This window comes from Phaseolus vulgaris, chromosome 3 (assembly GCF_000499845.2).
Source record: "Phaseolus vulgaris cultivar G19833 chromosome 3, P. vulgaris v2.0, whole genome shotgun sequence".
NCBI lineage: Eukaryota > Viridiplantae > Streptophyta > Magnoliopsida > Fabales > Fabaceae > Phaseolus > Phaseolus vulgaris.
Window position 1 is genome coordinate 37999699 of NC_023757.2, and position 118490 is coordinate 38118188.

A 118490-nucleotide genomic window follows, 5' to 3' on the forward strand; every position below is an offset into this window, starting at 1 on the left:
AAATTTTCATATATAACCTATTAAAGATGGTTTAAATGTTAAATTTCTCTGTAATTTTAATTAAAACATAATTTTAGTAAGGAGAGATATGACTTTGAAAAGGAATAATAGGATTTCAAAATGAATTCAAACTCGTAAGTCAAACCTAAGTCATAATGACATATTTAGATTGAAAATATTGGAGGAGTCAAAAGCTTAAAATAAATTTAGGAGAGACAAAAACTTGAAATAGAATTTTGAGAGTCAAAATATAATTAATTTACATGTATTTACTTAAAAAAAATATAGAGAGAGAAAATAAAATGTTGCTCAATAGTGTTTTTTTTAATAAATATTTAATTAAAAATAGATAAATAGTTAAAAATTTAGGCTTAGAATCTAATGGAAAATATGTGAATAAAGTAAGAGAGAGTTTGAAAAAGCAAAGGAGCGCGTCAATCTTAAGCCGCGATGGAGTGGGTGCTTCCTCCACAACAATTGAATAATGCAATGGCAATGGCATGGTATGGCGTGAGATTGAAGCCAATTGTGCGTGATTTTCAAGTCCACACCCCTTCAGTAGCAAACTTTATAAGCATCAACCTTCCCCTCCTAACTCCATCCTCACACGCATCACCCTTTCCTCTCTAACATTATTCATCATGGTATGCACGTAAGCCTCTCTCTATCTCCCTCTCCATGGAGAGACTTTGCATGCTTCATTCTTATCTTCATTTTTCTTCCCATCTTCTATGTATCTTTAACCTTCTTACTTTTCTCTCCTATATATACACAGGCTTTGCCACAGCATCAGCCGGTTGACTATCCCAGTTTCAAGCTGGTCATTGTAGGCGATGGAGGAACTGGTTATATTTCCCTCTCAACCATCTCATCACTCACTCACTTTCATTTTTCTATATAACTTAGGCATTTTAAATGAAACTTATGATCATGGTTATATGCTATTACTAACTACATGGGTTGCTTCTGCAGGGAAAACCACTTTTGTGAAGAGACACATAACTGGGGAGTTTGAGAAGAAATATGAACGTAATAATAACTCCTTAACACCTTAACTTTTCATAACTATTTTTCTTTCCAGCGTCTTCTCTTACTTTTTACCATGCTTAACATTTCATTTATGGCTATTTCTTTTACAATAGCAACCATTGGTGTGGAGGTTCATCCACTAGACTTCCACACCAACTGTGGAAGAATTCGCTTTTACTGCTGGGACACTGCTGGCCAAGAAAAATTCGGTGGTCTGAGAGACGGTTACTAGTAAGTTTAAACAACGTTCCGTGGATGTGCTTCTTTTATCTTAATCTTTATTTAGTTATATTTCCAACTAATTTCAATTCGTAATTACTAATTGCTTGATTATATTTCTCATTGTTCCAACATGTTCTTGTATTTATTATAACGTTATCTTCTAACTTTAACCACCTAGTACTTTTAATATTGTCATAGGCATGTAGAAAGTAATAATAGGGATATGTGAAAATTTTGCCAGATCGCTAATAACATATATATTGTTAACTCCTGGACGGGAGGTGTGAAGATGAAATAGGCCTTTAATATTAGTCATGAATAGAGGAAAATGGAATAGCTGAAAATTGTATGACTGGTTTATGTAATTGTGTCAACTCTCTCGAGGGATTCTGTTTGTATTTATCTTGTGCGATTCGACACGACTTCTCCTTAAAAAAAAAATTTGTTCTTTCTGATATTATTAGTCGATTCCAAATTGTGTTCTTTTATTTTGTTCACCTTGTTTCCTGGCATGTAACCTTCAGCGTGTTCTAAATAGCTGCTAACCCTGTCCAATAGCTGCTAAGTTATTTGGCTTCATGGTTAACAGAAATTCCTACATTTTGTTTAAGAATTTATTGGAAGACTGTTCTGATGTCCTAATGAAAATCTCCGAATTATGTGTAGTATTCATGGCCAGTGTGCTATCATTATGTTCGATGTAACGGCTCGCTTGACATACAAGAATGTTCCGACATGGCACAGAGATCTCTGTCGGTGAGTTGAGTATATTTTTCATAAATAGCATTGGCGTTGCAATGTATTTCTATGTTGAGTATGTCATTCTTTCTTGTTAATCATACACAGGGTGTGTGAGAACATACCCATTGTTCTCTGCGGAAACAAGGTTGATGTGAAGAATAGACAGGTTAAAGCAAAGCAGGTTACATTTCACAGGAAGAAGAATCTGCAGTACTATGAGATATCTGCAAAGAGTAACTACAATTTCGAAAAACCCTTTTTATACCTCGCCAAGAAACTTGCAGGGTACGTAACAGAATGCTTCATTCTTGTTTATTTTATTGTTAATATGTCAATCTCACGAAATTATTGGGTTTGAGATTCCAGGGATTCTGGCCTTCATTTTGTGGAGATGCCTGCTCTTGCTCCCCCAGACGTGGTCATTGATCTAGTTACACAACAAATGTAAGAACAGTTAGTTATTTGTTATGTGTATGATTTATTCACATTAGGCAGTTCTGCCTCACTCTAGTTATTTTTTCTTTGGTTGATTCAATCTTGTGTACATTACAGGAATGAAGAAGAGCTAGCTAAGGCGGCTGCTCAGCCTCTTCCAGATGACGATGATGAAGCATTTGAATAAACTTTTTAGGCTTTCCAGAAAATAGCTGATGAAAAAGAATGCTATTTCCTCTGGTTTGATGCATTGTAACTTGGGGGGAGTTTCGTGAAATAGAAAGCAGGACTAAGGGTGGGGATCTGTTTAGCAGAGGCATAAATAAGCAGTATTTATTAGTTTTGTTCCCGCTTTTATGCTATGGGTAATAGTATCAATTGGCTTCTTCTGTCTTTAAAAACTTTGTAGTCATATAGATTCCCCTTCCAAATTTTTAGCTCAATGTTCCATGGATGAAAGGGATTAATGAACCACGTCAACCACCGGAACGCAACAATTGTTTACTATACAATTAAATGTTAAATTGACATGGAATATGAATCCACGAATTACCGTGCAATGATGTTTATATCTAATTTAAAGAAAATTTAATCGCCCGGTTTTAGTGCTAAACTTGGAAGTTCTACATATTCAAGGTCATAAGAACAAACGACATCAGATTTAATGATTTATCTGTGCCAATCTTTTTGTATGCATACTGTTGAGTTCCTAACATCTTCCATTTTTACTATGATTGATTCAGTATTTTCCATAATTACTGTAATTAGCCTACTTCTTATTATATCTGTAACAAATCTGTACAGTTATGTCTTAGTGTGGGTGGTATCCCAGTTCCAGAGATGCAATATATTGTAGTATAAAATTTAGAACAAAAGAAGGATAATTTAAAGATTTAACTAATCTCTTTTTCTATTATGTTTTCTTGGCTTGGATACATTCTTTATTACATTCAAGTTATCTTGTAAACTAAAAATACTCTTAAAATAGACCTTTAAATATGCATTCAATCTCTATTAAACACCTCACTCAACACATTAATTATTCAACTTTTAGAAATATTTAGTGGATGATTAGCATAAATTTAAGGCTACCAGTCTTGTAAATTTTGTGCAAATATATATTTGGTCTGTACAGCAACGAAAAGGCAAGATTTGCATTTCAAATTCTTCCGTACATATTTAACAGATATTGTGGTTCATGAAGTCATGGTTATATACTTGCAAAACATAATCACAATGAGTTTCAAAGAAACTCAATGACAAGGGAAAGAAGAAAGGAAATTTTAAAAATTTGTGTTCTTCAGATGGGTAAGACACGATGGTGATTCACTCCTTTTCAGTCCTGTTGCACACGACTTGCAGTTCTGATGTTAAGCGCACAGTTCATAGTTTTAAATGTTTTCGGGACATTTCTGATGACTTGATGCTTAGAGCATCTCCAACATGGAAATTTCAGTTTTAGCTTTCTTTTGTTGAGTCTCTAGTAGTCGCATAACCTGAATTCTAAACTTATTTTTAACACGTATATTATTTCATTTCTTCACCCACAAAAATTTAGAAAACATTTGAAGAAACCTTAGCAGTACGTAGTGACTTGTATAAGAACCTCTACGAAATTTATAAGAACTCATTTTCTCCACTGATATTCTCAAGTAGCTTAATTTTAACAACCTACCTGCGTAAGTAGCCACATTGGAGATACCCTTAGAGGGACGTGAACGTAGAGTACACAGTATTACTGTTGGTTACACGTAAAAAGAAAAAGAAAAATTTAAGAAAAATATCTCTTTAGTCTTAAGCAAACAGCGCAGAGAACAGTTTGTTATGTCTCACATAAAAGCAACAGGCGGCGCCTAACCGTTGCAGCATGTAATTTAAAACATTCCAGTTGTAGGATCTTTCACTTGGTTTGGTTGTTCAAGGGAAAAAAGGTGATGTGCTTATTTATTTTTTAATGATACGGCAGCACCTTGCATTGTGTGTTGGAAAGTGTCTTTCTGCAGACAGGTAAGTTGTAAAGAGTTGATACAAGGCAGTAAATGATGTGTTAGATTGTGGTGGCAGTGTATTGGTTGTTACTGGTAAGTGATCCTGAGTTGCTGTCCTGTCCTGAGTTGCATTGGAAAACATTTGATATTTAGGTGCGGGTTTAGGTGTTGGGCAGGTAGAGAATTGGGCTGGTCCATGTACATTGGGATGAAAAGCTACAAATCTCATAATACATTGAACCTTGAGTAGTAGCATAATGCGTGTTGATTGTGCTCCATTAGGCTAGAACTAGAACAAGAGTTCTCCTTGTTAGTTAACTAGCTACGACCGTTTAGGTTGTTTGGTGAAAAGCAGGGCTGAAGTGGCAAATCCCATTTATGAGTGTACCATATGCTATAGCACATGCTCAATAAATTTGTGGCTTATCATAGTCACGTGAATCTGAATAGCGTAACACCAATTACCACATGACCGATGACACCACAGCACTCACACAACATAACACAGCACAGCACAGGTCACTATATGATTATTATGCAGTAGTAGTTTCATGAAGACACACACACACACACTAACTTCCCAATTGCCATGTCTCCATAACTTGTTACCTGCTGCAAGGTAGGCGTGCCCTAATGGGCCAAAGATGTTGATGGCTCCCTCCCGTCCGAAGCTGAGCCTGTTGAGCTCCATTTGCCACAGGACTTGTCCCTTTCGGTGTCGGTTCTAACCCACACCTACAGTCCCATTTTGCCATTACTACTCTACATACTGTACTCACAGTATGTGACCACTAAGCAGTGGTAGGAGCCCACCAAGGGGAAGAGTGGGGCATGTGAAAGCTGGTCTTGACCATTGCCAGCACCAGCAGCATGTCTATGAATGGGAGTGAGTGAATGGGGTCATAATAGAGAATTTTGACCATTGGCCACTAGAGCAGTACAGTGCCCAAATTTTCAGGAGCTGGTTAGTGGTTACCTCTTACAACTTATTAACTAGGCCCCATTTTTCTCATAGAGAGCACAATGTAAAATTCATCTTTAAAAGGCAGAGTCAGAAGGGTGGCTTTCAATGTTGGTTGAGTGGTCGATCTTGGGTGCTGCTTTGGGCTAGCTAGGGCCTATTTAGTTGTTATCTATCCCTCTTTCTATCTATCTCATATTCATATCACTGCCAGGCCCTTATTATTTCTCATTCCCTTTCCCTTTGGTTTGGGAAGTCATCTTCTCTTGCTGTTCCTGAACGGGGCTCACTTTGCCATGTGGCCCATCCTGTCTTGCATCCTTTTACTGAACTGCCTATTCTTTCCTTTTCTTTTTTTCCCCCTCTTTCCTCACCTGTTAATGCTGTCCATATGCACCTGTTTTCTGTGTCTCCTAGTTTTGTTCATTATCATGCATTTTCATTCCCATTAAATACTATCCCCATCACACACACATATATATACTTACAGCTAGCTACCTAGCTAGCTACTACCTTATACATACGTACATATACATATCTTAGTCTAATCCTCAAATCAATATATATATGTATGTATACACAGAATTGATTAGAAGTCATCAATGAGGATATGGATATGTTAACATGAATTAATGTAACCAACACCGAGAAAATGAGCGAGATGCAATGCTGGGCTCATGTATGTGTACCCTTTTTATAATAGCATGCATGCATATTAGACTATATATTAACATTCAACGTATCTAATATAAATGAGATCTGAATCAGTGTGCAAACTATAACAGTAGTAGGTGAGGGGTGAGGGTGAGGGATTATTTTAGGGAATAGGAACATGGTCTAAGTTTGAAAGGTAGGTGCCTAAATTGAAAGGAATGCAACATGAAAACATTTATGGGTAGTGAGAAAAGTTAAAAAAGAATTTTGTTCTCTGAATTGATTATGGATAGATAATATCCTGGTTAAGTTGGCATAAATTTGGGTGTTAATGATGTATATATAACAGCAGCAGTCCCAGGTTTACCCTAATCCCCAACATGAGAGGAAAGCTAAATGTGGGAAAACTGGAATGAGGAGCAATAGAATAGTAATAAGAATGAGACTTATGATGACATGGGCTATGAAGTGAGGATACATATTTACAACAAATATATATGGGGAGCCCCTCATGGTAGGGTAGGGTAGGGAGGATGGTAAAGGGAGAAATAAGACTGATTATAGCTTATTTTCATGTAAATTTGTAACAGGACATGTTCTGCAAAGGAAGCATGTGCTTACACATAAACGGTAGGGGCATCAATAGGAGGATAGGTAGCAAGTGTCACTGTCTATGCCATATGCACCTAGTGGTGATGGGATTTAGAGAGTAGGGGAAACCTGAATTTATTGCCAATAAGGACCGGTAGTTTCACACCTACACTTCCCATTTCATTTTTCCCTCTCACTCTCACTCTCTCTCAGCCTCGTTGTGATGATTTCGATTCTCTTGCTCTAGTACTTTTCACTTTCATATCACTTCAAAACTCATCTCTCATCTCAAATACACACTCACTGCTCTGCTTTATCATCTATCTCTATTATCCAAATATCATCAACTGCACTCTCACTTCAACGTTTCTACTAATTTAAAACTAAATTACAACTCATCTATTCTTTTCTATTTTCTATGTCCTTATCCAACCACACACTGTCATTTAAGGGAATAACAAAACCAAACCACCTATGGAGGATACTTTTCATGCCCCTTTATTAATTACATTATGCCACACAAGAATGGAAAAAAAGCTAGAAGATTCCCCTGTCAAAAGTTGAGGGCTGAAAGTTAGTTGTTACAAGCTAGAATGCAATTCAAAAAGGTTAGCCCCCAAAAAATTTAATTGGAAATAAAAGTCAAATCTGCACCTCGTTTTTTTAGCATTAACATGCGTGACATTTTTTTAATATTTCAATATAAACATTTCAATTCGTCCCCATTAATATTGTTAAGACTACTTTACACTTTTAATCCTCCTACCTGATATGCTCAAATCTCATAAAGTACTTTTTGAAATTTAGTTGATAATGTTACGTCTAAAAAGGTTTAATACAACACAAAAATGAGAAACAAAACTCAATAATATTATTTTAAAATGAAAAAGGATAATGCAGAGCTCACATATATTAAGATTGCACAAGATTATACGTTCACTTTATGCATACAAATGCAGTATACACTGTTATAACTTATAAGTGTTAAGTATGGTGGTATATTTATAAATAACTGAGTATGAGTTCCATATATTTAAAACAGTAGTGTGTTTGTTTTTGCCGTTTAAAATATCTAAATATCCATTGAAGCTAATTTATCATTATAATTTCTTTTGTCTAAGTGCATTGAAAGTTTCTTTTTTTGTTTGTTAACAGTGTATTGAAAGTTATGAGACTTCAAACTAGACACGCTATCAAGAATTTAACCTTTACAATATCCAGCCATTAAACATTAATATTTTTAAAGAGTTAATATCAAATATGACTTTAATGAATTAACTCGAAGCAGTGGCAGAGTAACTTCTCAAGATTTTTTTTTCTCAAATAGTAAAGTTTACTTCGATTATTATCGAATGACATTTTTTTTTTGTTCATATATAGGTCAAATTCAAAGTCTAAATGATCAAGTCAATAAAAGAAAGAAAAAAAAAATACTAATAAAAGGATCAAATTTAAGTACAGATTTTTTTTTTAAAAAAATTGCATATATTTCTAAACAATTTTTTTTTAGTTTTGTCTTGATATTTGACGGAAATTTTAATTTAACTTTCATTACGTTAGTTTTGTTGTTGTTTTTTTTTTTTTTTTTACAATGTCCCCTTATTTTATTATGTATCACATGTTTTGACTTACTTCAATATAAGTAATCATATTGAAAAAACAAAAATCTGAGTTAGCAACAAGTTACTAAAAATATAAAAGCCAATTTTAAGATGAGTAGTTTGACAAGAAAATAATTTTTTTACTACTTGAAAGACTAGTGTAATGCATAAAACCAGAGAACATAATGAATATTAAATTAGTATACTTAGAAAAATCAGGAAGAGTGAGAGTTTACTCTCCAATGTATTTAGCTACTATTTAGCATGTATATTATATAGGATATAAGCTGATTTTATAAAACTAAAATTTATATTAAATAAATATTTTGAGTTTATAAATATGATGTAATTAAAATTGGGAATAATAAATATTTTTTTTACACAAAGTATATTTTAAGTTTATGATCTAAATTTATATTATGATAAAATATTACTTTTAATTATTGATAATTTTTAATATTGAAACTCATTCTAGAAATGAAAATGAAAATGACAGGTTGAAAGATATTAGAAGTTGAGAAAACTTACTAAAACGAATAATTTTTTCTTGAATAATAGGACCTTAAAAGACTTTTATTTTGTATAACTATTCCAATTTATAGAGATGATTGATAGATTTTATATATCTTTCAAAAACTTAAAATAAAAAATAAATTCTTAAATTTATCTACTAATAATATTATAATCTATTAAGGAAAAATACTTCAACAAACTCTTGTTCACCTAAAAAAATATTGTTTTATTAAAATAAAAATTTATTGTATATTTTTATTTCTAATACGATTTATACCATCTACAAGAATAAAATAATTTTTTTACTAAAAAGTTTCATTTCTTCATTTTAAAATCTTCAATTTACAAAAAAAAAAAATTCTCTATTCTCTCAAAGTAATTGAAGTTTTCTTTTTTTCACTTTGACTTTTCTACCAGATTGAAATAGGTGATAAGGAAGTGAAGAAAATTTAGTTTTGGTAAATTTATTCGATGATATCTATTTTATTCTTCTTTTCTTGATGGGTTGGTTAAAAGGAGATATTGACGGTTTAAAATATGAAAATATGAAACTTGTTTGTCATGAATTTTAGAAAAAAAAAATGAATTTTAGAGTTTTTTTGGATATCTCATAATAGTAATTTATGACTAAGTGTGAGTTATTTGCATCCATATCTATAAGACTGATGTTATATTATAATATTATGTTTTGTTTCGAATAGTTCACCCTTATTTATGTGTTGTGCTAATTGTAGTTAATATAAAAGCATATATTAATACAAATGATTGAAGAAGTAAAGAAGTTTCGAGATGATTTATTTATTTTATTTTATTAGAGATCGGTGATGTAAAATGTTTTGAAAACAGGTGATTCCTTATAGTGTTGTACTTATAAACTTATAAGTGATACAATTATAATATACCTATATTATAGGTAGTGTTTATTTCACTAATATGATAGTTGTAGTAATTAATTCAGGCGTTACAGATTGTATACAATTTTAGGTCGTTGAATGATAGTGAAGTGGATCTTAAATTATAATCTTTTCATTAAATGTTGTGTTAATAATATGATAAAATTGAATAAAAAGTAATTAAGGTGGGTTTGAAGTGAAGAGAGTGTGCAGTTAATTTAAAAGGTTGAAGATTGTGGTGTTGGGGGGGCCTGATTGAGCATTGGAAATGGAGAAGTCCTGATGGATGATAGTAATTCATTGACATGGTGAGTTTTATATAAAGTGTACAATATTATTCATTCAATTCAATCATTTAATTTTTAGACTCCACTTTGTCCTTTTGCGGCATAAAGCCCTTCGTTGCATCAACTCAGGCCAGGCCTGCCCAGCCCCACACTTTGCTCATAACTTCTTTGTTTCTTTCCTCTGCATCTTTACCATTTTCACCTTTCATAAACCACAAATATCTTTCTTTCATTCTTTCTTCCACACACACACACATAGTGTTGATAAGAGCAAGAGGTTTTGTTGAAGATTTGATTTGAGATGATTGTGAGAGATATTAGGGAGTGGGTAAAAGAAAGGGTAAATATGGAAGTCACGTGGTCCCAAAATGTTATAGTATATAGTATGTTGATGGGATCCAGAGGGAGAGAGAGGATAGCAGAGGAGGGCAGAGTGAGGTTTGTTTTGGAGTGCACAAAGATAACAACCTCTGGCAGTAGAAGTGATATATGAGAATCACAGACAGAAGGCAAAAATCCGTACTATCAATGCTAGCATATTTGTGCAGATAATATAGACAGACCATTAATATAATAATAATGATATATAAAGTAGGAAAATATTGGTGTGATGTATTGTATATTTCGACTCATCTTAACCCTCGTGAATCGAGGGGCAGTGTTTGCACTTTTTCAGTTAAAAACAGTTATCTCTGGTCACCAACTTTACTTTTTCTCCACCATCCCCAAGATTTTATTTCTTCGCACCAAGCAATACACTAATTTATTCAACTTCTTCATATGCATGTCTGCTTTTATGCGCAAATGAAGAAGCTCAACACAAAGTACTACGTTTTATGCTGTGTCTTTTGTCCCATTAAAACCATCCTTGTCCAATTATGTCTCTTCCCAATGCCCACTCATTCTAAATACATCTTATGTTTAACACTTACTTTCTCACTTCTCTATTCTTTTATTTTCCTTATTCAATTAACCCCTTCATTATTTCCTTTAACTACGCTACCTAAATCTTACGGAATTCATCTCTTTGACCTATCATTTTAATACCTTTGCTTCATGATTTTGCGGATCAAGGCTTTTAACCTACATAACAAATTGTTATTAAAAATTCATTAATTCATTAACTATTAACTAATTACAAAAAATTATATTTTTTTCCCTCTCATATCCTATATATATACATGTTTAAACATGTGTTTCTATGTCGAGTTAATTCACGTTTATATATTTAAACATTTGTTTGGGTGCTCAAGCTAACAAGAGACTACATTAATTATCTAAGAATCTCTCTGAGAGTTGAAGTGAGAAAGGGGTCAAATTAATTTTCTCCTTTCCTCCAAAGATATATTGCTCAAACATTTAAATTAAGGCTCAAGTGACATATCTTATAACAATTTAAGCAACGAATAACTTATGTTAATTTATCTTCTCCTGAAAAATTATATGCAAATGACACAAGCACTACATCTCCATCTAAAAAAGTTATATATGCTGAATTTAATATATATATATATATGGAACTTTATTAAGCATATGGAATTAACTAACTCAATACTTAATTGTATTGTGCCTTTGAAATGTGATATTAAATGTTTTTTTTAAGACTTCATCAATACATATATTATGGAAGGTAGTTGGAGTAAACAAAGAATGAGTGTTTGAATTTGAATGTAGTTGCCTTTTGAGTGTGCTAAAATGATATTAAAAGTTTGATACCAATTTATAATAAAGTTGGTAGTTAAAACCTTGATAGTTAATTAAATACCAATTTAGAAACTATTTATTAATAATATAAACTAATTTAGATACCAATAATTTTTTTAGTTTCTAAAATCGTATTTAATTTAATCAATATAGTAACTAATTATATTTTATCTCTAACATTAGTTTTTATTTAATTATTTTCTTGTAGTGTTAAGAGTACCGTCTAATAAATTTGAACATGTTAATATGGACATAAAAAATTAATTGTTTAGAAAAAAAATTAAATAATGTTGACATAAGAATAGTTTAGAAAATCGTTTCTATAATATAAGAATTTGTTCTTATAAATTAAAATTAACTCATACAAGGTAAAAGTATTTTTTTTAAAAAAAAAGATAAATTAGCTTATCTACAAACTAATTTAAATTTATATAAATTTATTATTATTTTTCTATCATCTTTTTATCTATATTTGTAAATAAATTGTTTTAATAATTTTAAAAAAGGAATTTATTAATAGTTTAAAATAATCTTAGTTCACAACTTGAAGTTTTCATTTTATATCCAAATATATTTTATATATTAAAAATATTTATTGAATATAATTTATTTATTTCTCCTACATATAATATATTTAGTTAGGGATTACCTATTATTGTAATTAAATGTACGAGAGTAATTTATATAATTCAAATTTAGTGAGGATTGCAGTTAAGATAAAATCAATATAGCACAATTCATAATTTAAATTAGTAAATTAAATATGTGTTTAGAAGGAATTATTAAAGAGGGTAAAATGTTTAAAACTTTTTATTTGTGGTGTCTATATGTGCATAATGACACACACACACACATATATATATATATATATATATATATATGATTTAATAGTTGGCATTTGCTCCATTTTTTAGTTGTTTAAAATAATGTTATGTTTAAATGATAATTTATTTATTTTATAGATTCTATTAAAAGTAAAAGTTATTTATTGTTTGGTTATAATATTTGATATATATAGTGTATAAGCAAAAACTGTTTGATTACAATTATATAAGACATTTATATTTTAAGAAATATAGGTTCTGTTTAGCAAAACTATTTCAAAGTCTAAAAAGAATATTTAGTTGAAAATTTTTAGCAAAAAATCGTATCTAAGCTTATGAAATTAGAAATGTTTAAATTAACTATTCAAATAATTGATAAGGGTAACTTAACATGGAATATATATTTATATGCTTAATTGATCTACATATTTATTAAAATATTTTAGCTAATTATATATATTTTTCATTAATTTTAAACTCTTATTGCTTTTTAAAAGATAGATATTTTGTTATTAATATCAACATTTTAACCTAATATATCAGCTCGAATAGTAGAATTAAAATTTTAAAACTTAAATTAAAGTATATTTTAAATATAAGTTTTAATATTATTATAAACATAACACTATTTCATACAAGATATAATCTATTAATGAAGATATTATTTCCGAGACACACATTTGTTGATAATGAAAACATAATCCGAACTCACATCTTAAGAAATTGCATTGGATATTTAGATTGAACAGAACGAGTCTTACTCATCTTTACTTCATATGGTAATTAAAATAATTAACTATATCCACAATTTCAACATTCTTTTTCAAAGTTGCTGTTAAATTTAAAAATAATAAAAACTTTTTTTTTTCAAATACTGATTATTTAAAAAAAACTTAGGATCGAAAGTGGGTGAATGAAGTGAAAGTAATGAAGTCGTGTTTGGTGTTGATTTCTTTTTATTTTTTAAAGCAATCTTATAATTAGACTTTTCTTTTTCTGAGGCTTCTTTCTACGTTGAAAAAATGTCAGGATCTGACAAGAGCTTAGAGAGTATTTAAAATGCTAAAAAGACATTGTATTGGTAACATCTGATTTGAGAGATATAGACTTTTCTTTATATCTATTACCAATTGCTAAGGCATGCGCAACCGCATGCCACTGATCGTGAAATACAACTTCAACCTTTTCCAAATTACCCTTCAAATAAGTGCGCATTTTGAAGATCCATCAACAACAAATATTCTCATTCCTCTCTTACCATCATTACTTGCCAAAGTTGATGAATTTCTTAAAACCATTGAATTTGAATCCTTCATCCTTGTACTGTGTTGTTGAATGCCAAGAAAACCAAATAGAGAAAGACAAGTGGCTACACACATGCCCAATATTAAACGTATGAGGTGAGGTTGACGCAAGTAAATTTGATTAAAATCATCATAATGAAGACGTATCAAATATAATATATCCATTCACATTCGCCCTCTAATTATACCTTATTTAATTAGTCTCCTACCAACTAAATCATTTTCATCACTTTTCAAGTTTCTCCTATTTGTGCAATGAGGACATATAGCTTGGAGAAAATTACATAACTCGTGTATCGATGCCAATTATTGTCAATTATTTTCTTGGCTTTTCGTTCCAGACCATCATTCAATTCAATTATTTGTTTTGTCTAATAATTCCAAAACTTTTTTTGTCAGCGTACTCTCTTTTTGTATTTTTAATCTCAAGATCGATGCAGGCTTTATAGTGGTCAATTAATAATCATTTTCGTTGTTTATTCCTCATTGTCCTTACATATTTTCTTAGATGCTCTCAGTTACCCCATGCCATATACTAGCTATATCTATCTATACATGTAAATACCAACTTCGGAATTCATACATCTTCATATAGTTACCATTGCATAATTAAGGAGGAAAAAATGATTCTTATGATCATTAATTGATTGATGATTATTGGAGACTCAAAGAGGTAAGGTCAATTTTATATCAATTAAAAATAAAATCACTTTAATATATATATAAGAAAGTGAGATATGGAATTATGTTCTAAGTTAAATAAAAGATGAAGGATGAATTAATTTGATTTATTTTTGTTTGAAGTAATGTTGTGATTCGCTTTATAAGTGATGTCTGACCATTGAGTGGGTATGGAATGTACATGTGCATGTTTATATGCATGCGTTGTCACTTGGGTTTAATAAAGCATAAAATTTGCAAAATTTTTCTCATGAAAATTGTCTATACAAATTTAGCCATGTAAGTCGAATAAGGCAAAAGAATGATCACAGTGGAATCTTTAGACATGGTCAGGTCCAAACTTTAACAGTAAATCAGACTCTTGAATAATGAATTCCCATCCCAAGATCTACATATATATATCTCTTCATTCGCTTTGTCAAGTACTTCAGACACAAACAAAATAGTTAAGCTATGCTGGTCACACAATGTGGGATTACTCTCAATGCATATTCACAGTGTTTTATCGGACCAAAGATCATGGAATAGGAAAACCACAAAACTAAACCATGCTTACTTTCAAAACTACTTATAACCTTTATACAAATTTTTAAATATTCACCAAATTTTTTTAAACAATGTCAATCCTGGGAAAACCCATGCTTGTGAGGATCATGGTGGTGCTTTTAATTACCCATCACAATGTTAATGATGATTATGATAGTAACCCTCTAGTTATGATGATGATGATAATATTGAAAACCATAATCTTAAAAAATGGTGGGGTATTGTGTTATTTACTTGTTAAAAGTTATGTTGTTAAACATTTTATTGATTTAATTTTTACGAATCCATTTTTTTAAGGAATATTAGACTTTATTTAATTGAGATAAAATTTTATGAAATATATATTTGGTATTGTGGTATGATTTGTAAAAAAAAAAAAGGAATTTTTAACTTACAAGAGAAATACACTCTAAAAAATACCACATTTTATATTGGTTCATAACGACGTGTGTGTCACTTTTTAATTATGACTTTAATTTGATATAAATTTCACATTTTATATCGATAGTAACTTTAAGGAATGATGAAGAATGCACATGTTAGTCACAAAATGTTGAAATTGACTCATTCTAATTTGATTGAGTTTTGAATTAGTGTTTATGTTTATTTTCTATGTTAGTGACTTCTAACCAGTTTTTAAACCCATATTAATGTTGACTTCTTATAACTTTTTCCCATGATAAAATACTTATGAAAAGTAAATTAAAAATGTATTAACTACTACCATTAGAATAATTAATATGATTGAATAAGCTAAAAGTATTTAAAAATAACTAAAACCGTTTGTCTTTATTCCTCCACTATTATTTATACATTTAAATTGCAATATTTAAACAACTAATTTAATATTAAAAAATATAATAGTTAAAAACATAAAGTATACTAAAGTATTAATGATAAATATAGTAAAAAATAATAAACTAGTAGCTCTAAACTTAATAGTTTATAAAAATATATAAATTACTAAACACTTTAAATTACTAATAAAATGATTTGGTATATGCTACACTTAGTAAAATTTGATTACTTTCTACTATTTTCTTCCTTAATCAAAATTAATTTTTTATCATCTCAACCAGTTTTTTCAATTTGTAAAATAACTCAATTTTTAATGGTTTATTGTAAATATTTGAATCTCTTCTTCAATTGGACAATATTTCATCTCTATTTCATTCTCTTTGGCCAGATCTCAGATCTTGTAAAATACTTAGGACCATCCATGAAACACTAAATTTTTTTGCATAATGCAATTTCAAACTTGTTGTTCCAAAATATCAATGTGAGAGTATCTTGCTTGTGATGTGTTACTTTCAAAATTATTCTTAGCCACAATCTCTAGGTTGAACAATTGTTGTTACAATATGGGTTGAACAATTATTGTTGTTGCAATATATTTTGCTTTGATGGTTGATAGAGCGACAACAAGTTGTTTCTTTGAAAATTGTGATATTGCCCCATTATTAGGATAAAATGCATATATTAGTGTATTTTCCTTGTTTCTAGATCTCATATTTAATCACTATCTGTATACCTAATAAGTTTTACTTTACTATTATTAGCATAAAAAACTCCATTGGTAAAAGTACCTTTGATGTATCACATAATTCTTTTAACTCCTTGCAAATGACACATATGTGGTTCTTCATGAATCTACTATGTAATCATACTTCAAATACAATATCTGGCCTTGTTGCACTGAAGTATTCCAATCAAACTCTTGTAGTAAGTTAATTATACTTTGTTGTCATTATTTTTTTCTTGTGTATTTCATTTTTTCTTCATTTGACATGGATGCCAATTTTGAATTCTCCACATTAAACTTCTTTAGAACGTATTTAGCATATTTATTTTGAGATATGAAAAATCCATCATCCTTTTCAATGGCTTCAATACCAAGAAAATAAGACTTAGACCCAAATCTGTCATTTCAAAAATTTTCTTTCATAGTCTCCTTGAACTTTGCAACTATTTTGAGATTATAGTCAATAAAGATTATTATTAACACAAAGATATACAATAAGAGTATTGTTGGAGTTAACAAATTTAATATATAAAGCATGTTCAAATGGGCATATCTGAAAGTCATTTTATGCAAAGTATGAATCAATCTTTTTATAATAAATTCTTGGTGCCTACTTCAAATTATACAATGTTTTCTTTAATTTGTAGATTTTATCTTCCTTACATTTAATCACATAACTTGGACACTACTCAACGTATAAAATAGACTTTGACTCTATATAGTTTGAGCTAAAATAGATAAACTCATATGAATTGAATCTAATATAGCAATAGGAGAAAATACCTAAAAATTATCAATATCTAGTTTATGCTTGTATTATTTTGTCATAATCTCACTTTAAAATGATCACTTTGTCTCATAAACAAATCTATCAACTCCTATATTCCATTCTTTTGTATTGCATAAATCTCAACATTTATGACTTTTCTCTAATTATGATCTTTTACAGGTTCTTCAAAAAAGTCACTAGCTCAAAATTTTAAAATAAATAATTTGTTTATCACATGGATTATTATCATTATCCATAACATAATCCTCGAGTCGTGTAGGTCGTCTTTGTTGCCTATGTGATCTTTCATAAATCATATATATATATATATATATATATAATTAGCGGATGAGAGAGTCCATGTTGCTAAAAAAAATTTATAAAATCGATATATTATTGACCTCCATCTATTTTCAAAACTTTATTTTAAATTTCTTTTTTTCTACAAATGTCTTGAAAACGTCACACATTTCTATTTTTTACTTCAATAAATTCACTCATATTTTAAACTTACTTAAAATATAATTTCATAAAGTAATATTGTTCTAAACTCTCTTATATTTTAAAATGAATCTTCTTATTAAAGAAAATATGAGAAACAATTTCAAAATTTAAAAAAATAAAAAAAGTAAGTTTAGAGATAAGGTGATATTTATAAAATAAATTAATAAATAAAATTCTATTGCATATATTAAATAAAACTTAAAATATTTTAATCTTTATTCTTTTTAAAATTATCTCCACTTTTTTAAATATCTTACAAAGATAGAAACTAGGTCTTATTTCTTATAGTATTTATATTTATTATTTTTAAATATTCTTTTAAATGTTGATAATATATAAATATTTTGATATAATTATGTTAGTAGAATGCATTTATATTCATCTAATGAGTTAAAATAGATAGCATGATTATTGCTTATTTTTTTATAAGATTATTGCTTTTTTTTTACAAGATTATTCCTTATTTAATAATCTCGCGCGTTGTATGAAAAAAAAAATGTAGTTTATAAAATAATAGGAGGCAATTTTTTTTCTTAACTTCAAATTTATGTGTCCAAGAAATTTAACCATCTATCATCAATGAGTATGAGTTTTGTCCGTAAAGATTAGTAGATAACATATACTTTATAACAAATAATAAATAAATTAACGGGTAGCCGACGAACTTGTGGTTGATATTAGATAATGGATAATGACATTTTTTAATAAAAAGAAAGACTCCATTTCAATGTCTTGTTCAAGGAAATTAATTTCCGAACTACTCAAATAATCTATTTATTAGAACATTTCTAATTGTTGTGGAATCGATAACTACAATTTAAATTCACCTTTCTCTTATTAATCTTTCAAAATATTTTTTAAGAAAAAAAGTTATGATAGAACTCCACACTTCAAATTAAATAATATTTTAATTATAATAATTAACTCTAACAATATTTTAAACGTACTTGAAGTGGAAATACCAAAATAAAAATATAAAATTTAAAGTATAATTATTTTATAAATTTTATTAAATATATTAATATAACATAATTAAAATCTTAAAATTAAGATATAAGTGTTTAATAAGATCCTAAATCTTAAAAAATAAATATTTTTTTCAATATAAACAACACATCTTTAGAAAACTACTATGAAATTAATATTTAATTATGAAAAATAAAGCTGTAAATAAAAAATTATAAAAAGTGTTGCTTTTATTAGACATTACCATTTAAACAAAATTTGTGAGAGTTGTTTAAAATTACTTAGCATGACTGGATCGAGTATATATTCTTAGTTTTATTTGTTATTTTAAAGTTAAATGTTTTAACTTTTTGTTATTAGATCCTTTTTATAAAAGGACATTATCGTTTTCTTTAGACCAAAATATATTATTTATTATTTATTATTATAGTTAGTAAATTCATTCTTAAAATATATATATATGTTTTAATAACTAAAATACATATTTTTTAATGTGAAAACTTCCTTACAAATACGTATTGATGCATTTTTGTATAATTTTAATAATTCAATAACTACATATTTAATAAAAAAATACTAGTATTTACTCTATGTCGTGGAAAACTTAAACATGCAAAATAAAAAGAATAGAAAATGGGTGAATGGACGAAGAATTTAATTAAAATATTAAGGATAAACACGAGAACAAATCGTATATTGTAAGTTAATTAAACAACTTACAAAGTAGTATTTATACATTAACTTGAGGTCTAATTCAGTTTACTAGGATAAAAATTCTTAATATGCATTTAACTTCTACTAATATAAAAAAGAGTAGAATTTGTCTCTTGAAAATTTATACAAACTGTTGAAAAATAATTATAAGCTAGTGACACAAAGTTCATCAAATATTGTAGCTAAATAACTTACTTTAAGCTAGCAATTTGAACTTTTAGAACTTTTTTTTATCTTAAGTACACAAGTTAGAGATTTTTTATTTTTTCGAATCTATGTGGATCGAAAAATATTTATCATACCTTATAAAAAATTTAGACATAAATTGTGATAAATTAGACATATATTTATCATAGTTAAAAATGAATAGTATGATAAAATGTTGAGAAAAGTGATTTGGTTGAATTGTGGAGTGGAGTTATTTGCAAGTTTTTGTTAAAGGTGATGAGATATATGTTGAGGTGGCAGTTGATTTTGTGATGGAAGGTTTGTATTGAAATTATTTATGGATGATGGTATTAATGTGTAAGTGGCAATGTTAACTATTATTGGATAATTATTAATGATTGAGAGAGAGATAGAGAGAGAGTTTGGGGTAAGTTTGTGATGAAATGAAATCAGTTGACAGAATGAAGAAAATGAGAGAGGTGGGTTGTGAAAGAAAGGGTTTCCTATTTTGTCGAATCTGGCTTAGAAACATAAATTGATTGTGGAATGAAAGTCATGAGGCAGCTCTAAGCCGTTGAGTTCTGTTATAAATTTGTAGGACCCATGAGGGGCACATGGCCCCAAGATGTCTTGGGTCTATTAGGACAACATTAGGGACGGGTGCCTTTGCGTGGGCACCCCACTGTTGGGTCAACTAGAGCATATTTCCCCACCTAATGCACACAAGGATACCCTAACCTAGACACCCTTGTTCCCATGTGCACAAATTTAAGAGCAACATTCCAAAACGACAACCTCCTTTGTGCTTTGCTTTCTCTTCCCCTCACTTTCTCATAACACCCATCATCTTATTTTTCCACAATAAGGAACATGGTGAGAACAAACCTAAGTTACCATTTTCATCCAACCAACTTCTATATAAATTCTTAATTACTCACACACATCTATAATTATTACTTCTAAAACACATTTCTCTACAACACATTCGTCATTCATGTGCATATCATTTCTTGAGAATCTCATGCATAATTTCAAATTAGTTTCTTTCTCCATGTGGAATATAGGAATATAGAATGAGGTGTTGACTATTTGAACCCAAGAGGGATCACAGTGCAGATGGGTAAACTTGATTATTAGTTATCATTTTAAATGAAAATAATGAACCCATTCGCATTTGTCTTAGGACTTGCTATATTCTAATTGTGGCCATAGGGTTGGAGTGTGCCACATATCCCCTTTGTCACTTTCTCTTCCCCTACTTTCCCTATTTTATATGGAGTCCAAAAAGAAATTTTACATTTACATACAAAATTATAAAACAACATGTAGATTTTGTTGTACACAAGGTGACATATCTATAACTAAATTCCCTTTTTCTCTGTGACAGTTTACATAAACGATGCAACTGCTACTTATGTTGCTGCTTGATTGGGGGAAAAACCGTCTAGTCAGAGGCCATTGTTCAAAAAATGGGTCCCTTCCATTTTTAAGTGTGACCATTGCCAATGATTCAATTTCAGTTACCAACATAAGTTATTATTGGGGAAAAAATGACCTCTCCAACGGTATGCATGTATATATAGATCTTCATAATTAAAAAAAAAATCCATCATATATAATCTGGAACGCTAATTAATTTAATCTCTGCCATTGTTTTTATTCATTAATATTAGTTTGATGAAATAGAAATAAGGTTCCTCCGCCAAGCATGGTAGAATAATTTGAAAAACTAAGGAATTGGCATTGCAGTGAGAAAAGTGGTAGTGAAGAGACACAAAATGAGGTGAATGTTTTTATATAAAAAATGGATAGATTCAACCTTGACGGCAAACAAGGTGGTGACAAATTAGCAATGATGGTCGTGAAAAATGAGAGAATTGGAAGTTTAATAAGGAATATGATTAGATTGAGACTTGGAGGAGTTTGAAAGGGATGGATGGGATCGTGGTTTTTCAAATTTTAGTACACACTTTTCTCACTCCTTCGTATAAATATAACTCTTTTTTATTTTACAATTTTCAAAATAATTTTTTTACCTTTTTTTTTTCTTCTCAAAATTTCTCAATCATACCTTAATATCTATTAACGAGAAACATATTACTGTGGACGTAGAAGTCCAATATGGGCTCTGTAGTTTTTTAATTACAAATAATCTTTTTTTTCGAAGTACTTCAGTTATGTTATTATAGTTATTTTAGAATTGCACTGTGTTCCTTGAATAAATTACTAGTAATATCTTGCACTTTAATTTTATCTATTTTAATGTAAAATACAATTCATACAGTTTTGTTAAGAAATAAATTTTGAATTACTCAATCTTTTAAATCTATTTATAAGATACATATATATATAATGTTTTATATTTATTCAATTTTTAATACACAATTATCAACTCATATACAAAATTTTATAATGAATAATTTAATAATAAATTATCTGATCAGTTAAAAAAACTATCATTATAATAAACTATAAATAACTTTAAATACTGGTTGTTAATATTTTTTTGGAAGGTAACTTAATTCATATTTAGTAAGAATGAAAAAGAAAAGTTGATGATTGCAGTATTTTAAATCTCATTTCATATTTTAAGTTTTAAGATGCATACAGAAAATTTCTAACACATACTGGTTGTTAAGAAATACAAAAAGGTATTTTTTTTTACGTAGGATGGTCATAATAATTTTTAAACTAAAATCTCGTATTAACTACTCAAGTTATAATGTAATATTTAATATTACTTACTAATTCTTACATGATTTTTAATGAGATCATTAACCAATATCTTAAAAATATATAGTCGATAGTAGAGTTCTTTAAAATTAAACAAAAGATAATATATTAAATGTGTTTTTTCTGGCTCAATTCCCTATCTAACACCATTTACATCTTTATTTTCCTATCTAGCACCCTTTTGTTTTTATTTCCCTATCTAGCACTCTTTTATTTTTTATTTCGCACCATTTTAAAAATAAATAAATAAATAATAAATTATTATTTTTTAATAATTTTAATTTTGAATGCATTAAAAATAAATATTTTTAATGTTTAAAATAATTAGAAATATAATTAATGAATAAATAAATGAATTTTTACAAAATAAAAACAAAAAAGTAATAAATTAAAAATGTTTAGTTTAAAATTATTATTTTTAAAAATGAAGAAAATAAAAAATTAAACTCTACAACAACATAAAAGTTGAATTTATAAACATACATTAGTATTTATTTTTATTATTATTGATGATGTAATCATGTTAATTTCAAGTAAAAAATACAGGACATATTTATAAAAAAAAACAAAGTCAATTAGTATTAATTAACAGTGGACACATAAATAATATTGAAGTGTTTACCTAAATGCAAAATTCTAAAAAAAACTAATACACATGTTACACTTAATGCTTAAAAATGAGACAAAAAAATAAGTATAGAAAATAAAAACAACAACAATAAAATAAAAACAAAAAATAGATATAAATAAAGAATGACAGAAAAAAAAATAACAACTAAAAACATAAAAGATATAAAATAAAGGCAAAACAAAATAAGATAAAGATAAAAGATATAAAAAAAATTCAAACAAGATAAAGATAAGAGATATAAAGCGATATTAAATAAATATATGTTGATCATAAAAAGGAAAATAAATAAAAGATTATTTAAAAATGAGAAGAAAAAAATGCAAAAATAAATAAGTCTAGAAAATAAAAAAACAACAATAAAATAAAAACAAAAACCATAAATAAATAAATAAAGATTGCAGAATTAAAAATAATAACTAAAAACATAAAAGGTATAAAATAAAGGAAAAACAAAATAAGATAAAGATAAAAGATATAAAAAAAATCAAATAAATCAAAACAAGATAAATATAAGAGATATAAGACGATACTAAATAAGTATGTTTAATATGTTTCTAGTTATTATTATTTTTTCTGCAATTCTTTATTTATTTCTATTTATGTTTTTATTCATTAATTATATTTCTAACTATTTTAAATACTAAAAATATATTTTTTTAATGCATTCAAAATTAAAATTATAAAAAAAATTACTGGATTGTGCAATTCTCGTCATTAATTATGTTTCATTTTGCACAAACTATTTAATGTACCGCTGAAGAAAATATCAAATGAATGATCATCTTTTATTTATTTTCCTTTTTATGATCAACATATACTTATTTAATATCGCTTTATATCTCTTATCTTTATCTTGTTTGAATTTTTTTTATATCTTTTATCTTTATCTTATTTTGTTTTGCCTTTATTTTATATCTTTTATGTTTTTAGTTGTTATTTTTTTTCTGTCATTCTTTACTTATATCTATTTTTTGTTTTTATTTTATTGTTGTTGTTTTTATTTTCTATACTTATTTTTTTGGTCTCATTTTTAAGCATTAAGTGTAACATGTGTATTAGTTTTTTTTAGAATTTTGCATTTAGGTAAACACTTCAATATTATTTATGTGTCCACTGTTAATTAATACTAATTAACTTTATTTTTTTTTTATAAATATGTCCTGTATTTTTTACTTGAAATTAACATGATTACATCATCAATAATAATAAAAATAAATACTAATGTATGTTTATAGATTCAACTTTTATGTTGTTGTAGAGTTTAATTTTTTATTTTCTTCATTTAAAAAAAAAATTTAAACTAAACATTTTTAATTTATTACTTTTTTGTTTTTATTTTGTAAAAACTCATTTATTTATTCATTAATTATATTTCTAATTATTTTAAACATTAAAAATATTTATTTTTTAATGCATTCAAAATTAAAATTATTAAAAAATAATAATTTATTATTTATTTATTTATTTTTAAAATGGTGCTAGATAGGGAAATAAAAAATAAAAGAGTGCTAAATAGGAAAATAAAAACAAAAGGGTGCTAGATAGGGAAATAAAAACAAAAGAGTGCTAGATAGGGAAATAAAGATGTAAATGGTGCTAGATAGAGAATTGAGCCTGGTTTTGGTCCTTACACATTTTTTATTCATCTTTTAAAATTTGAAATTACTTTTTTACTTTTTAAAATAATTTTTTGATTTTCATTCCTTCACCATCTGAAATCGTTATTTCTTTTTATATTTTTATTTAAAATAAATATTATTAGTTTATAAATGCATAGCTTTTTTTTATATATATTTTGACAATTCTATCAAAAAAACATGAGCCACGTGACAATAAAGATATTTTTTAAATTTTTTTTAAAAAAGTGAAAACATTTTTTATAAAAACGTTATTCATTTTACTAGAACTAAAGGTTTAAGTTTTAAATATTTTTTGTAAAGATGGTGCATGTAATTTACTTAAATTAATCATCAGATGATAAATTAATTTTCAAGTTGACAAATTCTACATGTAGTGGAAAGCTGAAAACGTGTTTATCAAAACTACTTTTCTATTTGTGTTTGATTCATTTCATTTGAGATTAAGTTGAGCAAAATTATTAAGTGGTATAAAGTTTTTTCTTATCAAGCATATAATATCTAATAATATTTGTTTGGGTGATCAGGTTTAAAATTCTTAATTTACGTGTATATGCTTGCTGATATTTCAATTAAGTAATGTTCTATTTTTTTTTAGCGAATGAAATATTTTTATAATCAACTTTAAAAACACATAAATATTTTAAATGACATCATAATTGAAATTTATAATAATAAACATCTTCGATTGTATACAGATCATGTTTTAGAATTACAGTAAATAGTATAAATTATCATATAATGTTATTTTTAGTTTGTGAGGATTTTGTTTTAAAATATAAAGATTAAGATAAGAAAGAAGGTAAAATTGACATTAGTGAGTATGTTTTTTGTTGGTTGGGAGTGTAAAGCAGTATGATGTAGGAAGCTAAAGAGAGATTTTGAGTAAGAAAATGTGAGAAGCGTGTGTGAAGAAAATGGGAAAATGTAAGTAGTAGAAGGAAGAAGAAGTAAAATAAGAAAAAGATGTGGGTGCTAAAATCCAAAAGAGAAGAAGGGCAACATGGTCTTGTTACGTTTTAAATAAGGTTCACATTGGTTGACCCTTAGGATTGGAGTGGCGGCCCCTACGCCGTTGGCCTTGGTTAGTTCATCTTTCTCTCTCTCTCTTCATGTCCTTCACTCTAGTATTAAAAAGCCAAGCCACTAACAACCAACATAACAAAGCAGATAAGAAGCAAACCCAACCCAGACCCTGCTCTCTCTGCACCACTGTGTCTGTGTGCTGTGTGCTGTGTCCACACTAAGGAGATACAGAAACCAACCAAGCAACATTTTCCCTCTTGTCTTCTCTCATCTCATCTTAACTACAAAACCATACCATACCATATATGGACGGCCTCTTCTCCTCCCTCAAGCTTCTCTCCCTCTCCTTCATGTTCTTTTTCTTCCTCCTCAAGCTCACCGTCCTCCTCTGGTGGCGACCCAGAAAAATTCAAGGCCACTTCTCCAAGCAAGGCATCAGAGGACCCCCTTATCGTTTCTTCATTGGAAACGTTAAGGAACTTGTCGCCATGATGTTGAAGGCCTCTTCCAAACCCATGCCTTTCTCCCACAACATTCTCCCCAGAGTCCTTTCCTTCTACCATCACTGGAAGAAAATTTATGGTATACATTCTCTTCCACCTTTTTCATTTCTCAATTTCAAAACCCAACTAATGCACTTCTTCTTCCAACACCCTTTTCACTCCTCTCTCTGCCTGCTTCCAACCACCACTCCTCTTCACCATCCTTAAAGTTCGCGCTCTTCACTGCCATCATCATCATCTTTCTTTTCCTACTTCTTTCATACTTCCATCGCAATTTTATGCTTTTCAACCCTCCAAGGACCCCTTCCGGATTTAGGGTGCTTCTTTTTCGAAACTTTTCAGGCTTTTCTTTTTCTCAGTTTGTTACTTCCTTGCCGTTTGATGCATGATGTTGAAGTTCCAGGGTTGGACGGTAGCTACCTCCTCCTCCTTCTCTCCCTTTTTCCCTTCTTTCTTGATAACTACCCTCCTTCCTTGAGCAATCCTTTCTTGCCTCAAAATCCAACAAGCCTTCGGCTTGATGTGCAATGTAATCAGACATTGGTTTCCCAGTGACTGCGTGCTCTGTAAGGGTGTCAGTAATACAAATATTGTCCATATTCTTAACTTCATTTCACTATTAAAAAGAAAAATACACACAGAAACATATATCTAGCTTGTTGACTAAGTGCCGTGAATGTATACAGTGATAATAATTTTTATGATGTGTAAGTGCACTCTGTTGGCATTGCGGAGTTGTCATCTGCTTTTCCATTGTCCTCTTTGTTTTGTTTTTGTATGCGAGGAATTGAAATGTGACAATGTTGTTGTATATGTTTGGTAACCGTTTTAAAATTGACTTGTCTTCTTCCTACCTCCTGTTATCTCTCTCAATGTCTCTGTGCTGTAGGGTCTACACTACACTATCCATGCCCCCTCTGAAACTAATGGCTGTCATGTTTCCTGCTTCTTCCTCTTTTGCAAACTTCACACTTACTACTTGCGGGACTGTGCTACTTCCAACTTTGTGTTAAAAATCAATCCCCATTTCACCTCACCCTTCTTTTTTAATCACACCTTTTCAAATCCTACCAACACACTAATAAACCAAAAATTAGTAACTTTAATATTATTCACTAATGAATCAGTTAGTTAATTAATTAATTAATTAATTATTAATTAATAGTACTTTTTTGATCCAGGTGCAACATTCCTAGTTTGGTTTGGACCCACCGTTCGTCTCACCGTCTCTGATCCAGACCTCATCCGGGAAATCTTCACATCCAAGTCAGAATTTTACGAGAAAAACGAAGCTCCACCCCTTGTGAAGCAGCTAGAAGGTGATGGCCTCCTTAGCCTCAAAGGAGAAAAATGGGCTCACCATCGAAGAATTATCTCTCCCACTTTTCACATGGAGAATCTCAAAGTAATTAATTAAGTCCTACCCCGCCCCATTGTTATTATTATTAAAACAAGTATATGGATACTGAATCCTTTTTTTTAAATATATAAATGAGATTTGGGTGTCTAAAGGTAGACGTTTTTTAATTAGTTGCTGATACCGGTGATGGCAACAAGCGTGGTTGAGATGTTGGAAAAGTGGTCGGCAATGGGTGAGAAGGGTGAGGTGGAAATCGAAGTTTCGGAGTGGTTTCAGAGCCTGACAGAGGATGTCATTACGAGGACGGCATTCGGAAGCAGCTACGAAGATGGAAAAGCCATTTTCCGGCTACAGGGGCAACAGATGGACTTGGCCGCCGACGCCTTCCAGAAAGTGTTCATTCCAGGTTACAGGTAAGTGATTGATATCCATTTAATTGAGTGATTAATCTGAAAATTGGAAATTAACAGGAAATTAGGGGGTGAATGTGTATGTGCAGATTTGTGCCCACAAGGAGGAATATAAAGTCATGGAAGTTGGAGAAGGAGATAAAGAAATCGCTGGTGAAGCTGATAGAGCGACGGAGGGAGAACACGGAGAGGGTGGAGAAGGGGGCAAAGGATTTGTTGGGGCTAATGATTGAGGCGTCGAACAGGAATTCGACGAATGTGACAGTGGATGACATTGTGGAAGAGTGCAAGAGCTTTTTCTTTGCAGGGAAACAGACCACATCCAACCTGCTGACGTGGACGACCATTCTCCTAGCTATGCACCCACACTGGCAGGTACGGGCACGTGAGGAGGTTCTCAAGATGTGTGGATCACGTGACCTTCCAACCAAAGACCATGTTGCAAAGCTGAGGACGGTAAGCAAGTTAATTATGGTTATTATGTGGAGACCTTCTCAAGGGAACATCTTCTCAAGCAGTGGGTGAATAATGTGTTTGGGTGTGATGTGGTGCAGGTGAGCATGATTGTGAACGAGTCGCTGAGGCTGTACCCGCCCACCATCGCCACAATCAGACGTGCCAAGACGGACGTGGAGTTGGGGGGGTACAAGATACCACGTGGGACGGAGCTGTTGATTCCAATCCTGGCCGTTCATCACGATCAGGCCATATGGGGAAACGACGCCAACGAGTTCAATCCTGGGCGTTTCAGCGAGGGGGTGGCCCGCGCCGCGAACCATCCTTTGGCCTTCATACCGTTTGGGGTGGGTGTGCGCACATGCATCGGACAAAACCTGGCAGTGCTACAAACCAAACTGGCCCTCGCAATCATACTGCAGCGTTTTAGTTTCAGGTTGGCCCCTAGTTATCAGCACGCACCAACGGTCCTCATGCTACTCTACCCTCAGTACGGCGCTCCAATCATTTTCCGACACTTGTCCACGCTGGACCATCCTCACTGCCCTCCTCCGCCGCCTCCTCCTCCTCCTCCTCCTCCTCAACCTCAACCCTCCTCCTCCTAGTTCATCTCAACTCAACTGTATAGGTGCCTTCTTCAGCTCAGGGACTCCACCATCTGTTTCTTGGCCAAGTGTCTTTTGCCAATTGCAATTTAGCTTCCTTTTCTTTCACTTATAGGACTAGAACCAGTACATGCCTAACAATTCCCTACATACCTCCTTCTTCTCTTCGCTTCTCCATCATCCTCTGTATATTTTCCTTCATTTTTTTACAGACTTTTCTAATTTTGTAATCAATTTTTGGCCCTTTTCTTTTCTCATCATCATTATTTTCTATTCTTCACTCTTCATCAAAATTTAATTAAATATTAAATATATATATATGCTCTCCGCATTTTCAAATTGCTACGCTCCATATTAAATAAAATGCATCATATCGTTTTTAAACTCTTTCTCAACCTTCACGTTATACAATTGCTCCTGAAAAGTACAGAATTGTGTACCCCGATGGAAGGGTCACGGGTAAGCAAAAAACGACCTGTTAATTCATACATTTTGTTTTTCAATTTTATTTTATTACGAGGGTTTTATTATTTCAAGTTATACGCAAGTAAGGAACCTTTTTCTCCAGAATCGGATAACTCAAAATAATGCACTAGACGCAGCACAATAAGCCAAACTTTTTCTCTAACAAGACAACTCAATCCATCATTAGTAATCATCTCCTTTCATTTTGGTGACTTGCAAATCAAGTGGAATTCGACTATTTAGATATAAGACAGACTATCTGTAACATCGAATACAATTATTTTGTATACACATTTATAAAAGTAAAAGATATGCTACAAAATCAAACATACAACTTTTTGCTGTCCCGATTTTGTGTTGAAGAAATATTCTCCAATAAACTATTATTATTATTATAATGTTAAAAGACAGGCAACAGTAAGGTATGGTTACATAGGAGCTAGGTAGGAAGCAGACGAAGGAACATTGGAACCCGAATTTCTAAACCACTTCTACAATCTGCCACTCACTGACATCAATACCCATAAACCTTTATCACTGCTTCACCCCAAAGAAGAAGCATTGGTTTAGATTTTGTTCGTAACTTCAGCCTCCATGATGAAGAATCATGAGCTTTTCAATGCGCTCTGCACTTTTGCAATCTCCCTAGATGTAATTTCCCGACTTCTAGAACAAAACTCATGAGTGGTACTAGTAAGTAACCGGTTAGGAATTGAACTCCACTGTCCTTCGCTTTCCAAGAAAGACATGTCATAATATCCCTTTCTTAATTATATTGCATTGCATGGTATAGTTTAGTAGTGCCAAAGCAAAATTGAACCTTTCTTGATTTAAGAGTAAATGGTATACAGGTAAGATTCCGAAATCCCATGGTTGTTGGGTTTCTAAGTTCCTTCTTCAGCACCACGCAATTTCGTACATGTTTGTATTGTTATGTGTTCGCTGGCTAATACTGCCATACCAGTAGATATTCTGAAAAATAAATCCAAATTATTAATAGATTGATGGGCAAGAAGAATATACATATATATATATATATATATATATAAACACAGGCAAAAAATAAAAAGGTATATAGTTAGTTAGATAGCATGAAGTGTGTATATATATATAATGAAGAATTAGGATAAGGACGTATTTGGACAGTGTGAGTTATTTATTGTTTGTTTATTAAACGATATTGAAGGGGAAACTAGTTGGGTTGGGTCCGTGGTAGCTTCCTTGTATTTATTGCAAGTGGTGTTTGGCAGGGCCATGCAGAAGAGTAAGATTTGTGTTACCTTGAAGGATTTAAAGTAAGAAGGTAGTACTTTTAAGACATAAAATGTTCTTTTGAAGCAAAGGGGACCATAATCCAGCATGCAACACATTGTTTATTGGTTTTCTTTTATGGGATTTGCGGCATTTGAGTTGTAATTTAGTAAGAAGTAAGATTTAGAGGAACAGCTTGTGTACTGCTTTTTGGGATCTTCTCATCCCCTTCCGTGGAGTGGGGGAGAGAATTTTAGTTTATCACCCTTTGCTGGTCCCCAAAATGCATGTGGTTAGGGGAGTTCTTCTTGTCCTCTTGATTTCAGTTTTCTTTTTAGCTTTTATTAAAGGAACCAAACCATGCCATGCCATGCCATGAACCACCATGTGGCCCCATTGCATAATTACCTCTCCATCTCCATCTCCATCTCCATCTCCTCTTCATTTTTTTCTCTCTTTCAATTTCAACTGCAAATTTGCACACTCCTACTCCTGGACCTGGACGTGATTGCCACTCATTTATTCCTCTCATGTTAATCTTGAGAATTGTGTGAATGTAATTAGTACGGTACAATTAATGATAGTATTCTATTGCTATTATTATTCACACCACCACCTGCCATATATTGTTTTTTTATAATATCATGATTCGGCATTCTACCATATATATAGTATATTATGATATGTGGGTGTGGATGATAATCCAAGTACCACTAAGGTTTTGGTGAGAAATGAGAATCATGGGAATCGCAGATTACGCCTTGAGCATACCAATATCACATAAAACAAGAAAATAATGTTTCACGTATTTTTTTTATCCCATATCTGTTGTAATTATTAGTAGTATTTGGCATCGCTCTCATAAATAGTCCTAGTAATCCGCGAAGAAATTTGATTGGTTTTGTGTTGGTGGAGGGTTGTGTTGGTTTGTGGTTTGTCTCAGCATTCTTCCGCGTTAACATCTAAGCAGTGTCCCCTGTGGTTAGCTAGATGACAAAATCTACATTCCAAATAAAATTTAGCTCTGCATGGCTTCAAATTTATGTTTCTACTTTTACTTTCGACTACTACTTTATATGTTTCGAAGTTTGCACTTAAATCAATGCCTGTGTTGAGTACCCCAGAAAATAAAAACTCCATTATTCATCAGTGTTTGTTCTTAATGGGGATACTAGTACCAGGTGGCCCTCAATAATAGAATTCTTTATTTTAGTAAATGGACAGCTCATGTTATTTTAGTAAACCTAACCTGCTGTTTCATAACTATTTTGCTTCTCTGCCAAAAATTAGACCATACTTTTAAAATCCCAAGTAAATGCTCAAGATCTATGGGCACTGCTAAGCACAGTATTTTTGCAATTATAACAAAAACTGTACTAAACTAATCTTGAATGTCCCCTAATTAGGCTCTAATGCCAATGCATTTGAGCTGGCTAATGTCTGCCCTTGTTTAATTACACCTTGTCGGTCTGTCACGTAATACCAATATCAAATGCACTACCATTTTCATCATCATTGCCCGAATTTTATCTCTCCATTCACCCTTAGGATCAATATCTCTTACATGCTCCATTTTTTTTTACACATTTTAATCCTATAAATTACCACACTGCTCCTCTTCTGAACTCAACTATCACAAAGATACTAATATTTCATTTAAAGTAGTAACAAATAACATGATTTAATTGATGATGTAGATTCTGAATCCACAGAGGAACAGAGCAATAGATAGGCATAAATGTGATAGAGAAATTAGTACAATGAAATGCATGGCAGTGATGATTTTGTCTTTAACTTTGTTATTTATCTTTTGAGAAGCAAAAAGAAGAATGCAAAGTGGAAGGGCAAGATGGTATATGTGGTGAGAAGTTGATGAAGCTGAACAGCACCTCATGTTTGAAATGGGGGTGTATATTGGGGCCAATATATGAAAGGACCTGTCCCATATAATTTGTCACAATTAACTTTGGTGTTGAGAAAATACATTTTCATGTGATGTGCAGATGTTGAGGGTGAGAGTGACCCTAAAATGCATACTCAAAACTTGTAGGCTTCATTCTCTTTCTCTCTTAACCAGAGAGAGAGGCAGCATCACATGGGAATAGCAATGATGAAGGAAGCAAATGAGACAATGGTAGAGGATTTGGTGGAGCCACATTAATGCACAACTCATTTGTAGCTTTCCTATCCGTCAACTCTTTCTATAAGGGTCTTACAAGAAATGTGGAACTCATTCCCTTTTCTTTCTTTTCGTCTCTCAACCTTCTTCCACATTTAATTCACAACATTCAATACCCCTTTACTTTACTCCCTGTAAAAAATAATCATACTCTTAACAAATTTTTAGTAATATTACAAATCACACCAAAAAAAATTCTTAAAGACTATTGTTAGCCTTTTCCAAAAGAAGATCTTAAAATGGCCCAACCTAAGGAATGGCAGTTACACAGTTCACATTAAACTTTGTTGGTCATACTGGTGACAAGCCCACTTGTGATGTCCTGTGCTCATAAAATGTGCAGGGATCACCATTTTTAATTACGTCAAATCTTAAAACAAAATATATAAGAGATTTTACTTTCCTGAAAATAATTCACGTTTTTTTAACTCTTCTAAGTTAAAAGCTATTCTCTTTAAACACGCGCATCTAATTAAATAAATGTCATCTTTCAAACAAAGGATTTCAAAAGATAAACGTATTTCTTTGTAGCAGTTAATTATAAAGTATGAGATGAGATGTGGAGAGAGGAAAGGTTGGGTTTTAGTCATTTAACCAAACATTTATGCCAATCTCATCAAAGCATCCTTTTTATCTCCGTCTTCTAGGCCGAACAATGTCGTGTCCGTTATCATTGATAATCGGGTAAAGTTCGTGTCAAACGTTAAATCACTTCGGTAAGTACAATTCAATTTTATTTTTCAATTTTAGTACACTTCAAATCAAATTATGAAACACTTCAAATCAATGACTTAAACAAAGGGCATAACATTTTCTTCTCTATATAAATTCTGGGGTTAATGAGGTGAAGAAACCACTCAAAAACTGACCAACTACGTTTTTTTTTCTTCTCTCTCTTTTCTACAAATAAGAACATGCTGAACTATAGTTCTTCAATTTAAGATAAACCTAGTTTTGTTTTCTCAATTTAAAAAAAAATATTTTAATCTCTCAAATTTTTAAAATTTACACTAAAAAAAATTGTAATTAGCTGAAAAAAAAAAAGTGAGGACTAAGTAAGAGACATTATTAGTATCTCCAAATCTTACATAGAGACACAAAATTAAATATTAATTATAGTATGAATAAAAATGTTTTAAACGGACACTCAAATCATAAAAAAAAAATAGTTGTGTTCCTCGTAGTCTCCATTATTCATTAGCAACCTTTGGATTAGTGCCAACTTAATGAGACAGTAAACTCACTCTAAGTATTATTTAATGTCTTCCTTTTACTTTTTGTGTGAGTTTTTTTTGCAGAAGCTAATATTATTATTTCTTGTAGTGTTATTTTTTAGTCTTTCAAATTTTATATTTACAATTAAAATTCATATTTTTCAAGTTTCAAGAATTAAAATACTTTTTTTTTTAATTCGAATAACTAAAACTAGATTTAGATGAAATTTAATGAACTAAAGACACAATTGACCTGTATAATAAATTTGAAACCTTTTTATTTTTTTAGATAATTTTCTCATTGGAAAAAAATGGAATTTAATTTGGGGGGAACATACTGCCATATTGAAAAATCATACTTTCATCATTCATCGCTTAACATTTTATATCAATGTTAAAATAAGGTTTTCATAACACTTGTTTATTTGACTAATGGAAAAACTTCTACGAATAAAGTATTATATTTAAATATAGTAAATGGAAAAGGTGATACATAGTAAATGGAACATGTGATATTAGAAAATAAAAAGTTCTATTTTGATAAATAAAGACGTGACCTCGTTATAAAAATATTGTCCAAATGTGTTTTTCAAATGTTAACGATTTGTTTAGTTTTGAGGATATAATAGATATGAAAATAATGAGAAAAATATAATATAATAAAAATAAGATATACATTAATTGTATAAATATAGAATTTATAAAATATATTGTAATAAGATTTCATCTCTTCACTTCAAACTTAACTATCTTTGATTCAATATTATTATTATTTTTTATTTCACGTAATAATATTAGAAATAATAAAGTATCATCTTTACAAATCAACCTATAAGGATTGTCTTTATTTATACACTCTAAAATATCTAGTGCATGAGTTTAGATATTTGCGTGTTTCATAACAAACTAATAACGGGTAACACAATAGATCCATCAAATTTTGCTAGAATACATATGATATCATATTAAAAAGTGAATTTAAGTCTAACACTTCCTCACAAAACTGACTTGTAAGATCAAAATTATCTCATTTACATCCTCTAAATTGGTCTTATCTGTAGTCTATGTGAAATTTATGTGATGTGTCATATTTTGGTGAGTTAGGTTAGTAATTTTAACCCATTAGTCTACGCTTTCACAACCTCGACAAATCAAAAGTGAAAAATGGTACATTATAATTTATATTCTACCAATTCTTTTTAAATAAAAATAAAAAATAATTTAGAAGATTAATTTTTTTATTGTATTATTTAAATGATATAAATATCCAATAATGTAACTTAAGTCATTAAAATTTATAAATTAAATTTTAAAATCATTAATTATAATTGAGTAATTTAACATGTAAAATAATAATGGTTTTAAGTTATTCAGTTAAATATATAAATTAATTATTAAAAACTAAAAAGTATTATTTATATTATTATGTGTGTTAAAACAAACTTACGCCACAAGCTAAGATTTTTAACCCATCTAATCAGAGTGGGTTTATCCCGTCCTAATTTCAGTGAACCAGACTCAAACTACTTCTAAACAATATATTTTAAGTTATTGTCGTTGGGTTTAGATGCCAATTTTAACGTGAAAAAGAAAATTCTTTTTAACATTTTATCAATGCAAAGTTCGATCCAAAACTATAGTAAATTTTAGATCATACGTGTGACAATGCACTTGGAGTTATTGAATAACTTTATTTGTAACCGATGCTCCAGACTCTCTTTGGGCACATTTATGAAGATTATATGACACATTTACGGAATTCGAAAGTCACGTTATGCACTATTTAACACTGAAGATGCATATAATTTTTAAAATGTAGATATATAGACACAAATTTATATATTATATAATTAAGAATTACATAAATTGATAATAAAGATTTATGTACACATGTAAGTATGTTTTAATTTTTTTTAATATAAAAATGTCTTTCATAAATAGTTCAAAATAAATTGTTCCTTACTTTTATAATCATAATAAAAAAATTATACAATAAATTTGAGTCTTTTTTAAAATTGTGTTAGAACCGTACTATAATGGTAAAAAATTCAACAAATATTTTTTGAATTGGACAATTTCCCGATACATATCCTATGAGGTGTCCGATACGTGTATCCGACACAGACACGCCATTTAAGAGAAGTGTCCAAGTATACATTATAGGTATATTCTATGACCATATTATGGGATCACTATAATTTTACCAAAAGAAAAAGTAATCTACATTTAATTAATTATTTTGCACATTTCATTTGGAGATAGTCACTCGGTTACTTTTGATACCCAAAACAAATCTTGGGGTTTAATTAAACATTTAAACACCAAAATAATTTTGGAGGTTCAAATTAATTTTAACATGCGAATGTAATACTATGGTACTGGATGAACTGTCTAAAACGTACTTTGTTTTTGTAGTGCCCCTTTTAAAACTATTAGTATATATTTGAAGAAAACAATAGTGTTGAAGCATGAGGAAAGAGGAATAGGCCAAGTAACTGTGCAAATGGAAGAATAAATATCAAGAACTCCAAATAAAAAATATCTCTTTTAAATATGAAATTATTTATTTTATCACACTAAAAATAAAAGGACAACTTTGTTTTCTTATGGAACATATTTATTTGGGGTCCATGAGACAGTTTCATTTAAAACCTAATTAATGCCAGGTCCAAGACTTTGGGTCAGAAGGTCCACCAGAGGTCCACGGCAATTTGGCTTGGCTGAAACCCACTATTGCTTTTTCTTTGGAAATTGGTCCAATGAAAAAGTTGTTGGAACAAGGTTGCGATTGGCTCACTTCTCTTCAGATAAACTTTGGAGGAAGATCACCAAAACAGTAATAATTAAAAACAAATAAACATACAACAGATCATAGAACAAGGTTTGGATGATGCGACCAGTTTGTTTAAGAAAAGTAGTTTATCTATAAATAGCTTTTACTAATGTTTGGTTACAATTATAAAAAAATGTTTTTTAATTAACAGTGCCAGAACGTTTAATTGTAATATATTATAGGTATAAAGATCTTATTTTTAAAAATGTTGGACATTGCAAAATACAAATTGTAGAAGTATTGGGAGTAGCCTTTTCCTTTTCTCCTTAGGCGACGCTTAGGAAAAGCTGTGTTGTTGTTCTCCCACCATTTGGATGCCATTTCTTTCCTCATAAGCAAACCCCCCACCATATGTTGTCCTATTTTCCTTTAAGAAAAACAAAAGAAAAGAATGTGTGAAAGTACAGGTGATAGTGTGAAAAAAAAACTCTATATTATCATTGATTCACAAACATATTGAATGTTAAATTTATTAAGATTTATAATCATTTGTAGAAAACTATTAAATTAGCACGTTACTGTTAAATTCAAATAACTTAGATTGTCTGATTTTTTTTTTTATTTTAAAAACGAAAAAGATATTTTAGTTCTAAAAATAGGAAACCTAATTTCATCAAACCAGTTTTTCTCTCCTAAAAAACAGAAAACGGTTTTTAAAATAGGAAACAATATGATTCAATATTTGATATTCTTTCATACAGGATATAATAATGCCGGAACAGGTTACAACATGTTTAGAGTTAGGAAAAGTAGCAGTTTGCTTCAGTCAACGGCATTGTGTTTGCATAAGCAGCCAACAGACACATACACCAACCAACACAAGAAGAAAAAAAACCATTTACACAACCTTTCACGTATTGCACCAGATAATAAAAAGATTTTGACAAAATAAAGCGAGTGAAATCAAACAAAGTAGTCAGAGGTTTGGAGGTAGTAAATGTCAAATTAAACACTCAGTAATAATGGAAGGAAAAAAAAATATAAAAAATTACGTTAAGCAAGCTATTCAGCTTTTCAAAATCCAGGCTTTGACAAGCAAGGAACATGCTTCAAAGGGCACCGGATTCCACTTTGATGAAACTTCAGATTGAAGCCAAAAGTTTCACAAAGAACACGCAGATATCGTTTCCCAACTGAAAGATATTAGGCCAACCAAAATGAAATCCAAGATCTTGTTGGAAATCTGGAACATAGAGCTCTACAGATAGTGATGTAGAGGACACCGATAAGAGTTTGAAATAAGGATAAATTAGATTCTCAAATAGAAAACAAGTCTAACATGCCGATGAAGTGCATAAAATCTATTTATTTACTATGTATGGATCATAGATCGGAATTGAGGAATGTATGCATAAAATGAATATTCCGTTGATAGTCATACCTCATGTCATGCCGGCTTTATTGTGGCTATGTTCTTCCAAGAGCCATTTGGACCTTGTGCTAATTGATCATTGCTGAGCATTGATGCACTAGCCACAAAGTAATGACAACTTCCTTGTGTAAGCTTACAACCATAAAAGGAAAAAAAAAACATGTTTACGTAACTTGTAAAGTAGTTGAAGCACAAGTACTAGAACAGCATTGTTCAAAGCAGTCATGTCAGGTATCAGATGAACTGAAAGGATAATCCAATCCATAGATAAATAACACAAATTACAAACTAGAATAAGGTGTTGCTAATAGTTTGGAAGAAAGTGAATACTTTCCATAGGTATCCACACCAGAAACTAAAAAGCCTTTTTCAGCAATGTCTATACAGCATTGGGTCCTGAGATTTTGTCAAAATTTTCTTTATCTAAAAAATTGGTGCTTCTTCAAACATTAGACATCTTAATTATGTTGCTATTAATTAATATATGTAATTATCAGTTGTTTAGTTATAACAAAACAAAATGCCCATTATAACCATGCATAGAGCACCCTTCTTCTACCTTCTAGTTATAATTAAATTAACACTACAAAGCTTGACATTCAAAATTTTAACCATTAACTAGGAATTGACATGTAAACATCCTCTGCATGTTATGCACGCGAAGAAAATGACAGTGATAATTTCATTAGTAACACATTGATAGTGAATCATGCATCGGCATGCAAAAGATATCACAATTGAATAAGCTAAGGTGAAAGTTTTCAATTGTACAATCACATATCAGATCACCCCATTGTAGACACAAGACTCTGAGCATGCATCCTCCGCAAAACATATATATGAGGCTCACAGGTGGCCTGAAATGGAAGAATGCGAGAACTCCACAAGCCAATGGAAGTGTTGGCTTATCAAGAGCCATACTAGAAAAGCCATCCCTTGTCTAGAGCAAGAGAAAATCTGTAGACATCTGGAAGCAACACCTACATGCCTCATCAGCCCTGGAAAATGCAGGGGAAGCATTACTAGTATCTGCAAATGACTTTGTACTTCCAAATTATGGAGAACAGAGACAAGTATTACACATTGTATGTCCCCTACATGACATTGCTTGTAACAAATTTAGAAAGGAAACAAAAGTTTCTCAGTTCGTTCTAATTTAAGAGCACTGATATGAATGCAAAACAATCTTCTAAAATCAGCATAAAATATAAAAATTTATGCAAAACACAAGTCCTATAAAGCATGTTATTCATTGAGCCTCAGTATATACCAGCATTTTAGTATGCCACTTAATTCTAAATCTCAGTGGTCAGATTCTGTCTTCCAAGTGTGCAAAATCTAGAATGTAACAAAGGTTCCAGGAATATCCTGGTGTAGTGTCTCTACCAGAAGAAGTCCAAAGGAAATTAAGAGGATATATCATAGAAGAACAGATTGACAAGAGTTCAGAAATTATTACTTATTCACGAAGTTTAGCATATACATCCACATGAAACTATACCACTAAGTCATAAAACATAAATGAAGGACTGAAATATTTCATCTTTCTTCTTACAGTTGAATGAGGCTGAGATCAAACTGTCATGAAACTCTATCCTAGGGAAAAAGTATTAAATTGAAGATGAAAAAATTTCCTGTCATCTGAAAGGAATGCTATTTTCAGATGAAATCAAATTTCTTAGCTCCGTTAAATGTTCATCGTTTGATATGTGGAGCGAAAGACGTAGATTTGTCATTAATGCTTCCTGTTCCCAACTTAATGGTCCTGATGCATGCAATGCCTCAATTGTACAACGATAGGCATGCAACTCTAACCTATGAATTTCTGCTGCCAATTCCTCTTGTGTAGGAGGACAACAATTTCCTTCCTCATAACCCCTCTGGCAGACAGACTCGGCATCACTAAAGGGACCGTCTACATCTTCAAAAGGACCTGCAGATACAGGAAATTGCAATTTATAGGAATTCCTGCTGGTGATACTACAACTACCAACCGAGCACGTAACACTATCAGCATGATTTGATTCTAAGTTTTCTCCAAATGAACAACCCACAGCGCCAGTTTGCTTCCTCCTTCCTATGTCCACCATATTAGGAATCCCAGTTTTTCTGTTGTCTATAGAAGCAGGTAAACATTCTTCAGCAAGCATGTCTCTTGGAAAACCGACACCCTGTACCTGTTTGAATGGTGTGGGTGAATTTCTAACTCTTATTCTGTGACATCCACCTTCATTTTCAAGCGCTCTAAACTTTGGGGGAGGTTTAGCATATGCCTCAACTTGTGAATGGCTTCCTCTTTTCAATGTTTTAAAAGAGACTAGTCGAGATTCCAGAATACTCATTTTTTTCTTTTCAGGATGGTAGTAAGTGGAACCTGACATTTTTGTATTTGTAGCCACCTTCTTCTGTTGGCTAGAACGTTTCCGATTCCCACAGCTGGCAGAACCCTGAAGATGGGAGAAGGATAAATAATTGTTCATCCATAAAACAGCAAGGAGGCACCAGAAGAAAAATAGTACAAAGAAAAACTTGTGAAAGCTAAGTGAAACAAAAAGAAAACTGGAAAACTGAAGAAAACGTGAAAATAAGACAGGCAATATTGAAAGTATAACAAGAAAAACAACCTAAGAAAATTCCCTTTTTTTTTTTTAATTTTGATTAGTTAGCTTTAGCACAGAAGATATGCTGAATAAATGAAATTTGAAAAATTCAATCAAAAGTTAAAACCAACACAACAGATGATATGTTACTATATTCACATCAGTACAGCCAACAGCACTAGGAAATTACTAAGAGGGGAAAAAATATTCAAAAGGTAAAATGAAGGTACCTTTCCGACTATAATCCACTTGTCATCTTGCCAAGACTGTCTCACCCGAATATCAAATTTGCTCACTTGAAATTCCAAAGAAGATCCAAGTAGCCTGACCAAAATGTTGTTTTTCCCCAAAACCTTCAAAACTGTAGCCATCTTCCACGAGAAGTTCTGGAAGACCTCTACAACATCACCTGGACTCCAATTCTCCATGAATTCAGGTACGGGCGGACATGGCCTTATGTCTTTCCTGGATACCCCCTCCACAATTGCCTCACCAGCATCATCTTGATAACCGTCATATTTCACAGTATAGTGGTGGCCATTACCACAAATGATCTCTGCAGATAGCCAGGAGCCACAAGGCACCTCAACTTTGCTCAACACTTCCACCTTATTCCCTTTCTTGAATCTCATAATTGCTAATTTACTGCTCTAAAATTTCAACCTACCTGCTGTTCGATAACAAAAATCAAAGTAAGAAACAGAACAAAAATAAAAAATAACACACTTGTCAGCAGCTCAGAACAGAAAAAAAAAAGGGAAAAAGATTAAAACAACCCATCATCAACATGTAGAAACCACGGAATCGATGGTGAAGGCAATCAATAAATAAAAATAAAATACAAACAAAAGAGAAGCCAAATAACAGGTTACGAAAAAAAGTCCGAAACTCTTACATTTAATTAATTTAGATCTTGACTTTTAAAACCGGAAAAACAACTAATCATAAAGTATAAAATTTTGATCAGAAAAAAAAAACAGAGTCCACAGAAAGCTAAATACAGAACTCGTTGCAAGTTTATGTTCAAAATAGACAACGATACATAACAGTAAAATTTAAAATAAAAACGCAAAGATAAAAAAACAGGGAGAGAAACAGACCAATCAGTGACGACAAAGTCCAATTGATCAAAGTAGAACAAATGCCATTAAACCGATTTCACCTCATTTGAATGCTAAAGCCGATCGACTGTGCTTTACGCCAGTGATTTGCTGAGTTTCAATGTTCTTTCTTTTTGTTATTCTGGCTCTCTTTTTTTCTCTCTAAATTTTATTTATTTTGTGAAATATTAGAAGGCAAAAAATAAAAAATAAAAAACTAAATAATACTAAATCAGGTAACAACAGAACCTGAGCGGAGAATTGTGATTCTATCTCCTTTTCTCAGCAACAAAAAAAAGAGCAAAAGAAACAACAACAAGAAGAAGAAGAACAAATCGTGCAGAAAATGGAAATTGAAAGCTCATTGATAAAATCATAAACAAAAATAATAATCCAATAATTATGCAGAGAAAGTGAATTAGTAGATGGAAGGGGAGGAAATTGTAAGAAGGGAGGAGAAGAAAATTCACTGACCTTGTTCCGATTCAGAAGACGATCTTTTCGTCTCTGTGATTTTCACTCTCTCCTCCTTGTTATTGTGATTGCGGTTGTTGTAGAATTTTTCCCTTTTGTTTTTATTTGTAAAATTATCATATTCATTGTGTGTTTGTTTCCTATAAATTTATTTTAAATTAAATGGTTTTAATTAATTAATTAATTTTTTAAAATAAGCTGAATTTTCATTGCCAACTGCCAAGAATAGCTTGTTGAGTTGGGAATTAACTGTTTCATCTTATTGTAAACATTCCTTGTGTCAACCATCCTCCTTCCTCTTTCTTCTTTCCTTTCTCTGTGTTCATCAAATTCATAAATATATATATATATATATTTAATAATATTATAAACAAAATTACTATCCCCTTTTTTTATCTTTTATTTCAAATTCTTAATTTACAACAATACCAAACTCACTCTATCTTTATCTTCTTTTATTTTATACTGACATCCTTCACAAGTGCAGAAGATTATTTAGTATCGTTTTCCCATCTTCAAAAAATTTCAAAACATTGTAACAGAAATGTTTGTGAAAGAAATTAGAGGGTACTAACTGCTATATGCCAATATCTTTTTAACATTTGATAAAAATAGATATAATATTTGTTGCTTTTGAATAAATAAATAAATATATATATATATATAATATTTTTTGCCAGCAGTGAAAAGATTCCTATCATGAAAAATCTACCCCTTCAACACAAATTAGTTATTGTTCATATATAATCTTAGTTTTAACTTGTTTTGATAAATTTATTATATAATAAACTATAGAGATAGGCGCATATAAATAGACCTATTATGAGAATCGTGCTTATTTTAAGAATGTGGAAACCACACTATCTATAAAAAGATAAGAAAATCAAGTCTTATAATTTGATTAGATAACTACTTAAAAACTTGCGTTGATTTATCTTTAAACTTTAACTAAATATATTCTAGCACATTTTGTCAACTATAACAATTTTAGAATCATTTGGTTGTAGTTCAATTTATCACTCCGTTATTATCTGCTAGAAACCAAAATATTTTTTCAACAAAAAAACATTTTTAATATAAGAAATATAAAACCAACTTTTAAATAAATTAATTTTTAACTTATTTTAATAACCTTAATTTAAGTAAAATCGATCAATGAGATATGCACTCATTTGGCGTGATAATGAATACATTTATTGAGTTATTAACAAAAACAAATCATGTCTATTACTTATTGATTGAAACAAAATTATGAGTAATGCTATTAAATATAACACAAAATTAATTCTTTAATTTTAGGAGTACGTTAAAATATAATTTAATACTATAGTAATAATTAAATTAACTAACTTAATTATTTTTTATAAGTTAGACATTTGTCTCTTATATACGATAATATTAAAACTTAAGCATTAGTTAAGTAATTTTCTTTTATACATATTTTATTAGTTAGTATAAAGGGCGACACAAACATTATTATGTGTTTTGTGCCCCAGTAAAATAAATTAATGAATTTATTATAAAAATATAAAAAATAATCCAATCAATTCTATCCATTTAATTTTATAGAAATATTTATTTATTTATTATTTCTCAAAATTTATCCTATCAACATCAATAGAAACTCTAAATCCTAAACAAAATTAATCCAATCAACCTTTTTACAATTTTTTTTCTTAAAATTTACATTATTTTTAAGTTTTCAGAAATATATTTTAAAATTTGTCTCACACTCTTAATTATAATTTGTATTTTTTTTTAATTTCTAAAGAATGCTATTTGTATGGATGGATTGAATATCCATCAATATACGATTGCTAATAAATGGATTAAATTGTATTTTTATTACATGGGTCAATTTTTAATTAACTTTTTAATTAATCAAATTTATTTTATCATTTCCTTTATCAGGTTGGGTTATAACCACATGTTAGTTGATATGATATCCTGGTCTTGCTACTTGTGGAGGTATTTTTCGTGGGAGTATGAGAGAATTTATTGGAGCTTTTTATGCATTTATTGAAGTTCAGACTGCTCTAGTTGCTGAATTTTATGCAGTTATACATGCTATGGAGATGAAGATCAAAAGATGGGGCTTACTAATGTCAGGCTGGAGTGTGATTCTGCTTTGGTTTGTGCTGCGTTTACTGCTAGGACAAATGTTCCTTATATGTTTCGTAATCAATGAAATACTTGTCTTAATTGCCGTGGGAAAATTAGGTTTATGGTTACTCATGTTTTTCATGAATGGAATGCGTGTGCTGATAAGTTGGCTAATTTAGGATTTATTTGTAAAGAATTTTTTCATTGGTATAATAGGCTTCTATCTTGTATGTTCTTAGAATTCTTTATGAATAAGTATAGTTGATAGCTGTCGTTTTGCTGTCAAATTAATCTGACTCTAGCGTAGACTTGTCTAACACTACAATATAATTGTGGACAAATGTCCCCAAGTCGTCTCCCAACGAATCCAATAGTAAAATCAGTTGATCAGGGTTTAAAATCTATCTGCAAGCAATAAAAGTTAGCAATAACAATAAAGATAAAAATGGGGTTTGAGATAGTTGTGCAGAAAATATAAAAGAGATTAAAATAGCAAATAAAAAACGGTTGATCTCAAGTTCTTCCACCATTGAATTCTTCACAGGTTGTCTAAAGATTAATTTTTTCTCAATCCTCCAACAGAGCTAAACCAGATTGAACATGCGCCAATCTAATTCAGCTGAAACTCACCAATAAAACATGCATCTACTAGTTTAATCAATACCCACTTTGTTCCATGCGTATACTCCATGGGAATGCTTACCTCATCTCTCTTGAATCATGCGCCCAAGAAATTAATTAGAACAATGCGAACTAACTAAGAAACCAAAGTTTAAGATAAGGAAGACTCTCAATCATATGTTCAAGTACAACCTTTCACAAAAACTAGTTTTCCAAAAGATTAGACAATAGAAACAACTGCTATAGAGAATTAAAAATCGAAACTTTTATTGAACAAAACCTCAGAACTCAATGGGAAATTACAAAGGAATCACCCAAAAAGGTTTAGCCTTCCATGCGGAGGCAAAATAAAAGAATTACTAAGAAGAAAATAAACTAAGAAAACCCTATGAAACTCTCTTCTCTCCTTGATGCTTGTGTCCTTTTATAGGCTTTTCTGTTTCAAGGATCTTGGGAAAATATTGCAGTTTAGATTTTATAAACAGTTTCCACTTTCCATAATTCTTTTTATTTTGCAGAAGATTTGCTTCCAATTCTGTTTCTGGAATCTTTTAGCTTTTATTTTCTCTTTCTTCTCCTCAGAATATTTTTTCTGTTTTGGTTCAAGAAGCAACTTGGACTTTTGCATATTTGGCCATTCACAAAGGTAGATGCTTTCTCCAGATAATTTACTCTAAAAACACAAAATTAACAATAATAATAGTTAAGGCCCAAATAAACCCAATTATAAGAATATTAATTAAAACAATGGATTTATTTATTATTATAGTCCAATAATCTATGATTAAGGTTATTGTGTGTGAATAAATATATGCTCATCAATAGTCTACCTATGTATTGTTTTTGTTAACATATGAGTTTTGGTCTAGTCCCCCTGTATTTTTGTATTTTCTTTCTTTTTCTTTTTTTTAATAATATTTTTTTTCTTGTGATGGCAAATGATTGTTGTTACTTAAGGTGTCATCCTAGTTGAAATCTTAAGTTGCATAATAATGCTTAACATGAAAGCTTTTATTTTAAAAAAATTATTTTATCCATCTAGTTTGTCAACACCTAGTTAGTGCTGCAACGATTATCATATCAACTAACACGTGTTTATATTTAAGTTTGTCAATTTACATTAGCATTCAAATTAAATTTATAAACTGAGTTAGAAAAAAGCAACTCAATGATGGGAAAAACTGCACGGGGAAGCAACACACATAATCACGAATCAACTGCAGAAAATAAACAACACAAGATTTAACGTGGTTCGGTCGCCAACTGCAACCTACATCCACACGGGCAACTATTAGGTTTTATTTTTGTCTTGTTGTGCACTAATTACAAGTACAATGATCTCTTTAAATAGAAATTATAAAGGGGACACAATGATTAAGCTCACTCACTAAACATGTTGTTTAGTTAGCCCAACCCAATTGGTCCTGACTTCATACCCAACAATCTCGCACTTGAAGTCACAAAACAATGTTCACCTGCGTTTCAACTGTGTACATGTACTTCTGTAAATTGTCAACAGAACTCAATGTTCCACCACTAGTTGTCATCAACCTTCTTAATCATTTTGAAGACTTTGTTGAAACTTCCCTGAGTTTCAACATGTTAGTCATGACTGTCACTGATCCGTTCTCTGTTCCTACCGGCTCCTACTTGCACGAACTTCCGGATCCTGGAATAGCCTGAGAACAAACATACTCCATACTCAACAAGAAATTTTTTGGAGATGTTTCAACAATTGGAATACTAGTTCTCCTAACCTACTGTCGTCTAGGAACCTCAACTGAAGCACGACCCGTGCTCCCACTGCCATAATTACCTCTGACTGGTCTACCTTAACCTTTCCATGCTCATTCATCCAGAATCTGACATGTGGCTTTGAGTTTCTATCTTGTAAAGAAAACCCTTTTCTGCCCATGAGATTCTGTGAACCGGACTTTCTTTATCTTCCGAACTGGGACGGTCATTCTGTCAGATGGTAATCCGACTATATACAACAAACCTCTCTTTCTTTCGCGGGCCATGACAAGATTTCCATTGACGACCTTTCACTGCTAATTTCCGTACTTCACATCATGTTCCTGTTCGTCCAACTACCTAACATAAATCACACTTTTCATTATGCTTGGAACAACTCTGATATCTTTCAAAGTCCAGAAATCGACTGACGTCTTCAACACTATGTCACTATGCCCGTAACATCAAAAGTTTTGTTGTTCGCTAGTCTTACATTTCCAAAGTCCCCAATAACTAGATTCTGCAATGTTTCACTGTTGTGGGTAGCATGAAATGAAACACCAAAATCCATGACCCAGGAATCCACAATACTATCCGCGCAACAGACTAAGAGGTTCTCGTCTGCGAAATCTTCTGCAATGTTGACTTATTTATCATTTGGGCATTGATTCCTGAAATGTCTCACCTCCTTGCAGTTCCAACATATTACACTTGAGCAATCATGAGTCTTTGACTGACTCCTTCTTCTGATCTTGCTCCCACTACCTCTGATATTTCTTTTACCTCTGATGACATTTAACGATTCACTAGATAATTCCCCAAAACTCCTTCTTCTGGCATCCTCGCCAAGAACGAGATCACGAATCTTATCAAAATCGGGTCCCGCTAAACTAGTAACTGTTGTCTGTAACCGTTCTGGACCAATCGTCAGGTAATGACGATATCAGTAGTAAAGTTTGAACTTCATCATCGAACTTAATGCCCACTGACGTAAGTTTGGCTAAGATCGAATTCATTTTATTGATGTGCTTTGTAACTGAACTAGCAAATCCTCAATTTGCATTTTCCACCAATTGAAATTTGTACCATCGAATTTTTCAATTCGGAACTTCCCATATTCTGCCATCTTGTCGATTAATTTCTGTTGATCGAATCTCTAGTGTGTAAATGAACCAAACTCTCATGCTACTTGATTGGAAAAAACGCACGAGGAAGCAACACACATAATCACGAATCAACTGCAGAAAATAAACAACACAATATTTAATGTGGTTCGTCGCCAACTGCAACCTACATCCACACGGGCAACTATTAGGTTTTATTTCTGTCCTATTGCGCACTAATTACAAGCACAATAATCTTTTCAAAATAGAAATTATAAAAGAGACACAATGATTAAGTCCATCTACTAAACATAGTGTCTAGTCAGCCCAACCCAATTGAAGATACTCAACTAAATTATTGGACTTTCATATTAAAAGAAAAATAGAAGTGGTTATAATCATTGATATCCATAGTAAAAGAAAATAATTTTTAAAATACTTTTAATAAGCATGATAATGTACAAGATATTTGTTAGTTTCTATATATTTTTTTACATATATAATATTCTCCTAGTCACTAGAGAATAAATTGACATTGTAGGAAAGAAACCAAGATTTAAATTAAAAATAATCTATGGTTACATTAAATAAATTTTGAAATAATGAATATGAAATATTTTACTCGTTACTAATACGCTACACAATCCAATTCCATTGATTAATCCATGAAATAACTTTGCAATGAATATGACTAATGATATATCACTTTATTAAAATAATATGAAATATATACTTAACTTTTTTTATCAGCAATCAAGTATATATATACACAAGAACCACTTCAGGGGTGATTCAACCCTTATATAAAAAGGTATGAACTTGAACCATCTAAAAAACAGAGCAACTCCTGACATAACTTGATAAAACCTGACAAAAACTTCCTCCGACATCCCACTAAAGCGAATACAAACAAACCAAAGGGATAAGACACCAATCAGAAAACGAAAAACTAACTGAGAGAAATTTAGATGTGAGACAAGCTCAAACCTTCAACTGAGCCAGAAACAAAATTTCAAACAAGTCTAGAACTATCTCGTTAAAAACTATCTTATTTCTTAAGTGAGAAAAAAATTTATTGAAATAAATTGACGTATATTTTTGTATGAAAAAGTTTAGATGAAAACAATTTAGTGGGGTCGTAATAATGCCAATAATTAAATTTTTTTATAGTTTAGATGAAAATGTTTAAATTTAATCTAAAATGAATATTTTATCATTTAAAACTTATAAAGGTTATATAAAATATTTTATTTTTTAAAATAGAAAGCATTTTATTTTTTTTTAGATTTGTTATATTTTTTTTATCTTTTATTCGATCGGAGTATACGAATTAAAAGGTAATGGAGTAGATCAAACGTTTTGGTCAAATTTTTATTTTAACTAGGCTTTTGTTTTTCTTCATATCCTTGGTTTATTGTTCTTTTAATAACATGGAGGTGAGGTTTTATGAGGTGTATGGATGATTTAATTAGGAAAGATATATATGTCTTTGGTTAGATCTGCATTGCTATGTTTGGTTTATAAATAAATTAAACTTCCAGGAAAATATTGTGACTACCCTAACTTTTCTAAGTCTTGGATCAATTTCTTTAAGATTATAATGAAAATTAAGGTATCAGAAGTTATCTCAATTTAATTTATTGGAAGAGAAATATAATTTTTTAAAATATATAATTATCTATATTAAAAAACCCTATGATAGATCCATGTGAGTTTTAATTTGAATTTAAAAGAACATGATTAGGTTTTGAGTGAAAATATTGAGTTTTGTATGCATAATTTTTGCATAAACTACAAAGTAGATTTAAATCTATCCATAGGATTATAGATAGTGTAGTTATGAGAGTATCTAATCAATTTCTTTGAGCGAAAATAAATTTCTCTCATTCATTTTCAAAGTGAAAGATTGAAAGTTTCACTCAAAAAGAATTTTCTTTGAGTAGATTTTGATTTCACTTAGTTACAAAAAAAAAAAACTTAACTTTTATGTATTACTCCTATGGTTTAAATAGTACTATTATGTATAGTTTTTATTAATTTTAAAATATTTATAAATATGTTTATGGGTGCTATATGTGTGCATTATATATGAATGTAATTGATTTAATGAAATAGAAGTGAAATGAAATCATATTACGTGACGAATGAAGAGATAAATATAAAATAATAAAGTTATATGTTGAATGATAAGATGAATGTGAAATGAAAAAGGTCGTGTAATGAGTAATGATACTTATGTAATAAGATAAAGTTGTGTGTGGGATAATAACAATAATTTTTTATATTTGTAACTATAAGAATATATATTGTAAATATTGAATTATGGAAGTGTGTTTATAATATATCCAAACTTTTAATGGTAACGCTTTTATTATATAAATAAGAGCATCTCACTGTGAACAGTCGATAGATGTTCCTACCATTTATGTTTAGATGAAGAGTTATCAGTATTTGATAAGTCTAACATTTTTTATTTTTTTTCAGAAAAATAAATAAAAAATTAAATTAAAAGGAACACAGTAACTGAGTTCATAGTAGTGAGGAACCCAGTGACTAAGTAATATTTTAAATGTTATACATATTATAATGTTAAATGTTCAAATTCATTGTTGGTTGAATTTTGGAATGATTAATTATTATTTTTACATTTAATTTATTTGAGTTATTTTATATTGCGTGTTATTTCTCTTATATTTTTTATTCAATGTGATCATGAGTAGAAGATGTTATTAATCAAGAAACAGGTAGAATACTTGTCGATGTATTTATGTAATTTTGTTTGTTATTTTAAATATAACATATTTGAATGATTATATAAATAATAACATTTTTTATATTTTTTCTTTAATAATAGTGTTTTTAAGAATTTTTCTTAACATTTTATGTCTTTTAGTCTATCCCTTTATAACATTTTTTAACATGCAAATCATATTTTAGATCAATTATAATGAATAACTTATATTGTGATATAAAATTATTTATAAAATAAATTTAAATTGATGAAATTGATTTTTTTAAAAAAATGAAAAAGACATATTAAAGGAAGGTGGTTAAGAAAATTGAGAAAATGTATAAGTTTAATAAACTACCATTTAAGAAAAAAATATTAAAAGTGTGATCATTAATCTTAGAAGCGTTTGACCATATAATGACCATATAATGAGTAGAATTATGAAATAGAAATTCATTTGAATGAAAAGATTGCAAATTATTGCATATATTTCAAAACACTGTTACACTGAAACTACGAATTTTTCCTCGTACACTAGTTACCCACCCTCCACAAGCCAGATTGAAACACTTTTCTGCCGCATATTTTGTTTTCCTTCCCTGCCTTTTTCTGTCCATACATTTGAAACTACATACATCTATATCCACCAATCCGTCTAAACTATTTTAAGAATAACTATTTTCATGGAACACTGAGTGTAAAATTTAAATTTTTTTACAAAACGAGTAATATTAAAACATAAAAGTTATGAAAACTTTTAACTAATATAAATTTATTTATGCTAATGTTTGCTCATATATATAATATATTTAACTTTATAGTTATTTTTTTATTCTTATATAAAATATTATTATATTTTATTTACATATTGTACCCACTTGATTTTATAAGTTTTATGTAAAAAATTCAAGTAAGTGGAGTTGAGTGTTCTATATTAGGTAGAAATATTGAAATAAATAATATATAACAAAAAAAATGCACACACAAACTTTTTATTTTTATTTTATTGTTTTAGGTTGAGAGTGATATCATATCTTTAATATAAATTAATTTATTGGATTCAAATATTTTTTGTTACATATTAACTTCCTATATCAACTCCAAAAATCCAACATTTTTTAAATAGAGAATTTTAAATAAAATAAAAAGCAAATTATCTTAATAAGAAAGGATGATATATATATATATAATCTAAATTAATTATTACCTTCAATAAAGCTAAGTTTGTAGATATAATATAAAAAATCAATTACTTAAAAGATAAGTATAATATTCTATACTTATATTAGTAATGATAATCAAATAGATAAAGTTATCAAATGATTGATGAAAAATATAAGATTCAATATTTGTACTAATAATCATTTAAAGTTATCAAATAATAAAAATATTGATAGTTATATTCCCAATCATAATCATATATATAAAAGTTATCAAATTATCAAATGATTATAAATTTTATGAAAGCTTTTATTCACAAGTATCATCTAGATAAATTTATTATTATTTAAAATAAAATTATTATTTTAATAATAGTAATTTTAAAATTACTCTAATATGTGCTAAACTTTAATTGACAGTCTGTTTATCTTATTTTACATACGAATTTCATATTCACTATTTTATTTTACTTGATTTAATATGTTAATTCACTTCGACATTAAAAAAAATATTAAATAAAAATTAATTATGGAGAAAATATTAATTAGTTACGTATAAGCTAAAAAAATATTAATATATAAAATAGTTTATATTATTAATATAAATTTATGAAATAATTTTTAAATTAATATCTAATATTAATTATTTTAAATTTTAAAACTAATTTAAATTGAATAGTGTATGAGTTTTGTATATGAATGTCTAATTTACATGATAAATAAAAAATGACATATTTGCTTACTAAAATAATAGAATTTTTTTTGCTAACCATGTTGGTTATGTTGCGGTTGGCCTAAATCACAATCAACAACGAACTTGTAAACGAAGAAAACCAAAAATCCGTTGAGGTTGCTTATGTTGTACACCTGTTTCAATCCAACTCCACCACCAACGCATTTCTTCTTCCGGAATCCACCTTCAGACCTCATTTCTTTTCATCACTATATTTATAAGGAAAGAACAATTTTAACGCTAATTAAGCCTACTCATCAAGCTACATCCAACCAAGCATTTCTTTCCCACCCAAATTTCATTTTTTGGTTTATATATGAAATATAAGGTTTAGCAAGAAGCATATGTTGCTGTCTTCTTTTCTTTTAAAGTGAAGTGCATGTTTAACAAACGTGTACTTTGGAAAAAGAAACTAAAAAATATATAAATAGAATAAGGCCCCTCTTGTTGTATGAATACTATGGTTGTGGTTCGACTTCAACTACAGTTATGATCTTGCGACCAGTGTTCGTAAAAGATGCACAAACAACTTCACAGAGCTTCCATCTATGTGTTTTTAACTCTAAACATTAGTCGCTTCAACAAATGCCGCGTAAATTTTGAGTTTACTTAAAAACAATTGTATTTTAGCCAACACCAAAATCATAATACATTTTTATTATTATATCTTTAACTTTCACAATAAACTTTAAATAATTTAAATATGTATTTATGGTATTAGATGAGAAAACAAAGATAAAATTAGAAATCGTAGAACTACTTTATTACAATCCAGAAAAAAGTTATATTTCTTTATTTTTGCAAGATAATCTTAAAAGGCATGTAACATATAATTAGATTATATAACTGTTTAATTTTACATATTTAAATTTACAATACATTAATATTTTTAATACTTGAATTACATTACATTAATTTGATTTTTTTTATCAAACTAATACAATTTAATAGATTAATTATTGAAATGGATAAAATTTTTAAAAATTTATCAAAATGGATCGTCAAGTTAGTACAACTTCATAAAAATTCACGTTATAATGACACGATAACATGACTTTAATTATTTATTTCAATAGTTTTTTAAAATTTTATTATTTTAATAATTAAACTATCAAATTACACTAGTTTACTAAAAATAATATTTATATATAATTTTTGACCCAACGCATTACTCATTTGAGGACTCCCTCTCACCTTATAAATGTATTTTATTAAAATGCTATTTGACGGGTATGAAACTATTGCACAAATATCAATTTAGAATATCTTAAATCATATAAATATCGGTTTCAAAATATTACAATATGACATAAACCTTTAGTTTGAATGTTATTTTGATAGATGTGTCAGTTTATAATTGTGATATAATATAATATAATTTAAAATTATTCAATTTCTTTATGTAGAATCCACGTTTCAATAGAGAATCATTTATCTTTTCACTCTTTAGTGTAGTTTTTATGAAAAGAGTTTTCTAATAAATATTGTCATTGTTATATAAGATCATATAATTGATAGAACCTTGAAATCCAAATAGTGTAATTATTAGTGTCTCAATTATATATTAGCTACCACATACTTAAATCAATAATTTTATTAAAAAATAATTAAACTAAAATTAAAAAGATATAAGTTATTCTTCAAAATATAACGATATTTACTATATATTTATTATCTACTAATAGAAGTGTGAGAATGTTTCTAGCTACTCATTCCCTTATCATAAATTAGAAGAAGAAAAAAACCTGTAAATCAATAAAATTTAAGGAGAACGTAAAGTTATAAGATAGAAACAGTATAATCTTATAAAAATAATATCAGTTTTCTAAAAAAAAATTAATGAAAAAAAAAGAAAAAAAAGTAGGCAATCATAAAAAACAGTGAACAACCGTCCCTTGATTTTCCAATATACCGGAACTGAAAATCAATTATGAAAAACAACAACTAATTATTCTTGCATCATCAAAACATTCACTTTTATTTTATATAAAATTCATAGTAAGCATAAGTTCTCATCACATAAAAAATAACATAAAGAAATAGGAAAGTCTATTTGAACAAAAAATATTCCAAGAATAGTAAAAAAAATAAGAATTGAATAAAGACAAATAAAATAAATTTTTTAATGTATAAGTTCTTATAAAGACAACAAAGAGAAACTATTGAATCTCAAAAATCCAATTAAATTAATTTTTGTTTGCATTCAACATGATAATAAAATTATATTACATTGATGCACGCCATTACTATTATTATTTTGCGGATTCACCTGTTTTGGAGGTCATCTTATATTAACTTCTTCTAAGAAGATAAGAGTTGGTAATCTTTCTTCTCTCTCCATCTCTCCAACTCTCTTCCTTTTCTCTTAATATCCTTTTCCAATTTTCATCTATTTTAGAATCTGATCGGATCACATTGTAGTTGAAGAGTTAAAGAACATTTCTACTGTAACACCCCATAATTTACATATAACTATTACAATACCGGTTCTACATATTTCCGTACAAGCTTACCGTTTTTCAAAACATTCCTAATACGTGATTAGGACATATGGAAATACAAATATTTACAATATAAGTTTCAAAATCAACACCTTAAAACTCTTCTGATCCTCAGACACCTGTAAGATCATCTGCTTGTGTACGTAGTACAGTCATCGCAGTTCAAACACAGCAAGAAAAGCAAGGGTAAGCTAGTGAAAATAGAATTTTATAATATATGCAATTAAATCAAAAGAGAAAACCAAGTTACATGATCAATTTCTCAAATTATACAATCTTCTTCAAATCCCAACATTAAAACAATCACATAGATCTCACATGGATCTACACATTAATCCACAATATCATTCAAAAAGTTATCTACAATATTCAAAAGTTTATTTGACATAAAAAAAATACACTTTAATACTAAATCATCAAAACCTAATATTTCCACAAATTTAAATAATATATAAACAAACAACCCAATATAAATAAACACACAACATCCCTGCAAGAGAAATTGAATATTGGGACCACGTCCCTTTCGCATTCAGATCTTCTATCCTAGGGTGCTATTAAAAATTAAATTTAGCTTCCCTTACCTCAATTGCTTGCTTTCCAAGCAACTTTTAGAATTTTATTCCCCACCGTTTGGATAAGCTTCAAGATTTACGGGCCTAATGTAAATTATCCAAACAGAACAAAATTTCAATATATAATAGAATAAGTTGAGAAGATTAAACTTCTCAACTGACCCCACCAAGATTGATGACTAAATCCTAAGGAAAAACAGAAAACAAAGGATATTTAGAGTAAAAATGAACTTACTCTGTTTGAAAATCTGATCGGGTAGAAATGTTCCTGAACTCCTCAGCTACAGCGTGGTATGATCAGATTCTAAATAGATGAAGATTGGAAGAAAAATTAAGAGAGAGGGAGAGAAGAGAATTGGAGAGAGAGAGAAATGGAGATAAGGAAGAAAAAGAAGAAGAAAGAAACAGTGCGTGGGGGGGGGGTCTCTGTTTCTGCTTTTTTTTTTTTTAAAAAAAAAAGGTGTTGTTACATCTACCTGATCAGATTTTTAAACACAACAAGTTCATTTTTGCTCTAAAGATCTTTTATTCTCTTTTTCCTTAGGATTTAGTCATCAATCTTGGTAGGGTCAGTTGAGAAGAGTAATCCTCTCAACTTATTCTATTATATACTGAATTTTTGTTCTGTTTGGATAACTTGTACTTGTATTAGACCCTTAAATCTTGAAGCTTATCTAGATTGAGAGGATAAAATTATAGAAGTTGCTTGGAAAGTAAACAATTAAGGTAAGAGAAACTAACTTTAATTTTTAATAGCACCCTAGGTTAGAAGATTTGGATATGGAGGAAACATGGCCCCAATATTCAATTTCTCTTGCAAGGATGTTGTTTGTTTATATATTGTGTTGTTTGTTTATATATTATTTAAACTTGTAGAAATATTAGATTTTGATGGTTTAATATTAAGTGTTGTTTTATTATGTTAGTCTTTGGTAGGACTTACCTAATATGGGTTTTCCAGAAGGCGTCAGTTGTTATTATGTTTGTTAAATATTCTAGGCGTGTAGATCCATGTGAGATCTATGTGATTGTTTTATGTTGGGGTTTCAAGAAGATTGAATAATTGAGAATTTGATAATGTAATTTGGTTTTCTCTTTTGCTTTAATTGTGTATATTATAAAATTTTATTTTGACTGTATTATGTAAATGAGTAGATGATGATACAAGTGTTGGGGGTTCTGAAAGGCTTTAAAATGTTATTTTGAACCTTATTATATTGTAAATATTTGTATTTCTATAAGTTCTAATAATGTATTAGGAATGTTTTGAAAAACTCTAAGCTTATATATAAATATGTAGGATTTGTATTGTAATAGTTAGATGCATTTCTAGAGTATTACAATATCCATTGCCAATATGACTTGACATGACTCTTGAATCTCTTATTCATCACTTGAAAGATATTCAAAACAATTTTTTGCAAAACTAAATACTAAGAAACATATTTATAACTAACTTGTTTGGTAGTAACTAATTTAAGACTTGTTACATTTAGGTGCATAGATGAGAGAATACCATAATTTTTAGAGGCAATGAGTCCTTTTTGTAATAAATCATCTTATTCATGGACATCCTCCAAAGAGGGCATATCAGCAAAAACATCATCCTAAGATCCTAAACCAGTCCCTATATCTTCAATAGATTTCTTAAACTTTTGACTAATAAGAGATCTACCCTCCACTTGGTCAACAACAACTTTAACAAGGATATCAAAATCAATAACAACTCCCTCAACTTCCACCATCCTTGCATTACGAAGAGATACATTATATAATTATTGCAAAATTTTGTTTCTCTATGACATTAACCACTTTCTTGTAAGGGACGTCATTAATTTCTTTGATCTAGATAGTCTCACAAGTTTATATTAACAACAGGTTTGGACAAAACAGTAAGTGATTTGACTGTGTTATTCATGAAGTCATCTGAAATAACCCTATCTTTTTTGCATGAAGAGTAAAATAGAGACAATTTTTCAAATTCAATATTTGTAATAAAAACAAAATAAAATATTTTCACCAAAATTTGATTAAACAAAGTAGATAGTATATCAATATCAACCAACACTTCAGAAAAGAACACTATAAATTTAATTATGTTGGAGTCATCTAGAAAAAAAAAAGTATAACTACATATAAAATTATTTTTAGTTTTCAATATTTCATAGATTATGGATCTCATTATATATTTTTTTTCTTAATGGACTATTATAAAAGAATAGATTATCTTTCAATTATTTATCTTAAATAAAAAATCACTAAATTCATCCACTTTTTTGCATATACATATTTATGAAACAATCTATGTTTAAAAATAAAATAAAATATAAAACTCTAAAACGTTCAAAAATATGAAAAATAAAATAAATTTTACGTATTAAAACATAATTAATTATGTTGTATTATGAAATAATCAATTATATTAAAAAAACATAATCAATTATATAATCTTTTAATATAATTAATATTCTCATTTTTATCATAATAAAATAATAATTAAGATAAAATATTCAAATAAATAAACTTAAATTTATTGTTTAAAATGTAATTTTTTTATTTTTAAATTTTTTATAATATTTTAATTTATATTTATATTTTAAATATATTAATTTTAGAAAAGTATATATATTAACCAAATCATACATAATTTTTTTCACTTAATTTTCTTTGATTCAAACAACCTTATTTTTTTTTCTATCCATCATTAATCCTAACAAATCATTGTATGCTATATCCCCACTTATCCTTGTAAGTAGAAAGGGGTTTGCCAATGAAAAACTAGCTTATTTTACTTCTGCCTTTTATTTTCAGATGTATAAAAAAAAAACTTTTTTTTCCTTATTTTTATTAATTTTATTTCTCACCTATATTTGTTATTTATTCTACTGAAACACAACTTAAATTTTACTATATAGCTGGAAGAGTGCAAAGGAAAAATTAAATGTAAAAGCTTTCTCATTATTTGAAACTTTGTTTTGCTGATTGTGATAAATCAGGGGAAAGAAGAAACGTAACAAATTTTAATTTACAATTTAAAGAAGAAACATAGAAATTGATGAAGCATAGCTGTAAGTGGACGATGCCTTATTCAGACAAAAGAAACCGTCACAAATTGGGTTGGAGTTGAAAACAAATTGTTTGCTCTCTGCCATGTCGTTTCAAAGATAATGAGTGACACTACTTCTCAAATTCATCATCAACTGCAGGCTCAAATTCCTATGTTTGAGTCTTCTTTTCTATGCAAACTAGACAAGAAAATCTAATTATCAAAAGAATAAATTTTGTTTTCCACACTTTTTTTTCTCATTTCCACTTTACAACTTCATTTAATAATAAAATATTATTATCCAATAAAAATATAATTTTGAAATAAAATAAGAATATATATTTATTGTGACAGCGTTAAAATAAAGAAACGCACAGAATCTACCTTCCACCACCGTTTTCTTTTTCTCTCTCCATCTCGTCCTTCTATTTTTTTCTTTAATTTTTTATTCATATCTCATCTATTTTGATTGGACGTTGTAACACAAAAGTTAAAAAACATTTTTACTCGATCAGATTTTTAAATAGAATAAATTCAATTTTGCTCTAAAGATTATTTGTTCTTTATTTTTCTTTAGTATTTAGTCATCAATTTTGGTAGGGTCGGTTGAGAAGAGTAATCCTCTCAACTTATTCTACTATATACTTTGGATAACTTGCACTAGGCTCGTAAATCTTGAGGAATAAAATTCTAGAAGGTACTTGGAAAGCAAACAATTAAGCGGGAAACTAACTTAATTTTTTTTAGTACCTTAGGCTAGATGATCTGGACGTGATCCCAATATTCAATTTTTCTTGCAGTGATGTTGTGTGTTTATATATTGGGTTGTTTGTTTATATAATATTTAAATTTGTGAAAATATTAGGTTTTGATGATTTAGTATTAAAGTGTTATTTTTTTATGTCAAATAAACTTTTGAATGTTGTGGATCACTTTTTTGAATGATATTGTATGATGGAATGATATGGAATTGAATTCATACATTTGGGATAATGTATGGACTGATGTTTGTTGAGTATTAAGTATTGATGCCTATGTGTTAACATAGATCTCCTAGCTTCACTAATGATCTAAGTCACATAGACTAAGATATCAGATGGTGAGAAGCTGATGAGGAAGTTCATACGCCTGTGACATGTGAGATGCACAGTTTGGGTTGTATTGAACTTACTCTAATCCTTTCTGTTAGATTTACTGGTAATCTTTGGATCAAGTGTTAGTCTCTGGTAAGACTTACTGGTCTTCTAAAAGACGTTGTTTGTTGAATATTTTGGATGTGTAGATACATGTGAGATTTATGTGATTGTTTTATGTTGAAATTTGAAGAAGGATGAATGATTGAGAAATTGACAATGTAATTTGATTTTCTCTTTTAATTTAATTGTGTATATTATAAAACTTTATTTTCAGTAGCTTAACCTTGCATTTTTTTTGCTGTGTTGTACTATGTACATGAACAGATGATGGTACAAGTGTCGAAGATTCTGGAAGACTTCATAATGTAGTTTTGAACCTTATATTGTTAATACTTGTATTTTTATAAACTAAAATCTTATAATAAAAATATTTTGAAAAACTTAAAATTTATAAAAAAATCGATTAAACTTATATTTTGATAATTAGATATATTTTATGAGTGTTGTTGATTTTGGCTTAATCCCAAGTCCCACATCGGTGGGTTCATTGTTTGGGAAGGAGGTTTGAGGGTTATATATTAACATCCCCTCCTTCACTGTTATATATCCCAATTTGTAATATCTTCTCTCATAGTAATAAAAGTGAGCTGTTTTTGCTGTGCTCGGAGATTAGGCTAAACAGGCCGAACTCCGTTAACAATTTTAGGGTGTGTTCTTTCCTCTTTATCTCTTTTATTATTCCGCTTTATTTATTCAATATTATTTGTCGGGTAGCTCTGTTAGGGTTTTGTTTTAGTGGGAAAATTACCCGTTTTTCCCAACAAGTGGTATCAGAGCCGAAGGTTCGCCTTGGGTTGTTTGAAATTATTTGTAATATTGAATATTATATTTTGAGTTTGTAATGGCAAATCAAGAAGAAGAAGCCAAGGATGTATCCAGAGTGTCGGGCTCCTCTTCATCATGGTCGAGGTTCCCGGTGTCCACCTTGAAATTGGCGGTGGAAATATTTGATGGCACTGGACATTTTGGCATGTGGCAAGGAGAGGTCTTGGACTCTCTTTTTCAGCAGGGTCTTGATATTGCTATTGAAGGAGAGAAACCAAAAGAGGTAGAGGAGAAAGATTGGAGCATCATCAACCGGTTGGCATGCGGAACTATTCGATCCTGCCTGTCCAGAGAGCAGAAGTACGCTGTAAAAAACGAGACTTCTGCACACAAACTGTGGAAGGCATTGGAGGACAAGTTTCTGAAGAAGAGTGGTCAGAACAAGCTCCTGATGAAGAAAAGGTTGTTCCGATTTGACTACCAACAAGGTACTACTATGAATGCACACATCACTATGTTTAATCAATTAGTAGCAGACCTGTTGAATTTAGATGTGAAGTTTGAGGATGAGGATTTGGCTTTGATGTTGTTATCATCTCTTCCTGATGAATTTGAACATTTGGAGACTACGCTCCTTCACGGGAAGGAGAATGTGTCGTTAGATGCTGTTTGTTCTGCTTTATATAGTCATGAATTAAGAAAGCAGGATAAGATGAGAACCAAATCAACGACATCAGAAGAAGCATTGGTGGCAAGAGGTCGTCAGCAAAGCCAAACAAAGGAGAGAAGAGGGATGTCTAAGTCTAAAGGTCGAGTCGTTGCCAAAGATGAGTGTGCTTTCTGTCATGAGAAAGGACACTGGAAGAAAGACTGTCCAAAACTGCAGAAGAAAGGGAAGACTCCACAAGATGCAAATGTTGCAGAATGCAAAAGTGACGTGGAATCAGATATCTCTTTAATTGTCTCGCTTTCAGCATCATCGTATCCAGATGAGTGGATATTGGATTCAGGTTGTACTTATCATATGTGTCCCATTCGGGAATGGTTCTTTGATTTTCAAGAACTCGATGGCGGGGTTGTTTACATGGGTAATGATAATCCATGTAAGACAGCTGGGATAGGTTCAATCAAGCTGCGGAATCATGATGGATCCACCAGAATTTTGCGGGATGTACGGTACGTGCCAAAGTTGAAGAAGAATCTCATCTCATTGGGGGCTTTAGAATCTAAAGGCCTAGTTGTGACGATGCGAGATGGAATTCTTAAAGCAACTTCAGGAGCACTGGTGATGTTGAAAGGCGTGATGAAGAACAATTTGTATTACTATCAAGGTAGTACAGTGGTGGGGACAGTAGCGGCAGCAACTTCTAGCTCTAAGAAGGATGTTGAGGCAACGAAGTTGTGGCATATGAGGTTAGGACATGCTGGAGAGAAATCCTTGCAAATTCTTACCAAGCAAGGATTGTTGAAAGGTACGAAGGCTTGCAAACTTGAATTTTGTGAGCATTGTGTTCTGGGAAAGCAACGAAGAGTGAAGTTTGGCACTGCAATTCACAATACCAAGGGTATTCTGGATTATGTGCATTCAGATGTGTGGGGACCTGCCAAGACTCCGTCAATCGGAGGTAGGCATTATTTTGTCACTTTTGTGGATGATTTTTCCAGGAGAGTTTGGGTGTTTACTATGAAGAACAAAAATGATGTGCTTGAAATTTTCCTTAAGTGGAAAGCTGAAGTTGAAAACCAGACAGGAAGGAAGATTAAGGTTCTCCGAACAGACAATGGAGGAGAATACAAGAGTGATCCGTTCCTGAAGGTATGTCAAGATTGTGGCATAGTTCGGCACTTCACTGTTAGAAAAACACCACAACAGAATGGGGTGTCGGAGCGTATGAACAAGATACTTGTGGAGAAAGTTCGTTGTATGTTGTCTAATGCTGAGTTAGGCAGAGAGTTTTGGGCTGAGGCTGTGACATACGCTCAACATCTCGTCAATCGTTTGCCATCATCTGCTATAGATGGCAAAACCCCGTTAGAGGTATGGTCTGGAAAACCTACAACTGATTATGATTCTTTGCATATTTTTGGTTCTATTGCATATTATCATGTGATTGAATCAAAGTTGGATCCACGGGCAAAGAAGGCTCTTTTCATGGGCTTTAGTCCTGGAGTGAAGGGATACCGTTTGTGGTGTCTAGAGGCAAAGAAGACGATTATCAGCAGGGATGTTACCTTTGATGAATCTGCCATGTTAAAGAAGGTAAATCCAAAAGGAGCTGATAGTACTCCACAACAGGTGGAGTGTGCCCGGAAGCAGGTGGAGTTTGAGCCGACAGTGGTGATCCCAACACGAAATACCACAAGTGACTCTCCTATGGTAGAAGAAGAGTCGGATGAGGAAGAGGTTCCTACCCAAGAATCTCAACAACAATCAACGCCAATTGCAGTTAGAAGACAGAGACGAGACATTCAGAAGCCTACTCGTTTCATGGATATGGTTGCCTATGCACTTCCAGTTGTTGATGACATTCCATCCACTTACCCAAAAGCCATTCTGAGTTCAGAGAGTGGTAATTGGGCGGGTGCGATGGAAGAGGAGATGCAGTCTTTGAAGAAGAACAAGACGTGGAAGTTGGCACAATTACCAAGAGGTAAGAAGGCAATTGGGTGCAAATGGGTATTTGCAAAGAAAGAAGAATTTTCTAATAAAGAAGATGTTCGCTACAAGGCAAGGTGGTTACAAGGGCCAAGTTTGAATATTGTTTAGACTTGGTTAATATTTTGCACATTTGAAGTTGGCGTCCGGAGGCGCAAATTTGAAGCACTGTAAAGTTTGTTTTTTTGTTATGTTTTGAGAAGATTTGTTTTAGGTGGGACTTGAAATTAAGCCAAGGTGGAGATTTGTTGATTTTGGCTTAATCCCAAGTCCCACATCGGTGGGTTCATTGTTTGGGAAGGAGGTTTGAGGGTTATATATTAACATCCCCTCCTTCACTGTTATATATCCCAATTTGTAATATCTTCTCTCATAGTAATAAAAGTGAGCTGTTTTTGCTGTGCTCGGAGATTAGGCTAAACAGGCCGAACTCCGTTAACAATTTTAGGGTGTGTTCTTTCCTCTTTATCTCTTTTATTATTCCGCTTTATTTATTCAATATTATTTGTCGGGTAGCTCTGTTAGGGTTTTGTTTTAGTGGGAAAATTACCCGTTTTTCCCAACAAGTGTTATATTTTATTTAAGATTTAGGGTTTAATTTCTCAATACACACATAACAATTAAAGTACAACCCATGTAAAACTATTATACGTATAACTCAATGTAAGTTTAAAATATCACAAACCAAATTAACACAAAAAGTACACCTGTAAAAGAGATACCTGAATTTTGTTCTTAAAAAAGTGTACTTTCAATTTTTTGTCCTAAAATATTTATGTAACATATTTTAATAAAAATCACTAATAAAATTTATTACTATTTTTTTCGCTTTTATTTTTGTATCGATCTTCTCGCTAAACTAATTCTGAGTGATAAATTTTTCTCTTAATTCCTCAATCTTTAAATTCTCAATACTTTTTTCCTAAATAGGGACATTCACTAATTTAGTTAAATGATAGAAACAATGAAAATGAAAAATATTTATTGGAACTGGATCTAATTTCGATCCATTTTTTAAGTCAATATAATTAATCCAATCTAAATTTTAAAAAATGAGTATTAATCTATTTACACACACACACACATATATATATATAAAAGTCTGACTATTTTTTAAAATAGATTATTCATACTGTATAAATATATGTATTAATGAAATCGTCATATTTGTTTGTTTTCTAGATAGTGTCATTCTAAAAACTATATCAAGATTTTCTCCTGATGATAATTTGTGTTTTATATTAAAAGTTAAGTTTCAATAAAAAGGTAAAATAATAAATTTTATTTTTTAATTACATTTTATCTATAAAAAAACTAAAATCGGTGAAATATAAATTACTTTAGGTTAGATTTAATATAATAAGATTAATTTATCAGTTAGAAATACGAATCATCTTTGGAATAAATTTGATTAATCAATAATGAAGATAATGCGTATAAGACAAGGTTAGCTTGTCAAAATCAATCCAATCAATTAGCATTCTATCAAAAATTCCAATAATTAGATGTTCATGGTAAAAAAGAGAGAGTGAACAGCTGTTATGAGAATTTTAATATGGAACTATAACTAGGTTGGATTGCTAAACAAGATCCATTTGCCATAATCATGCCTATCAAATGACCATGATTTTATCCGTAAACAACAAATTTCGGTTAAGAGAGATAGAATTGAGCAGTGTTCATAATTCTCTTATTTTCTCTTTCAACGCATGTCACTAATGTGAGAAAATCCAAAGAATAAAACCACAAAAGAAGAGCACAAGAGGTATGAGATGAACAGCTTTCTGTGCAGGTGGCTTACCATGGAGTGCCATTTCCTTCTTGTTAACAACATCGAACACAGAATGATGAATTGGCAAGCCCTGTGAATCTGTCATTTTAAGAGCAGTGTGTGAAATGTCAACCAAGAACTCACCAGACGCTGCTGAGATACTTGAAGATCTATGCATTTTTCAGAACAAAGAATTATATATAAACCGAATTCAAGTGTTGTCTTCCATATATGTGTATACTATATACTATGTTAAGGATGCCTCTAACTCCAAGATCAAGACGTTTAACCAACCCTTTGCTTTGCTTTCAGAGCTGAAAAGGTTTTGTTTTAATCGAGGTGGCCATTTACACGCCACTTAGCTGTGCTTGCAATTAACAAAAATGAAATCATATTAAAGTCAAACGAAGGAGGTAAAACGGATTTGATTTTATAAGAACAATGTAGGGGTTTAAAGCTTGGCTTAAAATGCAGCTTGTAGAGTAATTAAAGGCATGGCATGTGCATGCACTTGGTTGGAACTTGGAAGAACCAAACCCCTTTCACAGGTCAGGCAAATTTTAAATCAAAAGATGCCAATATTGGAGTGCATTGGAATAAATAAGGTGTTGTGTAACTTACTCCTAAAATAATTGGAGTTAAACAACTTCATCATATGTCATTTATAAATTGAATTTTCCATATAGTATCAAATTTCACTTTAATAGTTATTTAAAATTACTTTTTAATATTAATTTTTATATATTTATCTATTTTTAACTCCATCTTCTTATTTCTATTTTTCTTATGAATTTCGTTAAGATTATTTTTGTAATATCTTTTTTTTAAAGAAAAAGTGTATACTATGTAACCGTTTATAAATTAATTATCCAACCAACATTTTAGTCGTGCATAAGAGAATTGCATTAGTTATTAATGATATGGAAAGGTTGAAAACAATAAAAGATTAAAATAAAATATTTAAATTTATAATATAAAGAAAAATTTATATTCGTTTTTAGATGTTATAAGTTAAAATGTATTAAAAAAATATGATAAAGTTAAAAAAAGAAAAAAAAAATCTTGATAATATAGTCTTTGAAAATAATAAAATATAAATACTTTATAAAATTTAGACTAAGATATCATGTGGTGAGAAGCTGATGAAGGAGTTCATGCACACCGTGACATATGAGATACACGACTTAGATTATATTGAACTTACTCTAATAATTTCTCTTGAATTCGTTGGTAATCTTTGGATTAAGGGTTGGTCTTTGATAAGACTTACTTAATAGGTATTCCAGAAAACATCAATTGTTATTATATTTGTTGGATATCCTGGATTTGGAGATCTATGTGATTGTTTTATGTTGGAATTTGAAGAAGATTGAATAATTAAGAAATTGATCAATGTAATTTAATTTTCTCTTTTGATTTAATTGTGTATATTATAAAATTTTATTTTCACTAGCTTACCCTTTCTTTTCTGGTTGTGTTGTGAACTGCGATAACGGTATTATGTACACGAGCAGATGATCATACATGTGTCGGAGAGTCGAAAAGGCTTTAGAATATTGTTTTGAAACTTATATTTTATAAATATTTGTATTTTTATAAACTTTAATCATGTATTTTAGAAATGTTTTTAAAAACTCTAAACTTGTATAGAAATATATAGAATTTGTATCATAATGAGATGTATTTTTGGGTTTTACAATTTTAGTGCAGTTCTGGTTTAAACACATGATTTGAAGTAAAGTGAGGATTAACCAAAAACATATTTGCTCACTTAAAGCAAATTTTTAATTGATTTTTTTTTAACATTTTGACATTTAATTTTGTATCAGTTGATATTTTAATAATTCAAAAATATTATTATTTTTAAATACGGATGATTGAAGTGAGTCAGATTAACTGAAACATATTGTTCGTTTTAAAGCAATCTTTTAATTGTTTTTTTAACACTTTTGAAATTTAATTTTGTATGCGTTGCTATTTTAATAATTCGAAAATTTAATTTTCAAATATATTAAAATTTTAATTAACATTTCCGAAATTCAAGTTTTAGGAATGTATTCGCAACAACTAAAAATACGATTAGAAAAAATAATTCCTAAAACAAAGTAACTAAAATGTATAAATTAAAAAGAGACAATTCCTACTATGACTATTATTTATTTCTAAATTCTGACTTCTTTTCTTCTTTAAACTTAAACTTGGATTTAAAATTTTGGCATTTTACTTTAAGTTTAACCACTCGTTTAATAAGTACTTTTTATTTTAGAAATTGTTAGCAATCAATAGTATATAAGAAAATAATTTAATAACAATTAATTTAGATAAAAAAATAATTAATTATTATATTAACTAAATTGGATACTATTTTATAAATTAAAAAATATAATAATATTTAAAATATAAAATTTATATATTAAAAATTTAATAGCTAGTATTTAAATATCAATTTAAAAACTTTTTTTTATTTTTTTATTAATAATAAAAATTAATTTAAATACTACTAATTTTTTTAATTTATAAAATTTATCTAATTTAATAAATATAATAATGAAAATTTTTTATCTTTAAAATTAATTATTATTTGATAATTTTATTATAATGATAATTAACCTTCCTAACATTTACGAATGACATCTTTAATAAGTATTATATTAGAGTTACATCATAAGAAAAATGATACGAAGTCAGGTGATTAAAACAATTACAAACCTAAAGTAAAAAAGTATTTATATAAATAAAAAATACTAGACGAAAAAAATATTTAAGTTTATTGAATATCAATATAAAAAAATGTTTAAATATGGAATAAACCTATATAAAAACCTTTTATTATAGAAGTTGAATCTAACGTGGTTTATAATTATAAAACCTTACAAGCATATTTTAAAACTTAGTCCAACCTATTTTAAGTTTATTAAGGTTGTGTCTGCCTTCAACTACATATTTCATATTCAAGTTAATATATATATATATATATGTATATGTATATATATAGTATGTATTTAAATATTTTTTTTAATTTTCATTAAATATTTAACTTTTTTTTGGTCTTAAATATTTCTATTTTTACTTTTGAGTTTCTATGTATTTTATAGTTGCTAGTTTTTCTTAGCTCCTACTAACTATTTGTTTTACGTTACACTAACTAACATCAGTAACGTTAGTCACATCAACTGAAGTTGAAAATATTTAATAAGAAGAACTTAAATAAATAAATATTAAAATCATTTTAAAAAATAATAATGAAAGTAAAAAACGATTAAATTGTAAAGATAATAATAATATATTTCACCCTTATTTTATAATTATTTTTTGTTGCTTTGACTACTAAATTGAATTGGGTTCACTATGTTCAAAAGTTTGGATCTTTGTATTTGCTGTTGCATTCTACAAATCCCATAAATAAGCATCAACTCCATGGAGACTTCATCCATCCACTTTCTTTAATTAATATAAAATGTTGTTCTCCTTATATTTAGATCAATTTTACAAGTATTTTAAATAATAATAATATAATTTAAAATTAGTTTATAAATAAATTTAAAAAAATAATTTATTCAATAGTTCAAAAAAAAATTTATAACCTAATTTATGCATAAATTTGGTGAATTCTAAGATGAATTATTCTCTTAAATTCTTTGCTTTACTTCCAAGAGGTAGATCAAATTGATGCGTAAAATCTTATAAAAAAATTATTTTATCAAATCAATTTGTTTGTTATTTTTCTTTTCTTATTTGTTAGAGATCTTCCGTTCATTAGGAATAAAGTTAAATTATAATATATAAATAAATATAATCTTTCTCTACAAGAAGGTTTTATAAGATTGATTTAAACTTAAACTCATTTTTAAGATTTTTTATTTATTTATCTCTAAATAGCTAACAATATATTTATATACAAGTGTTCAATGATAATAAAGAGAAAAATTTTAAAAATATTTTTGAATGCTTGATGAAGAAGAGCTTTATTGAGTAGATTTGCATCTTAACCAAAATAAGAGACAAGTAGGAAGTGTATGGTATAATATTAAAGTTTGTCTTTCATTAAATGACAACAATCAACTTCAATATGCTTTATACGCTCATAAAAAACATAAGATTTTTCACAGTGTTTATAGTTGCTCTATTATCACGTAAAACAAGTAGGAATCAAAAAATTCAAGTCACTACACAAATAATACAACCATGAAGTTCACTAGTGAGTGCGACTAATGCTCTATATTCTTTTTAATAAAACGATTTAAAGACATTTGTGTGTTTCTTGTACTTCCAAGAAAGGAAAGCATAAAAAAAAAAATACAACATCCTATGATAGAAATGTTAGTACAATGAGCCCGATCAAAATTTGAAAAAAATTGGATACTACAACTATTTTGTAAAGAAAAAAAAAGTCAATATCTATAAATTCCTTTAAATATTTGAGAACACAACATTCAACTTGAGTGTGAGGGTTCCATGGTTGATAAACATATTGACAACAAAACATATGTCTGGATGAATATTAGTTAAATAAAACAAACATCTATTAGTCTTTGATATACGAAGGAGATATTCAACAATTATCTTTCATCAATGGCGAATACGTAAGATGTATTCATAGGATATGATACAAGTTTGTCATCTAAAATGTCACCGTCATAACCACAGACCCAATCAAAATCCTAAAATCTCAAATACTACAACTATTTTGTGAAGAAAAAAATAGACCAATATCTTGATATCTCTTTAAACATTTGAGAACATGTTGTTCAACGAGGTTGCTTTAGTTTGAGAAACATATTAACTTAATTATGAAAAACAAAAACAAATGTCTGGATAAGTGTTAGTTAAATAAAACAAACATCCTTTAAGTCTTGGATATTAAGAGGAGTTCTCTAACAATTCTTCTTCATTGATGCATGTTTGCAAGTTAACATGAGAGAATCAGTCAAGACAATACTTTCTTTAGATAAATACCACATGCATAACTTCAATCCTTAAAAAAAAAAAAAAAAATTATTTAAAGTACACAACAATAAAAAATAAAGAAAAATCCTTAATTTTTTTTAAATAGAGAGTAATAAGAAATACTTAAAACAAAACTCAAAGATATAAAAATGAAAATAAATTTAGAAATTCATTCTCTATTAACTTGTTTTAACTCATAAATAGACTTTTACAATTTCCAAAGTTGTTGTGAATAAGTAGAATGTAAACATAACAGTAAAATTATATATAACTCTTCTTACATGTTATCAGCATGAATAAAAATATTATTAATATTAAATTGTTGATTTCCTCTATGTTTGAAGCTTTCCACAAAACCTTCAAAGCCTTTGAACACCATCCACCACCTCTCCAACAAGATTCCCTCTTGATTCTTCCTTCATTTATTTTTTGTGCGTTGTTAACAACCAATTTAAACCTTTGGGCTCTGTCACAAGATGAAAGTTCCCAGGTGCCTTTGGATTCCTTCTACCAACAAGTAACTCTAGAGTCCTTCTCAAGATTGACGCACCCATCCAGAATGCAAGATCACCCTATAAATCAAAACTCACAGTTCATTGGTTTTGTCAAAGTCACAAAAAAGTTTGAACTAATTCAAAACCATTCCATAGGCAAGCAAAATGACACTATAATTAACTCTCAATCAAGTCATGAACAGCACTTCACAACATCAATTGGAAGAATCGCAAATGTAGTACGCATAAAACTAAAGACGACAATTACCAATGCGGTAAGGTGGAGGTGGTACACCAGATTTTTTCTTCAACCATTTTATAAGTACTTGTAAAGAAATTCATCCCAGCATATATTTATTAATTTTAAAAATGAAAACAACTTTAGATTATTCAGAATTAGTTCAGTTTTATGAGTTTATTTTATAGAGGCGATGTTGTTATTATTTATAGACTTGTCTAATGTGTGACTTTGAAGAAAGTACTTAGCTTTTTGAATTTTTTTTTATCTGCACTTGACCTCTTAGATTATAAGAAACCTTTATTTTGATTAATAGAAGATGGAACTCATTACAAATTAACAAATATTTTTCTGAGAACAAACTCCTCCGGATAGAGTTTTCCCCTAAAGATAAAAAACTAATTTTACATAAGAAACTTTAACCTACACACATTATTGCATTAAATAAAGGGGGATTCGGAATTAAGAAAAGAAAAATGAAAAATAAAAGAGGGGGAAATCTTCCATCCTTATTCAAACATTCTTTTTCTTGTTAGATCGACCACATATACTGCAATGACAATTTAATTGCTTTTAAGCGTGTTTAAATATCAATTTCTCACAAAATTATAACAAAAATGTACATACATCATGTACTGATAAATTGTGTTTTAAGCTGGAGGATAGAGTTAGAAAAAAAGGCTATGTTTTTCTTTCAAAAACACCAGGCCTGGCCCAATTTGAGTTGTTTTTGTTATTCTCTCATCTTTATCTTCCTGCACCCTTATAATTTCTTTGCGTACCCATATAATTTTTAAAATAACCATTTTATCTTTATTTAAAGTACCTTTCATTTACCGATTCTAGAAATTTTTCAAAAAATTCATAAAATAAATTTTGGAACACGCTTTCCGAATAAAATAAAATTTCTAAAACAAATGAAACAAGGTTTTTAGAACAAATTTTTCATAATATATAATATTTTTAGAATGCGTTTTGCAGAATCTGGAAGAAGCTTTTCAGAATGAGTTTTTATTTTTCACTTTTCTTTATCCTTTATAGTGTTTTTCTTTTCTTCTTCTTATGTAGCATTGATGGTGCAGCAGTGGAGGTGGGGTTCAGTGAGGGAGAAGTGGGCGAGGGCAATTCGATCATTTCATCCAATTGTATGGATCCAGGTTGAAAAAAGGGGATGCAGGAAACAAAAGTCTCCTCTCTTTTATGGCTTTAGATATCTTCTTGTTAGTTTTGGGCTTAGGCTCAGATATCCTAAATTTTTCTCTGGCAACTTCTTCCTGCACCTCTACAAATTTCTTCCTGCACCTCCTAACTTTCAGAAAGACTGTTTTGCTCCCTTTGAAAAATACTTCCAGATTGTTCTTTTCGAAATAATTTTTGAAACATCTTTTCCAGAACATGTTTTATAAATTTCAGATTTATAAATTCAGAAATAAAAAAAATGTGTTCTAAAAAAATGTTTCAGAATGATTTTTTGTCTTCCAGATTTTCTATTCGGAAAGTATCTTTTGCTTATAGAACCACTATTATGGAAATACTTAAAACTGTAAAGAACAATTTCAGTATTTTTTAAGACTGTAAGGGTGCAGGAAGAAAATTGTAAAGGTGCAGAAAGAAACACCCTTTTTCTCTCTCTTTATCATGTACATTTATTAACATTTTTTCTCGAATTCATATTTATCTACAAAAACCACGGGTCTCGTTACTTAATTTATTTGTAAGTAATTGTGTTTGTTTTAAGTTTTGAAAAATTATTACTGGATTTGAGCATGAAAATCATTTTCACAAGTTATAAAAAATAATATTATCAACATCTCTCATTTTTAAATATTTTTATTTTTGAATTAAATAAATTTAAAATATTCAAAGAAATGAGACATGTACCAAACGTGTTTGATGAAAATAATTTCCCAGAATTAGTAATCCTAGGAATATCATTTCCGAAAACGTAATAAATCCGTGAAAAAAATGTCCCCTATGTAATAGTTATATAAAAAATTGATAAGAAAAAAAAAATATGAATCATTTAAAGAATTTTTCATTCTAATTTTTCAATGTTCTAAAATTTGTGCACGTGTTAAAATATGAATGAAATTAGAGTGATTTAATATTTAAAATTAAGGATTAATTAATGAAATAGATGTTAATTATAAGATTTTGGGACACATTGTTAAAAGTGAATATATTAAATAAGAAAACAACATTTAAAGAAATGATGTCCCACTGAAGAGAGATGAACTTGGCATCCCAAAATGAGAGGAGTGAGAAAAAGAGGTTTGTGATTGAATTCCACATGGTTGGAGGGCCATGTTATGAACAACCACAGGGTAGAGAAACCCTCCTCTCTCTCCTCCAGCATTGAAGTATTCTAAAGAGCAGTTGGAGAAGTGTGATAAATTCTGTGGAAGAGAGAGAAACAGCAGAACAACAAGTTTTGCATTTACTTCCCAACACGCTTCAAGTGGCGAAATTAAACCTCAACTTGCTCATTCTTCATTTCCCTTTGTCACTACATATGTTGCCATTGGAGTTGGGGAACTCAAGCATTGACCAAATCAAAATCCGCGCTTCACAGAAGAATTCTGAAAACTACAATGGCTAGATTTTTCAACGGTCTTCACCCTATACAAGTGAGACTTGTGTTGGTTTTAATTAAATTTCTTGGTTATAAATAAATAAATGGTCTAAGCTCTTTGTTTTCCACGTTAAAAATGGTCCCTCACTAAAACTAATGAAATAGTTGGATTTATTTAAACACAAGTTACACCTTTTTTTCTTGCCGTCATCACAACCTAAACCGACCTCCTTAGACTTCTCAGAATACCAAACTGGAACCATAAAGAGACCCTTTGGCGTTGGCTTACTTACTCCTTCACCAAAAAATAATGAAGTTCTAATGGAGGACAGAAAAGCCAACATAATCTCTTTGATATCAGTGATTGCACTGATCATATTCATCATCGTTGCACGCGTCTCCTTGAAGCTTTCACATGCCTTCTTCCTCGTATGTGGCGCTTCTATTGCTGTCATCATCGCAGTCTTTTCATGTTCACTCATAAGGCACCGTTACAACTGCAGGAGGAGGTTGTTGGAGTCACAGTTGAAGACGGAAGGGCGAGAGCTTCGAATAGAGTACAGTTTCTTAAGAAAGGTTGCTGGGGTTCCCACGAAGTTTCGTTACAAGGAGCTTGAGGAAGCAACGGATGGGTTTCAATCACTGTTGGGAAGAGGGTCTTCAGCTGTGGTCTTCAAAGGCATTCTCAGCGATGGAACTTCGGTTGCAGTGAAACGGATCGATGGAGAGGAGCGTGGGGAGAAGGAGTTCAGATCAGAAGTTGCAGCCATTGCTAGCGTGCACCATGTCAACCTCGTGCGCATGTTTGGTTACTGTAACGCCCCAACAGCGCCTAGGTACCTTGTTTATGAGTACATCCCGAACGGATCTTTGGATTGTTGGATCTTTCCCCCAAGGGAAAACCGTGCACGTAAAAGTGGGTGTTTGCCATGGAACACGAGGTATAAGGTTGCGATTGATGTTGCCAGGGCGTTGTCTTATCTTCACCATGATTGCAGGAAGAGGGTTTTGCACCTAGACGTAAAGCCCGAGAATATACTCTTGGATGAGGATTATAAGGCTCTTGTTTCTGATTTTGGTCTCTCAACGCTTATTGGCAACGATGTGAGTCAGGTCATGACGACGATGAGGGGGACAAGAGGGTACTTGGCTCCTGAGTGGCTTTTGGAAAGAGGGGTCTCAGAAAAAACTGATATTTACAGTTATGGGATGGTTTTGTTGGAAATAGTTGGAGGGAGAAGGAATGTTATGAGGGTGGAGGATCCGAAGGACAGGACTAAGAAAAAGTGGGAGTTTTTTCCCAAGGTTGTTAACGAGAAAGTGAGGGAGGGGAAGTTCATGGAGATTGTGGATCGTAGGTTGATTGAAAGTGGGGGTATTGAGGAGAGTGAGGTAATTAGATTAGTGTATATTGCATTGTGGTGTATACAAGAGAAGCCAAGGTTGAGACCTAGCATGGCACAAGTGGTTGATATGCTTGAGAAGCGTGTGAGGGTGGATGAACCCCCTGGTTCCAGAATGATCCTTGTTGATATACTAGCTGTTGATGAAGATCCTGTAGATCATCGAAATCTTGCAAGGTTGTTGACCTCAGTTTCGAGCAATGTGGATTGTACATCTACTTACTCCCTGGGAACCACTATTTTATCTGGCAGATAGCTAGCTCTCACTAGTAACTTTTCTTGGGCATTAGAGATCCTAATGCACTTCAATCTATCTGCTCCAGGCTATTATTCCCTTCCTATTTTTTCTTCTTATTACTTAGTTACTTCAATTGTATAAATTGGGACATAGTTCTAATATATCTGTGAGGAAATTTATATATAGAGTTTACCTTTTCTTTCACTATAAATATGTTTTCTGGGTTCTTTTGCAAACATTGTCTGCTGCTATGGAAAAAAACCATGTTCATAAGTCAGTCCTGGCATTATTATTCTGTAAATGATTTGGAGGTTCTCTGACGAAGTCTTCTTTGCTGATGCAGTCTTAAATTTTTTACGCTAATCAGTCTTTTCTTGCTAATAGGAGTGAAATAATACAGTAGAATAAATAAAGAAAGAAAAAGGGGTAGGGATATATGGAAGAAATTGTCAAACTTACAACAACAAAAAAAGGTAACTACAGTTTTTGTTCCTTTTGCCAATAACTTAACCAATCGTTTGGAACGTCAAAAGATAATTTTTGTAAGTTTGTGTAGAATAACGTTATTACATTAATTTAGTTTGATACCAATGAGGAATTGGTTCACTCACCTTAAACAGAGTATATTGCTCAAATTTAGAGCATGAAGACAATTTTGACCAACAAAATTAATCCCTTTCAAAAAAAAAATCATGAAATAGAAACTAAGTTTTAGAGACCAAAATAATTAGTTACAATAAAAATTAAAATAAAGATATTTTAGAAACTAAAAAAAAAATTGGTTTCTAAATTAGTTTCTATTATTTTATATTATTGTTAAATAGTTTCTAAATTGATATCTAATTAGCAACTAAGGTTTTAACTATCAATTATTTAGTTTCTAAATTTGGTAGAAAAACTTTGATTGCTAATTAGATACTAATTTAGAAACTATTTATCAATAATAAAAAATAATATAAACTAATTTAGAAATCAAATTTCTTTTTAATTTCTAAAATGGTATCTATTGTAACTAATTATTTTGGTTTATATAAATTAATTTTTTTTAAAATTTTTTTAAACTCTTTTTAATAAATTAATTTCTATTTCATAATTTTCTTGATTATTTATTCAGGAAGTTTTCATTTTTAACAGAAAAAAGGTAATTCCCTTATAAATTAACTTTCGTGTTACATTTGAAGACTTGAAATTATATTGCATATCACTTCACTGTCATTCTTGTTTTGATTCTGTAGCTACCGCGTTTCCCATAATAATTTCAGTCAACATAATGCTATTGCTAAATATATCCAATTTTAACTTGTCATAATACAGCACAGACGAATCCTTTAACATCTGACTTGTTCAGGACAAAGACAAATGTTGATATTCTTTCATACGTTGTTTTTAACAATTTTTTTATTATTAAACGAAGTCTCATGTTGACTTCGATAATAAAGCGCGTGAGCTTTAAATATTAAGCATACGTAAAATGAAATTTCACCTAAACGAATATGAATTTTAGAATAATCAAGACCTCTTTTTAAAAAAATATTAAATAATTTCTGGGTAATTTCCATCTAAAAAGACCAACGGTACATTATTTTTTCTTCCGAATAATGTATTTACATCAAAAATTATTTGGCAATTATAATTTTTAATTGAAGAAAAAGTATGGTATTCTTTCTGCACACAATTTATTAAAAAAAGTTTATTTTGACACTATGAATAGTAAAAAACATGCATTTGACAGTATTTATAATAATATAATAATATAAATAAATAAAATATTAATTTATTAAAGTGAAGTGTATAGTGTTAATATATAAGCACCCCAATTTATTATTATATTTTCTTATATAAAAAAATTTTATCTCATCAATTATTCGGTTCTCAAGTTATAATTTTCTTACTAAGATATATATCACACTATTGTGAATGAAAGTCTGAAATTTGAAGAAGTGTATTGAGTCATTGATCTTAAAAGTTTGGGAAGGATTATTCACCAAAAGTGGGGTATTTTCACAAGATAACAAATAAGAGAATTTCACGCCACTAACTGTTGTCAAGTTTATTTGGAAGATTGAATCATTTGTCAAAACTAAGGAAAACAAAGTCACTTGGGAGGGATAAGGAATTGTCATGATAGGCTGCTAAATACAAACAACTAGATGTATCATATTGCACATAATTTTAAATGTAGAATTATTGAATAATATTCTCTATTAAAAATATTCAAAGAAATATCCACTATTTCATTTGTCTGAAGTAATTCTATGTATAAAATGTTAAGTATGATGAAGAAATTATCATTTTTAATCTTTGAAACTATTATCTACATACAAAAAATGAGAATGGGGATATGAGAAAATTGAAAAAAAAAAACGAAATAGCTGAAAAATTAAAAAAGATTTAATTTATTCTTCTTTCTATTATAATATAAATATTATTTCCCATTTATAATATTTGCATATATATAAATATATTTCTACAAATCATATTAACCTATTTTTTAATGTATATAATAACTTAAAAAACTAATTGCAATTATATATAATACTCTTATTGATACATTAATGATCTGTTTTGGTGGATTGATGGATTTTTTTTTTATCATATTTTAATCAATTTTTGGTGTATTAAATAGTATAATTTTCTTATTTTATTTGTCTTTTGTTAGTCTATTGAATGTTTTATAATGACTAAAAATGCTTTAAAAAAAGATAGGGAATTAGTTTAAAAGTGACTTTTAAAAATTTCAAAGAAAAATTTCCTTAAACTCTTTATAATTAGAGAAATTAAGTATAAATCATGTTTTTTTCTTGACTTCACATACAATTAATCCACACAATTTGAGTTAATTTTTTTTACTAAACATATTGAATTATCTAATTACAAGTGCTTCTATTTAACTAAAATAAGAAAATAAAACTATTTCTTGAAACACCCATGAAGAAGATTAACAAAGATAATTAAAAGACTCAATTATCTACAACACACCAAACACTAGTACAAAGTTATCAATATCAGTTATTAAAGAAAAGGAAAAAATATCACATAAAATATAACAGATTTATAATAACAAATGTGTAACATAATCATCCTTCTTCTTGATAAATCTTAAACACTTTATTTTTCAATTCAGATGTAAATGTAACAACGATTTCACAATATCTCAAGAAAAAACAAGACTGTCTTTTTCAAAAAATATGAAATGATTTCAAATGAGAGAAGTTTCTTCTTAAAAGTTTTTTTATAATTATTAATATTATGGATTATAATTGAAACTTTATTATGTTTTTAATGCAACCCAAAAAACATTTTAAAAATTGTTTAACATAATTGATTATTTATGAAATGTTGAGTTTTTCAAATTGTCCAACATAATCAATTATTTTCTGAAATAATTTATTATTTGAAAAATATGTAAAAACCACTTTTAACAATAATTGATTATTATGTTTAGTAAAAACATAAAATCAGTTTTTCAATTTAAAATTTTCTCAACATTATCTTGATGCCTTATGCTTTGATATATTAAGATAATGAACAATTAAAAAAAAAATCTATAAATCAACACATTATATAATCATATGTTATTATTAATAATCATCAAGCCCTAACAATATAAAAGTTAAAGAAAACTTATAAATAATTTTGGCATGAACGAAATTTTGGAGATAGGCAATATTAGTTAAAAAATTATTCATTTTTTTATTTTTTATAATTTTAAATCATACATAATATGTTTTAATGCACCGTGCTGTCACTACATTAATATAAAAAATTATTCTTTTAAATGTGAATTTACATTACACACACATACATACATATATATATATATATATATATATATATATATATATATTGTAATCTAGTGTAGTAACAAATAACATTACGTAAATTTTCACCATCTTGTGAAGTCATTGGTGTATCAGATTATCAACAGTAATAAATCAACTATGTGGAAATTTTAAAATGATAATAAAATTGTCAACGAAATAATATTTACCAATAAAAACTCATAATCTACTAAATATTATGATAAAGTATATAAATTATGAAATTTTAGTGTATAATGTTGTATTAGAGTATTTTCACGGTAATACAAATATTCAACGTCTAATCTAAATATCAATATGTTGTCATGTAAATTCTTCATTCACGGGCTATATAAATATTTATCTCCAAAGGTTACATATTAATTAGCCAAACTTTTCACTATAGTTTCTATTATGAAATATAAAGTATATTAATAACAAAAACTATATCCTAACCCTAAATATATTAATAACAGAAACTATATCCTAACCCTAATTAACATAAAAATTTTACTCATTTGAAGGAAATAATATACACACTTATAAATCACAATAAGTATTTCTATGACATTAAAAAAAAAAAGTATCAATGGGACGGCATTATTACTCAATCGTGCCATTTCATTCTTTTACTTTTTCTGTGCAGGATATGAGACTCTCTGGGAAATTTCAGAAATTAATCGTAGATAAGATGGACATTTGTGGAAGCAATAAGCAAATAATAGAAAATAGAGCAAATAAACTTGTACTGATATGGATCAACCGGTTATTACCACAACTCGGTCTCCCTGACCGAGACTTGCAAGGACAGGCAGGCCGACCGACACACTTAATCCATTTCACACTCAAATCAAGGTCCGTGAAGCTAAACTACCATTAGGTAATACGACTTTAAGTGCGATCCATTCCACTAAATCAGCCCAATAAAATAATATAAATAACACACATTCCAAAAAAGAAGGTACATCATTATCACTGTACACCCCCAAGTGCTAAATACCCTTTTTACTAAAAGGAGACGAAGCTCTTCAATAGTTCTCTAGATTCCATCTCTCATAGTAGGAATGAATAATGACACATAGAATTTTTAATGTGGGAAAACTCATCATTATGTGAATGAAACGCCTCTACTGAAAGTGAGATTACAAAGTCTCTCTAGCATCTCACTAGGATTTTTAATCTCACTATTATGATGGATATCTACTTTATCTTTTTTCTCTATGTTGTTCTTCTCACTGCTTCATTGCTTCATCTTTCTCTTCCTCATAAGTTCTCTTTATATAGAGAATGAGAGAAAGACTTCTTCATTAAGAGATTAATGCTCATTACATTTTCAAGACAAAGTTACAATTTACAAAAAAAACTTTTTAATGATCATCATTAAATATATTCAATGGATCGATTACCAATATTAATTAGTCATAATTTCCCATTAAATTAAGGAGAAATTCTCAATAATTGTCCTCCTTAATTGACTTAATTGAGGGTATCAATAATTCAGCTCCCACAATAGTGTTACCAATATTAATTGGTCATAATCTCCCATTAAATTAAGGAGAGATTCTCAACAATTATTCCCTTTAATTGACTTAATTGAGGGTATCAAAAATTCAGCTCCCCACAATAATATTACAATATTAATTAGTTATAATCTCCCATTAAATTAAGGAGTGATCTCCAACATTAAGAAAACAACATTATACCTTCATCCTCAACAAGAAGATGTCTTTTTCTGCCTTGTCGTCAAACAAACTGGCTAATATATTTCATAACTTACAGTTTCAAACATGACAAAATACTTGTAGGCCTCAAAAACCTCGCCCCACTTTCCACTCCCTCAAAGAAAAATAAAAACAAACAAATAAGCCCCATTCGAAAATCACATTTATACACAACACTGGATTCTCCAGTTTCAATGAAGGAACCCAAACACATGGATGAATTAGAAAATTGAGAAAAAATAATCACTGCAAATCAAATGGATAAATATTCCAAGCAACCTGTGTAATTTCTAAAGTCAAAGATACCAGTTATTTTGCTTGGCTTTCTCTAACAAAAGTAACATCCTCAGTTACAGTTGATGATGAAAGAAGGTGTTTTTCTTGCTCCTCATATATTTCTGTTGACTCGCGGGGTGTGGCAGGTGAAAGAGATTCAACAAATTCATCTTCTGCAAACATTCGTAAAGAAAGACAGCAAAAAAGGTTGCAGATATTAGTAAGATGGTATGCATCATTCATACTACATTTTAACTGGGAGGAAACAAAGAGCAAGAGATATACCCACCTGAACATTCATGGTATTCAGGTAGCTGTTTAACACTTGTTACTTGAAGACTTTCAGGAAGTAGACAACTGCATAAAGCACCTACAATTTTTACCAAAGGCTGAATTAGGAGTATGCTCTTTATATTTTAGGAGGAAAATGACATAAAATGCATAGAGCAGAACTAGAAGAGAAAATCAATGCGTTCGATTAGGCCCGTCACCCAAGATGATGTTAGTCTCAACTGATGACATTACAAATGGTGTTATCCACCTAAAAGCAACTGATGTTTGATATTTTCAAAGTAGTTTTCTTTGCCAAGAATAACTTGAAAAAAGTTGATCGATTGAAGTTTAAAATTTAAACATTGGCAAAACATGATATCATTGTCAGAATATATTTTAGACAACTGACTTGAACTCGATTCTAATTATTTTTTATGCATAACAGAGCCTATAACTTGATATCTCAAGACAGTATTTTCTCTCCTTGTCTATTTGAAGTATGTTTTCAGAAATATGCAAGTCCTATAATGGCCCTAAACTTTGTAACTGACGGGTTGGGTTGATAGAAGCTTGATGTTACAAGTGTCTCCCTAAAGAGATGAAAAGAGAGCAGAAAGCAACTACCATCTAGTTCATTAAAAGAATTCAGAAGATAAATATGGAAATAAAAAGATAATCACGCATAAAAGTGTAAAAAATAAGCTTACAAGGAATTTCCTAGTACGGTTTTACCTAGCTTAGCAAGCCGATTCACCCAACCTGGGATTTGTTTCCCAGTCAATCTATTGGAGAGATCCTCTGTAAAATGATTGCAGTTCTTAGTTATAAGGTGATAGGTATCCCCATGATACTCGGAAGCCATGTTTTCAATAAATGTACGAAACTCAGAAGCACTCATATTGGTTTGACCCAAAGTGATGGAACATCTATATACGAATCCAGGGCACTTCCTTGGCTCCACTTCAAAAACTCCACTAGCTGGGAAATCATGGGCTCCAAATCCATACTCCTTACCATGCACTGTTTCAAAATCAAAGAAACAAAGCAAGACAAAAAAACTTCACCAGATTAGAGCATTAGAAATACAAATTAAAACAACAGTTACAACAGCAGGAAACTCGTCGGCATAAATCACGAAAGACTTTCTGGGGTATCTTCAGAACAATTCTGACAATAATGGTTGTTTCCAAACAATCATACGAAAATGAAATGTTTGAGAACTCAAGCTATAAATAAAGAGTAGTGTATCAAAAGGATAAAAATTAGTAAGTTTAAATATGCTAATTTTCTTTTTATTTATTTTATTGAATACAGATTCTCAATCAACCAGGAAAACAACTTTTAGATGCATGAAACCTCGTATACAACCAACATGCAACATAAAAAATGATTTTGATGATAGCAAGGTCTCTATTGCAACTTAAGATGTATGCATGTTAGCTTACAGTTGACAGTGAGATTGGAGCTTCTATTTCTGGAAAATTAGGGAAGAACAAATTGATTTCATTCCACTGAATAATCATACAACAGATATACAGAAGAGGGTTCTATTCTATTTTAGGAAATAAAATTTCTCTCCGCTCCACTCTAGAATCCCTTATTTCGTGGACTTTCCTAATCATTCAAATCTACAGATTACAAAATATTAAGCTATTGTAACAAACAGACTGGTTTTGGACAAGCCAGCGCTCATTAGTTGATCAACAAGCCTATAAGCCACTAGAGTAGCTTGCGAAGCACACTCATAGTTCTACATCCTCTTGTAAACGGTATAATACAGTTTAGAGCAGATGGATTAGTCTTATTTAAGTCTTTAGACACAATAACGAAGATTGGGAGAGCCAAACATGAAGATTGCAAAATACAAATGTTCAAAACAGAGTAAGGAGTTTGACACTTCAGGGAAATCTTTTAAGACAACTATGAGAAGAGCTGTTGGATTGGAAGGCTGTTAATGAGATTCTCATCATTCAATGAACTTCAACAGACTAGAGACTTTCAGAATATACAAAATCTGCCACCACAAGCATAAGATCAAAGAAATTGAGCTGCATTTGTGCTATTATAAGTTCAATAGATGTTTCAGTTTTATAACTTGTTAGCCTTACTCCAGCCAAAAATCCTTTGTGTTTATTATACAGTAAATACTGTTGATAGTGTTTCTGAATTCCAAGTCATTACTGAACATCATAACATCATTTGTCTTTCTCATTCCAGACATGTAATCTGGATTATTTATAATTGTGGCTGTGGGTGTGCGAAATACTTGGAAAGCTTGAACCTAGGGTTCCCCGAACGTAATGCACAACATAATACTCTCAACACAAAATAACTCATAATAAAACCAAGTAGCAAACAACAATAATAAGATTTGATAGTTTAATAGTACTAATCAAGATCAAATTATATAAATGTCGTAATCATATATAAATTCAAAAAAATAGTAGTAAAGTGAAAACATTTCAAAAACTAGCTAATCTTTTCAACTCATTTTGAGCCCTTATTTATAAAACATTTGACTATGGAGTTACTGTGAACCAAAAATTATATGTAACTAGTTTCCCTCACGTGTTGTCTCAAAAAAGATGGAGAGGATCAAACAATGAATATCCCTTAAAACTACTCAAATACTCTTATATTGGTTATCTAAAAGAGGATTTTTTAACTTATATATTAACTAATTTTATCTAAAAAATATTCTTCATCTCTTATCCCAAAACTGTTCATTAAAAAATTGACCTCAACATACCTTACTGAACTGGTTTACAATTGGTACATCTAATGTCTTCTGGGTTTAGTTTATAATCATTGAATTGACATGTTTATTTTCCCCTCTTATGAAGTTAACTGTCCAATTCAATATCTGAGAAGCCACAAGCTGGTGAGGTGTTGTTAATCACACATTACTACTCAGTAACTGAAGATTATACTAGTCTCTCCGCTCTCTCAATTCATGGAGAAAAGTTACAAAAGCACTCAAAGAAAACATATTTAATATCACAGCATAATTCAAATCGTGAATTTCTCAAAGCAATACAAAGATGGAAAATTGAAATAAAAAAAGACTGTACACATATCAGATCTGACACACAACATAAAAGTTAGTAAAAAAAGTTCAAGGAAACAGAGAGATAGGGAGAGACCTTCAATGCCAGAATGAAATATGCCAAATCCAACCCAGTAGACGTAATTATTGACAGGGGTGAGATCGTAGACATTCAAACGCACAAGTGTGTTGATTCTGCTGTTGCTAAGTTGGTCGTCGCATTGTGAGGTGGAAAAGGACTTCGAGGCATTCTCCACACCCATATTGTAGCAGCAATCTAAAAATTATCGAACCCAGCACAAACAGGACAACCTTACAAACGAAATTACCAAAAGAGGAAAGCAGTTACAAAAGGAAACACTTTCTATTTCATGGACATGGAGCTAGAAGAAGAAATCACCCAACACAGATCCATGTCCATGACACACCACACATACATCAATCAATCTTAGGAAAACATTAGACTTTGAGTTGATTGAGATAATTGGTTGGTTACTTTTGAGTCAAAAGACGTGTTTGGCTCTCTCTGCTATCGTTGAGTTGAGAGAACTTTTTCTCTGGGTGAGTTCCATCCCTTCAGTTTCCTCAATTTTATTTCCTACCATGTTGCTTGTTCACAAGACCAGTTGTTGGTCATATTTAGTTTACTTTACAGCAGCTAAATAATTTAGTCAAAACCATTTGAGTTAGTGTTAATATTAATAAACCTTATGATTAAACTATATAGGATTATTTTGTGTCTAAAATATATTTTTAAAAATTAATTTGACATGAAAATCTATAACTAATTTATATTTTTTATATTTAAGAATTAAATATTTTTTATTTTTAAAAAAATCACTTGCTTCATACCTTCAACATTCAACCATCAAATATTTCTTGCTTCAATATGAAATTTCATCATTATTTTGTAAAATTATTTAAGGAATAATATTACTGTTTTCTAACCGTTGGAATTGGAAGAAAAATAATAAATAAAAAGAATAATTGTAATTGTAACGGTACCATTGTGTTTAAATTATTATCCACTAACAAAAAAATATTATAAAGAACGTTATTGTACATTAACAAACAACTAAATAAGTGATAAAAACAAATCATTTGTAGTTATTTGAATATCTCATTGTTATAACTATTTTTATTGTTATAAATATCTTTATGATAATGTAATAAATATATTTGTGTAAATATAATTACCTATTGTGACAAATGTTGGAAAATAAAAACGATTATTTATATCTTATAAACTTAAAGTCTATAAATACAATAGTTAGAGAATACTTCTAAATCACTAGACGTAATAAATATTCAAAATACAAGATTTTGATTAAAGTAACCAGAAACTAAAATTTGGTTAAAACAGCACTTAAAATTTAACAAATATGATTTATTGGATTTTATTCTAATAAAAAAATTGAACATATGTGATTAAGAGATACATGATAAGAACATTCAATATAGGATTTTGAACATCTTGTTATATCTATCAGTAATAAATATTATTATTATTATTATTATTTATGATGGTGTTTAAAAACATGTAACTCTAACCGGTGGTGAGATATGATTCAAATAATAAAGTTAAACAAAAATTATGAGATGTTACTAATAAGTTTATGAGATGCTTTTTTTTTTGTTACTTTTATCTCCCTTTCTAAATTATAAAAAATCACTCTAATATATTGTTAGTGATATATAGTAAAATATTTCTTCTATTATTCTACTTTTATTAGATATTATTTTTATCAATTTTATTATTTTTATATTTTGGAGGTGCTTAATGTTAAATAAACACTATAAATGAGCTATAGATAGATAATAAATAATTTGTTTTAAAATAAGTTCTAATTAAACTGAATTCATACATAGCTTACTAGAATTCAATAAACAATCACATTTTGATCACTACTATTTCTACCTCCGTAATTTTTATGGTACTCACTAGAAATAGAATTGTTGCTTAATCATCATCATCATGAACCTCTCAATCGTCCGTTCTTCTTTTATTTAGTTGAGGTATGATCTCTCACATCATAAAAGAATTATTTTTGTTATTGAATATAGAGTGTAGTAGTGTAAAAGTTCGTGTGTAGAAAAGACTTGGTATTTAAACGCATTCATTGGTGACTCACCTCTCTTTTCAAGAACTTACATAGTATACTAATTTCCAGTCTATAATCATTGTTCCAGTAAATGAATAAAGATTGAACCCCCTACAACTATTACAACTCAGCAGTTGCAAAAGTTCTTTTGGAAAAATGTTATATGCGGACATGGTTTGCTCCCATTATATCGTCACCAAAAGTGGTTGGCAATTCATAGATAAAAGTTTCGAACAGTTTTTGCAGCAATTCGACATCATTCACCAAATATCATCAATCAAGCACCCTTAAACAAATGGTTAGTCTGAAGTAGCGAATAAAGTCATTTTAAACGAGCTTAAGAAAAAGCTCAGACAAGCAAGAAGTTTTTGGACAAAAGATATACCTGACATCTTATAGGGATATCATTGCCCATCTCAGTCTTCGACAAAAGAAACACTTGTCTATTTAACTTACGGAGCAGACACTATGATTCCTGTGGAGTTTGGAGAAACTTCTTGGCAAAGGCAGAATGATGATGAACAATACAATGATGTCAACCTAATAATTGAACTCAATCTTGTTCATGAAATCTGAGAAGAAGTTCAGGTTAAAGAGGAAGTTGCACGGTCAAAAGTGACTAAACGATACAATACAAATGTTAGAGGATGAGTCTTTTGCAAGAAAGATTTGGTATGACGCAAACTCAGTGACACCCAAAAGGATAAACAATAAGAAAAATTAACATCTAATGGGGATGTCCCATATCAAGTTATTGACTCTCTTCAAAATGGAGTTTAAAAGTTAGAAAAGTTTATTGACAAATTTTTACTTCGAACATAAAATGTCACTCAATTCAAGATTTATTACAATTAAACTTATATCTTATCTTTGAGTTATATTTGTTAAATTCTTGTAACAAGAATGATGTATTTTTTTCCTTAGCTCGGGTCACAATCAAAGTCATTTGATCAACACTTAATTTAATCAAATTTATCTTATTAATAATATTACTAATCGGATCAAAGTTATCTGATTAAAAACTTACTCGGATCAAAGTTATATGAGTAACAATCAGATCAAAGTTATCCAATTTAAAAATTATCTAATCGGATCAAAGTTATGGGATTAAAATATGTAATCGGATCAAAGTTATCTGATTAAAGATCTAATTGAATCAAATTCATCTGATTATCTCAACTAATTAGATCAAAGTCATTTAACTATCCCAATTAATCGGATCAAATTAATTTGATTAAAGAAATTAATTGAATCAAAGTTATTCGGTTAACATGTTCAAAAATTACCATTATAATGTCACATATCTCGAACCGTCAAACTATATAAATGGTCGCATGGTATTCACTAGGAGGTAAACAAAAACCACCACATCTTAGTCTACAATGGACATTCAATCCTTAAAGCACTCAAATCTCACATTGATTTAGCCATACAAAAGAACAAAGACAAGGTGCAAAAGGTCATCAATTCTACAATTCAGAAGAATGTAGATCCGATTCAAGATGTTATAATCAGGATACAGAAAGTTGTTGTTGGTGTTGACAATCAAAGTTGAAGTTGCATATAATATAGGGTGATAGCGATCTCACCAACAAAAAGATGGAAACTATTGTCTCTTTGTATCACATTTTAATGAATGCAAGGACTAACCCTTTTTAGTTCTCTTATAACACCTAAAATTCTGCACCAATTCCTACATCTGGTAACATGAGACTTCAAATTTATTTTAACTTGTTATGGAAAACCAAGTTCAATTCCCCATGATCCAAAAAAAATATTCAATCTGTTAGTACATAGAAAATAATTTTTTAGCACATGATTAATTAAATAAATTATATTTCTTACCTCACTGTTTCAGTCTCAGGTCTCCTAACAATATGATCAACATATCCACTGGTCCCTTTAGAAATCCTTCATATTAAACATATTCTTTTGCAGGTGCATCCATTACATTAACACCATCTGCATAAGATGTTGAATTGTGATCTTCTACAAATAGAGTAGGTTAATGATGATAAATAAACTTGTTTTCGCAAATATTGTATGAAGTCGTTCTAATTTGGGTGAAGAATCCCAGTATTGATCGAATACAAGTATATGTATGGATAATACCCAGTTTTTTAAATTGGATATGAGGATGAGGGAATTGGGTATGAGGATGAGGACAAGTATGTTCATATTTGTCCTATGTCTTTATCAGTCCTCATTCTTATGTTTCATTTTAAATTACTAAAAGACTCATAATTTATTGGGTAACTTAAACAAAAATCTTATCTTCAGTGATCTTTCTAGTTCTTAGTTTCGTTAAAATCTTTTTTTTCTTTCGCTACACAATTCATAGAGTTTATTGATATTTCTAAGGTACTTTTTCTTTTATCACAACTTTGATTACACATTTTTTCATTTGTGATGCTTCATTCAAATATTGGATTGCATTTGAGAAACTCAAACCTCAATTTCATTAAATCAAATAGTTTTTAAGACATATTTTATTATTTCTTCTAATTTTTAATATTTTTTTTATTATTTAATTTTTACCTGAGTCACTCTGTAATCTCATAGAATATTTATTTCAATTATTTAGTTTCTAAATTTAGTCTCTAAAACCTTGGTTGTTAATTAGATACCAATTTAGAAACTATCTAACAATAATAGAAAATAATAGAAACTAATTTAGAAACCAAATTTCTTTTTAGTTTCTAAAATGGTCTCTAATTTAGTTACTATTGCAACTAATTATTTTGGTTTCTAAAAATTGGTTTCTATTTCATGATTATCCTGTAGTGCATATTTTCTTTGTTGTAATTTTTATATTTTATAAAAATTTATTCAATTAATATTTGAGTTTGGAAGTACCAATTAACTCATGAAAATGAGATAAAATTTTCATCATCTTGTCATTTCTAACTTAAGTCTCATTTTATGAATGAATTGAAAAACACCACTTCTTATTTAAGCCAAATTTGTTCAAAATAAAACAAACCTATCTAACATAAGATAAATAAAAATTAATATATTTGCACGAGTAGAATATTTTATAAAAATACATAATAGATTACTAATCTAGAATACATTAATACATTTTCATATTTTGAATTATTTTCTCCAAATTTAAAATATGTTATTTAAAAAATAATTTAAAGTATATAATTTAAAATATATTATTAGATGTGAAACTGCCTAATTTTCATCTTAATATAATCTTCACTTCTAAATTAAAAATACAAATTATACTTTCACATTTAAAAATTATGTTTCCAATTATCCTCGTTACTCCTCTTATTCTCACTCGCTCTCAACTCACCCAAAGCTCCGTTTGGGGAAGTCCCTACCGTGATACCAACGGCAAAAACCAACGCCGAAGCAGGAAAGAACGACAATTGAAGAAAGCTACAAACCCTAGAAATCGCCATCGCGCAAAAGAGGCGCAAGAGGAATACGAAAACGTTCTTCCGAATCATCAATTCCAACAGAAACGAGAAAACTGCGCAAGGCCTAGGACTCACCAGGCGCGTCTGTACTCCTGAGATCGTCCCAACCTCCGTACATTTTCGAGTAGGAGAAAGAAGAAGAAGCACACCAAGCTCTCTAGCAAGAAAACGAAAACCTGAAGTGACGCCAAAGATAACAAGGGAAACCTGGAGTTGAGAAGATTAACCGGATTCTTCGCTATTACGAATTTTAGTATTTCATCGAAGAATTTGCGTTATTTTTCAATTTCACCGCTGAAGAGTACGTACAATACTACTCTGCTGCAACGAAAGAGGATGATGTTGATACCATAAAAAAAATTCAGTATTTTTTGCGGATCATTTGTTTGTAAAATTGGGTGAGAAAAGGAATAAGCATAGATATTGGAAGATACGGCATGAATCTAAGGCCATTGGGACCATTGGTTAGAATGGCCGCAGTTATCTTTGGTGGAGTAGCCACTCTGAACTTGGCTTCTACTGTTACCATAAAATTGCTTCGGTTTTCGTCTGAGAAAAAACGGGTAAGGATGAGTTGAACTTCATGGCTTTAACCTATTGTTTTTTTGGAAATTGATGTAATGGAACATGTATCGTGGGTTTATATGTAGGAAAAAGTTGCGTTGCCATGTAGGGCTTGTCGAGGGAAGGGGTTTTATATATGCAAACTATGCAGTGGGAATGCCACCATAGCTTGGTCACCCATGTTCGACCCTATTGCAATTAACCCCTGCGTTTGTCCTACTTGCGAAGGAAACAGGTTAGGTTTCGTTTTGTTCTGCTTTATGTTATGCCTAGTTCGATATTCTATGGGAATTTCAAGTATGGGGTATGCTTGCCGAGAAAATGTAAAAGAAAGAACATAATTTCATCAAGCATTGTGATTTTTGGACTATTGTAGTTTTGTAATGTTTCCTCTTAATTTTGCAGGGTTCAACATTGTTTGAACTGTCTGGGAAAAGGTTATGCATGAGCGACTATTATGAGATTTGAGATGGATACTGCTGCATTTATTTTGTTCCTTTAAATGTGATGGAGGATGATTAAGCAAGTGACTTGATCAAGAGTGTTTTGCGTTCTCAGAGCTTCACATATTTAGCAGGCGTGTGATTTTGCCTTCCCAATAATAGAATATAAAGAGCTAGACAATAGTTCTGTAATAAATCTTGACCTACAAAAATGGGGAAACATGGCAACTTTTTTTGTGTGGCTTGGCGGTGCTCCGTTTGGAGATGCTGATGGAATTTAAACTTGATTTGCTATTAAATTGGCTTTCATCATTAGCTTAAAATTATAACTTTATTATTATAATTTTTCATGTTATGTTTTTGTTATAGTGTGCAGAAGGGGGTTGTTTTTTTTCCAGGTTTTTTATGTACCAGTAAATTTGTTTTCTTGAAGAAGGGGGTTGCTTTATGTTTGCACATTACTTCGGATTAAATTGTGTAAGAAAATAAAACATCTAATCTCGAGTTGTAGTCTGGCGTGCAGAGTGTGATTTGGACATGAAGTTGCAGTGAATAATAGTCATTGAAGAAGTTTAAGTTAAGGACTAGATAAGTTTAACTTAAATTCTAATCTTATGTGATTTCAACATAACCATAAAAATCATCCACTGGAATCTTATAATTCCTAATAGCACTTTCTACATTACTCTTTAAGTTATTTTAATTGATATTTCTTAATCCTTGTGTTTCAACTCTAAATTTTTCAGTAATACACCATTTATTCTTATTAGGGAGTAACGCGCACTCACATTCAACCATTACCTAATCTTATAGAAAACATGTATCGATTATGAAAAAATTGGAGTGTAAGATTATTGATTAACATTTATAAAATAGTAAGAGATTTTCATTATAAAATGATATTCTTTGAAATTATATAATAATTTTAATTTTTTAAATTTAAAATTGATTTTGAAAAAGTTCTTAATTTTAAAATCAATATCATAATGATTTATAAACATCCAAACTATTATTTAAAAGAAATTTGGATTTGGATTTAAAATCAAATCAAATAATTTAAATTTAAACTTATAGTCCAAATTAATTTATTTAAAAAAAATAAATTTAAATTTAATTCCATCCAATTATTTATATCTAGATTATATTTGAACTAATCCATGGACACCTCTGTCCTGAAGTAAGTAGTGGTATTCCTCCTATCATATTTCAATTGTTTCAGATTCACAATACCCCAACATATTATTGTCTTTTCTTTGTTTTCAAGGCGAACAAAATGTTATACTTCGGTCTTCCTTTTAACATATTTCAATTCTTTTATTAGTAGCTGACCAATGAGATTTCTTTGGCTCACCTATGAATCTGATCATCACCCCCCACAAGTTTTAAATCAGGTTTGTTATTGATAGGCACTTCAAAGAGCTCGTAGATTATTTTTTTTTTACGATAAAAAATAAATAAATATGAACCATTTTAGGGGTGATTCAACCCTTATACAAACATAAAATACCTAAGACACTTCATCTCAACACTCACACTGCTAGATGCCTAGAATTACAAAACAATCCTAACTCAACCCATAAAATCTGAGCTAAAAAATTATTCAAGAAACCATCATCATACCGATCAAAGGTTCCAGACACCACTCGGAAAAGGATAACAAACCAGAGAGAGATTTGGACGTAATCCAAGACCAAGTCTTCACTTGAACTAAGGTAACCACTTCTAAACCATCGACAACTCCCCCATTAAAGATTACATTGTTTCTATGCTTCCACAACTCACTTACCACTGCAATCAAAATCACTCCCCACATCTCATTTGCTAAAGCAGATGCATTACACAATCTAAACTGAGAAAAATTTAGCAGTGGATCATTATGGGACACAAACTGCACTCCAAGCCATGCAAAACAACGACTCCACACTAGCTAAGCAAATTTGCACTCAAAAAACAAATGGTTATTTGATTCCACCTCCACCCTACAAAGACTACATAAAGGACTTTCAACCGCAATCCCATGCTTTTCCAAGTTAACCCTAGTAGCTAGCTTATTTTCCAACACCCTCCAGGCAGTAACAAGTGCAAAAGGCAGGGCTTTACATCTCCAAAGCTGTTTAAACACGATGACATTCTCTCCTTCCCGACCCCTCCTAAGACGATTATAGGCAAAATTAACCGTATATGATAACCCCTCCCCATCCTTCCAAACCCAGATATCCTCCTTTTCCAAGTCCAAACACACACCTTGTACTACCTTTGAGAACTGGCACTCCAATTGCTTCTCACATTCAAAAAGACTCCTTCTCCAGGCGAATGTCCAAGCCCATAGCCCATTATTCCACGCCCCAAACTCGGCCACCTTAGATTCTTTTGACAAACTCAAGGAAAACAACCTCGGGAAAACTTCCTTCAAAGCTCTGTTGCCCACCCAATTGTCTTCCCAAAAAACAAAAACAATTTCCTTCCCTGTACCACTCCTCCACTTGATAGCATCTTCAAAATTCCGACCCCAACCCTCCGAACTCCAAACCTCCTTCAGATCTCTCCACCAAAGAGAGTCCTTACTACTTTTCCCTCCCTTTCTCAAAACTCTCCACCCCCTTACTTAGACTTAAGAATCTCCTTCCATAAACCGCCCTTATCAGATCCCAATCACCAAATTCATTTACCAAGCAACGCCAAATTAAAAACCCTTAAGTCAATGATGCCAAGACCACCAGTCTCACGTGATTCACACACCGTTTTACAAGAAGCTCAGACAACCTTTCTTCCATCATATCCCCACTCCCATAAAAAATTCCTTTGTAATCTCACTATCTCATTTGCTCATACATTGTTTGATCTACAAGTTGTTCTTTTGCAATTTTCTGTCTCAAATTCACCTTTACTAGAGTATTGTCTAAATTTTTCATTTCCAATTCAGACTTCATTTGTCTTAAAAGTGTTCGGATTTCTTGAAATTATTCCTAACCACAGAAATAACATTAAAGATAATTTTCAAGACGAAGACGAAATCAATGGAAGAAGCCTCAACAATGGAGAAGAGGTTATCCATAAACAAAGGTTAAAACAACGAGAGAGAAAAAAAAAAACTAGAGTTGAAAATAATGATACATATAATACGCAGTTAACTCAAAAGAAATTAGTAACTTTTATCCTTTTATTGTAAATTCTCCTTTACCCTAACCTCTTTTGACCAAACAAAAACGTCATACACTCATTGTGAAAAGAATAAATTTAAAATTGTAAAAACTAAAAAATCTTTCTTTTTTTCTTCATTTTCTCTTTTCACATTTTTTAAAATAAACAATAATTTGTTATTTATGATACGTCTCCATTTCATTTTTTTTTTTCAAAATTATTATAGAAGAATGAAGAGAAAGTGTGAAGAATTCTAAACTTAATCGTAAGTTACTTTAGTTTTAGGAGCCGAAGTTATACATTTTATTGTGGTTAAGCAAGAAGATCTGGGTTCTATTTCCACCTCAACATTTTTTGTAAATTTCTAAATCATATATCCCCTTTTCATGTTAATAATTTTTTAAATAAAAAAACTACAAGTTGCAGCTAAGAAAAAGAGAAACCAAAATAATAAATTATAAGTTAAAAAGAGAAACCAAAATCACTAATTAAAAACCGTAAGACCAGATGTCTAAATGTACATTTTCTTCAGTGCGCACGTTGAACAATATTGTTTTTTGGCAAAAAAAAAAATTCCAAATCATCAACATCCTACAGTATACATACATATATCTTTTAACACACACCCTTACAAAACTACAATAAACGCTTTTACAAAATGTGTACTAAAAATATTTACATAACTTTTTAGTATTCTTCTTTATTCAGACTTGTCAACTTAAAAACACTGCGCGTACACTTTTTCTAAAAATATACGAAGGCGTGATCATTCTAAAAATGAACTCACCTCAACAAAGTTTTTTTCCTTTTAATTTTCATGTAAATTAATGATAGCTAACAGTCTACTTTTACTTATGTGACATCACATTATAATTTGAAAAATCAAATGTATTAAGTTTAACGTTTTTCTCTTAATCTCAAAATGACTATTTCTCCCTAAGTAAATATCACAAAAGCAAATTAGTTGAGGTGTAGTGTACAAAAATTATATTAAAATGGCAAACATATAATACAATGGTTGCGCATGAGACATCTCCTAGATTTTCGACTTAGTCCAGGAAAAACATTTGATTCAGTTTCATTGGCTAGTGCCACCACTGCACAAGCCTACTAAGTCGATCAGTGTTGCGTATAGCAAATCAAGAGACAAGTGACCTAGGAATTTTCTATACTCAGATGCACCATCAGTGATGTTCATGTGAAGCTTTTGCTCTTCTGCAAAACTGTCCTCCATGACCAACCACCAAGATATACACCCTTCACTATCTTCTGGGTCAACACTTGCAACCAGGCCAAGTGTTTCACCCTGCTCCAGCTCAAAAGATAAGCATAAGAAATCCCGATTTGCTTTTATCCCAACCATGAGAGCTTCCTGATATAACCAGTTAATAATTTGGCTCGCAACCTGCATAATTTCAATAGCAGAAATAAGCAACTTTTATTATTACATGTATGACTCCCTTGTGAGTTAGCTACGTACATCCATTTAAAAGTCATTGCAACGGCATCAATTTACCTGCTGCAGAATAATCACAGGAAGATCAGCTAAGTTGCAGTTATATTTGTTTATTGAGTGCGTTTCCTCTATTTTTCCCTTGAACAGGCCTGCGACATTTGGAGAACCTTCCGCTTTAACATTGATACAATTGTCATTTACCACCGCCTTAATCCAAAACTGACGCTTGACAGCATTTTTCTCAAAATAATCTGATGTTTTAATTTGGCTACCACGAAGGATAGACTGAGGAACCTCCATGTACAGAGTCCACGATGAAGCCCGAGAATGCCATGTGGGATTAGAAATTAGCTGTAGATATGGGACCTTGGATACCTGCAGGTATCAAAGACTTAACAAAATGTCTATTTTTCAACCAGCCAAATTTAATTTTGAAAAGAGTAATACCACGTTTTCCAGCTCCGCAAGAACCTTAGTTGAAAAGATCCTGTGCGACAAAGACATAAAGAAATGACCAAGAAGATTGGATCCACCATCCTTTGTCTCCTTTGCCTGAACCCCAGACAACCGATTTCCAGAGGAAATTGGTTTTTCGCCACCTTTTCCGAATATATGCTCATGAAAAATCTGCTGAATGTAAATCTCATAACAGATGGAATTAGAAAACAGCCCTTTCTTAGGGGCATTCTGCTTGGCTTCGAGCATCATTTCATCAGACGATTCTGGAGGTAACATTGCATTTTCTGCATTATTGGTAAGTTCATTTTCAACAGTGGAATGATCTTGACCATTGGACACAAGTGATAAGTACACAGAGGTTCCTCGACCTAAGCTTAATTCTAAATAGTTTTCCCGTATTCCAGTCACACTAACACCTGTAACTGTGGTAAATGCTTCTCGATTCACCAAATCAAACACCTGAAAGAATAAGAGTCCAAAGCAACAAACCACCAACAGGAAATGGTCAAAATAAGAATAAAGGACAAACTAGATACACCAAAGCAACATAATGAAAGAATTAGTTACATGCTCATTGAAAATTGCTTCATGTACTTCACGAAGGAGTGCATGTGTTTTCTTAACACACTCTTCATCAGTTAAGGACTCTTTGCCAGTTTCACCCAAACTATGCTCAACTGAGAAGTAAGATTTGTTTCCTTTGGAATTCCTCGGTATATCATCTGATTGTGCACCAACAAAACCAAATTGGAGAGAACGACATAAATCAGGAGACATATTTATTGCCAGCATTCCAGCGGCATCATGATTGACTCGAACAGTGGACATAGACAATGACCGAATAATAGAAGCTTGATCATATGAGTTATCAAAGAGATCAAAGGTGAAGCCTTCATTCCCTGGCACAATAGCCGCCTGACGTTGCCGTTTAACCTTCCAATTTTGCTGCAACCTGTCCATTTGTTAGGACATGTGATAGGTGTGATGTAAGCTAAGTAAACAAGCATTATTCAAAGGCGAGTTTCTTTAATTATTGGTGAAATGGATGAAGGCAAGTGCCAGCTTGTGAAGAAACAAAACATGGTTATTTGCTGTCTAAACATGTCCTCAAATACTTGCAAGCATCGACCCAGATAAGTGAATATTAAAGTGAAAAAATTGGAATTCACCTGATAAGGGCACCATAAAACCTAGCTTCCCGAGCAACCTGTTGTTCAAAAGCCTTGGCAGATTGCTTGAAGTATTTTCCAACTTGCTGTAGATGATAGAGAGCTTGTTCAAATATTTCATTACAAATTACCACAGTAAAAGCTAACCAATTGCCGCATAGACAAGTTTTAAGAGACCAAAAACTTGCCACGAGTTGAGTTGTATTCTTTTTATTTAAGCAAATAAACTTGCTACACTAACAAAGGGAACTGATCTTGACTTACTATTATAAACAAAAATAAACATTACAAAAAGTAGAGTTCTTCTTTCAAGAAAAAGAAGATAGAAGAATATTTACACGGTAACATTGTAGCTTGGATGCTGCAGATACAGCCAGGTCAGACAAAGCTTCATTTGGTTGTAGTTTTGGTCTTGTCATGCTAGCCACTGTTACTGCATCATTTGCTTCCACCTAAGCACAATAATTTGAACAAAGCATATTTGTATTGTAAGCCTCTTCATAACTTACACAGTCACTAAAAACAGTGCCAAAAAAACCCAAAATCAAATCCTAATCAATATTCAAAACAAACGTGCCACCCAAAATTCACAAAACTTGGTTATAAAATAGAGATTCCATTAAGACCAAATAAGGATGATGCCGCGTGATGAAGCAATGATTATTAGTTCCTCTGGCAATGTCAGTTGAAATTATAGAAGTTCTCTAACACTTTATTCCATTCCTTTAAGAATGAAACCAACATACTTTCCTATAAGCCACAAACAAGCATTTTCTTCTAACGAAAGTTCCATTGAAAGCAATCTGTCACCAGTGTCAAAAACCAAATACCCTCAAGCTTACTACATTGTTTCAAACAGATGCCCAGGGAGAAGATTAAACTTATCATAAGGGTTCCTAAAAAAATAGACAAAAACATAAATATGAGTTGTTCAATGCAAAAGGCAACAAGCACAACTCACAGTATTGATGAGATCTATGATGACAGAGAGCTCCTGATGTGCCAATTGCAAATTCTCTACCATGCTCTGCCATTGCCATGGTGTTGAGGTCTCCTTGGAGCTCTTCTTCTGCTTCTTCTTCTCCTCGTCCTTCTCAATGGCCCAAGCAAAGTCAATTCGCCTGATTAGGGAGAGCCGCTTCTCATCATAGTCCACATCTCTGCAATAACACAAATAGACAAGCAGATATTAAGAGAAAATTACAGAGAAGAAAGCAAACAAAAATTAGGGTCCAATGTTCTTGTTCCTGTAAATACTTTTGAAAGGCCATCATCATTAGCAAATAGTTTTTCTTTTTAAAATGAGTGAGAAACAAGAGGAAAACATACGGTGGGAATCGTTCCATCCCATTTTCTTCAATGGAATCCAATCGCTTGATTGGTAGCTTATCCAGGGAGATTTGCAAGTCCATGTTGTCATCCATGTTCTCAGAGAACTCCACCAAATCCTATAACTGTTTGTGCCGTAGCATGAAAGTGTGGCCTCAATAGTAAAAAATTACTCAGTCAAAGCAGAAGTCGGCATGAATTACATATTACTCTTCCATGATACACGGCAGACAGTAACCAACAAGACGATTAATTCCTTGTTGAAGTAATACACATGACCTGTTTAGAAGAGTTTGTCCATAGGCACCTATAGCAGAGAAAAAAAAAGAAAAAAAATTGAAATTAGTTTCTCCGATAAGTTAAAATTAGTTTATGCATAAGATAATTTGTAAACACTCTCTTATGTAATTTCTCTAAACTTTTTTATTTTTAACTTGTACACAAATTATTTTAGTTTATATAGGAAGTTCTTTTTTTCCTTCTTTTTTTTCTCCCATATAAATGCTTATGAGAAAGTCTATACACACAGACTCATAGTTAGTTTAACCATAAATAAAGTAAACCACAAGACGAGCATAATAATGCGTGCATATATGGATAAGTAACAATAAAACGATCCAACTCAGGAAAAACACTTCCTGTACAGCTGTGCTAGGACAAGATCATAACAAATAAAAATGCACACAAGAACTACTTAAAAGAAGTACACAGCGAGCAGATGAAAGAACTCAAGTGTAGAATATACAAATTAAACACAGTTGAACATCAAAGTAAAACTAATCAGTGAAAAAGATTAGAGCTAGGGGAAATGAGACCCAAGGAAATTGATCAGGTATGAAAAAAATAGGGCTTATAGTTACCCGAAAAAAAGTTGCGACTAAACGGAATGTTTGAGATTGTAGGAGGTAGTTGATGAGATTCAGGTCCTCTAGTTATAAGATACCGAATGCCACGCCACCACTCCTTCAACGGAGTCTGCTCAAACACGAAATGGAAAATAAGTATAATTTAAAATCGAAAACACAAAAGAAGCAAAATCCCAAACAAAAGAACCACAATCCCTAATAAGAAACAATCCAGAATCCAAAATCAACGGCGACAATTATCGAAAACGAAACAACAGAAGCACAAATCTACACCGTTTCATGCTGTAGATGAGTGAAGGGATGACGGATGGGACAACGAAGAATTAATGAGTGAAAAAGCACACTCTCTTGGGCGGCAACTGATTCCGTTTGCAGAGCTGGGTCTTGTAGCGAGAGGGGGAACCAACGTTGCAGTTATATAAAATATATTTTGCAGACATCCAAATTTATAAAAAAAATGTTGTGCTAAAATATTATTCCTATAATACTTATTTTTTATTTTTCTTAATTATACTTTTAAGTTTTATTTCTTTTAATTTCATCTGAATCTAGTTTTTGATTTTAGAAAATCAGTCTTTCACATTTAAAAATAACATTTTAGATCTCAAATTTGTTGTGCAAACCCTAAAAATAATACTTGATCCAATTCGTACGATTAGAGATTGCTAAAAAAAATCACTGTCAGAGTAACAATTTTAATTTTTTTTTAAAATCTGATACAGTGATTAAACTTTAAATAAACCAATAATTCATAAATAATTTTTTCATCATTTTATTGATTTTATAAAAGATTAATGTAAGTATTCTTAAATTATACTGTTTTATACACATGATTAATCATTGTAAGTTTTCGTCTCAGATTGATTACAAGTTCTACAAAATATCATTTAAAAAAATCAATTTGGATGATATTATGACTATTCTTAAATTATATAAGATATGGTCAAAATTGAAAATTCTTCAATATAGAAATTAATTTATTTTACAATCTTCATTCTTATTATATTAGACAAACTAAATAAATAAGTATTCATTCAAAAAAAATTATAATTGTTTAGCAGCAATTTAATGTGTGGAAAGTATTGAAATTCTCTTAACCAAGTTCTGTTTGTCACCTGAAAAATTATGTATTGGTAGGGTCTGCACGACCAGAACCATGTCTCGGACCCAGTCATTACGTCGACCGATACCACAACCAATAATTACGCTTAAGCAGAATTAGTGAGATTAATCAACAATCAAGAACTAGGTAATACACTTCTAAACATGACACAACTCTCTAACCTGATCCAATAAGAAAGGTTCAATAGAATCATATAAATAGGCACAAAATCTAAGAGTCAAGTACGTCATTATACAATACTCAAAATAGCAAGTGTCGAATACTAAATCTGATTTGAGCGTCAGAATGTCTTCTGCAAGTACCATCTGAGTCTGAATTACGTGAAGGTTGAGGGGTAGAGTGAGCATAGAAATAGGAAGGAGTTTGCTTGGAGAGGAACAAAAGTGCAAACTGACCAAGTGACCAAACAATTGGAGGAGAAACTTATATAGTTCTTTTGGTCTCAATTTCGTTTGAGAATAACTAAGAAATGTATTAAAAAATATAAAAATAATAAGAATAAAGTTGTGTACATTTGATTCATTAAGATTACTTACATCGGCTCTCTTCTAGTCAAATTGAGTGGTAATAACAGTTACCAATATATTGAGAGAAATCTCTTTATCGATTTTACCGTGTTTATTATTAACAAGAGAGATCTTAATATTACTTGTTTGTATAAAGATTTGAGTAATTCTATGATATTGAACTTTTCTTTTTTTCTTGTGTTATCTCGTTTGAAATTCATCCATATTTTACAAAAAATGCAGAGGAATTTTTTTTTATAAGAGATGAAAAAGAAGAAGTATGACCCAATACAAATGAAAAGAAGAACCATTCTTAAAAAATAGTAATTAAGTGAAACGCCAAAAACTTAAATATACTACTGAATATCTTTTACTATTTGATGTCCTATGCACACAGTCCATTTTAAGATACTAATAATCAATTTTATATAACAAACAACTAAAAAGCATTCGAACACTTAAATTTACTCTAGCAAACTAATTGATATATACACACACGTCTTAATTCATATCATAATAGCAATACAGTTTGCTTTTTCATTTACAAAAATACCCTACTTACGCCTAATTTCTTATTTTGGATAATTATGTTTTAGATACATATTTATTTTCCTTTTTTTTAATTAAATAATCTAAAAATCATCACAGGTTTTTAAACCATTTGTTTACTTCTCTCTTTCCATCTCCTTTATTTCTTTTCACTCCCTTCTTTCAGAGGAATGATAATAAAAAACAAGTGTATTATAACAAGTAGTGAACCCTGTGTCCAAGACTGTGCATAAATAAAATGATTACATTTTATCCTTATTATAACTGTTATTATACGTGCTGTCTATCTGATTCTAGGGAGAGTCAATACAGAGGCGACAACGACCCTGGAACCATAGCATTTGTGTTCAATGACACTTATGCAAATATACCTGTTTCTGGTGGTGCAAATATACCTGTCAGACAGATATAAAATAATTGGAAACAAGGATTGAAACCAAAATTATTCTTCTGGGCAACTCTTTTTTGAATTGGCTAGAACTGTCGATAATTAAGCTCAGTGACACACGAGGATAAGGCATCTTTCACTTGCATGTTATTGGTGTCCATATGAAGGGCATCTTCATATAGCCTTTTAGCCTGCTGCAGTAACTTCACCTTCTCTTTACTGCTTCCTGGTCTTAACCGAGATCGCTGCTGCAATGCGACACCCCATCTAAACAGAGCTGCAATTCAACAGATTACAACAGGACTTTCTTTTCAATAACAAGAGGACCTTGGAAACACTTAAAAAAGGATAAATGAAAGGCAAAAAATGATGAGATCAATGCAGGAGAAGTGTTGGTATCCCGGAGATAACTTTTTCTAGTTTAAAAATTTCCATGATCACAATGTCATCAAACATAGCAAGCCATTACCGTGGTGTTTGTGTAAAACTGTGGGCGTATCTAAGGCTGTAGTGCATGTCACAAAAATATAATTTCCTATTCTTAATGCAGTTTTTCCAACAAAGATTTTTTATGAAATTAGTTTTGAGCTAGATACATGTTTTTGACCTTAACAGTCCACAGGAGGCTATATAATTTATGAAGAATCTGTGAACATAGTATTCTTAATTGCACCTGTATGTGAAAATCAAAATGGTAAATTCAGAAATTTATAGACACAATACCATCTGGCGCATAAACATTGCCTTTTAACAGCATAGCATCGAACTTGTCAATTGCAGCCAGGAATACTCTTTCAGCCTCAAATGCAGCACCCTGTGATGTTTGAAGACAAATTAAAATTTGATGTGGAAACAGAACGTACAGCAAAGGAATGCATTATCAAACTGGAAGAAGAATTCATGTCAAGGAAACATTAAAATCACAAAAGCTTTAATATTAAGTTAAACAAATTACCAATTTGAGAATCAATTTAGCAGCATTCTAACATGTATTATAATGAGCAATAAAACACCCTAACAAATGGAGGAACTGAAAAGGTAATTTAATGATGTCAAGAATAATGCATACCGGACCAATATCTGCTATCAATTGGCCTCGGAAAGAAAGAGCAAGACCCCAATTATAGAGGGCTCTCACATCATTTGCATCAATTGACAACGCCAGCCTATACTTTCTGCCTGCCTGCACCAGTAGCTCTTCACACTCTTCACAAACATCAATAAGAAATGATGCAACATCTTCTTCGCTAGTGATTTTATTCCTCAGTCCCTTCAATATTCTACTATGTTTTTCAGATGATGGGTGGATGCTGCCAGAAAGAAGAGTTCTCAATTCACGACAAATCTTCAACTTTAATTCTCCATGAAGAAGGTAAGTGTTTCCTAACTGGCCTACAGCCAACAAACTCATGGGCTTCAAGTTCACAGCTTTGGATAGTATGTCTGAGGACCTGTATAACATGATTTCAGCTTGCTCTTCATCCTGCCTAACTTTTATAAACTCTTTTGCTTGTTTTAAAAGGTCCGATGCTTCATCAAGATACCTATCGAAAATCATATCATCTGAAATCTTTGCAGATGAAGCGGTATTGAATTCATTCTCATGCGCAGACAAATCATCTGCAAGGTGGCGATGATCATTGTAATTCACTGTATCATCTTTATATTGAGACCTGTCAGAACCACCCTCCCTCAACTCATGAGAAGACCTGAAGGTATTGTGACCTTGGTTGAGAAGCTGCTCATGCGTAAAAGAGGACTCACTTTCCATGCGTTTCGTTCTGACTTTAAAGCTCTCAGAGTCAAGCAGATTGTCATGGGATTCCCACATGTCTGTTACGCTGCTGGAATCCATCTTGAAAGAGAAGCTACGATTATTTGTGAACCTCGATCCTTTATTCCGGTAACTATGCTCTTTATCGTCAAAGAATTTATTTTTGCTTCTCCGTATGTCCCCTAAGCCAAAATTGTCTCCCTCGGGAGTAGTTCTTATTCTTCCATTTTTGTTCATATCCAAAACAGAGTTAGTAGACGAGCCTTGAGTAGGATCTAAATCCAACTCACGATTTCCCTTATGTTCATCAACAAAATTCAAAGCCCTGTCTTCAACAACAGGCACTGTACCGTTTCCTCTAGTTTGATCCAATATGCTATCCACTGCCTCTTGCTTGACATTTTCCCTGACTTTGGTCGAATTGGAGCTAAGCAAATTTTCCCCAAACAAACTGCTAAAAGACTGCAGCATCTGGTACCCACCTTCTCCAACTTGTTTCTTTCTTCTACCACTCTTATGGTTCTCAACCAAAACACCACCAGGGTTTTCCTCATTGCCAATCAAAGCCCTAACAACATTCCTAGCATTCTTAAGCGAAATTTTAATCTTATCTGTGATTACAACATAACCATAAAAATCATCCACTCGGACCTTATTATTCCTAATAGCACTTTGCACATCACTCTTCAAGTTATTGACCACAAGATCAAGCTCGTCAAAAAATTCCACCAAACTTCGCAATTTTTCTGAAGACAGCTTCGAATTCGAATTATCCTCCTTCTCCTTCCTCTTACTCCCACTCGCCCTCACCTCACCGAACGCTCCGTTCCGGAAAAACCCTACTGTGAAACCGACGGCGAAAATCAACGCGGAAGCAGGAAGAACGACAATAGAAGAAACCTTAACCCTAGAAATCGCCATCGCGCAAACGAGGCCCAAGAGGAACACGAAAACGTTCTTCCTATCATCGATTCCAATAGAAACGAGAAGATTGCGCAAGGCGTGGGACTCACCGGGCGCGTCTGAACTGCCGAGATCGTCCCAACCTCCGTACATATTCGAGGAAGAAGAAGAAGAAGCGCATCCAGCTCTCAAGGAAGAAAACGAAAACATGAGGGGCTTGGAGCCGCACGTCCATTTGGCGCTCGAACTGCGAAGAAAAGTGCGCTCAACGGAAGGAACGCCAAAGAGAACAAGTGAACCATGAGAGTTGATAAGATTAACGGGATTCTTCGCAATTACGAATTTCATTATTTCATCGAAGAAGCGTTCTTCTTCAATTTCACCGCTGAAGAGTACGTGCAGTGCTACTCTGCTCCAGCGACAGTGGATGATGTGGAAAACATCAAAACGACATGTCGTCACGTGTTTCAGAGAAAAGTAAAAAAAAAAAAAAAAACTCCGGCTTGAAACGCAGTCGTTTTGTATTGACAATTATTATCTATTTCCCATAAACAGTGTCTATTTTCAGTACTTCGTGACTTGTGTGTTGCAGTGCGGATCAGTTGTTTGAGAAATTGGGTGAGAAAAGGAATAAGTATAGATATTGGAAGACAAGACATGAATCCAAGGCCACTGATGCCATTGGTTAGGATGGCTGCAGTTATCTTTGGTGGAGTCGTCACTCTTAACTTGACTTCTACTGTTACCATTAAATTGCTCCGATTTGCGTCCGAGAAGAAACGAGTAAGGATTATTGAACTTTATGGGTTTATCCTATTCTGTTTAGCAAATTGATGTAATGGAACATGTTTTGTGGGTTTGTATGTAGGAAAAAGTTGCGTTGCCGTGTATGGCTTGTAGGGGGAAGGGGTTTTATATATGCAAACTGTGCAATGGGAATGCCGCCATAGCTTGGTCACCCATGTTCGACCCTATTGCAATTAACCCCTGCGTTTGTCCTACTTGCGAAGGAAACAGGTTTGGTTTTGTTTTGTTCCGCTTCATGTTATGCCTAGTTCGATATTCGATGGGAATTTCGAGTATGGGGTAGGTTGCCGAGAAAATGTAAGACAAAGAAGATAATTTGATTATTGGGGTTGCCTTAAAGTGGAATTATAAGGAGATTACCTTCTTAGAAATTTGTTTTGAGTTAACATCATTCATCAAGCATTATGATTTTTTGGACTACGCAGTAGTTTTGTAATGTTTCCTCTTAATTTTGCAGGGTTCAACGTTGTTTGAACTGTCTGGGAAAAGGTTATGGGTGACTTTTATGAGATTTTGAGATGGATAGTGCTGCATTTATTTTGTTCCTTTAGAATGTGAAGGATGATGATTAAGCAAGTGACTTGATCAAGAGTATTTTGCGTTCCGAGAGCTTCCACATATTCATCATTTTTCTGCTGATTGAATTGCCTTCCCAATAATAGAATATAAAGAGCTAGACAATAGTTCTGTAATAAATCTTGACCTACAAAAATGGGGAAACGTGTCCACTTTTTTTTTGTGTGGCTTGGCGGTGATCCGTTTGGAGATGCTGATGGACTTTAAACTTTATTTGCTATTAAAGTGGCTTTCTTCTCTATCTTAAAATTATAACTTTAAGTTTATTATAATTTTTCATGTTTCGTTTTTGTTATAGTTTGCAGAAGGGGGTTGGTTTTTGCCAGGTTAATGATGTACCAGTAAACTTGTTTTCTTGCAGAAGGGGGTTGCTTTTTGTTTACACATTATTTCAGGTTAAATTGTGTAAGAAAATAAAATATCTAATATAGAGATGTAGTCTGCCGTGCAGAATGTGATTTGGACATGAAGTTGCAGTCAATAATAGTCTTTGAAGAAGTTAAGGACTGGATTAGTTCAACACAGAGGTGCGTTAAATGTTTATGGTTCAACTAATAAATCTTATCAGGTTGTCAGCTAATGCATTTTAGTATATGTGCCAAACCAAGGGTTTTTTTTTTCACTCACAAAGCCATGTCAAACAAGCAGCACTACATGTAGCGCATAAACATTGTCCTTTAACAACATAACATCGAACTTGTCTTTTGCAGTCAGCAATACTCTTTCAGCCTCAAATGCAACACCTGTGGTGTTTGGAGATAAATAAAAATTTGATGTAGAAACAAAATGTACATCAAAGGTATGAGCAAACTGGAAGAAGAATTCATGTCAAGAAACATGAAAGTCCCGAAGCTTTAATATGAAATTAAACAAATTACCAATTTGAGAATTATTTTAGCAACTTTCTAACAGGTATTCTAATGAGCAATGAAAACACCCTAACAAACCCATTGAGGAACTGAAAAAGGTGATTTAATGATGTCAAGAAATGCATACCAGACCACAGTATCTGCTATCAACTGGCCCCGGAAAGAAAGAGCAAAGCCACAGCTCTTACATCATTTGCTTCAATTGACAACGGCGGCCTACTACCTGCACTAGTAGCTCTTCACAAACATCAATAATAAAAGATGCAACATCTTCTTCACTAGTGATTTTATTCCTTAGTCCTTGCAGTATTCTACTATGTTTTCAAGATGACGGTTGGTTGCTGCCAGAAAGAAGAGTTCCATTGTCTTCCAAAATTAGTTTATAGTTTCTAGATGTTACTTGAATATGTAGAGTACATCCTTGTTTCTCTACAAATCTGATGTATTTAGTGTTGGTGTCACTTTATGAGAAGAAATTGTGAGCAGTAGGAATAATGGAGCCTATTACGATCTGGATGGTCCACTGAACCATGCAACCTTGTGGTTGCTACAATGTTTATGATTAGAATCTCTAACCCAGAAAGTATGGAAGGGTTTTTCACCTATAAATTTTCACTTCCAGTTCTTTCTGGAACGATTATTTCGGAATGCAAAATATATTTCCTAAAGCCTATTCTGAAATGAATAGGAGGTGGTCAAGAATTTAATTATGTGCAAGAATCTAAAGCTAAAATTCCAAGTTCAACCCTATCTTCATCATGTCTTGTTTGCATCCTAGAAAAATTATCAAGATAGGCCAATCATATCAGACTTTCTTTCAGCGTGCAATGGTGAAGGAACAATGTTATCAACTCCTAAACATCAATACATTTAATTTAACTCAAAATTTAAGTTTGTATTGAGGAACAAACCTTCACTCCATCCCATTTCTTCCAAATTGGAGGAAAATAAAAATGAAGGTAAAAAATAAGATAAAAATAAATTTTACTATTTTTTATAATATTATATCCATCCAAATAGTATAACATATTTCCTTCATCTTTTATTTTTACTAGCAATGGAAGAGATTCATGGAAAAGTAAGTTGCAGTGTCACTTGAATGACAAAAATGTCAAAAAAATGTTTTAGTGTTTTTCTATTTCATTTCTTTTAACAGAGGAAGTGGGATTTACAGAGATTATGTAGCAAAATATTGTCACCTATACTGCAGCAAAAAGATAGTCATCTCATCTTCATCAAAATCATAATTAAATAAAGCTGGCATTACTTACAATTTCTAAAAGTATAATGAACAATGTACTGTCATAATGTCATCTCTCACCTTTTTGGCATGGATATTGAGCATTGTGATAGCTTAACCGAGAAGAATTGGAACGTGCAGATTAATATCAAGATCATTGTCTAAACATTCCCAAGTTCAACACAATCAACAATGCAATCAATATTAAGATTCTAAACAAAGCTCAGTCGAATGTCAAAACTGCAAAGAAGTATGTTGAAGCCCTGAGAACACTAGTCATTTATTGCCATCAGAAGTTCATGATAACCAAAATAATGTGTTCTAGTGTTTTCATCCCATGTAATGTATCACAAAAAGTACCATAGGAGTAACAATGCTACCACAGCAGTAACAATGCTCAAAATCGCTATGAAGTTGTTGCATTTAACAATTGTTGCATTTTTTATGCTAGCATACCTCCTAAATTCTTATAGAATTCACAACTTTTGTGGATGAATTTTTAATGCATAGCATGTCTCATGTAAGCTGAGGCTCATATATCTTAGTGGTCTTGTAATCTATTCTTTATACAAGTGTGTCTCACACCTTTGTGAGCAGTCAAACTTCTGTCAACAAAATTTTGACTAAATTTATGAGAGTATCTCTCACACCCTTGTGAGTAGTCACCCTCTTGTAGGCAAAAGTTTCAGTTATACTAGAGTACAATTACACTCTTACAAAAATATCTGATATAATTTCTATAGTTATGCATTTCCTACATTCATGTAGCCACACTAAAACATCTCAAACAATCTTTTACAAGTTCTTTCCTAAATACTTGACAACAACAACAACCTTTTGAGATGTATTTTAATTCCATAGTCTTCCGGAAGAAATTTCTAGTTTTTGGATGTGACTTGAATATGTAAAGCATGGTCTTTTCTCTACCTACATGATGTATTTAGTTTTGGTGTGAATTTTAGATGAAATTGTGAGCGATAAGAATAATGCAGCTTTTTATGAGGCAGATCGCTCACTGAATCATGCAACCTTGTGGTTGCTACAATGTTTGTGATTAGAATCTCCAAGGCCTGGAAAGTAAGGAAAACTGAGTGATGCATAAAATGTAGGATCTATTATAGTACAGTATGTACAACGGGTCTATCCTGCATCCCAAGAATGTGTCCAACATGGGCGAACCATACCAGACGTTATTTCAGGGATGTTTCTTTTAGAACCACTACATTAAAATACCTTTGATTTTATTGATGTCTTCTATTTTATTGATGGTTTTTTTTTTTATTTTGTACTGAGTAATTCAGAAAAATTATAGATTATACAGTGCAGAAATTATTTATGGATTGAGAATACCTTTCAGATTTTATAATTTAAAATTAGTTTCTTTAAAAAAATATATTTCAAATTATGAAATCTAGAACGTATTTTAGACTATAAGATCGGTAAAGTATTTCTGGATTAAAAAATATTTTTCAGATTTTGTAATTCATAATCGAATTCTACATCCAGAAAGTGTAAATAAATAAAAAATACTTTTTAATTTTTTTTAAATTGTAGGATTTAAAATGTATTTTTTAAAGATAAAATGGTATTTTCACTTGATTTATGCATAAAAAAATGAAGGTGGAGAAGAAACAACCTATTTCATTATGCAGTGATGGAGCAATTTAACAAGTCCAAAATAGTATAGTTTTTCAGCTCATTTGACTCGAATATTAAGTTTGCATTGAGGGAAGGGACAAAACTTTCATCCGATCCTCCAAGTTGAAGAGAAAGAAAAAAGAAGGTAAACAACGTAATAAATTTCACTGAATGTTATAATACTTATGAATAGTAATATATAATTCATTTTTATAAAAAAAAAACTCACTTTTTCAAAAAAAAAAATTGGCTACTTTTATTTTACGTGATGATATTTTTCTAAAATACTCTAACTTTAATTAATGTCTGATATTTGGTTATATTATTATAATATTTTTTTTGTCTTACAAGAGGACGTTTGAAGAAGAATACTGCCCTTTTTTTTTAAAAAAAAGTTTAGATTTTTTGTTTTCCTTTAGAGATATTTTCAAAGTTTTATGCAATATTGGTTATCTTTTTCTCATTTATACTAATATTTTGTCTTCATCTTGTACTATTATATGTTCTATCCTCCTTTATTAATTGTTGTGTTTTCTTTTAAAGATTTTTGTTTTTAGTTAATTTAGTTTTAAAGTTTAAAAACAACACTTATGTCATCTGTATCTTTACCTTTTCAATTAATTTTTAATGAATTTAGATACATGCATTTCTTGTGACAGAAATTAAAAATTAAAAATAAAAATTGTATAAATATTTTCAATTTATTAAAAGCTTTAAATAGAAAAACATCATATACAATGAAATGCTTTTTAAATTTCAAATGCTTTATTGAAGGTGAATTACTTTTATAAACTTATTATTTCCTTAAATAGTAGCTAGAAATATTTAAACTGGAATGTGAACCGTAAATAAACAGTATATTCTTAAAAATAAATAATTAAAATTTTTGAATGGTTAATGAAGTGATCCATATAATTGAATTAGTAGATTGAGAGTATTTTATATTTTTAAATTATTTCTTTATTTTTATAAAATACAGAATTTAAAATTTAATTTAAACCTCATTATTTTATTTTATATAAATTGAAGGTATACTTTTTTTCAAAATATAGTATTTATTTTTTTAGAATAATTTCTAAATTCTCCCATAATACAAACATCACCCGCTTTTTCAATTCTGGCATGACCGTCGCATTTGGGTTGGTGATCTACAGACTGTGCCGAAATATGGGCCCACGCGCAACATGCTATTTAGGGGTTTGCATTCTGCACCTCATATTTTAATCTTGCATCCCATATAATTTTAAATGACCACTTTACCCTTTTGAAAACAACTTGAAAATAAATGTTGAGATGTTGGTGACATTGTGCTCCTTTGTAGCATTTTTTCAGGTTTGGAGCATTGGTACTGCATGTGTGGCTCACGCTGGTTGGAGAGAGTGGTTGGTGTGCTTGTGGTGTCGATCGGTGGTATCGGTTGAATTACGGGATGATTTTTGTGAGTTTGTAATTTTTATTTTGCAAGTTGAGTTTTAGAATGTATAATTTGGTGACCTTTGGATTGTACAGAATGTTATAAGTTAGTATTTTTATATTTTAGAACATAGAATTTAAAATATAAAATATGTATTATAAAATGTAAAATCCAAAAAACAAATATGTTTCAGATTCTACGTTTCAAAATACATTTTGGTAATACAGATTGTATTCCAAAACATGTAATTTGAAATGCATGAGTATGCACACACATGACATCAATGTGTCACCAATGGATAAGGTGAAAATTAAGGGATCCAAAAATGTCAACCAAATAAATTGGTGAGATCTACAAAGTGTGATCCCTCATATTTTGACCTAGTTAATATTATTCATTTAATAAATGATAGTTTTTTTACATGGAAGTCAAGTAATAAAAGGGGAAAAGTGATGGTCCCCTTGTAGATTAAAGCAATACATGTTGGATCAATTTAATCTCACTACTCACCTTCACATACATGATGTCAAGGCTTATGGGCATTATGATTATCGATTTATAAATGCACTGTTGGGAATGAGGAAGATTCGTGACCACTTGTCAAAATGGAGTTGTTTAAAGAAATTGACAATGGTGATATGAATATGCTACATTGTTGGGTAACTATGAATTGGTAGACCAACTAAAAGATTACTTGTGAATGTGATGTCAATGATAAGTTATGACACACCAAACACATTTTTTTCCAACTTCCACGCTACAATGATGATTATCTAACTAACATTGTAGTCTTAACAGGCTAACATAGATAAATGGATGATTATGTTCGATATGGGATCTATGATTGCTAGTATATATAATATTACTTTAGTGTGATTATCGTTGAAACAAAATATCACCATATTTCCATTACGAAGAAAGCCTCCCACAAATGTCAATATGCACAGACTCATATGTATAGGACATGTGCATGATTCACAATTTGTTTATGTATTTTCTGACGTTTGTTTTAGTGTGTTTATATTCGTATTCCAACTACTTACCATTATATGATGAAAACTGGTGTAAGTGAAATTTCAGGAAGGTTGTTCCATACAACTGTAGACGTATTATGGTTTACATATTGTTATGCGGAGATTAAATTATGATTTTCATATTATGTTAGTACAAGATGCAAGTGTTTACCTAAATGTTAGGAATTACATGTATATATGTTATTCTTGCAAACGAGACTGACTTTATTTATGCACAGTGTTCATTTTATTTTTTATATACTTTCAAATTTATATACTCAATTTCTTTATTTATAAGTTTTTTTTTCAAGAAACACATACCTATCCGTAATGTATTAAAATATTATTGATTGCACAAATCCAAAATGTGTTAATACATCTTGGATAGATTTAGAAATACATTTTGAAATATATAATTCAAAATATATTTTTTCAGATATGTTTGTCATTTCACCTCCTCTTGGGAATGCAGATTTAAATTAATGGGGGTGCATAATGCAACACCAAGCTACTTATAAGTTCACAGATTATAGCTCAATATGATAACTACACGTCGTTCAACTAGCTATTTTATTTGTTATTTACATAATTAAAGTCTTTGTTTTAATTTTTAATTATTTTGTATTATAAAATTAAATTAGTTTTTGAAAGGAAAAAAATATGATTATTACTTAAATTATAGGATGTTATGAGAAGTCTTTATAAGCATTCAAATTGAAAAGTTTTTACTTAAGTTCATACAACCATGAGACTCAAAAGTATAATTAGATTCCTGTAAAAGAAAAATCGTAATTAAATTATCCACCATTTTAATATATAAGTTAAATTAGGTGATAAATTCATACTACTTCCCTTCTCAAAAATAAATCCCATCCCACTATTTTTTCTTAAATATATAAAAAAAACTTTAACTACTTTTAATTTATTTGATGATACTTTTTGTAAAATATTTTAACTCTCAATATCTTTTTTCCTTATAAATGAGGACTGAGGTTAACACAATTCTCCCGCAACAAAGTTTTCCTTTACAAATTTAAATATATTTTTAGTCTTTAAAAAATACAATACTTATTTATTAAATTTTATTAATATTTTTTTTGTTTTAAATGTTTAAATAATTATATGAGTATTTTTGGACGAATTTTTGTATGATTGTTTCTAGAAAGAAATGGTAAGAGAAAAAAAATTGATTTATCAATAATTAAATTAAATGAATTTGTAGAATTATTTCATATAATTTGTGGGTAAACAGTAATTTGAAGAAACATATTTAAAGCCAAAGTATATAGTTTATTGTATGGTCCATAATCCCTTTTAATAGCTTTAAACTCAAACTCATGCATAAAAGAGGAAATAAAAATATATACAGTTTTAGTTTGGACCCCATGAGCAGAAGCTGGCATGCCCATTATGATATGTCCCAGACAACAACAAATGAAGATCGCATAAGATTGCCACTGCTATTTTCCCGCTATATGCATCCGTACGTGTCCTTCTACACTTCCTCCACTTTTCACTGAAATTTATGCTTCCCAATATTATATGCTTCCACAATTTTTTAATGCTTAATTTTTAGGTTCTGATTCTCAATTTCCCTTCTGCACTGCTTCTTTATATTCATTCTGGTATATGATTCATCACATTGCACGGTTGCCAGATTGGCCACGCTTTCTTCAGTGTATGCACCAAATTATTAAAGGAATGGAACTCTGACTACTCTGCTGCCTCTCAGAGATGTTAAAGTTGGTTGTTTCTGCCTCCTCTTCCTTTGCAGTTATCCTCTCACCATCTCATGTCGTTAAATCTACCACATTCTGTCAATTCATTATCAATATTGCTGAGACTCAAAGTGTGACCTGCAGATTTCTATGTTGAACTCAACAACAAACAAACTACACTTCAAATCTTAGACCATTAATTGTGCCTCCCTCACATCTCAAGAAAAAAAATTAAATTAAGCAAATCAAGTTATATCTGGACTTTTCTGCTCTTCCTTTCCCTGTTGTGGCATCCATATAAGTGGGCTCCATACATAATCCAGTTCAATATCTTGGTACAAGAACGTTTATCAGAATCAGCCATATTCAAATTAAGTTGGATTACTACTACAAGTAACAAGCTTTTCTTTATGTTTTAACATAGTGAGTCTGAGTGTTAGTTACTTTACTGCACATTCTCCTTAACAAAATTTGAAATTTATGTGTTGCGAATAAAAGTAACGTGATTAGAAGAAAAAACTCCAAGTGAATTTAAACTCGAAATCGCCAATTAAACTGGTAAGAGTAACCAGTAATTTTGTTCTGTTTAGCTTTTCTTTTCTTTTTCTTATTTTAAAGTTTTTGCCTTTTTTTTCTATCCCACCAAACTCTTTGTGGGTTCTTTTCCTTTTAGCATGCAAACAAGTAGACATCATAAAGGTGGGTCGTTGGAGGATAGATGAGGGCACTTTTTGAAGGTCTGGGGAGAAGAATGTTATGGAGCAAGTGATGGAGCTTCGAGTCTTCCTATATGTTTGCCTCTCTGCATGACTGCAATTTATGCTGGTTTGCTACCAGAATTGTGACCAAAAGTGTACGCGACAAGATCTTGCAGATAAAAAGGAGAGAAATGGAAAACAAAAAAAAACAAAAATTTATGTATGTACTTCCTTATACACAGTTACACACTCTAGAATGATTAAAATTATTGCCTCAACATGAATAGCAAGAAGCAACAATTCAAAGGGAATTCTGTAGAATCACAAATGACAGATGCCATCAAACGAGAAACAAGATCTGGTTTGACATACATATGCCAGCAAGCATACATCCAATTCGGTTCTAATCAACCTATATCATCGCTTTTTTTGCATGAATAAGTTGGGCTTGAATATGTTTTGTTGTTCTTGTGATCCATGCATGATTATTAAGTTAACAGTGAAAAGGAAAAATGACCGTTCAAGGGTCCACAAGATCAAGATAATGAAATGGAAACATGACAACTAGTCAGACTACTTTGAGAAAGAAAGATGGGGGGATAAGCCTTTATTGACTGATGTATAAAGTTTCAAAAGTGAGGTACATGATGGTGCATTCGTGCCTTTGCAAAAATGCAATGAAGTGGGATTTACGAAGAGATAATAATGCAATGCAAACACGAGCATGTAAGATGGACCATATCATAGTTTTCACTTGAAGTGATAAACTTGTTACATTATGGAACAACATCAGATTGTGATGCACCAATGCTTCATCAAAACATGTTCAATTCAAAATCAAATCCTAGAGCTAGAGCATTTCCAAGAATCATGATTAAGATGACATCATTGAGTCGTAGTAGTAGCTAGTAGCAGTGCACCACTTTTTCCAAAGTATATACGAGATATTTCGTATTTGTGAGGTGGGCGCGGCTATGGACCAAAGTAAGTGGCCAACCCACACACCTGCAAAGCTAATATTGCTTCACATGCATCGCAAGGATACCATAAATTAAGATCGTTACACTACTCTATACACTGTACCGTATGATTAATAATTACATACATTAATTTATACGGACACACCTAAGCCAATAATATTTCCCATCCAATTTCAAAACTCGGGGTGGTGAATTCAATTCGGGGCACGGGTTCTTCCTGCATTCTCATTCCTCACCGGCGATTTCGTTGCAGGGATTAATGGGTAACAATTTATTGCTCTGTTTTGTTCAGTGAATTTTGTTTCATTTTCTGTGGGTCTTTTTCTTTAATATCTCACATGCATAGCATTGGTTACTTAATACGAAAGAATCCAAATATATATGATATATCCTTAAACAAGAGTTCAAGTAATCAGTTGATCAGACAAAAAGAAGCATCCATGGCAGAGTTTACGATGTCCTCTGCATGCTGCTTCTGCTTTCTGCTTTGTTAGTCCAAAAGAAAACTAAAAAAAATTAAAATGTTCTTGATTTGCGGTTGCATAAGCTTTAACACAAAGAGAGTGTGCTTTTGACCATCCACCTTTAAGACGTTTTTTCTATTATCGTTATTATTAAACGGTGATAAAATAAAGACCTCTTTTTACAAAAAAAATAAAATAAAAGAAGAAATATTTGTCTTGGATTCATCTTATAATCTATTTGAAGCCATCTAACATCACAAACTTTACTTTAGTTAATTAATTTGCCCTCCAAAAAGGGAAACATTTAAGATTGATGTTTGCTTATAAATTGACAACTGTTACTAGTTTTCTTTATATAAGAAATAAATATGTTGATTTTTTTAAGATTTTAAAATAATAATTCCATTTTTATACACAGAGCCTTGCTATTTTGTCCCAATAAGGTAAATGAAAGGAAACAGGAATTGTTTTAATAAAACCAAAAGATACATTAACATGCATGGTTGGGTCACGAGTAAAATTTCATTACGAACAACATAACTTTTCAACTGTTATTCGTGCAATTCATAACTTAATATTTATTTTATTTACCTGTTAATTTATAAATATATTAATTCATAATTTTATATCCTTAATTTATTGTAAAAAATAATTACGAAACGCGCATAGATGTAATTTGATTTATAGCAATTTTAGCATTTCAAAATGTGTGCATCCAATGTCCCAAACATTCATATGTGGAGAGGACGAAGAAGTTAAACTTGGTTATTTTTGTCATAAAAAGGTGAACAAATTTATGCTAAACATTTATTATTCTAATTTCTAGTCAAAAATACTTCTTGAGTTACAAGTAATGTTTTTAAATATTAGTAATCAGTTAAACATATAAAGTTAGAGGAAATTTATCTGTTAAACTAACGTGTTTTATTATATCAATACTAAACTAACGTTTGAGTTAACTTTTCAAACTTGTTTTCTTCTCTTTAAAAATACTCAGATTGAATATAATAAAATAAGAGTATTTTTTTTTTCTTTCTGATGAACAAAAGTCTAAAAAACATGATTTTTTTTTATGAAAGCTAATTATTAAAGTAACTTCTAATTTTTTAAAACAAAAGGAAATTAAATAAAACTTAGCACACATTACCTACGATGATATTGTCAATGATTTAATCATATATTTACCTAATTAATAAATACTCATTTAACGCCGTGCTTTATGCTGTCTTCTTGTGCATTATTGGTTCCACTTTCATAAATCTAAAACTTGGTTTCCAACAAACTGTTTCAAATGCAGCGCATAACATGTTTGTCACTATTCACTATAAATTTTAAAAAGCATTATTTCTTTTTCTTTTTCTCACCTTTCGTCTAATTAAAGCATATTATTCATCAGAGTGTAGTATTTACTTGTCCATTTTCTCTCATTAAACCAAACTATTTCACACTAAACATTTCTAAGTTAATTAAATTATACTATTCATCCAAGCCTAACATCCATTTTCTCTTGATATTAATCCAACCCTTTTCAAACTACTAGTACTAACATATTCTAAATTTTAATTTGCTTAATATTTGTGTAAGTAATTTTTAACATCTTTTACAAGTACATTTCTTTAAAAGAAAAGCGTATAACATCTCATATTACTCAATACAAAATGATTACTAAAACTACTAAATTATAATTTCATTTCACTATATAAACAAATTAGCATTTTACAACACTAAATAATAATAATTACAATACATTGTTTTTCTACAGTAACACATCTCACTCTTTTTTATATATGTAGTTTTTGGATGTTTTCCAACACGTACAACGTTTCCCGCTCACATATTAAGCACGATTATATTAGTAATTACACACAAAACAACGTTCAATCGGAAGCTAACATTCATAAATCACAACTCATAAATTTTCATAAATTTCATATATATTATATGAAATTAGATCCATATATACAATCATTCAAATTGATATTTACAATATTCAAAAGGACAACCACATCCATACATTTATCACTCATCCATTTTATAGTCTAAGCACTAAAAGCCTATGACACCTTCATAGTGAGTAAGTCATATGTTAACATCTAATTCAGTATCACACCCCACAACTTAATGCATTTAGGGTACTACATTTTCTCATCAAAGTCCAATGTAGAACATCTTTCAAATTTAATTTATACTATTAGTCAAGTAAATATATGTCGTTTAATTAATACAACAGTAAAGTTATTAAATAAAAATTAATTTTAGAAATAAAACATAATTAATTGTTATATTAACTAAATTAGATATTATTTTAGAGGCTAAAAAAATTATTGGTAGTTAAATTAGTTTCTATTATTGATAAAAAATTTCTAAATTGATATCTAATTAGCTACCAATTATTTTGATTCTAAAATTGGTAGATAGTAACAAATTACTTGTTTACATGTTTTATTTGTCCTAGGTACTCAACAACTCTCTTTTTTTTTCATTAGTGAAAATACAAGTAACATAAAATATAGAGAAAAAAAGAGAAAGAAAAAAAATATACCATATTTTTATACTGATTCGTTTATCGTGTCCCAATAGATTACATTTTGAAATTTGAATTTCTTTTATTCATAGACCTTCAATTTTGGTTACATATGTTTTATTGTTATTTTTTCATACAACGTACTATACTATCAATTTTATTTTTATATCTTTAGAT

General features: G+C 30.5%; 9 protein-coding genes and 1 long non-coding RNA gene across 26 annotated transcripts; 5 read left to right on the top strand and 5 right to left on the bottom strand.

The window, feature by feature from the left end:
• Positions 1-447: 447 nt before the first annotated feature.
• Positions 448-2828, top strand: LOC137807494 (GTP-binding nuclear protein Ran1A-like). 3 transcript variants are annotated; one of them, XM_068608159.1, is made up of 8 exons: positions 448-644; positions 776-845; positions 973-1029; positions 1143-1260; positions 1918-2007; positions 2098-2277; positions 2359-2436; positions 2545-2828. In XM_068608159.1, exons 1-8 carry the CDS (start codon positions 642-644, stop codon positions 2612-2614), a joined length of 666 nt encoding a protein of 221 aa, XP_068464260.1. In that variant the 5' UTR covers positions 448-641; the 3' UTR covers positions 2615-2828. The 3 variants fall into 3 exon arrangements, with proteins under 3 accessions (XP_068464260.1, XP_068464259.1, XP_068464262.1); XM_068608158.1 differs by having other exon boundaries at positions 597-652; XM_068608161.1 differs by having other exon boundaries at positions 616-680; positions 775-845.
• A 22838-nt stretch (positions 2829-25666) lies between these two features.
• LOC137807495 (cytochrome P450 734A1-like) lies at positions 25667-29235 on the top strand. The gene is made up of 5 exons (XM_068608162.1): positions 25667-26226; positions 27329-27552; positions 27679-27920; positions 28007-28373; positions 28472-29235. The coding sequence occupies exons 1-5, from the start codon at positions 25950-25952 to the stop codon at positions 28976-28978; spliced, it is 1617 nt and encodes a 538-aa protein (XP_068464263.1). The 5' UTR covers positions 25667-25949; the 3' UTR covers positions 28979-29235.
• A 7758-nt stretch (positions 29236-36993) lies between these two features.
• LOC137807496 (uncharacterized) lies at positions 36994-42786 on the bottom strand. Of its 12 annotated transcripts, none has more exons than XM_068608174.1 (6): positions 42467-42786; positions 41123-41559; positions 40108-40739; positions 39064-39290; positions 38302-38424; positions 36994-37287 (listed from the first exon to the last, which is right to left on the bottom strand). In XM_068608174.1, the coding sequence occupies exons 2-4, from the start codon at positions 41522-41524 to the stop codon at positions 39233-39235; spliced, it is 1092 nt and encodes a 363-aa protein (XP_068464275.1). In that variant the 5' UTR covers positions 41525-41559; positions 42467-42786; the 3' UTR covers positions 36994-37287; positions 38302-38424; positions 39064-39232. The 12 variants fall into 12 exon arrangements, with proteins under 12 accessions (XP_068464275.1, XP_068464274.1, XP_068464272.1 ...); XM_068608173.1 differs by lacking the exon at positions 36994-37287 and adding an exon at positions 37758-38118 and having other exon boundaries at positions 39143-39290; XM_068608171.1 differs by lacking the exon at positions 36994-37287 and adding an exon at positions 37758-38118.
• Positions 42787-55143: 12357 nt separating this feature from the next.
• LOC137805909 (uncharacterized) lies at positions 55144-56045 on the bottom strand. The gene is made up of 3 exons (XR_011080275.1): positions 55963-56045; positions 55737-55811; positions 55144-55283 (listed from the first exon to the last, which is right to left on the bottom strand). It is a non-coding gene; the product is annotated as an uncharacterized lncRNA (long non-coding RNA).
• A 17338-nt stretch (positions 56046-73383) lies between these two features.
• On the top strand, positions 73384-75264 carry LOC137807497 (probable receptor-like protein kinase At5g20050). The gene has a single exon (XM_068608175.1). The coding sequence runs from the start codon at positions 73734-73736 to the stop codon at positions 75069-75071; it is 1338 nt and encodes a 445-aa protein (XP_068464276.1). The 5' UTR covers positions 73384-73733; the 3' UTR covers positions 75072-75264.
• A 5332-nt stretch (positions 75265-80596) lies between these two features.
• LOC137807498 (deSI-like protein At4g17486) lies at positions 80597-84806 on the bottom strand. 3 transcript variants are annotated; one of them, XM_068608177.1, is made up of 5 exons: positions 84666-84806; positions 84267-84446; positions 81856-82143; positions 81140-81220; positions 80597-81023 (listed from the first exon to the last, which is right to left on the bottom strand). In XM_068608177.1, exons 2-5 carry the CDS (start codon positions 84430-84432, stop codon positions 80884-80886), a joined length of 675 nt encoding a protein of 224 aa, XP_068464278.1. In that variant the 5' UTR covers positions 84433-84446; positions 84666-84806; the 3' UTR covers positions 80597-80883. The 3 variants fall into 3 exon arrangements, with proteins under 3 accessions (XP_068464278.1, XP_068464277.1, XP_068464279.1); XM_068608176.1 differs by having other exon boundaries at positions 84267-84481; positions 84666-84804; XM_068608178.1 differs by having other exon boundaries at positions 84607-84781.
• A 4709-nt stretch (positions 84807-89515) lies between these two features.
• On the top strand, positions 89516-91008 carry LOC137807499 (uncharacterized). The gene is made up of 3 exons (XM_068608179.1): positions 89516-90265; positions 90353-90501; positions 90672-91008. The coding sequence occupies exons 1-3, from the start codon at positions 90140-90142 to the stop codon at positions 90712-90714; spliced, it is 318 nt and encodes a 105-aa protein (XP_068464280.1). The 5' UTR covers positions 89516-90139; the 3' UTR covers positions 90715-91008.
• Positions 91009-94814: 3806 nt separating this feature from the next.
• On the bottom strand, positions 94815-99577 carry LOC137807500 (mediator of RNA polymerase II transcription subunit 17). Its single transcript, XM_068608180.1, has 10 exons — positions 99403-99577; positions 99124-99238; positions 98264-98570; positions 97896-98094; positions 97273-97386; positions 96935-97020; positions 96333-96717; positions 95754-96224; positions 95367-95681; positions 94815-95255 (listed from the first exon to the last, which is right to left on the bottom strand). Exons 3-10 carry the CDS (start codon positions 98356-98358, stop codon positions 94929-94931), a joined length of 1992 nt encoding a protein of 663 aa, XP_068464281.1. The 5' UTR covers positions 98359-98570; positions 99124-99238; positions 99403-99577; the 3' UTR covers positions 94815-94928.
• Positions 99578-101478: 1901 nt separating this feature from the next.
• Positions 101479-104892, bottom strand: LOC137807501 (uncharacterized). The gene is made up of 3 exons (XM_068608181.1): positions 102765-104892; positions 102419-102509; positions 101479-101972 (listed from the first exon to the last, which is right to left on the bottom strand). Exons 1-3 carry the CDS (start codon positions 104718-104720, stop codon positions 101782-101784), a joined length of 2238 nt encoding a protein of 745 aa, XP_068464282.1. The 5' UTR covers positions 104721-104892; the 3' UTR covers positions 101479-101781.
• Positions 104893-105015: 123 nt separating this feature from the next.
• LOC137807502 (uncharacterized) lies at positions 105016-107264 on the top strand. Of its 2 annotated transcripts, XM_068608183.1 has the most exons (5): positions 105016-105155; positions 105241-105389; positions 105637-106282; positions 106466-106554; positions 106668-107264. In XM_068608183.1, exons 1-3 carry the CDS (start codon positions 105030-105032, stop codon positions 105677-105679), a joined length of 318 nt encoding a protein of 105 aa, XP_068464284.1. In that variant the 5' UTR covers positions 105016-105029; the 3' UTR covers positions 105680-106282; positions 106466-106554; positions 106668-107264. The 2 variants fall into 2 exon arrangements, with proteins under 2 accessions (XP_068464284.1, XP_068464283.1); XM_068608182.1 differs by having other exon boundaries at positions 106466-107264.
• The last annotated feature ends 11226 nt before the right edge of the window (positions 107265-118490 follow it).

What these genes read in the sequence shown, in the direction of transcription:
- LOC137807498 (XM_068608177.1), bottom strand. Translation starts at nt 84,432, where the DNA reads ATGGGTGTGGAGAATGCCTCGAAGTCCTTTTCCACCTCACAATGCGAC. An exon ending in ATTTCATTCTGGCATTGAAG is followed by an intron (nt 82,144 to 84,266) that starts GTCTCTCCCTAT and finishes ATTTTGAAACAG; the next exon opens with TGCATGGTAAGGAGTATGGA. An exon ending in TGAATACCATGAATGTTCAG is followed by an intron (nt 81,024 to 81,139) that starts GTGGGTATATCT and finishes GAATGTTTGCAG; the next exon opens with AAGATGAATTTGTTGAATCT.
- LOC137807496 (XM_068608164.1), bottom strand. Translation starts at nt 41,524, where the DNA reads ATGAGATTCAAGAAAGGGAATAAGGTGGAAGTGTTGAGCAAAGTTGAG. An exon ending in AGTGGATTATAGTCGGAAAG is followed by an intron (nt 40,740 to 41,122) that starts GTACCTTCATTT and finishes TCCCATCTTCAG; the next exon opens with GGTTCTGCCAGCTGTGGGAA.
- LOC137807501 (XM_068608181.1), bottom strand. Translation starts at nt 104,720, where the DNA reads ATGAAATTCGTAATTGCGAAGAATCCCGTTAATCTTATCAACTCTCAT. An exon ending in TGATAGCAGATATTGGTCCG is followed by an intron (nt 102,510 to 102,764) that starts GTATGCATTATT and finishes CAAACATCACAG; the next exon opens with GGTGCTGCATTTGAGGCTGA. An exon ending in CAATGTTTATGCGCCAGATG is followed by an intron (nt 101,973 to 102,418) that starts GTATTGTGTCTA and finishes GTTGAATTGCAG; the next exon opens with CTCTGTTTAGATGGGGTGTC.
- LOC137807502 (XM_068608182.1), top strand. Translation starts at nt 105,030, where the DNA reads ATGAATCCAAGGCCACTGATGCCATTGGTTAGGATGGCTGCAGTTATC. An exon ending in TTGCGTCCGAGAAGAAACGA is followed by an intron (nt 105,156 to 105,240) that starts GTAAGGATTATT and finishes GTTTGTATGTAG; the next exon opens with GAAAAAGTTGCGTTGCCGTG. An exon ending in CCTACTTGCGAAGGAAACAG is followed by an intron (nt 105,390 to 105,636) that starts GTTTGGTTTTGT and finishes TTAATTTTGCAG; the next exon opens with GGTTCAACGTTGTTTGAACT.
- LOC137807495 (XM_068608162.1), top strand. Translation starts at nt 25,950, where the DNA reads ATGGACGGCCTCTTCTCCTCCCTCAAGCTTCTCTCCCTCTCCTTCATG. An exon ending in GTGTTCATTCCAGGTTACAG is followed by an intron (nt 27,921 to 28,006) that starts GTAAGTGATTGA and finishes GTGTATGTGCAG; the next exon opens with ATTTGTGCCCACAAGGAGGA. An exon ending in ATGTTGCAAAGCTGAGGACG is followed by an intron (nt 28,374 to 28,471) that starts GTAAGCAAGTTA and finishes GATGTGGTGCAG; the next exon opens with GTGAGCATGATTGTGAACGA.
- LOC137807499 (XM_068608179.1), top strand. Translation starts at nt 90,140, where the DNA reads ATGAATCTAAGGCCATTGGGACCATTGGTTAGAATGGCCGCAGTTATC. An exon ending in TTTCGTCTGAGAAAAAACGG is followed by an intron (nt 90,266 to 90,352) that starts GTAAGGATGAGT and finishes GTTTATATGTAG; the next exon opens with GAAAAAGTTGCGTTGCCATG. An exon ending in CCTACTTGCGAAGGAAACAG is followed by an intron (nt 90,502 to 90,671) that starts GTTAGGTTTCGT and finishes TTAATTTTGCAG; the next exon opens with GGTTCAACATTGTTTGAACT.
- LOC137807500 (XM_068608180.1), bottom strand. Translation starts at nt 98,358, where the DNA reads ATGGATGACAACATGGACTTGCAAATCTCCCTGGATAAGCTACCAATC. An exon ending in TCATAGATCTCATCAATACT is followed by an intron (nt 97,387 to 97,895) that starts GTGAGTTGTGCT and finishes TATTGTGCTTAG; the next exon opens with GTGGAAGCAAATGATGCAGT. An exon ending in TTTTATGGTGCCCTTATCAG is followed by an intron (nt 96,718 to 96,934) that starts GTGAATTCCAAT and finishes ACAAATGGACAG; the next exon opens with GTTGCAGCAAAATTGGAAGG.
- LOC137807497 (XM_068608175.1), top strand. Translation starts at nt 73,734, where the DNA reads ATGGAGGACAGAAAAGCCAACATAATCTCTTTGATATCAGTGATTGCA.
- LOC137807494 (XM_068608158.1), top strand. An exon ending in TGGCACAGAGATCTCTGTCG is followed by an intron (nt 2,008 to 2,097) that starts GTGAGTTGAGTA and finishes AATCATACACAG; the next exon opens with GGTGTGTGAGAACATACCCA. An exon ending in CTCGCCAAGAAACTTGCAGG is followed by an intron (nt 2,278 to 2,358) that starts GTACGTAACAGA and finishes TTGAGATTCCAG; the next exon opens with GGATTCTGGCCTTCATTTTG.